This window comes from Gobio gobio, assembly GCF_949357685.1.
Source record: "Gobio gobio genome assembly, chromosome: 4".
NCBI classification, from domain to species: domain Eukaryota; kingdom Metazoa; phylum Chordata; class Actinopteri; order Cypriniformes; family Gobionidae; genus Gobio; species Gobio gobio.
Window position 1 is genome coordinate 29,442,685 of NC_137100.1, and position 135,395 is coordinate 29,578,079.

General features: G+C 37.9%; 3 protein-coding genes across 9 annotated transcripts in view; 2 read left to right on the forward strand and 1 right to left on the reverse strand.

Annotated features, from left to right (window-relative positions):
* The first annotated feature begins 289 nt into the window (after positions 1-289).
* slc4a4a (solute carrier family 4 member 4a) lies at positions 290-88,520 on the forward strand. Of its 5 annotated transcripts, none has more exons than XM_079815055.1 (25): positions 290-911; positions 7,586-7,659; positions 17,927-18,100; positions 45,548-45,683; positions 47,389-47,549; positions 51,843-52,022; positions 57,462-57,538; positions 62,167-62,324; positions 63,272-63,359; positions 63,892-64,046; positions 65,348-65,461; positions 66,145-66,319; positions 67,739-67,872; positions 69,402-69,673; positions 74,299-74,369; positions 75,441-75,626; positions 75,884-75,997; positions 77,039-77,200; positions 78,712-78,890; positions 82,457-82,529; positions 82,633-82,701; positions 82,909-83,082; positions 83,321-83,485; positions 86,223-86,302; positions 86,680-88,262. In XM_079815055.1, exons 1-25 carry the CDS (start codon positions 895-897, stop codon positions 86,783-86,785), a joined length of 3,294 nt encoding a protein of 1,097 aa, XP_079671181.1. In that variant the 5' UTR covers positions 290-894; the 3' UTR covers positions 86,786-88,262. The 5 variants fall into 5 exon arrangements, with proteins under 5 accessions (XP_079671181.1, XP_079671177.1, XP_079671178.1 ...); XM_079815051.1 differs by lacking the exon at positions 290-911 and adding an exon at positions 55,517-55,612 and having other exon boundaries at positions 7,319-7,659; XM_079815052.1 differs by lacking the exon at positions 290-911 and adding an exon at positions 55,517-55,612 and having other exon boundaries at positions 7,338-7,659; positions 51,843-51,995.
* A 7,327-nt stretch (positions 88,521-95,847) lies between these two features.
* The window catches only part of gc (GC vitamin D binding protein), a 51,227-nt gene continuing 11,679 nt past the window's right edge, over positions 95,848-135,395 (reverse strand). For 2 of the 3 annotated variants that reach the window (XM_079815060.1, XM_079815059.1), the window contains 9 exons: positions 109,846-110,057; positions 104,973-105,105; positions 102,402-102,490; positions 101,925-102,051; positions 101,224-101,426; positions 98,012-98,144; positions 96,922-96,980; positions 96,656-96,755; positions 95,854-96,040 (listed from right to left, as the gene is read on the reverse strand). In XM_079815060.1, coding sequence (XP_079671186.1) covers positions 95,999-96,040; positions 96,656-96,755; positions 96,922-96,980; positions 98,012-98,144; positions 101,224-101,426; positions 101,925-102,051; positions 102,402-102,490; positions 104,973-105,105; positions 109,846-110,057 — 1,098 coding nt within the window. In that variant the 3' untranslated portion in view covers positions 95,854-95,998. Of the gene's footprint in view, positions 96,041-96,655; positions 96,756-96,921; positions 96,981-98,011; positions 98,145-101,223; positions 101,427-101,924; positions 102,052-102,401; positions 102,491-104,972; positions 105,106-109,845; positions 110,058-135,395 lie in introns of all 3 variants that reach the window. The other variant, XM_079815058.1, reaches the window with a different exon arrangement.
* Positions 129,602-135,395, forward strand: part of LOC307125295 (BEN domain-containing protein 5-like) — a 9,746-nt gene continuing 3,952 nt past the window's right edge. The window contains exons 1-8 of the mRNA XM_079815061.1: positions 129,602-129,686; positions 130,454-130,483; positions 130,573-130,757; positions 130,997-131,094; positions 132,151-132,484; positions 132,634-132,738; positions 132,863-132,981; positions 134,068-134,278. Of these exons, the coding sequence (XP_079671187.1) occupies positions 130,574-130,757; positions 130,997-131,094; positions 132,151-132,484; positions 132,634-132,738; positions 132,863-132,981; positions 134,068-134,278 (1,051 nt within the window). The 5' untranslated portion in view covers positions 129,602-129,686; positions 130,454-130,483; position 130,573. The remainder of the gene's footprint in view (positions 129,687-130,453; positions 130,484-130,572; positions 130,758-130,996; positions 131,095-132,150; positions 132,485-132,633; positions 132,739-132,862; positions 132,982-134,067; positions 134,279-135,395) is intronic.

The window sequence follows — 135,395 nt, forward strand, 5'->3', positions numbered from 1 at the left end:
ACAAACTTGCTCTTTGGTTTCTGTTTCATCCAATTGAAATGCTTAAGAATGAAACTTATAACTTAACATAATGATTAAATGCTTAACAAAATACAATTTTCCTTTCAATAAAGCGTATTCAACTGAATTCGAATAAGCCTACATTCTAATTTAAACATGAAAACATCTTCCACGTTTATCTAACGTGTATTTTTACTTACCTGAGTAGGCCTATGTTGTCTCTGTGTGTGTGTGTGTGTGTGAGAGATTTCTTCAGAAGGTGTCGCTGTGTCTCACGTGAATGTGAACCACAAGCCAAGGTGCGCGCTCGCAGAGTACCTGCTTTCATCCCTCCGCCAAACTTCGGGTCCACTTTGAATCCGTTGATCACACGAGCGCAAAATGAACACGTGGGTTATGTTTACACTGAGGCGTGTACTTTTTTCTGTCGTCTTCTTAATATAGCCATTTGCCGTCTTTTCGGGGAAATATGTGATAGTATCATCTTACTCAAGGAGGTATACGCGCATTTTAGCGCAACTTCTTGACCTCCCACTCGTGCTGTGACGTGACTAGCAGTGGCTAGTAATAAATGACACGCGCAATTTGAAGCGTCCAGTTGTTCTGCTGCTTCAGCAGACCCGCGTCTGACACATGCGGCGGAGCACATTCGGACAGGACGGGAGGTATTTTATTTTATTTTCTTTGTCACTTTTTCCCTTCTTGCTATTAGAAAAGGTCACGTAGCTTACTTATTTTATTCTAAGGAGTAACGTTAAAACCAGTGTTGTCAGTGTTCTGAGAGCGCCCAGTTACTGACAGCTGAAACGGTTGGCGTTGCAGTGTTTCCATTGATCGCGCTGGCCTGAAGCACCAAACCACTGGAATAAATTATCAGCTATCCAACTTCACAAAATGAGCGCCGGGAAGAGGTAAGAGCTCCAGAAAACATATACTTATCGCTTCTGTTATTCAGGTTACAGTTCAAGTCTCGTCCAACTCATAGCAGAAGAATAGCATCTGAAAGCGCATACAATAACAAACACTGTAAACTATTTAACTGACACTGAATTTCCATTATGTGAACGAGTCTTCACACATGGGACAACAACTTAGGCTACCCCACAACTTTACCATTATAAGTTTTTACGTCCCTACTTTTGGCAATGTTTGAAAACTATACAATTAAATAGGCCTAATATATCAAAGTCATCCTGAAGGTCCTCTTTCCATATCTAATCTATTGTTCAACGTCACAAGCTGAGTTTTAGTGTTTGTGTTTATATTTGCAGTTTTAAGTAATTGCTTTAATGATTTCTGTCATAGTCATATGTCAACTCCATATTATGAAGATATTCTGTTTGATCTTTTTTTTTTTTGCAATGTTCCTAATTTTAAGTTATTAATAACTAATTTAATTAAAACAAGATGGCTGGCATTTAATACCTGTTAAGCAAAACGTGGTTCATTTATCAACACCTTCCGCTGTCAAAACCTTAAGATTGTCTTACTTACTAACAGTTCAATAGGAACTAAAATCGGCTGGTTTGATTGATTCATTCATTCGTGTGAATGGAGCATATAACCTATACAATAAACATGTAATATTTCTACACCCAAACATAGGTCAATGCTTTTCTTGTTCAGCAGATTCATCCAAAACAATTAGTTAATATTTTAACATATTTATATTTCTTTCACCTTTGTAGTCAGTCAATGTCCCGTTCTCAAAAAACAGGGATCCAACATCTAAATATACTAAGCTAAAAATATTGACGAATTATTCTCTCAGTTGAGGCCAGATATGTAATCCAAAGTGTTCTGCATGATAACACACTAAAGAAATCGTTACATTTAGGGGACTTTATTGCCTATGTAGATTTTATTTATTTTGAAATGGTTGAAAATATTCTGTTACCACTTACCAGTCTAGCTTGTATTGTTAAATGTGGGTGAAGTTTATTATGCTAGTTTGTCATATTTTCCATGTATTTACCTTTTAAGACTTTTAATATGTTCTTCATTCTGATTAGTCGTCAGTTGTTCAAGACAGCAGATGCTTAAATGACAGTTCACCCAATTGACACCAAAGTATTTGCAAGAAAACATGAAGTGAACTCATCTCTGCCTGCTGTGTCAATATCTGTTCCATAGGTGGCAATGAAGGTTGGGGGAGGAAGAGGGATAGTTTTAATCTGATGGGACAATCAGAGTGTGATGTAAAAAAAGCAGTTTTAATGCTGATCTTTCTTTTTTTTTTTTTTTTTTTGCCTACTATATAATGGTTGACAAAAGTATTTTCCAAGAGATTTTTTTACCTTTCAACAAACCCTGGATTAATTGAGAGCCTATACATTTGCCTCCAATAACCCCCCCCCCCCCCCCTTAAAATGTGTACATTCCATACAAATAAGATTACTGTAAACATGATTGTTTTGTAGAAGTGTGTGATTGTAATATGGGTTATCATTTTTGACATTGACTATAAAGATGGTATTGTTGATGGTTGCTATTAACAGTCTTAACCATGCTGTGTGTAAAGTCTAGCTGTTTGAAACATGGTCATGTCCACACGCTCAAGTGTTAGACACTTCTGTTAAACATATTCATTGACCTATTAACCAGTCGTCTAGTATTATATCACGTCACAGATAACCAAGTGCTATACAATAATTTACACATTGTTTGCGTCACAGTTTACCAACCATATGTAGTTATTGTTTAACGTGTAAAAGTGTAAAACCTCTGCAGGCCTGGATTATATAGTTTTTTAAATGGTGGTGAGTGTATTACTAACTGTTAGCTTTTAACTTTAGCAAAAGTTAAATGGCCTTTTGCTTGAAATACAGCTTGATGTGCTGTAGAGCGTCACTTTGCCAGAATTGCAACCTAGGCTCATTGGAAAAACGTTCCAGTGCCTATTTTTTTCAAAACCTCCAAAAAATGTACCTATAGGCCTACATACAATTAATTGCAGTTTCAATGCTGAAATGAACACTAGAGGCAGTAAAATACCAACAACTTTTATCCTTTTAAAGAGAAAGTTCAACCAAAAATGAAAATTCTGTCATTAATTACTCATCCTCATGTTGTTCCAAACCTGTAAGACATTTGTTCATCTTCAGAACACAAGCAATTATATTTTTAATGAAATATGAGATATTTCTGTCCCTCCATTGACAGTTCATGCAACTACGTCTTTGACGCTTCAAAAAGTTCATAAAGAGATTGTAAAACTAATCCATATGAATTGATTCCAATATGAACGAACATAAACAGAAGCTCAACCGAACCTGCTTGACGCTCGAGAACAAACCTCTTGCGGATGCTCAAACATGCTGCATAACACGAGAATTAACCTCATTGGTTCTCGCACATCAAGCAAACATGCTTGAGCTTCTGTTTTACCACAACTGAGTGGGGGCGGGACTTGATTTTGTCCATGGGAAATTGATTGGATTGTTGTGATTTGCTATGTGGGTGACAGGTTGATCCCGCCAGTAAACGCGCAATGTGCACCGCTTACCAGACATTTCATTTCTGAAGTGCCGTGATGCCTACTACAACCAGCAAAGTAAAACTTCATATGTTTCAGATAAAACAGAACACTTTCAGCGCCACTCATTTGACATTTCACTTTAAAATGGTTGTGAAACATGCAAGCAATGTAATATCATTTTGCAGAAATGTCACCGCAGGCACACTTTTTTTTTCAATGAACCTGGGTTACAGAATTGAGTGTTTAAACTTGGCATCTTTTCAGCATGCCTGATTGCATCTAGTCGAGATATGCGGTGACACTGGGCTCTCGGGGAGCTCTGTGCTCTTATCAGAGGAATAAGCTCTATCCTTCCTGTTTGTGTTTACATTTTGGTTTTTATGGTTTTGTAAACATTCAGTGACAATTCATGTTGTAAGGAGCCCATAGAGGAAATCATTATCTAGAGTGTGTTTTCCAGTAAAAAAAAAAAAAAACGAAAAAAAAAAAACAAAGCAACAGTTTTTAATGGATTTTTGAAGTCAAAAGCACTTTATAATCAAACCTGAAAAGATGGTTGTGATCAGAACAAATAACATCAGATCAGATTTCTTGCATTTACTGCACACGTTTAGTCTTACCGTTATCCCTGAAAGAGAATGTCATGCCCTGAAATGTTTCAGTGTGGTCTTTGGACTTCTTTCTAAAGTGACAAATAGCAGTCACACCTCGCTAGGAGCAATTAATCTTTGTCCCCAGTGGATACTTGTCTACAAATGGCCACATGGTCCCCTAGATGCAATTGTAAAGCACACTACATAGTTTACATCATACCTTTTAAATGCAGAGTGTGATGTTAATATTCAAATTAGTGTTACATGTACACGGAAGCATTGTGAAACTAACATCATACTCTTTTAGTATATAGCCAAATAGTTAATAGCCAAAAACTTTGCAAATGATTGTGATATTCACAAAATGTATAGATTGCTTCTCAATTCACAAATTGAATCTTCCTTGTTTACTGGCTCTTCCGTCCTCCAGTCTATGACACGGGAACTGACCAAAGCCATATTTGAGGACAATTCTCTAATTGCACTGCGAGGAACGAGGAGTGAAGAAGCTATGGACAGATGTATCCTATGAGGAAGTCTTTTTTCTTTGTTTTTGAAAAACCTGACACACGTATAAATTCTCCTCCTCCGTCACATCTGTCACAAACATTTTTATTTATGTTTTACCTTTGCAGTTTAAATATGTCTCTCATATTTCAACAGGGCATCTTGCTTTATTATTTATTATGCATTTCTTAAAGGTCCCATGGCATGAAATTTTCATTTTATGAGGTTTTTCAACATTAATATGAGTTCCCCTAGCCTGAATATTGTCCCCAAGTGGATAGAAATGTTGATCGGTGTAAACCCGAGTTCTGGCTGTCTCTCTCTGCCTTTGAGAAAATGACAGGCCAGACTAGCCAATCCTGAAGTCTCCTGGTTTGACGTCCAAGCAGGAACGGTTACCTCCCTTTCCTCCACCCAGAGAATCTGGCACGCCCATGCAAACGCGAGAGAGATCATTGCATCATTGCTTGTGAACGAGTGAACGCTGGCAGTTTCTCAGTGTTTGGATGTACAAATGAAAACCGAAGTCTTTTTTCAGTTCCTTCTGATCTGTGATCAGTGATTTCTTATGTGTAGCTAATTATTTATTATTTGTGCACACACTGCGGCTTCTCTCTCTCCCGACAGAGCGGTGTTTTCGTGTTTTCTATCTTGTGAGTCAGTGTTTTTGTACGTCCTCGTTGCGTCTATCTGTTCTACAATGTGCACACAGTCGTTTCTGCTCAACATCAGCAGAGTAACATCTTTAGAGATAAACCTCACACACGCCGAGGCTCGGACTGCACTGGCCGGTCGGCCTTCAACATCCCCGACCCCCAGTACTGCATCTGGCCCACAGCGGAGGCACCAAACGCGGCGCGAGATTAAGCAGAAGGGGGGTAAGCGTGAGGGTATCTGGGCTAGGCTAGCCAGCTATTCCCACAATAAACTGGATTACATTCGATTACTGCTGTTGTGTCTTTGTTTGCGCTGTGTACTCAATGCGCGTCACTGACGCTTTCCATATGATAGGAACATCTAAAAATAATGGTATTATCAACACTTACTCATAACTCGTTCATCTCGACAGCTGTAATGGTACTTTGCATGTATTACAAAGTTAGTAATAATGATGAAGACGGACTCGGTGTGACTGGGACTCGTGTTTATTCAGAACTCTCAAATACAAACACAATAAACTCGCGCTGACTGACAGCGCTCTCATAACTCAGTAGTTACTATAAATAACTTTGTTAGCAATCGCTGAGCTCAGTCTCTGGTACATTAGTGATGTCCGGTTCGCGAACGATCTTTCTTTTGAACCGGTTCTTTTTAGTGAACCGAATCAGTTCACCAAATCGGACTGAATCGTTCTAAACGGTTCGCGTCTCCAGTCAGCGCTGATCCATAATTTACTAAAGTTACTAACTTTCTGACATGAGTGACAGCCCCTCCGACTAGAAATAGACTAATAACCTGAAGTATATGCTGTAACTACAACAGTTCACTGAACTGAGACTGACAGAACCGATGTGAAGTGAACTCCGGTCCATCCGTCTCTCTGGCAGCAGCTCGTGCCTGCTCGTGCCTCGTAGACCTCGTTAAACCACGCCCCCTCCGCTCATTTCAAATGCAAAGATGTCAGCCAATCACAACAGTGGGCGTTTTTACTGAAGTCTCACAGCAGACACGCCTCTTGTAACAGGGCCTTCAGCCACAGGGCAAACAGCAGTATAGAAAAAATGCCTTTTATTTCTAAATTATGATATTTTATGATGTAAAAATCATACTAACAATATAAGTACACCTCAGGAAACATTATAAAATAATAGAAAAATGCCATGCCATGGGACCTTTAACCAAACTTCAACAACATATGGGCAGATCCCTTGAGTGCAGCTGATGTCACATTTAAGTGACGCTCGAGTGATCAAGAATATTCCAATATACAAATACGATTTTTTCTTTCCTTGCATCCTTCCCTTGTATCCTATGGGGAGTGGAGCTGAGACACGAGGAAAGGAAGCAAGTAAAGAAAACGAGTGCACAAATAAGATATAAGAAGCACCTCTAGTCTTAGCCAGAACATGTCAGATAAAGGTTTACTAACAAATGCTTCATGCCGTACATCAGTCCATTCAGAACTGACTAAAGATGTAAATGTTATTCTACATTTTGAACATATTAAGTTTTGTTGAAACTTTAGAACTCTTGCTCTTTGTATTTGTTGGTTCAAGTAGGAAATAATTTAGGCTCAAAGTATAAAAAATAAAAAAATATTCCAGTGATATAACTGACTTCATTACTACTAACGTTACTGACGCAACTGTGTTTTCGTTTCTATCTCAGCAATGCAATTTTGACCCGGTATGACTTCAGGTGTGATTTATTTTCTGGAAAAAATACAGTAAACATTTTTTTTTTTGTAAAGTTTCCCATCTCAGGAATGATTAGGTTATGTTTCATTATTGATTTAATGCCACAATGGCATATAATGCCCCATAACCATTTTTGTTAATAACCAGACTTTTGTTGATGTTTGTGTGCTGTGTGGATCACTTAATATAGACCAAATGGAGAAATCTGATTATCAAAAACATGCTCTGTGTTTATTCTAACCACGTGTAACTTGTTGTATTAGCATTAGTATTGCTCATTAGCTGATCTGTGTGTGGCAGCCTGGCTCACACCTCCAGGACATCAGACTCAATTAGTATCTTACTAGGCTGCCCAGCCCGCCCCATCCCCCATAGACCGGATTACCCTTCCAATGTCTACCTGACCGATCCTGCGTCCCCTCAAGGACAGCAGCCTCAGAACAGGACTGTGTCCCATAAGTTACACCACACATCTACTAACCAGGGCTGGATCCAAAAGACTTCCCCCTTGTTAGCGGTACCTGCTAACCTGGGAGAATGGCTAATACCAGCAGAAACACACTGCAAGTGAATGAACCGCGCAGCTACGGCTCCACGTTGTCTTTAGAAGAGAAATGTGAGCAGTCTTTTTTCCTCTTTTACTACTATAGGGTGGAGGATGAGGCCGTGCTGGACAGAGGGGCCTCATTACTCAAGCACTTGTGTGATCAGGAAGAGGTTGAAGGTAAGTGCCTCCTTTTTTTAGTCTAAAGTCACTTATTGATTTGAATTGTCATTGTTTAATTTGTTAACCAAGAAAATGTCCTTATTGTGAAAGAGTCACTTGGTTTTGTTTTGATGCAGTTAGATTTGAGTTGAATGTTTAGTGTTCACTTTAAGGTGATGAAGATGTAGGGCACAAACACCAGGTGAATTTGTGTTTACCATGCCAGTTTCCTTCCGGTCCAAAGATAGATTTAAATGAGTGTTAGTGGGTGTTGTTTATCAGAGTGTAGCTTAGGAGCATGTTTAGGAAAGTGCTTAGAAAAGTACACTAGATTTTGACACTTTAAATGTCACATTTTAATGTCATTTTGTGCAAAAACATCTTAACTTTTGGCAAAAAAGACAAAAAACTTTTGGCAAAAAATACTGATTTATTTGTCACAATGTAAATACACTCACCTAAAGGATTATTAGGAACACCATACTAATACTGTGTTTGACCCCCTTTCGCCTTCAGAACTGCCTTAATTCTACGTGGCATTGATTCAACAAGGTGCTGAAAGCATTCTTTAGAAATGTTGGCCCATATTGATAGGATAGCATCTTGCAGTTGATGGAGATTTGTGGGATGCACATCAAGGGCACGAAGCTCCCGTTCCACCACATCCCAAAGATGCTCTATTGGGTTGAGATCTGGTGACTGTGGGGGCCATTTTAGTACAGTGAACTCATTGTCATGTTCAAGAAACCAATTTGAGATGATTTGAGCTTTGTGACATGGTGCATTATCCTGCTGGAAGTAGCCATCAGAGGATGGGTACATGATGGTCATAAAGGGATGGACATGGTCAGAAACAATACTCAGGTAGGCCGTGGCATTTAAACGATGCCCAATTGGCACTAAGGGGCCTAAAGTGTGCCAAGAAAACATCCCCCACACCATTACACCACCACCACCACCACCAGCCTGAACAGTGGCAACAAGGCATGATGGATCCATGTTGGATCCTCATTCTGTTTACGCCAAATTCTGACTCTACCATCTGAATGTCTCAACAGAAATCGAGACTCATCAGACCAGGCAAAATTTTTCCAGTCTTCAACTGTCCAATTTTGGTGAGATTGTGCAAATTGAAGCCTCTTTTTCCTATTTGTGGTGGAGATGATTGGTACCTGGTGGCGCCTTCTGCTGTTGTAGCCCATCCCCCTCAAGGTTTTGCTGCATACCTCGGTTGTAATGAGTGGTTATTTCAGTCAAAGTTGCTCTTCTATCAGCTTGAATCAGTCGGCCCATTCCCCTCTGACCTCTAGCATCAACAAGGCATTTTCGGCCACAGGACTGCCGCATACTGGATGTTTTTCCCTTTTCACACCATTCTTTGTAAACCCTAGAAATGGTTGTGCGTGAAAATTACAGTAACTGAGCAGATTGTGAAATACTCAGACCGGCCCGTCTGGCAACAACAACCATGCCACGCTCAAAATTGCTTAAATCACCTTTCTTTCCCATTCTGACATTCAGTTTGGAGTTCAGGAGATTGTCTTGACCAGGACCACACCCCTAAATGCATTGAAGTAACTGCCATGTGATTGGTTGATTAGATAATTGCATTAATGAGAAATTGAACAGGTGTTCCTAATAATCCTTTAGGATTGATTGTGAGTGTAGAATGTCAAGTCAAGCACATTGGATTGTAGGATACAGTATTTAATGGTGTGTTTTGTTGTACGCTATTCATTTTAAAATGTAGTAGGTCATCTGTGCATACTGAATATTTGCAAACTAGTAATCAGTATGCTATTCTAAACATAACCAGAGAAACTTTGTATTGCATTTACGTTTTTTCATAGCTTTGAGGGAGACTACTACTATTTAAATGGTTAGTTCACCCAAAAATTTAATTTCTGTCATTAATCGCTCATCCTCATGTCGTTCCAAACTAGGGCTGGACAATTAATCGAAAAGTAATTGAAACCGAAATTTGAACCTCTAACCGACGTAATTTTCCCATGTCCGTTATTTCGGTTTTAGTCACGTGATTCCCCCCCGTCAGTCACATATCAAGTGCAATTTGCAGGCACACGGAAAGATGCAGGAGCAGTTATCTTTGTTTATAGATGCTGAGAATTACTATGGTAATTGCCTGTTTTACACAATTTATACAGGTAAGTTAATCGCCGTTCTTATATGTGCTGATACACACACAGAGACGGCGCGCGCAAGCCCCTAAGCCAGATCACTTTCACTTGCGTCCTCATGAAGTTTGTCAATTAAATGTGTTTAAAGGCTTGCCAGTTTGAACCTTAAAGCGATTGTGCATTATTCAAGAACAACAATATTGAAAAGTTCTCCGTTCAGTGCTCATGAGCTTTTTTCTGTGACACAGAGAGCCGAGCCGCGTTGTGTCTCTGACAAAGCACGTGCCCTGAAGCCAGATCACTTTCTCTTGCGTCCTCACAAAGCTTTGTCATTTGTATGTTTTAAGGCCAGCCAGTTTGAACATTGAAGCGATTTTAGACCATCAGATCTGTATTTGTTCGTGTCATAATTTATGTAAATTATGTTGAACTAATGCCTGATATATTGTGACACACGAACACTCAGACAGTAGCTCGCACATCACGTGAAGACTGCGCGTAGTTACAGTACAAACCTTATCAGTGAACTATGAGGGCAAAAAAAGGAAAGCAAAAAAAAACAAGAAGAAGAAGAGCAAAATAATCATTCATTAATTGTAATCGAGGTATAATGTTCAATTATTTGAGATTTTAGTTTTTGGTCAAATCGTTACAGCCCTATTCCAAACACATAAAACCTTTGTTCATCTTCGGAACACAAATTAGGATATTTCTGAGCTTTCTGACCCCACGTAGACAGCAACACAACGATCGCTTTCAAGGCCCACAAAGATAGTAAAGAGATCGTTAAAATAGCCCATGTGACTCCAGTGGTTCAACCTTAATTTTATGAAGTGACGAGAATACTTTTTGTGCGCAAAAAAATAAACAAAAATAACTACTTTATTCAACAATGTCTTCTCTCCCTTTTATTCTTACGCTATATACATTGTTGGGCTATTCACACAGTGCAGCTCTTCCTAGTTCTACGGCAGAATGGCGACTTACTATTAGATGAATAAAGTCCTTATTTTTGTTTGATTTTGCGCACAAAATGTATTCTCGGCGCTTCATAAAATTAAGGTTGAACCACTGGAGTCACATGGACTATTTTCACGATGTCTTTACTACCTTTCTGGGCCTTGAAAGTGGTCGTTGTGTTGCTGTCTATGTGGGGTCAGAAAGCTCTCGGATTTCATCAAAAATATCTTAATTTGTGTTCCGAAGATGAACAAAGGTCTTATGGGTTTCGAACGATATGAGGGTGAGTAATTAATGACAGAATTTTCATTTTTGGGTGAACTAACCCTTTAAATTGAAGAACTATTACTGTTATGTTTAAATGGGAATTGGAGAGCCTTATGTAAATTTGATTTAGGGTTTAGTTTAGCTGTTGCTAGTTTGACTAACTTAGCAACCCATGCTCCAATAGACATTATTATAATATATTTTTATGCTTGCACTACTGTTCAAGAGTTTGTGATCAGTAAGATCTTTTTTACTGTTTTTGAAAAAAGTCTCATATGCTTACCAAGGCTGCATTTATTTGATCAAACATACAGCAAAAACAGTAATGTTGGGGAAAAATTATCACAATTTAGCTAAACGTTTCCTATCTTAATACATGTTCAAATGTAATTTACTCCTGTGATGGCAGAGCTAAATTTTCAGCATTACTCCAGTCTACAGAGTGTCACATGATCCTTCAGAAATCCTTCCAATATGATTGAAACAATTGTGCTGCTTGCTTAACATTTTTGCAGAAACGATGATACTTTTTTGAGCATTTATTTTAAATAGAATTCCTTTATAACATTATGAATGTCTTTACTGTCGATTTTGATCAATTATATGCGTTCTTACCAAGTAAAAGTATTTATTTTATTAAAAACTGACCACTAACTTTACTGTTGAAAAAAACCCCATTAGTCTTAGAAATCCAAAAACAACTAAATGTTTTGGCCTGCCCTCAAAGTAAACTATAACAGAGCAACATGTGTCTGCTAGACAAAGAGCTTATATGTGGCAGTTCTTTTAGATATAGAGCTTTATTAGCATCTATATTAGCATGCACAGTGGCATGTCACTATCTTCTGTACTTGTACCCTCCATCTCAACAGCTCTGTTACTGCGGTAACACAAGGTGCTCAGATGTTGAAGCCCGTAATGTCCCAGCCAGAATCAGGGAATACGCTTTATCCAGTGACGAATTGCGTGCCACTCCAATTCAGCCTTCTTTCTATGGTCGCAAAGAAAAGGGTCCCTCCGAAAGAACAGGAAGCTTGGCACAAAGCTGGCTCGAAAATGTGTGGTTCCTCCCTCCCTCTTACCTCTCCCTTCCCTTCCCTTCTCTTAGTCCTTGCTCTTACTCCCTTTTCCTTATTTGCTCTCGCCCATCCCACCATAGGTGGGATCCCTATTCATAAACGGTTCTCGTGATCTTTCTGTACCATTTGTTTGTTTGTTTAAAACAAGTAAAGAAAAAGGCAAAATGTCAACAATTTACAATAATTTTACAGAATGTTTGCAGAAAATGAATGAATGTGCCCTGGAGCAGACCATTTTGACTGATTCTTAACTTAAGACAAACAGGCACATAATTAAGTCACTTCCTATTTGATTTATACCCATTATCCCCCCCATCCCAAAAAACATCAATACTGTATTAGAAATGTTTAGTAATCAAAGGCTTTTTGTATGTTGATGACCTTTTTTGCAAAATAGTTAGTAAATCGTACCATTCATAAAAAATTCACAGTGATTCATAAAAAGTAATTCATATACCAATGACATTGTGACAATTTATATTGTAACATTAAATATGATCTGTTGTGAATGTACTAATGAAGTTACACATATTGGTAATGAGATAAGATAAAAATAAGATGAAAACATGAGATTAACACACTCAATGCTAACAAATACCTGTCACATTTGGAAAGACGATTTGGACTGCATCCAAATGCAGTGATCGTTTTCTGAAAATTAAAGTTTATTATACTGTAATAAAATAAATAGCAGGGCTGTGAATCCAGTTTAAATACACTTTGCATAATTTATAAGAATGGGTGATGTTTTACAAAAACAAATAGATCTTTGTGTTGTAAGGTTCAGTGGATAATCATTGGCATTTTTTGCTTTGTTTGATATTTGTCGGGACCTTAGTTCAAAGTCCTGGAGACAGTTTTGACTTATATTAAATGCAGGTGTACAAACAAGTGCAGGTTTAATGTAGGATTTGTCTGTTTCAGAAGAAGCAGATATCATAAAAACAGTATCAGTCGTATCTTCACAATTGAGTCAAATATAATAAAGGTCAACTGTTTTAGAAGAAATCTCCACTTAAGTTCCAGATGCACTGGATTGAAAACCAAGCACTGTATTTTTCTTTTCTGTTTAGACATTAAATACCTTTCTTGTTGCATAAAATATATTAATTTATTTGCAAAACGTATAATTTTAGAACAAATTTCGATGCAGAAAATAAAAACAAGAAACAAACAATACAGAATGTTCTTGCATAAACTAATTTGTCTTAATCTTCTATAGTCATATGGACTTCTATCTATCCATTTAAAGATGTGTTCACACTACCAGCGACAAAGCAACACGAATGCCACTTGGAGAGCTAGCGATTTTTGGCAAATTGAGCAACAGGGACCGTTGGCGACAGGATGTAGGCATGTCCAGTGAAACGACAAAGTTGAGATACGTTTAACTTTATGCAAATAAAGAGCGACTTTCTGGAGCGACAACCAATAAGTCAGTAGAGCATTGTCTACAATATGGAGTAACATCCGTGAATGTCATTCACAAATGTTACTTGGGAACGCCCACTAGCGACATTAGTCCTGGAGACAGTTTTTACCTTTATCAAAAGCAGGTGCACAAACAAGTGCAGGTTTAATGTAAGATTTGAAACATTATAAGATCATAAAAACAGTAGCCGTCGTATCTTCACAATTGAGTCAAATATAATAAAGATCAACTGGTCGCTGGTAGTGTGAACGCAGCTTAGGACATGTTGCCACTGCTTCCAGTGGCTTCGTCTGTCGCCTAATGGCAGGGATTGTCCTGCGATTAACCTCATCACACTTTGTTATGTCATGAGACTCATACATCACTGTGGTGGTCTATTAGCCTCTCTGATGGGGTGAATCATGATCACTATGTGACCTGTGGCACCACAGCTGGCCTGAGGATGTAAAGCCTTGTAATTGACTGCATGTGCAGATGCACCTGAATAAATCCTACATGACATTAATACGACTTTATTCGTTTTACTGTACAACATTTTTTTCATGTCATACTTTTAATTGGCCTTTTATATTTAACTTTTAATTACTCATTAACCTTTATTTGAGATGTGCTGGTAGCACTGCAACCTTTAAAATATTGATTTCTAGGACAATCTGATCAAAATTTGGCTGAGAGCATTAAATGTAACATTTTTGACAGACTGACATGTTGTAGACCAGAATGTAATCCTTGTTATTTTTGACCTCAACATTTTTAGTTGTCAAAATGTCATAGGTTATGACATTATTTTTTCAAATGAATATAATCAGACTTATATAAAAAAAAAATCTGGTTCTTCCAAGCATTATAATGGCAGCCCAAAATATGATGCCTAAAAAAGTGCATCCATCCATTATAAAAGTTATCCACATGGCTCCGGGTGGTTAATAAAGGTCTTCTGAAGTGAATCGATGGGTTTGTGTAAGAAAAATATCCATATTTAAAACTTCATAAAGTAAAACGCCACACACTGGCGGACTGCCTTCCGTATCCAACTTACGAAGAAAGTGTTAAGCTTACGCTACGTCTGACATCATTGTTGCGCCAGTTACGCTTATTTCGTAAGTTGAATATGGAAGGCGGTCCGCCGGAAGCTAGATATTTTACTTTATAAAGTTTTAAATATGGATATTTGTCTTACACAAACCCATCAATTCACTTCAGAAGTGAACCTTTATTAACCCCAGTAGCCCTGTGGATTACTTTTATAATGGATGGATGCACTTTTTTAGGCTTCATATTTTGGGCTGCCATTCACAGCCATTATAATGCTTGGAAGAACCAGGACATTTTTTTATATAACTCTGATTGTATTCATTTGAAAAAAGAATGTCGTACACACCTTGGCTTGAGGGTGAGTAAATTATGGGTTAATTAACATTTTTTGGTGAACTACCCCTTTAACAAAGTGTGCTGTGCATCTACAATTAAGCTAAAATGTAATGCATGTCAATATTAGTTTGAAAGGTCTTTCACAAAGTCAGTATTCTACAACCTATGAAATTTTGACTACTAAAAATGTTGAGGTCAAAAATAAAAAGGCTTACATTCTGGTCTACAACATGTCAATCTGTCAAAAATGTTACATTTTAATACTCTCAGCCAAATTTTGATCAGATTGTCCTAGAAATCAATATTTAGGTTGAATTTAAATATAAAGGTTGCAGTGCACATCTCAAATAAAGGTTTATACACCAATTAAAAGTATGACATCAAAAAAACTAAAACAAAGTCGTATTAATGTCATGTAGGATTTATTCAGGTGCATCTGCACATGTTTATCCATAGCCAATTACAAGGCTTTACATCCTCAGGCCAGCTGTGGTGCCACAGGTCACATAGTGATCATGATTCACCCCATCAGAGAGGCTAATAGACCAACACAGTTATTTATGAGTCTCATGACATAACAAAGTGTGATGAGGTTAATCACAGGACAATCCCTGCCATTATGCGACAGACGAAGCCAATGGAAGCAGTGGCAACATGTCCTAAGCTGCATTCACACTATCAGCGACCAGTTGATCTTTATTATATTTGACTCAATTGTGAAGATACGGTGGCTACTGTATTCAACTTGCGCTTTTTCCACGAGTTGAATACGGAAGGCGGTCCGCCGGAAGCTAGACATTTTACTTTATAAAGTTTTAAATATGGATATTTGTCTTACACAAACCCATCGATTCACTTCAGAAGACCTTTATTAACTCCCTGAGCCGTGTGGATTACTTTTTTAATGGAAGGGTGCACTTTTTTGGGCTTAAAATTTTTGACTGCCATTATAATTCTTGGATTAGCCAGGACTTTTTTTGTAATATAACTTATTTTGTCTGAAAGGAGAATGTCATGTACTCCTAGGATGGCTTGAGGGTGAGTAAATCATGGGGTAATTTTCATGTTTGGGTGAACTATCCCTTTAATATAAATGTGCTTCTTTGACAACTTATGACATGTTAGATTTATGACCTGTTTAATTAAACATCTCAGTTCAGTTGTAGCACTAACCTAAAAATGTTTGGAATTCTGGGATGGATTCTATCAGGTGATTCAGGTCTGGTCTGCAGGTCTGCACTGATGTCACTGGTCCAGTTAGAGATGCATTTCACAATAAACATTAAAGGGATAGTAATTAAAATCCTGTCATCATTTACTCTCTCTCAAGTAGTTCCAAACCTGTATGAATTTCTTTCTTCTGTTGAACATAAAAGAAGATATTTTGAAGAATGTTGGTCACTAAACAGTTTACGGTAGCTATTCTTCAAAATATCTTCTTTTGTGTTCAACAGAAGAAAGAAACCCATACAGATTTGGAACAGCTTGGGTGAACTATTCCTTTAAGTTTCAATAAGTTACATAGTAGCACAGTGTGGGATGTAGCTTTAACAGATGGACTTCATGTGACTGTGGGAGAGACATGGAAAGTGTCTGTATGATATGGATCTAAACATTGGACGTTTCGCACTACCTGCTAGCTGTTCCAGGCCAGCCAAAATATTTAGTTTGACAGTCTGCTGCAAACCCCTCCGGTGAAGTCCACCATTTCCTGCATAAATTGCGTTGAGGAAGTCACGCCATTTATTTATGTCTTTACTCAGGTTGCATCGCATGTCGAAAAACTAATGGGCCACAAGGAAACCGTCAGCATCCAGCTCCTGACCTCAGTGTCACTACACATTATTTATCTTACAGATATTGAAGTGTGTCACTGTAGGATGGTCACGTGGCTTGTGCTATCTTGACATTAGGGAGCCGTTTATCTCATGACTACAACAACGTTAGGGCTGGCATTATTGTATTTACTTGACTTGACTGAGTCAATTAATTCTGTAAGTATTTATCTACGTCATCAAGAGCCTTTTAGATATACTGAGGGGAATTCACTCAGAATGAGCTGCAGCCACTGATAGCGTTGTTATTGCACATGCCGTCTGTGATGTGTTAGCTCTAAAGGAAATGCACAGCATCATTCCATCATCCAGGCACCTGATTAGTCTCTTTAAAATGCCAAAAGAGCTCTCAACTGCACTGTGTCTGAAATATAACCCTCAGTTATTTTCTTCTCCTTTGTTTAATCATCATTTGATACATATCTGCTGCCGTTTTAATATAATAGTTGTTAAAAATAACTATGTAAAATATCTAAAATACAAAGACTTGTTTATAGATAATAAAGTTGAATGTTTTTTTTTTTACCACATTAATGTTTTGTTCTTGTTTTGACCATAAATTACAAAACAAAAAAGGTTTATACAGAAGGTTTCACACCTTTTTTTTTTAATTGCCAAGGCAATTTACCATTCAAATAATTGTGGTGCATACATTTCTTTTCATAAAGGAGGATCCATTAGATTGACCCAAAGTGTAAAGGCATTTATAATGTTACAAAAGATTTATATTTCAAATAAATGCTGTTGATTTTGAAAAAAAAACAAAAAACCCACAAAAATATTCAGCATTACAACTGTTTTCAACATTGATAATAAGACATGTTTCTTTTGCACTGTATCATCGTCATCATATTAAAATGATTTCTGAATGATCATGCGACACTAAAATTGTAGTAATATTTTAAAAATATCTCACGGTTTTTACTGCATAAGAGACTTCACAAACCTTAAAAAAAAACCTTACCGACCCAAACTTTTGAACGGTGGTGAAACATTCTATTCTAAAAATAATTCTCAAGAAAACTAATCTTGTTTTACAGCTATTTAAATATTTTTACTGTAAAACAAAACAAAAATACTGATTATGATTTGTATGCAGTGTGATTACGCTGAAGTGTAATTGTTCTTTTTGTGTTTCTTATGTTTGGGGGATGCCATGTGATCTTAATAGCCTGACTTATCTTCTCAATTTTACTCTCTCAGGTCACCACACCATATACATCGGTGTGCATGTGCCTAAGAGCTACCGTCGACGGAGACGTCATCGCCGACGCACCAGTCACAAGGACAGAAAGGAGAAAGTGACTGAGAACACTTCGGACAGGTCAGACGCAGAGAACAATGAGGAGGCCAGCAACAGCATCCTCAAACCACTCAGTAAGCGCTTGCCAAAGAGCCGTCAGTTCACATTAATGCTGAGGGTTCCTTCATAGAGCCAATCACAACACACACACACACACACACACACACACACACACACACACACACACACACACACACACACACACACACACACACACACACACACACACACACACACACACACACACACACACACATACACACACAGCTACAAGCCAAGGCTGCTGCTGACTCCACTTTGTCAGAACAGATATCCAGAGCTGCCTAGCCAGCGGATGAGCGTGTTTGGACAGACAGGGCTAGGGCCCCTGCGTGTAAGTAATAACCATCCAAATGGGTCACGATTGCCTGACGTGAGCCGCTGAAGGAGGGAAGTATGTGTGTCTCTAATGGTGAAGTATTATACGCCCAAGGGAGGATCACTTAGGAGGCGTTTCTGTTGATTTGGATGCCAGGACTTTGAATGTTCTCTAATGATGTGATAGCTGAAAGGGAGAATGAGGATGAAGAGAGGAGGTGAAAGGGATCGCATAAGCGAGAGAGAGGCAGACGCGGAGAAAGAACATGATGATTCCAAGGTCATATAAGGAAAATGTTGCCTTAAAATCGTGCAGCGGACATGTAGACTTTGGAATGTGGGTTTAAATGAATACCATTATGACAATTTAATTTTCTCAGTGGAACACACAAAAAGGATCTTCAAAAGTGTCTTCATACAGATTTTTTCCCCATACAAAGACACTGGCTTATAGTAAACACAAGCTTGTCATGTACCTATGATTTGTGCTCCATATTTTACTTTATAACTTTACCTTGACCTCCACCGCAGGTTTCAAATTAAATATGGCACCTATAGTGTACAGGTTTGACGTCATTATTTCTGGTTACTAGACACTTGAGAACTAATGACGTTTGATGCTGTATTTGAGTTGAAAGACAGTTTGGTTTTTATTTTGTCTGTGTGCCACTGAAGACATACTAGCATGGGGGTGTGGAACGACATGAGGGTGAGTAAATAATGATGCAGTTTTGGCTGAATTGTTCTTATAAATTCTTAAATCTGCTGAGCATGGTTTTAGTGCAGTTTACTGTGCTGACTCTGCACAAACTCGGTTATTGACCTTAATCTGAAACGTATTCAGCTCCTAATGGAAACTCAAGTGCAACCAAGCAGAATCAAGACCTTGACAGTGATGTGGACCCAGAGCTCACCTGACTTACCATCTCTGGGCCTTCAATTCATCCTCTGAATACCCTTTTTCTCAGTCAGAAAATAGGGTTTATAATACACTTTACACTAAGGTCCCATTAGTTAATGCATTATGCAATATTTATTAATCCTTGTTAATGTTAGTTAATAAACAAAATTAAGTAAAATTAGCAGACACACACAACTTTTGATTTAAATTAATAATTAATTATCTAATGATTATTTATCAATAAATGTTGAACATTTTTGAAAATAAAATTTTGAAATTAACGTTAACTAAGATTATGAAATGCTTCAGAAGTATTTTTCATTGTTAGTTCATGCTATCTAATGTAGTTCACTAATGTAAACAAACCTTATTGTTATGCCATTTTTGTACTATAGGAACACATAAACCCAAATATTTTTAAAATAATGTGTTCTATGAATCAACTTCCTTATCCTTAAAAGTAATGTGTGTCATTTTTTTCTGTGTTAAAATACTGTCTCCAATCCTAGTTTAATGTGCACAGAACTATACGTAAGCTATTTGCAGATCGTTTGGACTAGTTACTGTAACTTCTGGCTCAACTAATGGTGTGACTTTGGGGCAGGACTTCCTGTTTACTGCATGTCTTGCATGTAGAAATTAAATGAAATGGAGATTGAGCTCTCATACATTCTTACACAAAGAATCTCAAACCTCATTTTTATGTGCGTATATGTTTTGTATATGTTTGTCAGCATCTGCTATTCCCATGCAGGGGGTTTTCTGATGGAAATTGATATAGCAATGCAGAAGATTAGGGCAGGCCCACATGTAACAATGTTCTGGCTCCTTGCCTTTTGACCCTGAGCAGTGCGAGTACTGACCTTTGTCTGTAGATGGATTACTTCCTGATTGTTATCCCTAATCCGGATGCATGTTTGTTAGTATCAATCTTCCTCTTTATAGGCTGCAACAAATAACACTGTAAATCTTCTTTAAATATGAACAGTATGATGTAAAAAATAAAGTAAAAAATAAATTGCCACCATGCAGGAAATGTTCTGAATGTGTTCATATCCCTGCTTCTTAAAAGAATAGTTTACTTGATAATGAAGTTTCTGTCATTTATTTCTGTCAAATTTTTCTTCTATAGAATACAAAAGGTGAATAATTTATTTATTTTTTAAATTAATACAAAAATGAATATTTTATTTATATTTTTTAAAGAAGAATATCCCTGGGGCTGGGGCTATAAATCTTTGAATTTACAAAAAAAGCAGCATAACATTTGTATATTACTTGAGAGTTCATGATAGAATTAGAGATTCATGATTTCTGTCACCCTTAAGTGTATTTATGTAGTGCTGAAGAAACCTCCCTGTCTTATTCTGTTCACTTTGTCCCCATCAAAAACATGCCTTAGTGCCTCCAATTCGGCACTATGGTTCATTTTCATGTGTCCAAATATAGGAGGGAACTTTCTCTCATCTGTGTTGTGTGAGATCATTGATACTGATTTGATGTGAGCTACTGCCCATTGTTTTCTGAGAATTTTATATTCTGTTACAGTGTTTCCCACAGATTAGAAACCAATTTGTGGTGGTGGGCGGGGGCATGGGGCGGGTGGAGGGGATGGGTTCAGTGATTGCCACAAATATCGATTTCGATCTTGATTCAGTATCAATTCATATTTATATAGCCTACTGTACATATAAGGAAAAATAAGTTTAACTATTTTAAACTTTTCTTAAATTATATTTGCTCACATTCAAATAATATTCACTTTTGTGTGCTTATATAAGTATTATTCAAAATATTAGGATGTAAGTTATTAAAAATTAAAATTTCACATTTAAAGAAATCTAGTGTTTGATCATGTATAAATATTTATTCAAATGCAAAACCTAAAAATAAGTAAGAAGATATGATCTGCAATACTTTGAGCAACTAGATACATATTATTTATTAGTACTGTATATTTATTAAAGAGCCATACAGGCCTCTTTGCATTGGAATTCTCTATTTTAACCTTCATTACTACACTAATTGTAATATAGATAATACAAAATATTTGAAGTGGTCATTAATGGACCACAATTATTGCACAAATAGTAGGCCTATTTAGTACCAAAAGATATCCTCAAAATATTCAATAAATATTATTAAACTAAAATATAGAACATATAGGCTAATTGAAAAATAGTTAAGGTGTATGGTCACATTTGACCACCAATGAGTATGATGTGAACAATTAGTAAGGAATGAGGGCTAAATACAAGAAAAACACTTGGGGTTACTTGACTGTAACCCTGTTCCCTGATAAAGCGGAACGAGATGCTGCATAAGCTTATGCAAATGGGAAATGTCTTTGACATAACCAGCTGTGAAAATAGTGTGAAAACACGTCAATGAAATTGACCCGGAGGTATTTATAGCCTCGGCCGGTGACGTCATAGGCGCACCTGCTGCACGAGGCTATAAATAGATGAGCTTCAGCTGGAGCAAACCAGATCTTCTTTGTTTGAAGACCAGTCCTGAAGCATCATCAGCACGGCCTAGCAATGCAGCATCTCGTTCCGCTTTATCAGGGAACAGGGTTACAGTCAAGTAACCCCAAGTGTTCCCTTTCAAAAGCTACACTCAATGCTGCATAAGCTTATGCAAATGGGAACGAGAATACCCACGCCGCCGTGCTTGATGGTGCCTGGACCCCTTACGGTTGTGTAGGTGTGCACAAGAACGCAAGAAGCCTCAGTCATTAGCCTGTGATGTCGACTCAAGGACATGAGAGCCCAGAGTGGCATGAGCATCCAAGCTATAAAGCCTTAAGAATGTGTGCGGAGAGGACCAACCTGCCGCATCAAAAACACTTTGTAAGCACCCCTTGCTAACGCAGTAGAAGAGGCGACTCCCCTGGTGGAGTGAGCCCTTAATCCTATAGGTGAAGCTTGACCGCGCACCTCATAGGCAAGAGCAGTAGCATCCCTGACCCAATGTGACATTGTTTGATGGTGGCAGAACCTCTGTTACGGCCCCCATGGCAAACAAACAGTTGCTCTGACTTACGCCACTGGCTAGTGCGGTGGACGTAGGCCTGAAGAGCATGGACTGGACACAGTCTATGAAGTTTCTCCTGATCCGGCGTTGTGAACGGCAGAGGGCAGAAGGTTTCAAGAGTGACAGGATGTACAGACGACAAAGGAACCTTAGGCAGGTAGTCAGGGTGGGGATGCAAAATCACTTTCACCAAACCTGGGGCAAAGTCTAAGCAGGATGGCGATATTGACAGAGCCTGCATATCCCCAATTCTTTTCAGAGAAGTTATAGCCATAAGAGTTAGAGTCAGAAGTTCGTCAGACGCTGATTCTAGAGGTTCAAAGGGGGTCTCAACCAGACCCTCGAGGGCTAAAACTAAGTCCCATGAAGGGATCTTGGCTCTTAATGGAGGCCACAACTGCCTGGCACAACAAAGTGAGCAGGCAGAAGATGCCTCCCAAGCGGCACCCCATCCACCAGGGCATGGCAAGCCAAAAGAGCGGCCACATAAACCCTGAGAGTGGAGGGGCAAGCTAATGTTTCAAAGGGGGTCTCAACCAGACCCTTGAGGACTAAAGCTAAGTCCCATGAAGGGATCTTGGTTCTAACAGGTGGCCTCAACCGCCTACCCCACGAATGAAGCGAGCGAGTAGAGGATGTCTCCCGAGCGGCACCCCATCCACCAAGGCGTGGCAAGCCGAAAGAGCGGCCACATGAACCCTGAGAGTGGAGGGGCAGGTGCCTGATGACAACTTTTCTTGCAGAAAATCCAGAACTGAAGTAACCTGGCAGTTGACTGAATCTACATTGTGTAGTACACCACCTTTCAAAGACACCCCATTTATTATCCGAGTGGAGGAAGCTCTAGCACTTAGGATGGTCTCAATAACTGCAGGCGAAAGCCCCGTGTCCCTCAGTTGGTGCCCTTCAGGGGCCAAACATGAAGGTTCCACAGGTCAGGCCTGGAATGGAATATCGTGCCCTCTGCCTGAGACAGAAGGTCCCTCCTCGCCGGAATCGCCCAAGGCGAGCCGTTGAGGAGAGACACTATCTCCGAGAACCAAACCCTGTTCGACCAACGCAGCGCTATCGATAAGAAGCAAGACCCTTGTTGGCGAACCCCGGCGTGAACTCCCAGGAGCAGAGCGACTGGAAGGAGGGCATACAGACGCATTTTGGGCCATGTATGAACCATCACATCCAGACCCAGCGGGGCTGGGTGACAGAGAGAAGCAGGGACATTGCGCTGTCTGAGAAGAGGCGAAGAGGTCCACTCCATGTGGTCAGCTCTGTAAAATCTGATCCAGATCTGCTTGACTACTTCTGGGTGGAGTTTCCACCCCCCCATCTGTAACTCTGTCTGGACAGTAAATCTGCTCCCACATTCAACCGCCCTTGAATGTACACTGCTCGAGTGACAGGAACTTGTTCTGAGCCCAGAGAAAAATCTGTCTCGCTATTCTGATAGCGTGAGCACAGACCCCCCTGGTGATTATATATGAGATATTTAGCTGTACTGTCCACCCGCACTAGGACATGACAGCCCCTCAATTGGGGGAGAAAGTATTTCAGGGCCAGAAATACAGCCGTCAACTCGAGGCAGTTGATGTGCCAACTGAGTTGATGACCCTCCCATTCCCGTTGGGCTGGACGACCACTTAAAGCCGCACCCCAGCCCGTCAGGGAAGCGTCCGTCGTTAGCAACTTGCAACGACAAGGTACGCCTAGAGTGGGACCCAAGGCAAAAACCGGGGTCTGAACCACATAGTTAGTGTACGAAGCCACATGGCGCGCCACTTTATTTGCCTGAGGATTGGCCCTAAGTCCTCTGGCTTTGAGCCACAACTGAAACGGTCTTATGTGCAACAACCCCAAAGGGAAACCCGTGGATGCTGATGCCATTAGACCTAACACTGATGATCAGTAAGATCTTGGTCTAGCCTGACTTTGCTCAGGGAATACTGAATGGTCTTGATTCAAGTGGGAAACCATTGTGCCCACCTTGTGACCAAAAACCGAACAAACCCTAGATAAGTCGTTCTCTGGCCAGGAGAAAGAACACTTTTCTTGGTGTTGAGTCTCAACCCTAGAGAAACTAGATGAGCCAACAAACTGTGTTGAAGCACCATCTCATGTGATTGTGCTAATTTTAGCAATCGCCTCTGTAATTCAAAATTTGAATGCCCCGGAATCCCAATGGAGCCGGTAATACATCCATACATTTTGTATACGTGTGGTTACAAGGCTAGCTAAATGGAAGACCCGAAATTGGTAAGCTTTTGCCCCCAAGAGCGAACCTCAGGAACTTCCTGTGTTGTGGCAGACTTTATATGCGAATACATGCGTCCTTCGGATCAATCGTGCTGAATCCAATCACAATGTTGAATATGCGACACGACCACCTTCACTGTAACATCTTGACCTTGAGTACTTTAACTGCTTCACGGTTTAAGACTCGAAGATCTGAGATTGGACACCCCCCCACCCTACTGGGGACCAGGAAGTAACTGCTGTCACTTGTGACAGTACGAACGCCAACTCCGCCTTCACGGAAGTGGAGACCACGCCGTTCAAACAAGGAGGATGACAAATAAATTAGTTTACTAATTTTTACCATGCTTAACACCCATGCAGAAACGCCTGGCAGAAGTTCACACGCTGCCTGAGACTCTGAGAGTGACAATTTTAACACTTCCTGTTGAGGGGATGTCAGACGTTCTATGTCCTGGATGATAGCAGGATTTAAACACTGAACGTCTAACATTTCACTGGAAACCACTGCCCCCCCGAATCACCAGAGGCGGCGGGGATGGAGTAGTTTTGAGGATAACGGGGTGGGGCGAGCAAATGTTTGACACGCCCTGTCCCGTGGGGGCAGACTGGGCACCAGACCACCGGACTTCTTATATTGATGACAGTCCCGAGGTCTGCCCTGGGAGGTTGTTGAGGATGACGAGCCGGTCTCCAGTCTTTACGAGGGAGAGCGCGACTCGCCACACTCTGCTTATTACCCCCCTAAATCTTGAAGGACTGAAGAGAGGTTATGTGGCTGATAGCCCCTCCCCTTGAGTGCATTGAGGAAGAAACTGAGTGAACACTTCATGTTTCTTCCACTCCTTTAAATCTGGCCACTACAGAGTTAACTGTGTCACCAAATGAACCACTCAAATCCTTCAGAAGGTCAGCCTGATATGCCTGCAAGACAGCCATAGTGTGCAGCGCAGCACCAGCCTGTCCCTTTATATTTATTATTTTTATATAAATCATATACAATATATATTCCATATAAAATAATATATTATATATATATATATATTCCATATAAAATAATATACAATATATAATTCATTTATATAAGCTTTGCCCATGACAGCCGACGTTTATTTTCTACATGGCTTTGTGGGGAGGTATGTCTCTTTAATGAAAATGCAGACCCAGGCGGGAGATAGCTCGTGAGCGTCTACCACCTGGGGTATTCTCACATATCCACGCGATTTCGCACCCATGATAGTCGAAAATGTCGAAGTCAAGGGTACAAAAACACGTGAAGTAAATGCTTTCTAGACAGAAACCTCAAGCTCACTGCGTTCGGGGATCTCTCATTCACGGTACCAGACAAACTGCCCTGGCCACCGCGCGAACAACCACCTCGATAAATTCCTCGTATGGATTCACCATCATGTGAGGAACGATCGCAGGCGGCTGCTCGAGGTCCGCGGACCCAGAGATTCATCATCATTCCCCGCGCGAGCCGAAGAAACGCCGGAGCGCGCTTCGGGATCACGCGGGGAAACATGCATTTGGTGAGCGAGCAAGCGAAAGGGAAGGACCCGTCTCTTGCTCGTCAACAAACCCATTCGAGAGCTCCGAAAACTGGTGCGGACTGAAAGTAGCCCAGACGAGCATAAAGCATTCTAACTGTAAAGGCTTGCAATGCTCGCACTTGTCTGACTCAATGCAGCGACCGCATGCTCTTCCCCAAACACACACAGCAATAAATGTGCACATCCAGTTCTATTTGAAAGAGAACATGGATATACAGCGTTTTACTCTGCTGACTCGTTTCCAACTGATTAGATTTAACTAGAACTCTTTCCACTAATGTTTCTTTGTAACAGAGATGAGAAAGAGAGAAAAATCTGCACACTGCCATGTTGAAAACTAACTCCTAACAAAGATCTCAAGTTGAGTCTTGAAAGAGAGATGTTTTTTTTTTTTTTCAGAGACTTTGTAACACACCATAACACAGAGTTGGTCTGAAAACAAAAAGACCTGGTTTGCTCCAGCTGAAGCTCATCTATTTATAGCCTCGTGCAGCAGGTGCGCCTATGACGTCACCGGCCGAGGCTATAAATACCTCCGGGTCAATTTCATTGACGTGTTTTCACACTATTTTCACAGCTGGTTATGTCAAAGACATTTCCCATTTGCATAAGCTTATGCAGCATTGAGTGTAGCTTTTGAAAGGGAACATTGACATTAATGTAACAATGTTGGGTCTATCATCACTCTCCATAATAAAATGATCCTGTAAATGTGGTTGACGTAATAATCAATGCACACTATGCTGTACTGTACCAAAACCTGCTGCAAACACCTGTACAGTGAAACTGTTGTGTATCCGCGGCTTAAGCCATTCAAATGTATTGACAGCGCGGGTTTGTTTATAACTATTGAGCGCTCCGTGAACCACGTGACCGCGCGCGCGCCGGGAGATGAGAGCAGGTCTCAACTCTGTTTTTCAATGCCTCTGGCTTTAACTGTTACACATTAGCGCCAAAACGCTATTTATTGTTTGCATTTCGTATTACATTTTAAAAGCTTAGACTTTAATATCAAAAGCAGGTTTGAGAAAGAGAGAGAGCGAGAGAGACGCATGAGTGACAGAGATGGAGGGAGAGCCGGGAAGAAAATGAACAAACACGCTGCGTGTTTTAAATAGCGTTTAAAAGTTAATCAATAACGACACGCAATATGTTGCGGCCGGTGTTGATTCTGTGGCGCACCGCCACAAATTAGTCTATGTGTGGGAAACTTACATCAAATTAAATAGAGTAAAGATTATGCGTATTTGGCGTGCTGTCCGGGGGAGGGCTCCGGGCTCGGAATTTTGGCCCGAACCCAGAGTACACCAACCCAGACAAGAGTTTATTAATTCAAAGTGAGGAGATGGGGTGGAGGAGGGATGCTAAAAAACTGTCAATGAAAAGAAGGTAAATCTGCAGTATATACAGGTGCTGGTCATATAATTAGAATATCATCAAAAAGTTGATTTATTTCACTAATTCCATTCAAAAAGTGAAACTTGTATATTATATTCATTCATTACACACAGACTGATATATTTCAAATGTTTATTTCTTTTAATTTTGATGATTATAACTGACAACTAAGGAAAATCCCAAATTCAGTATCTCAGAAAATTAGAATATTACTTAAGACCAATACAAAGAAAGGATTTTTAGAAATCTTGGCCAACTGAAAAGTATGAACATGAAAAGTATGAGCATGTTCAGCACTCAATACTTAGTTGGGGCTCCTTTTGCCTGAATTACTGCAGCAATGCGGCGTGGCATGGAGTCTATCAGTCTGTGGCACTGATAGACTCCACTGTTTAATTAGGTTTAATTATCTGAACGTGCTCCTCCCGAAATTTGTTAATAAAACATCACAAAGAATTGTTTCTCTCACATGTGGTGATTCCTTTCCTTTTGCTTTGCAGTGCAGTCCATTTTAATAGAAGTTACAACACATTAGAGAACCAATGACATTAAGCAACAATAACGTTGACACACCTTAAACAATGCATACTTTTCTCCATGTAATCTACAGTTCAAAGGTTTCGGGTCTTTGGATTAAGATTTTAGATTAGATTGGGGTTTTAAGATTTTTAAATGTTTGAAATAAGTATTTTTTATGCTCACTAAGGATGCATTTATTTGATTTTAAAAAATTATGTTGAATGTTGGCAAAGCTGAATTTTCAGCAGGCATTAATACTCCAGTCTTCACTGTCACATGACCCTTACAAATGATTCTAATATGATGATTTGATGCTTAAGAAACATTTATTATTATTATCAGTGTTGAAAACCGTTGCACTGCTTAACACTTTTTGGGGTTTCTTTTAATACTTTGAATTGGAAGTAGGAATGGGCATTTTTGCCAAATTTCCATTTCGAGTACTGATATGTCTGAAAAACGAGTACTCGGGGGAGGGGAGTCCTACATTGCGATAATGAAAATTTTTGAATATGACATAAAAATGTGTTAATCACAATATGAAAATACGACTAGAAAAATAATAAACTTCTAGATTATCAACAATGCATCAATGTTTTCGAAAAAGAAATCTAAAAGGAATAGCTGCATGAGGTGAAGCTGAAGAGATAATGAACACCAGTAAACTGAAACCCGTTCTATATGGCTGTTCTTATGAGATTAATCATATCCTAGATAGATACACAACATAAACGTAACATTACAACTTGTATCTGTACAATAGGATGCAAATGCAAGTGAACTTGGACAAAGTTACGTGCTAGCCAGAAAGTGTTACTTCCGTTGTGGATGCGCTCTTCCCGTAACAACACGCTGAAACGTATGTGCATTAACAATATATGGCAGATTGGTATTGTATTTTCATCTACTCAAATCAAGTGATTCCAGACATCACCTGCGCATTTTCGAAGCCATGACAAGAACCTATTTTAATAGGCCTACTGTTGAAAAAAGTTGACGAGAAAAAATAACACTGCTGGATTATGTAAGGGATAATCCACGGCTAGATGTGCATTTTAATGCACGACGTGGAGGTAAAGAACCACCCGACGCGAAGAGGAGTTCATTCAAAAGTTTAGTGCATAGCTATCTGTTGATTATCCTAGTTATACCATGGTCTTTTGCAAGCATTAACAGCTTAAAACTGTTATTGATGTTTGCAGTGCAATATTTGACTGGAAGGGTAAAAACTATGGTTATTTTTTTCCGTTACAGTTTGTTAGATCTAGCATTCGGCCTGCTTTGAATCAGGCAGATTCAAAAATTACATTTATTTCATTGAATGAATTATAGCATTTATTTGAATTCATTATCGAGAGAGAGCAAGAGATGATGTGTGAATTACCTGTTTAGCATCCCTCTCTATTAACAACGAAGCTGTGAGTTGAATTACTTCAAAACCAGCAATGTTACTCCCTCGTTGCTGAGAAATATAATGTAGCGATTCAGTATTTGCCTCAAACAGCATGAGTGATGTTGATGTATATGCATGGAAGTCTGTGTGCTTCAATGAAAACAGCGCATTATATAGAACTGATTTGGATGTGCATTAAACTGTTATTGCACACCTTCCAGCCAATCAGAATCAAGTATTCAGACAGACCATGGTATAATAATAATAATAATAATAATATCATCAATGTTTTTGAAAAAGAAACATCTAAAAAGAATATAACTGTCTCAAATAAGCCACTCATAGTTGATAATGTCAGGCATTGCCGTTTCAGCTAATGCTGAAAAGTGAGTGAACACCGGTAAACTGAAGCGCTTTGCTAGTGCTAATAAACGCTAGCAAAGCTAATGAACTCAATATTACAACTTACATCTGCACAAAAGGATGCGAGTCCTCGTGCACTAATAGGAAGTTCAAAGAACAGCATCAATTTAATACACCCTTGCGGTATAAAAGTATTAATTTATTTAAAAAAAACAACAATGCTAACAACGCTTATGACAATTATTTCCGTTTCAATTATCAGAAGTTGTGATTGGTGCAAAAATACCGAACCGTTCCCTACGACTTTTTTGGGACCCTTCCGTTGGGGTACCTAGCACAGTAGTCCGTTACCTAAAGGGTCGAGCTACACTCACTGCAGAATGTTAATTGGTTGACAGAGAATCGTCAATGACAACACAAGAGGCAGAATTTTTTTTAATATACAGTTGAAACACAATACCATTGCAGCACAATGTTTTTGTCTTGTATATAGCAGTCTTTGTCTGCAAATTTCTTATATGGACTTTGTAGTTCTGTTCGGTGATCTGGTGTTCGTTTCTTTTTTGATTGTTTTCCAGGTATTGAGGTACCCCATGTGTTTTAAATGTCCCCTTTTTATTCAGTGGTTAGTCTGGTTTTGGCTATTTGTAGCTGCTTCAGGGTTTTTTGTTGTTGTTGTTTTGCATTGTGACTTTTCTTGAAAGATTTTACTTGGATCCTCTCAGAGAACTTCTCTTTACCCTTCTGCTTTTTTGTTATAGAAAGAGTCCACTTTTTTATTTATTTTTATTTTTACATCACACCTTTTAAGATAATAAAGTTTTTTTTACTTTTTGACTTCTTTATAACGGATGCTCTTTCCCTTTTATAATTTTAAACTTCATCAATGGCAGCCAGGCAGACCCTCTGCTGAGTAGGACGTCCCACAGGAGATCTCTTAAACCCAGAGGCAGGAGGGCTGGTGCACTGTAATCCTCTCAACTACAGTTATTCTCTTCCTCCACTGCAGGTTATAATTAGTTAATCTAACCTCCTTCCTAAGTCAGACCCACATATGTGATTGCCAACTATAACAAATCTTTATTTTCTTGACTAGTTAGTTAAAATCAGACATGAACAAAATAATGATCTCCTTGTCATTACGATGGTGATATTGGATAATCCAGGTCTGCATGTGAATGTGGAAATACTGTTTAGTCAAATGTTATTTTGGCTGGATTATCACGTTCTAGTGTGTACATGTTTGTCAGCTTTGTGTGTGATAATATTGTGCGGCAGTATTGAAGCATAAAGAGTGTCTGGACATGCTGCTTCCTCTGACTGTGCTTTGGGGGATGTTTGGGATTAAAGGTGCTTATAGCTGACCACATGTCCACCCACACACTATTCCCAATGACCAGGAATTGACCAGATCACACTCGGATATGTGTGAATACAAATAAACCAACACTGTGTATTATCAGTACTATGATGCACACACAACACAGAGATTTATCTTCCACCAAAATTTTGGTTCTCGGTTTTATTGATCTGCTATAATTAAGCTCAATGACTATATTTTAGTGCTGGGAATTGGAAAAAACAAACAAAAACGAATTAATCGCATTTTTTTTCTGTAATTAATCGCGATTAATCGCAAGTTTTTAATATTTTAAGTTTTTAATATTTTGATATTGTAATAATTTCAGTTACTCTCCAAATTAATGTAGAAACAATTTAAAGACAGTATATTTTAAATATGTGTTGTAATGGCATCTTTTTATGAATGAAGGCCAGTATCACTGATACTAATGTCTCTATGAAACCTTAATGACGTTACATTACAGTATAACTGAAAGCTCCCAATTTCAACATTTATTAGGCTTTTAAAAAAACAACTTTTAATTTAAGTGAACTTAAAACAATCTTTACATAAACCCATTATAATAAATGTTATTTTTACCTGTGGCCTTCCCTGTTAGACATATACAGAAATGTAATAGTTATCAAACACCTTTCTTAACTGCATAAATAATAAATGAAATATAGATTAATCATCATTAAAGCTACAATTTTCTCTGTTCCCGTTGTTCTTTGATGAACATTAATGACAGGCATCATCAGTGCTCCTGTCACTTTAAGAACGGCCGCTGACGAACATGACGCGGATCTGACGCGCTGTCCCGCGCATCTCATTTCCTCACAACTCTTTAAGTTCATTTAAGACGTTATTTAACTAATTTAAGTCTCCTAATATGAGAATACTCAAAATTCTCTGTGTTGTTGTTATTGTTTGTTCAAGAGCAAAAGAGAACTCGATGTGAGCAGGAGACTGACACGAGTCTGTCTGTACGTCGAGTGTGTGTGTGTGTGTGTGTGTGTGTGTGTCAGAGTGTCCCCCGATTAGCTGACATGAGACGCAGCCACACAGACAGGACATTGACATACAGTGCGTTCTCTTGTGTCTTGTCGCGCTTGAAAGCATTTACATGAATAGGAGCGTGATCATGTAATGCTAGGCAAAAATGGATATAAAAATGGACGCTGCGTTATTTGCGTTAAATATTTTTAATGCATTAAGCTGAAAAAATTAATTGCCCACGTTAACGCGTTAATTTGCCCAGCCCTACTATATTTACAATAAACCACTGTCTTGAGTGTTTAATATTATTAAGCACTACATAATAAAAAAGGAAACATATTTTCATTAACATTGAAAATTAGATTTTATGTATTTTATTTATTTTCCTGTCAAGAAAATTCATTATTTCCATCTTTCCACTATATGTAGTTACTGAGATGTACCATTTTTCTTTTTATTTATTAATACTTTTATTCAGAAACACCACATTCAATTAATCAAAAGAGACAGTAAAGACTTTTAGAATGCTACAAAGATTTATATTTCAAATAAACTCTGTTCTTTTGAACTTTGTATAATATAATAATGTATAATAGTTTCTACAAAAATATTAAGCAGTTCAACTGTTTTCAACATTGATAATAAGAAATGTTTCTTTAGCACCAAATCAGCAAAATAGAATGATTTCTGAAAGATCATGTTACATTGAAGATAATGAATATATGAAGACTTTTAATAATATTTCACAATATTACTGTTTTACTGTCAATACAGGCTTGGTGAGCAAGAGACATCTTTTAAAAACATTAAAATCTTACAGATGCAGAGAGGGGAGGGGCATATGGATATCATCACAAGTGGTTATAATAATTACACAAAGCAACACAATATAACATTTTGTCATCATGAAAAATTAAAGGTTCCTTACAACAGGCTCAAGGATTATATATGTTTGTTCCCGGTCATGAGTCGAAATCACAGGCGGTGAATGAAACTGTATCAAATGTCTGTGTTTTGTTGGCAATCGGCGCGTAAGTGCATATAATGTAAACAACACGAACGTATAGTGAATCGAAAGTTAGGGACTTTATATCAGAGGAGAACATTCTAAAATTGGGATTACAGTGAATGTTTCTGGCTTTGTGAAGATGAAATTTATCCAGAAGACAAAGTAATAATGCAGTATTATCAAACGTCCATCCAAAATCGGACACAGAAATTATAGATTATTTGTGTCTAAGCGATGTGTAAACATAACCTAAGCCTTGAGTTCTCACAGTTCTTTGTTCTGTGTTTTTTGCATTTATGTTGATTGCTGTATGTGTATTCTCCTGTATTCTCCAGCGATCTATATTAAAGTCTTATTATCTTATTTTTGTGTTCGTGCATGCTGCTTGCCACACCAACCGTAGCAAACTGTTGCTAAATTGTGAATTAACAAATTAATTGTGAGTCTAAAAATTTTTTTACTGTTGTATTTACCAAAGCATCCTGGGCCAGAACTATATGTTTTATTAAGTAACTTTTTTTCCTAAAAGGAAGATACATAGTGGCATGTTTTGAGTGCTTTGCAGGGCTCAACAGTGTGAGCATTTCACTTTTATGAATTTTAAAGGGTACATAACACACACAGTTTCTTCCAGTCTCATGTTAATATTGAGTACCTGTAGAGTAGCATTGCATCCTTCATATCTCTGAAGAGTCTTTAGTTTTATCATATTTATAATAGACAGATACGCTGTACCGATTCTTTCCGAAAATAGCCGAGCTCGTGCAGGCATGCGGTGGGCGGAGCTAAAGATTCATGAGCACACGCGCACGTGCACGCACCCCGTTGCTGCTCCGGAAATACAAACTGCATCCACTGTTTCCTTAACGCTGGGTTATTTGGGAAGCTGAACAAGGTAATCTTTCCCTCACAACCAGAAACACACTTCTTCAGTGACTTTGTTGATTTCGTGGTCTAAAAACTAAATGACAGAGCTGCCGACGGCTTCCGTAACCTGAACAAAGCTCGTTGATGGGCGTGCTCTTTAGGGCTGAAACGATTCATCGAGTTACTCGATTAACTCGATTACAAAAATTCCTCGAGGCAAAATTTCTGCCTCGAAGCCTCGTTAAATTCCTATGTCGCGCACTATACGCGCAGGGATCTGATTCACATGGACCGCTGTTCAATGTTCAGGAAGCACACCATAGCGCGTGATGCATTTTGAATTTAGTTTATTCTATATTAAACTAAATTCTATATTAAACTCGATTCTAGATGCCCAGAATCACTATAGTAACTGCATGTTTTACACAGTTTATGTAAGTTGATTACCGTTCTTATAGCTGCCACACACACACACACGGCGCGTGCAAGCCCCGAAGCCAGATCGCTTTCACTTTCGTCATAAAGTTTGTCAAGTAAATGCTTTTAAAGCCTTGCCAGTTTGAACATTGAAGCGATTGTGCACTATTCAAAAACAACAATACGGAAAACTTATCCGTTCAGTGCTCAGCTTTTTTCTGTGACACGGAGAGTTGAGCCGTGTTGCGTCTTTGACAACGAGCGCGCGCCCTGAAGGCAGACCTCTTTTCGAGTGAAGATCGCGTGCGGAGAGCTGCGCAGAAACGCAGTGTCAACGCCGTTTTGTGACTAAAGTAAAGTCACTAAAGTAGCTTAGAAACTCAACTCAACCGTTATAGCATACATTTGAATACCTTTGAAGTAATTACAAACCACAGCTTCATAATGAATAGAGACGGAATGAGTAATTCACACACACAATCACTCTCTCATTAATGCATTCAAATAAATGTAATGTAGGTCTACTACTGTGTTAATGTATCTGTATCTGATGTACAACAAACATAAATCTGCTCCATAGACAATAACAGCTGAAAGTGAACCGTTTCCTTCAAGTATTTTAAAATCACAAAGAAATGCACTTTTTGCATTTGTTGGAAAAATTCCAACTTTAATAGTAGAAAATCAGTAACACACACACACGCATGCACCCTCCTCTCTCTCGCGCCAGTCAGACCAATCATGGCAATGCATCACATATGCTTAGACTTTTATGTAGCCACGCAACAATAATTTCAGCATTCACTGTATACACCGGGACGCGATGTTGTGACGCGATTTTTCGAACGGATGCTTCACCTAAAATGCACCGCAATGCAAGTGATGCAAGCCAAATGCAGCGTTCTATTGAAAATGTATGTATTTCTGCTGTACCAAACTGCAATGAAGCCTCACACACACACACACACACACAGGTTGCTAGGTTACCATAGCAAATAGGCTCACCCTAGAAATGATATATTATTTGTTAGTAGCCTAATGGTAAATGCTGCAGGTGTAGAAATCTACATAAAAGATATTTACTTTGATGTCAGGGCTAGATTACAGTATGAAACCTGTTGTGCATATTAATAAATTAAATAGCTTTTCCTCTTCATTTTCGTTATGCATTATTTGTTTTGGTTGTTTAAAAACACATAATTTTTTATCTGATTAATCGATTAATCGATCGATTAAGTGCTAGATTAATCGATTACAAAAAGAATCGATAGCTGCAGCCCTAGTGCTCTTGCCCTCGCTCTGGTTGATGTGCGCACATGCTCATCCGGTAGAAGTGTCCATACAAGCAATTCTGGGGCCATACTCGAAAAAAAACTTTCAGGCACAGAAATACTCTGTCGTACGTCCAACTTGTTTTTTTTTTACATTTTGGCCATGTTTAGCATGAGAATCCAATGAAATAACGTGAAAAACGTCATGGTAAAAATCTCTAGAGGTATGTGACAGGCACATAGGGTAATCAGAGAGTGTTAAGTGGCTCAAACTAATCGCTTCCTGATGAGAAAGGAAGAACAGACATAAGGGTCCTGCATGTGATACTTCTTATCTGACTAGCAGGTCATTGACGATTCTTTCCCCTTGTTGACACTGACAGGTGCATAATCGCATACTGAATAACAAGATAAACATTTATCTGACATAATATGTGCTAGAAAATGTAAATAAAGTTAAATCTGAAAAGGTAGATGAAAATTCCTGAAAAGCTATTCAAAGAATCATTAGGATGTGGAAGTTCTCCGTGATGTGGGAAAGTCGGTGTGATGACAGTAGTAGCTGTACTCTGGTGAAGTTGGGTATCAGTTACTGTCAGGAAGTCAGTAGGAGATGGCAGGGGAGGCAGTCAAGTGAAAGAACAATAGCTGTTCTGAATAAAACTCTTTTGTGCCTCAAACAAAAGACAAGAGCCACTCATCACAGGCATGTGACGCCTCAAATGTGGTTAATGACTGTTGTGCTTATCACTGCTGGACTGCTGTGAAACACGCAGGGGTTATAGCTAGCATTTGAATTCGTTCTTACAGGCTTATGGTTTCATCTGAGGGAACATCACACTTGACGCGTCATTTTGCCATAAAAGTTTGTCTGAAAGCTCCAAGTTAAATATTTATTAATTGTAAACCGAAGTGTTGAGACTATGTTTTTTTTTGTATAGTTGTAATTTACTTGATAATCGGTAAGAACTTTGACTATGAGACTAACTGTAGGGACAAATAATAATATCCCTGGCACAAATCCCATGTTTTTGTTTTGAGGACTATTAGATTAAATATAATCAAAGTATTGATTTTTGTATTGCTAGTTTAAGGGCTTTCATCTATCAGATTTTTTTCTAACCTTTTTTAAAATATTTATTTTAAATTAAGTTGCCTTGACCCTATACTGCTTGGACCAAAATCAATGAGTGTGCTTTCCAATCGGAAGTTGACTTGAAATCCCTCTTTGTGTCTTGATATGTGGCAAGTTGGGTGTTTCCGCCAAGCATTTGTTGCTAAGAGAAAATACAAAAGACAGCCTCGTAATACACACTCTTGTCATGCCTTTTTGTGCCAGTAAACTAGTTAGGTGTAAATCTGCTCACACAAATAGCAAAAGTATGTCAGGTTTACAGTTTAAATGTTTAAAATGTACATGTAAATTTTAAAATATTTTTTACAATTATTTTATAAACATATTGCATGCAATTGCTTATATACAACATACTCTTTTTTAGATTACTATTGCTAATATTTACAAACTGTTTACCCCAAGACTGAAGCGTTGGTGTGAAACTTGTCTCTTATATAGGGGTGTGTTAACATCTATTGCCTATTGTCAATAGTGTACACTAAAAAATGTTTGCTAAAAACAACAGTTAGTATTGATTTTTTAAGTTATGACAACTTTGAGGGAAATTGTTAAACTAACAAACTATATTGAGTTAGAGGAACTTAATTTATAGCATAAACAAATTTGATTACTCAAAATAATGTAGTTGCACCAACTACTTGAATTGTTGCCCTGGAACCAATTAATCTTATCTATTTCTGTAGAAGATCCACAGCTTTCAAAGCACAGGCTAAATGTAATTTATTTAACATGTATATGAACAAGTAAGATATTACTTATCACTGGCATTAGCAAAGTCATTGCTGATAGAATCAATGTATTTACATTACATTACATTCATGTCGTCTACTTTTAAACACAATGGTAACCACAAAAACTTCATCATAACAGAAACTCTTTTTCATGGCAAACATAACAGCAATAAACACTAGCTGGTCAACTTAATTTCAACATTTATTCTCCTTATCCAGTTCTATAAATCATGCTGGGAACCAGAAATCCACTACCCAAGTTTCAAAGTTATCAAGAAAATGTAATTAAGTTACAACAACTTAATTAGAAAATAACAATCAATTAAAGCAAAAAATGTAAGTTCAAGTTACACACACTATTGAGTTACACACAAGTTACACACAATAACAAACATTATTATGCCAACAGAACTCAACAAATAATGTTTGCAACTTAAAAGGTTTAATTAAATCACTAAAATAGAATTTTTAACTTGCAACCATGCATTTATTTAAGCTATGGTATCAGGTCCCTTGAATTACTCTTTAGAAGCAAAGCTCACACAGAAGTCACTTTCAAACTAAGCAGCTTTATGACAGTCAATTCTGAAAATTCATGTAGCAAACTTGAACCCATTGCAAAATGAGTGTGGGGAAATCTTTCGCCCTCTTGCGAATTTCTGGAATTCTGAAAAGACTAGATTTGGCCTCTTAAATTCACTGAACATCAGTGCATTCACAGCAATTGTGAATGTAAATAAAGTGAAACAAGCTCTATTTGTAATCGCAAATGCACATTAAACTAAGTTTGAGAGCAGCAGCGTTCACTGTGAGCTGTCGCACAGTATTATAAGCTGCACGTATAAATGAACACCATGCCGCTCTTCACTCTGAAACTGCCTGTAGTTCTCTTATTAAATCACTGACTTTGATTTGACTAAAGATTTGAAAATATCGCTATTTCTTACGTTACGTTTGATTTAATTAATTATTAGCTTTTTATCAATTTATGAACCCCGCGTTGGGGAAAACGTGCTATCAAATCTACTTCTGCTGCTTGTATTTTATGCCTTACAATTGGAAAGCACCGTCACCATCAGCAAAAGAATAAGAAAGAAGGACTTCTGATGTAAATATTGTGCATTCAGAATGATTCCCTTTTAAATAGCCACAAGCTGCCAAGCCTCCAGTTTAATTTATGACTGCAAGTATACAGGACGTGCAATGCTCCGAAGGCCATTAATTCTACTACAGACAGATGTGGGAAGCTTGTAACTGCCTCAACACCACAATTCACAAACCCGTGAGCATTGCAAATTATTGTTTTTCTGGTCTGTGCATGGTGCAAGAATGTCATTGAATACTTGCTCTCAGATGAAGTGAGAGGAATGTAGGTTGGGATACTGCTGTTTGCATGTGGGATGTTGCACAGTGTTGTTAGTGAGATTGGGACTCTCCAGCATGATGTGGCAGCTCAGCTAAGTCCCTTTTTGGTCGCTGGGCATACTTCCCCCTCGCTTTTCCCATAAGCCCCTGGTGCATGGACAAAGTCCCCTTTGTGTGGGTCGTAGCTCTTGGCGAGAGAACCCAAAGCTTAGAAACTTTGTTTGAACGATGCGATTTTCATTTCTATCTGTCCTTTGCGCTCTCTCCCATACTGAACTCACCCATGCCTCTTTCTCTCCCTCCCTCACTTGTTCCTTCTGTCCCGGCCCTGCTTAACAACAGCATGAAGCGAGTCCCCACTGGGGCTTAGTGCTTGGTATCCATAGCAGAGTTGTCTGTATGCATCGCAGGGTCACTTTGTGTGTGGACTTTAGAGAACAGAGTTGGGACAACGAAGTGGCCCAAATGAGTTAAACAGTACTGCCTAGTCACTTCCTGTAAACTGAACATATCAAAATGACCAAATAATCAATAAATGTATACTTTTTGAGATTTTATTTTGTTTTTTGTTTTTTATTACAATTTCTTGATACATCAATATACATCAATATACCGTTCAAAGGTTAAGGGTCTGTAACATTTTAACAAATGTTTTTTTGAAAGAAGTCTCTTATGCGCACTAGGGATGTGCGGTGAGGATGTTTAGAAGTTGAGTTTTCATAGGAATGAACTGAAAAGGCTTGCTCTGCTATGCACCAGTGGACACGCACCCCTATGAATGGCTGTTGCGCATCTTACTTTAGCTTTAGAATTAGTGCCAATCTGGGGCGGCAATTGAATGGTGGGTTCATTATTATTCTCAAAGTCCCTGTAAAGTCAAAATTAAATGTGTTCTGAGTTTCTCACACCACAGACAAATGTGTTATTAACCACCCAACCAAAATTGCATCATAAAAAAATCAGTAAATAAGTAAATAAAATAGCTTATCAAAATAAGCATGAAAGAAGCAATGAAAGAATAAGCATTCTCTGCTCTCAAATATATGATACCACGCCCACTCGTGGGAAAGCTGTCGTAAGCACACAACACTCACGTACTGCTCACAACGGCACCAGTCAGCGGGACGGGAGGATGAAGGCCTGGGTGAGAGATAGTCGGTTCGGCCCCATTCTACAGCTGGTTATCAGTGAATCCCAGTTGTCTTGTCTATGATGAAAGTTTGTAAAACTATCCGGTGTAAAGTCACTGCAGAGGCAGGTGTTGGTGATCCTCAGCTCTCCATAAAGATGTTCACAAAATGAATCACCTCTTCTTGATATCGTTTTTGTTTTGTAAACTGGTTTGTTATAGATATGTAGTAACTAACAGTACTGATAGTAACTCGCGATCGAGCGGGCGAACTGATGCAAATGTGCTCTAGTTATGATCGTGTTAGGGCAGAGGCCAGGCTTGGTGGCTCCAGTGCGTCATCGACAGTTATGATAGTGTTGGGGGAGGAGCCATATGCACAGTGCGTCATTGAGCCACCGTTTTAGCCCCACCCACAAAATCCTGAACACAGCAATGATGAAAAACTGTTCAACGGTCTAACTCCACAATTCAGTACTACACAGTTCACAGTCTTTGTAACGTGTTTCAGCAATACATTTTTAACATTTATAATGTGTTGAGAAACAAATATCAGAATTGCCTTTACAGGGACTTTAATGAAAAGCACAATAAATCATTACAATGACAAACTCACTTAAATAGGCCCTTTTACTTTTCGCTTTGAAGTTTGAAACCAAATCTTCCGCCTTCGACTTGTCAGTCAGCTTCTCACTCTTGTGATAAATGAAATCTGACTCCTGCTGCTGGTCTGTGCTGCAACTCTCGTTCGGCTCATGCTGCATTGAGCAGACATGTTCAGTTTTTAGTTGTAGTGTCTGTTCTCTAACTGAGCTAAATGATTTTACTACTATAAAAAATCTAAATGACGGTGGGGGTGGTGCCGCGGGGGGCAAGTGATGTAACCAGTGCAGCAAGCCTAATGCTCACTAAAGCTCAGGGTTCCCGCGGGGTCGTCACACCACTTTTTGAGAATACACATGAAAATGCACTATCCAAACTTAAAGGGCTGTAATTCAAGAATTCTTTGGAATATAGACCTAAGTTTAGTCTTGTTTTAAAGCAGACACTCCGCAGATTATTGCTGAAGTAAAAGCAATTAAAAATATGAACGTATGAAAGTTTAAATTTACTGTAAATAAAAAATACTGTACTAAATATTTTTTATTTTATATAAAATTTATATTTTACAAAAATGTTTTAATCAAAAATTACTATAAAATCAAAGCCATATTTCTAACCAAGTTGTGTTCCAAATTTGAAGTTGATATCACAAAAATTGAAGTTCCCATGAGATTTTGTTTAGGCGCAATAACAAAAAATAGCCACCGGGTGTCATTTAAATTCCATTGATTGTTTTTTTTATGCATTTTCCTGTAATTTTCTGTCCAAATGTCACTTCCATCACAAAACGGTCACCAAATATGGAACCTTGAGACTCAGACCTTTCCGACGAAATGTTTTGTCAAGATTAGAAAAGATTTTGATTATAAAGTAGTTAAAATAAATGTTGTAATATGAAACATTCTACTAGGGGAGGAGCCTGCTTAAAGAATTTAAAGTACCATTTCCATGGTAACGCAACATCCAATTTCAAAACGGTTTTCACAGGATGAATTTTGAGTTCGTAAGCTTTCGAATGATACCTAATTTATGATAATTACTAAAATATATGATACGAAAAAAGGCGATCAAAAAAAGAGTGCCAGGTGTCCCGCCAGTGGGACGGTGACAGTTAAGTCTTAAAAAGTCTAAAATTTAAAAATAAAAATGTTAGGCCTTAAAAAGTCTTAAATTCGCTGAAGTATTGAGTTCTAGGTCTTAAATCATTTTAAACAGGTCTTAATTTTCCTATGTCCATGTAACGCTACCTCTAATGCTCATTGAAATGCTCCCGCAGCGCTTAAGTGTGTGTGTGTGTTTATTCCGGCCGAGGTGTTGTAGTTCTTTCTTTCGCTAGTCCACTATAGTTCGCTGTTTTACAACTACAAATGAGACCACCATGCATCTTGTATTGCAGCCAATCAGCTTTCGTGTTATTGGCGCGCGAGTCTCTTTCAGATTGTACCACAGACACATCAAACTGATTTTATTCTTCAGCTTCAGTTCTCCAGTTCTTATAGTTCCGCAATCGGGAAAGCAAAGACAAATTTTTCTCACCTGCCATCTTGCATAATGACCAAATAAAAGACTAAAAAAGATTTAATAAACCACGAACTTCGTTTATTACTGACCGTTGTCGGACTGACTGTGGAGCGCTCGTGCGAATGTCTTCTATTTCTAGGCTTATTGCCCCTGAACGATTAAATACAGACAAATACACACCCTTTACTTGATTACTTTGAGAACTTTTTACTTATTTTAAGCAATTGCTTATTAATGTGGTTTACTTGTAAGATTATGGTCATATTTCCCACTTTAAAGGGGCTATATGCAACTTTTTCCCCAAAATAAACGTAACAATAGCCTTTTTATTTTACCATTTATGACTCAAACATCTCCTGATGAGCATACTGACACCTTGTCCGCTCACAGTGGGTGCACCTATAAGCCTGTATCCTATTTTTCCTATTTTCTGGCGGGTCGTTTTTTCCCGCGCTGTCTGCGGATGTGACGTCACCACCGCTGCGAGAGCGAGCAGAAAATAAGAGCAGTTCTGTTTTTTGGCCACAGGTGTCAGTCGCGAGTTTAAATTTCAGAAAAACGCATATAGCCCCTTTAAGCGATCATGTTATCAAAGCTAGATAGCACATCACTGGACCTTTTATTGTCATGTGTGACTATTGTGCATCTAACATAAAATGGTAAATGTGGCATCCTAATTATGAAAAAAAAAAAAAATGGAAATGACCATTATATTTATATTGACCACAATATATATATATATATATATATATATATATATATATATATATATATATATATATATATATATATATATATATATATATATATATATATATATATATATATATATATATATATATATATATATACTTTTTTTTTTTTTTTTTTTTTTTTGTGAATTAGTTTTTTCCAATCCTGGTGGGATTGAGCTATGAGGAAGTGCAAGTTTACTAATAAATTAATTATTTTGCTTTGCAAGTAATTTTGTGATTCTGCATTTCCTTTGTAAGTTTTTTATTGCGTGATATAGGTCTTAAATTTAATTCATCATGGTCTTAAAAAGGTCTTAAATAGTCTTAAATTTGACTTGGTGAAACCTGCAGAAACCCTGAAAGCTGCATTTATTTGATCAAACTAGAGAAACATTATTACAACTTAAAAAAACTGTTTTCTATTTAAATGTATTGTAAGATGTAATTTATTCCTGTGATGGCTGGAATTTTAGCATTTCCTGTCTTCAGTGTCTCACGATCCTTCTGAAATCATTCTAATATATTGATTTGGTGCTCAAGAAACATTTCTTATTATTATCAATGTTGAAAACAGTTGTGCTGCTTGTTTGTATGTATTTTATGGAAACGTTGATATTTTTATAGGATTATTTGACAACTATAAAGTTCAAAAGAACAGCATTTATTTGAAATAGAAATCTTTTGTAACATAATAAATGTCTTCACTGACCCTTTTGATTAGCTTAATGCATCCTTGCTGAATAAAAGTATTAATTTCCTTTAAAAAAAAAGCTGACACCAAACATTGGAACAGTAGTGTATATTTGATTTGATTTATTTATTTCTTTAATTGTTATATAAAAGTGTATATTAAATTCTTTAAATATATAAGATAAGAGGAACTCGTGGCAGACTATCAAGGCAGAATCTCTGTAAATTATTTGGCACATTTTTATAGTCTCAGTTACAGTGTTATGATTTGTAAACACATGATAGTGTTCAATATGAACAAAGGTGTCATAGATGATGGTATTATGTGTTACGATTACTGATGTTTTGTGGCTAGTGTAGTTTTAGAGTTTCTTTTCATTCTGTTATCACTTTTCCAGGTGCTGATAACATCTCTGACCTGTCTTTCACCATATCAGAAGCAGTAAAAGTTGACAAAAATGCCGGCTTTGGAAAGCTAGTGTTATATCCAGCACTTCTATCCAATCAGATACTGTAGTCTTTCAAAGAAACACAAGCGCTTTATGGATTGTAATTCAGTCTGGAGGTTTCGTCAGAAATCAGACTGTTTAGTGCAGAACTGTACAGTCAGATTACTCATTTACTCAAACAGCTTTTTATCCATGATGTTAATGTTGATGTTATCAACATTAGAAGATGTCAACTCAAGCCAATGACATAAGCAATAGACGATGAATCAGAGGACAGTCTCTCTTTTTATTACAGTATACAACATGCCTATTTGACAGTTAATTCACACTGAGTGCTAAATATGTCACTTGATTACCAATTATTGCTGAAAATTTATTGAATAATAGGGAAATGTATGAAGAATAGTCACCATGACCTTTCACCTTACACAAATTGCTGAAAATTATTAAAAATGTCTGATTATATTTTGTTTGATTATGCAAATTTTATCAAATTCTGTGTTTATTCACTAATATTTAGCGTTTGTTAGCTTATAGCGAGCATTTTAATATGCATTTCATGGGGTAACATCTACTGTGCATTTGTATAAATAAAAAAATCTATAAATATCTTTTAAAAATAAATAAATGTTGTAAAAAATGACTTGAATAAATGGGCTACACCAATTAAAATATATTACAATACAAGTTTTAGATCAGAAACAACTCACATTTTCACTTTTACAGTAAATATCACTGCCAGACTTTAATGATGAACTCAAGTTAGAAAAGTTGGCTTTATTTAGATTGAAAATTACTGTTTACTCTTTTCCACAAGAACTAATAAATATTCAAATTAGAAAACAAGAGAGGAGGAAAGTGAGGCCCTCTTGTGAAGAATGAACAGTTTGTGAAACATTTCCTAATTGTTAATGAGGGGCTCGGGGCAAGGTGCCAAAGTCGGAGGGCCAATGGCGAGGGGGTACAGCCGGAGCAGCCGATGGGCGGGCTGTTGCTCTGGGGTGACAAGCGGGACCCCCTTTTAACTACCTAGGTGTCACTGTGTTAGAGTGGGGTGTACAGGATAGCAGACAACTCTGAGGGCTCTAATGACGGTCTGAGTGCTGCTTGTCTGCGTGGGGTCTCGTGTCTTTGACCTCCCTCCCTCTCTCGACCATCCTCACCAGCTTTGATCGTGTTCTGGGGAACAAAAGTGTTTTTAAAGAGGGTTTTAGGATGGATGCATCAGATAATAACCCGGGGAACATATCTGAGAACAATAATGTGGAGAAGAGTGAGGCTGAAGAGGAGGTGAAGATGGAATCGGAGTCCAATCAGGATGTGGACCCAGATTCAGACCTGTCTGCTGTCAAGATTCCTCCTCCACCTGAGCCAACTTCCTTTGGAGAAAAACTGGAGATCTGGCCTAATGGCATAACTGATGATGGCAAGCTGGAAATATGCAGGACTGTACCTTCGCCTATGACACGCAGTATTTTTCCTGTTGCAGTTTCACCTGCTGCTGAGCGCATCCGATTCATGCTGGGAGAGGACGATGACAGTCCAGCACCACCTCAGCTCTTCACTGAGCTGGACGAGTTACTGTCTGTTGATGGCCAGGAGATGGAGTGGAAGGAAACTGCCAGGTAAGAGCCTCATGGCTTGGATTGGACTCTAAATGAGGCTCAAAAAGGGACCAGAGCTAGAGCCAGTATTATTAGCAGGTACTAGGTGTTGAAAAAAGCTTGTTCCCTGAATATTTATTTGTTTCTTGTAGTACTATTTTATCTCATGGCCAAAATGTATTAATTTAAAATTTGCAAACAGGACTCCTGAAATGTACTCTTTTACATGGGGGGTGGTGTGGGGGTTATAAGTTTTTTGTTATTTAATTTTTTTAATTGTATTTATTTAAATTCTGTTCTTTTCAGCTTTCTATTCAGCATATTAGGATCACGTGACACTGAAGTGTGAAGTAATGGCTGCTGACAATTCAGCTTTGCAAATTGCAGTATTTGACAATGTTAACCTTGGTGAACATAAGAATCTTCTTTCAAAAACATAGTTGTTCAGATTTCAAACTTTTGAACGGGAAGATGGGAAAAATAGTACACTTATGTTCTGTTTGCTATAAAGACCTTTTTAATTACTCTTGCAGACTTGTTACACAGGCGCCATACAATTCATCAAAAGAACATTCAAGTGTACTGGCTCATTGCCAATGACTGCTTGGTGCCAGTATCTGAAGACATTTTAAATGCTTGACAGTGTCTAAAGGAATGGGGAATGGTGTGAAGCAATTTAGAAATGTTGCGTATATGCTTTCAGCTGACACTCAAGCATTTTACAGACACTGTTGCTTTAAATCCCTGTGATCGTGAGATCATTTGAGCAGACAACTTGGGCTGAATCCGAAATCGCCCCCTAAACCCTCAATCACTATTCCCTACGTTAGTCCACTGATACAGTTGTGTATGAAAACAAGTGAGCGAATATGGACAGCCGTTGTGTGTACATCAGCTGTACACTCGTTATTGCGGTGCAATGTGGGATTGAATGAGTGCACTCAATAAAGTCCACTATGTTGTTGGAAACCATACAAATGGCTGTCACCTCGAATAGTGCCCTATTTAAGGGTATAGGGGGCGATTTCGGATTCAGCCTTGGTCTCGGATGAAGGACGAGTCTTGCGTGCAGTACTCATCAATTATGAAGATGTGCTGCTCTTGAATGGGTTTCATCGTTCAGTGAGAGGGGCAGTTTCATGTTAAATTGAGTACCACTCCAGGTGGTCCCCAATCAGTGGCCATTATCACATGCCACAGCGGGCATTTAACAGATCACTACAAATGAGTACAGGAATTATTACTGCTAATCTTTTCTTTTTCAATCAAGATTTTATTTGAGAGATTGTTTTAGAGATGCGATTACAGCCTGTTTGTGTATTTTAGGATTAGAGATTACATATTTAAGCCTTTAAAGCAGATTCGTCAATTTGAATAAACAAAGTTTTACAGGGGGAAAGATTAGAGTTGAATATGAGGGCTGTTTTAGACTCTAGTCTGATGTCTGAGACTGGAATTTGTCTCTGATACATTAGATTTAAGAATATGTATTTAGTGGATTTACAAAGATACACTAACGTTCAGAAGTTTGGGGTCTGTACATTTTAATTAATACTATTATTCAGCAAGGATGCTTTAAATTGGATGCTGTTCTTTTCAACTTTCCATTCGTCAAAGAATCCTGCAAAATGTCAATTTTCAATCAATGATCATCATGATTTCATACAGAACTGTTCACGTGAGACTTGATTTGATCTTCAGTAACTTTGTTGTTTTTTCTTTTAAGGTGGATCAAGTTTGAAGAGAAGGTGGAAAAAGGCGGGGAGCGATGGAGTAAACCACATGTGGCCACTCTGTCCCTACATAGTCTCTTTGAGCTTAGGACATGTATAGAGAAGGGCACCATCATGCTGGACCTAGAGGCCTCCACTCTGCCAGGAGTCGTTGGTAAGCTTTTCTTCTGCAGCCATTTTGGATTTTGAATGTCCTGCTTAGTCAAAGGATGATCTACTAACTTCAGCTGTTTTGGATGCTCTGATTACAAATTTAAAGCCTCTATGGCACTCAAATATCCCTTTTCTAGGGCTGGGTAAAAAATGATTGATTTCTCGATTTTAATCGATTCTCTTTTTTTTTACGAACCGATATCGATTCTTAAATCCCAAGAATCGATTAGTCTATCCTGTTTTCAGTTGATGAATGAATGGTACATTGTAGCGTGCCAATAAAATCCAATAAACCGCAATAATCTTGGTGCTTTGTTACTTTTTATATGAAATAAAGTCTCAAATTTCAAATTACATCCATTTTATTATGAAATTAAAAATAAATAAATACCATTTTGCCACTGTTTAATGTGGCATGACAAATTGCTGTAGCGCAGCTCAAGAGAAGCGGTAGCGCGAAACGCACGTGAACTGATCATCTCTTCCGCTTTAATACCAGTTACAGCGCGAAATAAACATGAATGAACATCTGAAGGTATTAAAATATTTTACTATTTAAAACTTACTGAAATCTATATCGTCACATATAATCACTCAATCAGTGTTTCAACCATGGAAAGATGTCAATAAACCAGCTTGTAAACAATGTCACATAACGTCACATTTACTTCAGATAAAACTTGTTCAGTGACCATAAACTCGTTAGTCAGCTGGAAAAATTTACTCTAGAGAGGAGCTAAATATATGCACCATATTACATATTCATTATACATTTTTAATGTTCTTCAATATTTAATGCATGTTTGAATAAATCCGTCAAGTTTTTATGACAGCCACCATTTAAATGTTTATATTTTAAAAAACGGATTGGAGTAGAAATATGATATGCAATTGTAAAGGTAGTATTATAACTTTATTATTATATATAAAAAAACAACTTTGATTGTAATTTAAATGTTTGTATACAAATCAGTTAATTTTAACCTTAAATATTATAGTTGGCTAATGTAGTACCAACTGACTCCGATAGTTTACAGATTTTTTTGTCTCCTTTTTTTGCCATGTATTGTATCTGATATACAGTGGGGAGAACAAGAAAAAAGAAAAAAAAACTAGAAAAAAAACTAGAAAATCACATTGTATGATTTTTAAATAAATAAATTTGGATTTTATTGCATGACATAAGTATTTGATCACCTACCAACCAGTAAGAAGTCCTACTCTCACAGACTTGTTCGTTTTTCTTTAAGAAGCCCTCCTGTTCTCCACTCATTACCTGTATTAACTGCACCTGTTTGAACTTGTTACCTGTATAAAAGACACCTGTCCATGCACTCAATCAAACAGACTCCAACCTCTCCACAATGGCCAAGACCAGAGAGCTGTGTAAGGACATCAGGGATAAAATTGTAGACCTGCACAAGGCTGGGATGGGTTACAGGACTATAGGCAAGCAGCTTGATGAGAAGGCAACAACTGTTGGCACAATTATTAGAAAATGGAAGAAGTTCAAGATGACGGTCAATGATCATGAGGAAGGTGAGGGATCAGCCCAGAACTACACGGCAGGACCTGGTCAATGACCTGAAGAGAGCTGGGACCACAGTCTCAAAGAAAACACACTACACCGTCATGGATTAAAATCCTGCAGCGCACGCAAGGTCCCCCTGCTCAAGCCAGCGCATGTCCAGGCCCGTCTGAAGTTTGCCAATGACCATCTGGATGATCCAGAGGAGGAATGGGAGAAGGTCATGTGGTCTGATGAGACAAAAATAGAGCTTTTTGGTCTAAACTCCACTCGCCATGTTTGGAGGAAGAAGAAGGATGAGTACAACCCCAAGAACACCATCCCAACCGTGAAGCATGGAGGTGGAAACATCATTCTTTGGGGATGCTTTTCTGCAAAGGGGACAGGACGACTGCACCGTATTGAGGGGAGGATGGATGGGGCCATGTATCGTGAGATCTTGGCCAACAACCTCCTTCCCCCAGTAAGAGCATTGAAGATGGGTCGTGGCTGGGTCTTCCAGCATGACAAAGACCCGAGACACACAGCCAGGGCAACTAAGGAGTGGCTCCGTAAGAAGCATCTCAAGGTCCTGGAGTGGCCTAGCCAGTCTCCAGACCTGAACCCAATAGAAAATCTTTGGAGGGAGCTGAAAGTCCGTATTGCCCAGCGACAGCCCCGAAACCTGAAGGATCTGGAGAAGGTCTGTATGGAGGAGTGGGCCAAAATCCCTGCTGCAGTGTGTGCAAACCTGGTCAAGAACTACAGGAAACGCATGATCTCTGTAATTGCAAACAAAGGTTTCTGTACCAAATATTAAGTTCTGCTTTTCTGATGCATCAAATACTTATGTCATGCAATAAACTGCAAATTAATTACTTAAAAATCATACAATGTGATTTTCTGGACATCACTCACAGTTGAAGAGTACCTATGATAAAAATTACAGACTTCTACATGCTTTGTAAGTGGGCAAACCTGCAAAATCTGTAGTGTATCAAATACTTGTTCTCCCCACTGTATATCCAAAATAATTGATATTGAATCGAATCGTAATTGAATCGAATCATGAAATTTGTGTCAATACCTAGCACTAGCCCTAACTTTTTCCACCAAAATGGTGCTGGTGCTCAGGAGAGGGATCTGTGAACTCAAACCGAGTGACCCACTGATTTAAGAGCTTTAAAATAAGCTTTAAAAAACTTTAAAATAAAAAGCACATTGCTGTCTTTGCCTCTGAAACTTGTTTTGAAAAAAAAAAAATTCTTTACATTTTATTACTTCTTTATCACAAACAGCTTTTGATTCAACCTTAATTCAATAAAGTAAAATGTATTGCAATCAGTTCGCACATGATATTTATATCTATTTATAAGCCTATCAATTTATTTTAGACAGACAAGAAAAATAAGGCTGAAAGTACACGTTTTTAGAAAATATTTTAACATGATTCAGCATATTTATGTGATCAAGCAAGACTGCTTTTGATGCAAAGGTCAGACATTATTGAAATTAAATTTTGTATTTTTAGGTGGATGAGGAAGATGTCACTGTTCAATTGGACTACTGCACACAAACAATCTAGTTTCATGCAATCAAAATTTTGCATTAATCGTAGTTTTGTACCAACAGGTTTTTTAAGCCTTTCCCCCAATCATTGAGCTGCTTTTTCTGTAGTAAAAGCATGCAGAATGGTTTCATGTAAGGCACCAGCACTGGCACCTTGTCGATGGACAAAGGGCAAAAAAAAGATTATAAAGATAACACTTGAGATCAGATCAGGCTCAGAGAAAAAAGCTTTTCCAAATGTACTGTACGGACTGAGATAAAGCACGTGTGATATGCATTCATTGTCTCGGCCAGAACAGCCCATCTATTTATTTGCTTTCCAAATGCTCACATGTCAGGATGTATTCATAGCTCTGTTTAATACACTCCCCTCTCAACCTCCGCTGTAACTCTGGGTTCAGATGCACGGGTGATTGCATCCATTCAGGATGGCCATTCCTTTTATACTGAATTCAGACAGAGCGTGAGGAACGTTGAAAATTGTGTGGCTGTTAAACAACTATACTGCACTCACTGTTAGCAAAGTATGTGATTCTGGTGATTATTTCATAAGCGATTCCATAGAGGATTGATTGAAAAAATGAGTAATTTACTGCTGCTGTCTGGATTTTAGATGGCTGGTTAGAGATTGTAACCACTGCCACCATTCAAGTGAGATTTATTAATTCACATTCTTGAATCGTATACTCGTATCTCTTACTCAGAGCATGATGTGTCAAGTCCTATTATCAATTTGCAGTAAATCTGAAGTTTGGCTCAGTTAAGCTCAGTGAACCTCATAGTGTGCCTTTTGAGCTAAAAATGAATTGAAGGATCAGCCATTAAGGGCCAAACCATTCACAAAAAGGGCCTGAGGGCTTAGGCCTCGTGTCTTTGACCCTCTTTAATAAAAATAGATGCTTACAGGAACCACCAGACAATCTTATACACAAGCCACTGCCTCATTAGAAGTCCACTTCTAACGGCTAAGAATAGAACGCAATGTGTCGCTTCACTGACACCGACTTCAAGTTCCTTCAGAGAGTTCAATTTCAAGTTCTTGTTAAAAGTTTTAAGAACAGTGTTATGTAAAGTTGATATTTAAATAAAAAGATTGCTCAGTTGTTATGGGGGTGTAATGAGCTCCTCAAAATCTTCAGAAGTGAAAAAACCATTAGGCAGGTCTCTTCTAACCTTTATTTTGCTTTCTCACGGTCTACCTGTCTCTGTTTCTTTCAGAAATGATCACTGACAGTCAGATTGAGAATGGTCTCTTGAAAGCTGACCTGAAAGATAAGGTCATGTACACCTTGCTGAGGAAGCATCGCCACCAGACCAAGAAGTCCAATCTTCGCTCTTTAGCTGACATTGGCAAGACGGTCTCCAGTGCAAGTAGGCTGTTTTCCACCCCGGATAATGGTAATATGGGTGGCAGTTTGGTGCAGTTATTTTTAACCCTCCTTTTTCCTTTTAAGCTCCTTTTTCTTTGTAAAATTATTTTTGATGTAATATTTTGTGGAGTGTTTTTTTCCCCACACTTTTATAAATATAATTAGTTCAAATATTTTTTCTTTGATTTTTGTGTTTTGATTTTTCTTGTGTTATTCACAAAGATAACGGAAGAACCATTTTTTTTGTTTGTTTTATTAGTTTTACTTTATTTTGAAGATTTACATCGCCACTTTTTACAGATTACAGATTCGATAGCATCTGTCACATAGTTAAGCATTAAAAATGTATGTTTCTAATTAATGTTTAACTAATTTGCTGATTTTATTGAGTAGTTGTCTCTGTATGTGTTAAAGACTCCATGAAATCACCTGAAATTGTGACGTATGCAACCACAAAAAAAAAAAAAAAAAAAAAGTATATATATATATATATATATATATATATATATATATATATTTTTTTTTTTTTTTTTTTTTTTTGAAAGCAATTAATACTTTCATTCAGCCAGGATGCATTTATTTGATCCAGCAAAGACATTTAAGATTTAAAAAAAAAAAGATTTCTATTTTGAATAAATGCTGAAGATATTCTTTTGAACTTATATTGATATATTCGTCAAAGAATCCTGAAAAAAGATCAATATTGTTTTCAACGTTAATAATGAATTCTGAAGGATCATGTAACACTGAAGACCGGAGTAATAGCTGCTGAAAATTTGGCTTTGTCATCACAGTATAAATTACATTTTGAAATATTAAAATTATTTTAAATTGTAATAATGTTTCACAATATTATATTGTCAAATAAATGCAACCTTGGTGAGCATAAGATTTATAAATATTAAAAATATTACTCGCACCAAACTTTTGAACAGTAGTGTATTTCCTATTATAATAGGAGGTTTTAGGTATGACATTAAAAGGGTGGCGTCTTTTTTTAATAACCAGTAGGCTTTAGTTACATCACAGCTATTAACATGATTTGCTGGCTTCCAATAGTATCCAGCTGCAGCCCCGCAGAACACCTGTTTCAGAACACCAGTTTCAAAACCCCATCCACAGAACCAGAAGTGAGGGGCGGGGCTTAAACAGTCATAGTTGCGCTATCCATATATGTAATTTTCTTTTGTTAAATATAAGCTGTTTTCACATGGATTTTGATCGGATCGATGTCTGCAATATTTAACAACAATACTTTTAAATAAAGTCACTTTCTGTTCATATAATATGCATGTCATGATGTACAATGATCAACATTTTAAAACATAGCCTATTGATCATGCTCAAATCAATGAATACAAAGACAGTAGTTTATACTTCATGGAAACAGGCTAAAACTATTCACAGTTTTTATTTAAAAAATATTAATAAATATATAACGTTGTAATGTGTTTCCCATTTGACTATAGATATATTAGTATTATTTTGTTCACATTCATGTTGTTACAAATAATACTGACAGAAAATAGCCTATGAGATTTAATGTTAATGGACACAAACACTGTAGTTTATTGTTACTTTAACAATACTACAACTTTTTTTTATTATTTTAAAAATATATTAGGCCTAATACACTTGTAGCATGTTATAAAGGGTTTCTGACTCTATATTCAATCGTATTATTTCGATTGAAAATAATAGACAGAGAATGTGACATTTCTATTTTTCAAATGGCAAATAAAAATAACCATTTAATACAAGGCCTTAAAGTGAAACGTGTTTCTCTGAAAGAAAACAAATAGGACATATATAAAATATTTCTAAAATAAAAGGTTTAAAACGAATTTAAACGGCACATAATAAAAAATAAAAACATGCAAAAAAAGTTATATTAAAACACAAAAACTCTTAAAGACTCTTAAGCCATATCATGGCATTTCTGCAGAAATACTTGAAAAGATGAAAATGTTTTCATCCCTGAAAACGAAATGAATATGTTTTATTAATTAATAATCATTTAATATGGTAACACTTTAGAATAATGGTCATTAGTTAACATTAGTTAATGTATTAACTAACATGAACTAACCATGAGCAATACATTTGTTACTGTATTTGTTCATCTTTGTTAACGTTAGTTAATATAAATCCAGCTGTTCATGGTTTGTTCATGTTAGTTCACACTGCAACTAATGTTAACAAGATTTTAATAAAGCATTAGTAAATGTTGAAATTAACATTAACAAAGATAAATAAATGCTTTATAAGTGCAGTTCATTATTAGTTCATGTTAACTAATGTAGTTAACTAATGTTAACTAATGACCATTATTCTAAAATGTTACCTTTAATATTAAGACAAATAATATCTTTTGACAAATGCAAAAAAGCTTTAATGATAAAACGTGAAAGACGTGAACAGATTCAATATTCGTTCACCACCACAGAAATATCACACACAACTCAACATATTCTCCTTCATGCTTCTGTTTACATCTCACTGGCTTAAATGCATGTTTCTCTTGTTCAAGGATATGAATAGAAAATAACTTTATTTAAAAGTATTGTTGTTAAATATAGTAGACATCGATCCGATTAAAATCCATATGAAAACAACGTGTATGGGTAGCGCCGCTCACTTCCGGTTCTGTGGATGGGGTTCTGAAACTGGAGTTCTGAAACTGGTGTGCTGCTGGGCTGCAGCTGGATATATCTCCTGGCTTCTGGCTAGTCAGTTACAGGTCGAATTAGGGGGAGGGGCATTCTCATTCTAGAGAGCGTTTTATTGGTCCTAAATCTGTGTAGGTCTGGATAAGTCATCAATATCTGTTAAAGGTTCATTTTGGCATTTTTTTAGGAGTACAAAAGCATATAGACAGAGCTAGTAGACATGGAAAGAGTTCATGGGGTCTTTAAATAACTTGTTCCTTGTCAGTCCTTGATATTGTTTAGTCTGTTCTGTCTCTGTCTGCATATGTTTTTCAGTGATGCACACAATATGCTGTTATGAACTGGTGAATTAATTAACTAATTTAATTAACTAATCTGAGAAAGATAATATGAGATGTCACTTTAAATAAGGCCATGGTCAAGAGGATCATTCGATATTTGGCAGTAATATTCACATAACTTCAGTTAAGACAAAAAAAAAAAATGACACAAACATCATGATTAGATTATAGGCTTCAAATGCACAGGTTTTATACCATGAATTGTGTGATTCATTGACCATTGGACTTTTTGAATGTGACATAAATGTTATCCACTAGAACTTTTATATTCCCTGAACAAACGTTGCTGTAACTTCGCTTTTCTACCTTCTTACCCAACTATTCCTTTCTACCTTTTTTTTAAAGCAATGTGTGAGATTTTACTCCAGTCTCACACAATCTTTTACAAAGCTAGCTAAACTTTATATACCTATAATCACTGAAATGACCTCTATCACCTTAACAATCTTTCTTTTCACCCTTCTTACCATTTTTTTCCCCTTTGGATGCTCTGCTGCACTTGTCACTAAAAGCACGTAATCCACTTGAGAGTTCAGTGCCTTGTCTAATGACTCGCACCTCTGAGGAGTTGTTGCGAGCCCCTGGAAGTCCAAGCATGGGATGGCCTCGTAAGTTGCAACTTACCAGTTGCCAATGTGTGTATGTGTCCTCTCACCCCATGTAGTCTGTTAAGTCCAAAGTATACTTAGGTTTTTATGTGTACAACATGGTATACGCACAGTGCGCATGGTGTGAATTTTATCATCAGCAACCTGGCCCATTGTTTTACAGTCCAAAAGAATGGATGAGACGGAACAACAACAGCAAACTACTCAAGATGGAAACCACAATAGATGGTTGATGATTTATTGTGTGAAGGCGGGGGTTAAATGAAACCCACAACTAGATTAAATAAGTACAAAGCCATATACTACCGGTTTCACAGACAAGGTTTAAGATAGTCCCAGAATAAAATGCATGTTTGAGCTGTTTTAACTGAAAGCAACTTGCACTGACATATCTTAAAATATGTCAGTACCATTGTTTTATCTGAAGATGCACACCAGTAATGTTTTTATCTAAGGCACATTTATAAAAGCTACTTAAATATCCTTATTGAACTAAGGCCTAATCCTGGCTTAATCTAAGCCCTGTCTGTGAAACCAGGTCTTTATTGGTTAAAACTTCTTGAGAGAAACACACCGGAGACCGTACACCGGACAAGGATTAAACTTTCTAGTGCATATGAGTTGACCGCCTGTGTTCACTTACACTATTAAATGAAGTATTTTTTGAAAGGCTATGCATTCAGCTGTACTCATACACTAGCCTTGGTAGTAATACTGGAGTATACTATGGGCTTAACTAGCTGTGACAGAATAGAATGGTAGCTTAAAAGGGTCATATCACGAGGAATGAATCAAATCTTAGATCTTTTGAAGAGTTCATTGAACACTTCATTCAACAGTGAGTTTTCACAGTGATTCTATAGGAGATTAGTTTTTGTTTCTTAAAGAGCCTTTTATTCAACGGTTCTTTAAAAAACCTGTCTAAGTCTAAAGAACATTAACGTCTGTATAACCTATTGTGCATCGGAAAGGTTACATGGATGTTAACACAACTGTTAATGCCAATAAAGAACATTTATTTTTAAGAGAGTATGAAATGACCCTTCTAACATTTTTACCATGTTACCAAAACGTTTTATTTGTTGTTGTGGCCATCTGTGTTTAACTAGTCAGTCCTAAAATCATAGTTATGTAATGGATTGTCGTATTCACCCTTAATAGATTTCAATGCCAAAGTCTTTTAATAATCACATCATATCATATCATCATCACCATAACCTTATATATTAACAGCTCTGATCAGATAATTTAGGATTTATGAAGGTGGATGCAAAATCTTTTTTCTTTTTTTTTCTCAAGTTATTTTTTCTCAAGTTATTCTTTTGTTGCGAGTGCTTCATTAGTAAAGCTTTTTTTCTTCTTTTGGCTACTTTTTTTCTTCTTTTGGCTGCACCAAACTGGCATCTTAGTCATTATAGCACAAGAATCCTGGTCAGTAATAGTACGAGCAGGTTTTCAGTGTCATTGAGAATACTTTGCTTCACTGTGCTTGTTCTGTTCTCCTGCAAATGCTTTTCACAGCATGATGACAATGACTTGGGCTCTGAAAGGTTAATAGTCAACCTTTTACCAGATTCCTTTCTCTCCTGGCACATCACCTTTTCTAATTTATTTTAGTTTCAAAAGCATGGACTCGAGCAATTCAGACCCTATAAAATATTCATAATCTGTAAAGTGTAGTCAGTCCCATTGGTTCCCATTGGTTTTATCTGACATGCAAGATGCTCTTGCTTATTCTGCATTTGGGTTTCTCTGTTGACCTTTTTTGAACTTTGTTTTTAAAATAATGGAACGACGCCCTTTTAATTTGTGTCTTTTTCATTTAACCATTTTCATAACTCTTTCTTAGGTAGCCCAATCACTACACATCGCAACTTGACATCAAGCAGCTTGAATGATATCTCAGACAAACCAGAGAAAGACCAGGTGAGTCCAATTATATATATATATATACCATATGGTATGTGTGTGTATACCAAATGACTCTTTTGAACATCCTATTCATCAAAGAATCCTGGAAAAATGTATCATGATTTTCACAAAAATATGAAGCCGCACAAAAGATTTTAACATTAGTAATATTAAGAAATGTTGGTAACACTTACAATGAGGTCTCATTTGCTAACATTAGTTAGTGTATTAATGTATTAACTAACATGAACTAACAATTAGAAAATACAAATGTTAACAAATACAACTTTGATTTTAATAATGTATCAGTAAATGTTGAAATTAACATTAACTAAGATTAATAAATGCTGTAGAAGTATTGTTCATTCTTATTCATGTTAACTAAAGTAGTAAACTAATGTTAACTAATGAAACATTATTGTAAAGTGTTGCCGAAATGTTTAATGAGCAGCAAACCAGCATATTAGAAGGACTTCTGGTTATTTAAAATTTCTCAATATTACAGTTTTGACTATTTTTGATCAAATAAATGCAGCCTTGATGAGCATAAGAGGCTTCTTTCAAACTTTAAAAAGCATAAATATTTTGTTTATATATATTCAAATATAAAAATTAAGACAGAATGTATGGTATCTGTAATTGACTAATTTAAGTCTGAGCACATAAACGCAGTCAATGTCAAATTTTATTTACATTTTTTAAAGGGTTTTTTATTGTTTTCCTAATGATAAAATAGGACATATAGGACAGCAGAACAGAAGCAGTGGAGCATGTAACACAAGGACATAGCTGGTGGGAATTATAGACTTGCATTCCTAATGAGAAGTTCTTGGTCTCTCATTGAGGGAGCACCAAGAGGTCATAAGGGTGGTGTCAATCTGTGACAACCCGTAAAAATTAACTCACTTCACAGAAGTTCACCTTAGAGGAATTGTAGAATCTTTCCTTTTTTACGTGGGAATCCATCCCTTCTTGCTGAACGCAGCATTATGTGAAATAGCTGGCAAATTTTTGACTGCGTTTCTGTGCTTTGTGCAGAAAATACTAGTGTGAATGTGATTACTGGAAGGCCTTAGCTGTTGACAGACTCTGAGGAGATGCCCCTTGCCCCTTGTGGCAGAGTGGGGGATTGACAGACTGCTTGTGTGAGGGGGGCCCAGAGACATGGACAGATTGCAATTGTAAGCACAGATTGAGGGGTGGCTCGGCTTTGTGTCGTGCACTGTGAAAGCCTTGTGGCTTGTCACACTTTAGCTTTTTTTTCTTTCTTGGTGACGTCATTCCTGCTTTCTGAGATTAGACATTCACAGAATCTGGAAATGAATGGTAACCTAAAGAAAATGAAGTATTTTTGAGTGATTTGGTATGGTGGTTTAGAGCGATGAATCATTTCCCCCTTTGTATAATGATTTTTTTTATTTATAATATTGCTGTTCTAAATTGAGCTAACTTAATGTCAAATTTATTAAGGCTTCTTTCTTTAATGTAGGACAAGATTACCTTGACTTTTTTTCCTCAGTGTGAGTGCCCCCCTAAGGAAGGACCATGAATTTATTAGTCTTTCAAGTATTGACAAAATAGTTTTATTACATTTTATTAAGAGTGATAATAATAAGACAAACACAATATGAGCAAACAGAAACACTTTTTAAATTGGAAAGCATTTATTTAAACATATATTTGCAGAGATTTTGGTTGACAGCCATCCATTTACATTAGCTCCAACAGGAAGTCATCAGTTCCATGGCTTGGCTACACAAAATGTTGGCTGTCATACCGTGTTGACCGACTGATGTAGTAAAGCATTGCTTGCTCTATCGGTGGAAGTACTCTAGTATCAGAGATGACACTAAGCCTTTCCACATCACATACTACCTGCCAGAGAGCTGGACAGCTGCGGTAGAGATGTAATATTTGATTTTAATGGAAATTGATTGGGGTGTGTGATGTATTGAAAGGTCAGAAGTTACTTACCTTTAATAAAATCGGAATACATACAATGTAAGACCGCTTTGTATGGCATTCAGCATATTATGCTGCTGAAGTCAATGAATTGATGAGACATGACCATCTGCCGACCCTTCTTTGACTTCTACATATTAGCTACTCTGAATGAAGCTAAGAGGTAAACATTCATATAAGTCTGAGATAAACACTATGGGTTACTTAAGGTGTGTCCTTCTAATACCTTAATCACCCCTTTACGCTTCTCTGGTAATGCTGTCTACAATCTGGCCTCCAGTTAACATGACATCGCTCATCTCCATCTATGGCCATCACTTCCTCACTTGTTATTGTTTCATTCATGGTTAAGATCATTTGTATTACTCCATGGTAGCTTTGCTTTCTAAATTCCCAGATGATTAAGAATGAGTTGAAATGTTGAGTTTCTACAAAGGTTATTCTCACAAAGCAGGGATGATATGATGATATTGGGTTCCCTCTTTCGTCTCAGCCTTCTTTCTTTAATCAAGCAAACACTGCGTTAATGGTATACTTCACCCAAAATGTCTTAATTTACTCACCCTCATGTTCCAAATGCATATGACTATCTTTCCTTAGGAAGGAGGCTTAAAAATCACTCAAAAGTATCATGAAGTAGTTCAAATAACTTCTATTCTGAAGCCTTATTATGTATTTGTTTAATGAACAGACCACATTAATTTGTTATAAACCAAAAAGTAAGTTAAGTCACACATTTATGTGTGAATTACGTATACCACATCTGGTGATAGACCAGATTTAAAGGGCTAGTTCACCCAAAAATGAAAATTCTGTCATTAATTACTCACCCTCATGTCATTCCAAACCTTTAAGACATTCGTTCATCTTCAGAAGACAAATTAAGATATTTTGGATGAAATCTGAGAGCTTTCAGTCCCTCCAGTGGGTGCAACGCAATTTACACATTCAAGGTCAAGAATGATAAGAAAATATGTCATTTTAAAGTAACCCATGTGACGCAAGTGCTTTGTTTGCACAAAAAAACCCCATCATTTACCACTTTATTTACAACATGATGCATGTGTGTTGTTGACTCAACGCTTTGGATAATATTATTTTGTAAATAAAGAGTAAGTTATGTGTTTGTTTGCTTTTTGCGAACAAAGCACTCGCGTCACAAGTCGCATGGATTACTTTAATAATGTCTTTCTTATCGTTCTGGACCTTGAATGTTTACATTGCGTTGCTCCAAATGGAGGGACTGAAAACTCTCAGATTTCATCAAAAATATCTTCATTTGTGTTCCCAAGATGAACGAAGGTCTTACAGGTGTCGAACGACATGAGATTGACACGACGAACCAAATCACAAGGGGAAAAAACACAACATAAATAAGCATAACGAAAAAGACAACCTTTCAGTACATCTCCATGTACAAATAAAATATGATCTTCCTTAACTAGTTATACTGTATCTACAAAGTATCTACAAAGTATTTACAAAGATTAAAGGCATCATCAGGGTTTTCCGAGAAGTTATAAAACCTTTTTTTTCCCAATTTGACCAAAACATGTCAAGTTTATAAAATGAGTAATCTTTTTTTTAAAACAAGACACATAGTCATCCCATTCATCACTATTTTCATGCGCTAATCCCATTCATGCACTAATTTGATCTGATAGCTGAGCTGTAGTGCAATGATAACCCGTGTTAGGGTCGTTTTGCTACAATGTAATGGAATAAAAGCGAATAAAAGACCTTCAAAAAAGATGATCTGTGGTGCTGCTGATGATGAGAGGTCTGTCTTGTCATGTGCTCAGGTGCTCCAAGTTAAACGTTTTCCATTGTGCTTGCTAGAGCTGTTCTGTCAATTGTTAACTAAACTGCTTACTCTGCCTGTTAAATAAGACTTTCAGGGAGGATGTTTTTGTTTATGTATTGGCAGTATACTGGGGAACTGGTTTATGAATGACTGACACTGGAACCTCGTCTTTAGGTTATCAGCAGAGCTGTCAAAATCTGATTTATGAGCTTCCTAATTAACGTCACTGGATTTCTCTCATGTGCGCTAGTCTTACTGTTAAAGAATGAGTGTTTACATTTTTGGAAGTAATAAACATATAAAAGTACTTTATATACGCAATAAGCATGAGTAATTGTGAAATAACACTTTTAGCTATTAAAATGTGCAATAATGACCTTGAAGGCACCAGTTACAGTTGCTAAACAATTTATGGTTATGTGAGCAGGGTGTACTAATTATCTTTGGCTTGTAAATTTCACATTTGGCATGAGGTCAAAGACTGAGCTGGCAGATGCCACTGCTTTGAAGTTGGCCTTCATTTTATCACTGGTAGGAACAACAACAGCCCATATAAATAAAATTAATTTAACAGTTCTTTATACTGGTTACCACTGGTTCCTCTGAGTTAAGAGCAAAAGAATGCAGGAGTCACAGTGGGCCTTTGCTGAACCCTAGAATGAACCATCCTACCTACAACCACCAATCTTTGTAATTTCCATTAGCTGGACAGTTGCAGCTGTTGAATTCATCACACCATAGGAAAGTCTTGGCACAAAATGCCAGCCGGGCAACATGTTTAATGAGGTCATGGGTTAGGGCCTGATTTGTGCACTTTGTTCATCCGTTTCTTCTTTTTTATCGAGCTTCATTAAAATACCATCCTGCATGTGTCCAGCTGAAGAACAAGTTTATGAAGAAGCTGCCCAGAGATGCTGAAGCTTCCAATGTTCTCGTTGGAGAAGTGGACTTCCTGGACAGTCCTTTTGTGGCCTTTGTGAGGCTGCAGCAGGCAGTCATGTTGGGGGCGCTGACTGAAGTGCCTGTGCCCACCAGGTATGACCTGCTTTCATCCCACAAGGCCAAGGAGGGAAATAAAAGTAGTGGTGAAGGGGTGTTCGGTTAAAAAAGAAACTTTCATTAAATGGTACATAACACACACAGTTTCTGCCAGTCTCATATTAATCTTGAGTACCTACAGAGTAGTATTGTATCCTTCAAATCTCCGAAGAGTCTTTAGTTTTATCATTTATAAAAGATTCTTTCCGAAAACAGACGAGCTTGTGGAGTGGGCGGAGCTAAAGTGACACGAGCACGCACACACACACAAAAAATACATCATCCCTGGATAACCTTTGATTCACTATATATTTGTGTTGTTTACATTATATGCACTTACGCGCCGATTACCAATAAAACACAGACATTTGTTGCAGTTTCACTCACCGCCTGCGGTTTCGATTCGTGATAGGGAACAAACAAACACACTTGCAGAACTCACACGTTGCTGCCCCATAAAAACAAACTGCATCCACTGTTTCCTTAACACTGGGTTATTTGGGAAGCTGAACAAGGTTATCTTTCCCTCACAACCAGAAACACACTTCTTTAGTGACACTGTTGATTTTGTGGTCTAAAAACAAAATGACAGTGCTGCCGACGGCTTCCCTAACCCGAACGAAGCTCGTTTTGATGGGCGCACTCTTGCTCTCACTCTGGTTGATGTGCGCTGGCGCTCATCCGGGAAAAGTGCTCATACAAGCAATTCCACCCTTTAGGAAGTCATACAGGGCCATACTCAAAAAAACGTATGTATTTGGCACAGAAATACTTTGTCATACGTCCAACTCGTTTTTTTGAAATTGTGGCCATGTTTAGCATGAGAATACAACTCTTTAACAGTGTAAATAAGTCAGAATGCCATGTTATGCCATGAAATGGCATTACATGTGTATGTTTTACATTAAGTGTGCTAATATTTGTTATTGTCTTGTTGTCACCAGATTTCTGTTCATTCTGCTTGGACCCAAAGGCAAAGCCAAGTCATACCATGAAATTGGTAGAGCAATCGCTACCCTGATGTCTGATGAGGTACATAGAGGCTAATCTAAGCCGAAAATGGTTGTCAATCCTGTTTTATACTGCTAAATATTGTTGCGCTCATTCTTGTTTGTTTATGAACAACTGCATTCTGTAACAGAACTAGTGTTATTTTACTGTTATATTAATTCTGTTGTTTTTGTCATTTACATTAGTTTTTTATTTATTTATTTCTATTTAGCTTTGATTTATTTATATTTCAGTTTTAGTTTTAATAATTTAGCTTTTCAACTTAAACTTTTAATTTCTCTCACATGTTGAGAGTTTGGTGCACATATTGTATATGTTACTCAAGGCTGTTGTTCATCTAAAAAAAAATAGTATTTGAGCCATATCTGTACATTAAACTGCTGTATGAACAGGCCAACTCAAAAACCAAACACTGACTGTGTGAACATAGCCTACATGTTCTGATACTGTGTAGCTGTGCCTGAAATGAGAGAAAAAAAAAGAAGAAAAAAAGGATTAGTTGGATTGGATTGTGTGTGGAGAGTTGGCCAGTAATAACTGTTCTCTTATCAAGGTCTTCCATGAAATTGCGTACAAAGCCAAGGACAGACAAGATCTCCTCGCTGGCATTGACGAGTTCTTGGATGAGGTCATCGTCCTCCCTCCTGGAGAATGGGACCCTGCCATCAGGATAGAGCCTCCAAAATCCCTGCCCTCCTCTGATAAAAGGTAATTGATGTATATCAGCCTGTAACTTTATTTTGCTGAAGCCCCACCAATATCTCACATCAGACTCTGTCAATGTTCCTATTTTGACTCATATGATGGTCGGATATAATTTCTGTGCCTGTGCTTTTATATGTCAAATATATATTGTTTTTTTTAAGCCATATACAGTGTGTTATATGTCACAAATGATCAGGAAGTAGTTTCAAAGGCCAGCCAGCCAGGTCTGTGCGAACAAAGGCCATTCATTCATTCAGTGTGAAGGAGCAGAGCAGCAGTTAATTAGATGAAGTGCGTCACCTCTCTTTGGCTTCAGGTGAAGTGACAGCAGGGTGCCGTTTTATCCTGCCACCTGAATACAAAAAGCAGAAAAGCAGAGCTGTGTGCCCGCAGCATGCAGTCACACCAGCATCACACACAGTGTACACAACATATTACACACAGCAGTCCTCGTACATGCATTCAAGGGTTGTTGAATGTAAGCAACAATCTGAACTGTTTCATCTATCTATCTATCTATCTATCTATCTATCTATCTATCTATCTATCTATCTATCTATCTATCTATCTATCTATCTATCTATCTATCTATCTATCTATCTATCTATCTATCTATCTATCTATCTATCTATCTATCTATCATCTGTCTGTCTGTCTGTCTGTCTCCATCTCTATTGCTCAGTTCTTTGTCTGTCTCCATCTCTATTGCTCAGTTCTTTTATTGTTTTATCTCATTTTATTGTTTTCACCTATCTGTCTGTTGTAAATAGTTTTATTTCATTTTGTATCATTTTTCCTGTCTCTCTGTTTGTTTTTAGTTTTATCTGTTTGATCGGTTATCTGTTTTGTTTGATCAACCATTTTATCTATTGTTCAATCGTTCTTTCTTTATCTCTCATTTTATCTGTTGTTTTATCATTCTATCAATTGTTTGATAATTTTATCAGTTTATCGTCCTTTCGTTCGCTATCATTTCTTGGTTTGAGTGATTATCTGGATGATTGAACGAGTACCATTTTCATATATCATGGCATTTAGATTATAATTTGAACAATGCCATGGTATAACCACGTCTATCTTGTATTTTTATTTCTTATTGCACATTTGTGTGGGCGACCAGGGTACAAGCTTACAGGATGTTTAGTTAACTTCAGGCTGGGGGCTTAAAGTGACTTATAAAGAGTTTACGGGTGTGTCTTGTCATCTTTCTTCTCTGTTTTCTTTCCTCCTCTATAAGTTATTTCAGGACATTAATGACATTGAAGTGTCTTGTTTAACAATCTCCATTTGTTTATATTGTCCAGAAAGAACATGTATGCTGGAGGGGACAGCTCACAGATGAATGGAGACACGCCTCACAGCGGTGGAGACGGGGGCGGGGGGCACGCAGTAGGCGATGAGCTGAAGAAGACGGGGAAGTGAGTTAATGTTTGTATAAATTCTTCTGAAGGAACAGATTATGTTCTTTGAACACCATGGTTTAGTTCAGATAAAGGTTTGTTCGTGTTCCTTTCTAAATGACTAGAATTATCTTAATATTAGTCAAACACTGGAGTCAGCATGTGCTCTGTTTACGCAGTACATTAGATTTGATTTTCTAGTACAGTACATTCCCACTATTGTTTTAGAAACACCTTGACCTTTGGCAAAGAACTGCCTTGTACCATGGTACCTTGTACCACTTTGGCACTAAATAGATGTTTTTGCTGTTACCAATTCATAATACCAATAAACATATTACTTTTTATATTATTACATAGTCCACTAGTGAAAATGTTTCTATTTATAAATAAAATTAAAATTAATTTCAAAATGTTTTAGTATTTGGTGTACCCCCCTTTCGCTTTTGATTACCGACCTTGAAATAGTATATAATAATATTTCATGTTCATTGCATGTTTTAACATTTAGTTTTAAAATATATATTTTTCAATTGGAAATTGGATCCCAGATTTTCAGATTTTTGAACCTCACTGTCCAAAGTGACAACACATCTTTGAATAGAGGATGGCAAAATAAGATAACATGTAGAAATTTTATGAAATTTATGAAAATCACTATGAGTATAAGAATTAACGCATATCATATTTTGTTTCTTCAGGTTTTGTGGAGGCCTTATTCTTGATATCAAAAGAAAAGCTCCCTTTTTCTTCAGTGATTTCTACGATGGACTACACATCCAGTCTTTGTCTGCCATTCTTTTTATCTACCTGGGAACTGTAACCAATGCCATCACATTCGGAGGATTGCTGGGCGACGCCACAGAGAACATGCAGGTGAAGATACAACTGCAAATCATAGGAAACTTCATGAGATTACAGATGTGCCATGTGCTCTCTATGCCCAGCCTTTCTAAATAAGAATCAGTCAAACCTTGCCAGAGATTACAATGTAATTCAGTTTGGGTCAATCTTTAACTGACGCATACTGGGACGCATTCTACTCTGCCCTCTTTTTGAAATATCACTTCTAGTTCAAAGGCCAGTTAGTAATCTCACAGTTCATATATTTAGCTTCAGTTCATATATTTAGTTATAAAAACGAATGCTGAGAGCTACTGCACATGTCTTTTGACAATATTTTAGCTCAGGAAAACCCCTCAGTATGTCAGCTAACATAGTAGTGCAATTTAGATCTATTTATATTTATATATTATTATTAATTATTATTATTCATATATACATTATAACATGTATAAAATTAAACAAGGGAATTAATCAAGATTGTTCTAAGTAGTCCGGAGTAGATCAGACTCTTATTGACTTGCGTCAAATGGGTTGTCAGGACTATTTTAACCACCAACTGTTGTTTGTTATTTTACTCAACAAAAGGTCTAAATCCTTAATGAAGGTGTAGCAGGCTTTAGGCAACAGTATTTGATAAAGGTCAAAAGACAGATGAAGTACTAATAATATTCCACAATCACAGACATTCTCATTTGGACGGGATTAGATTTCTCAGAGGGTGCTTGAGTTAGCCATTAACTGGCAATTTATACTAAGGTTGCGTGAGAAAATAACACAAACATGATTGATTCAGATGGGATTTAAATTGCAGAGCAAACTGTAACATGAAGTCACATGTCTCTTCAATGGCAGTTCATCACAACAGTTCTCATAAGCACTGTTTCAGAAGGATTAGTCTATACTACTTTGGACAAGGTTAGTTATTACTGAGGTGGGAGTGTCTGTTGTCTGGGTATGGGTTTTTCAGAAGGTCATGCAAACTAAAAGTTTTTGGGTAATAAAAACAATTAATTAAATTAAGGTAGCTAAAGTGTGCTTGAAATGAATAATACATCCATTGAAGACTAATGTTAACATTATGTACATAATTAAGGAAAGTATTAATTAAGGGATTAATTCAGATTCAATTTGGAGCCATTTGTGTAAACAAGGTCTTTCGATTTAATTTCTCAGAGTAGCTTTGAGTTAACTGTAAAACAGTAGGTAATATGCTTTGTGAAATTATCCCTTGCAAATCTGTGCTTGTTTCTTCTCACACATCCTCAAAGCATGTTTGGGAACAATGATGAATTTCCCATAACCTCCTCAGGAAAACTTGTCCCGTCCAAACAGGGATTAAAACACACTTCACTTAAACAGACTTTCTTTGCAGGTAACGTGATTGTGACTGAGCCTCAGTTGGGTTTTTCCATAACCCTTTGACTCTTCTTTATTGTGTGTTGGGTGAAGGGTGTGCTGGAGAGCTTTCTGGGTACAGCGGTCACTGGAGCCATCTTCTGTCTCCTGGCTGGGCAGCCTCTGATCATTCTCAGCAGTACGGGGCCAGTGCTGGTTTTCGAAAGGCTGCTCTTCAACTTCAGCAGGTGCTTGATCATCTTTGTTCACAATGTAACATCGCAAACTGTGAATTTTAAGCCCTTTTAGAGGTAGCCAAATCCCTGACAAAATTCAAGAAACAGCTACCAACTCTTACATGAGCACTTAACTGCATCCTGCACTATTCTGAATGCTGTCTGAAACTATATTACTAGCACTTCTCGTGTTTATTGCCTTCTTAATGGGATAGTTCACCCAATAATGAAAATGATCCCATAATTTACTCACCCTCAAGCCATCCTAGGTGTATATTAAATTCTTCTTTTAACTCCGATTGTATCCATCTATGTTAAAAAAGTCCTGGCTAATCCAAGCATTATAATGGCAGTGAATGGCAGCCCAAAATTTTAAGCACAAAAAAGTGCATCCATCCATTATAAAAGTTATCCACACGGCTCCGGGTGGTTAATAAAGCCCTTCTGAAGTGAATCGATGGGTTTGTGTAAGACAAATATCCATATTTAAAACTTTATAAAGTAAAATATCTTCTGCATTCAACTTTTGAAGAAAGTGTAACGCCTCTCACAGTTCAAAACACTTAGGCTTTTTTCATAAAAATGGAAGACGGTCCGCTAGCCGGAAGCTAGATATTTTACTTCATAAACTTTTAAATATGGATATTTTTCTCACACAACCCCATCAATTAGCTTCAGAGTGCCTTTATTAACCCCTCTGAGCCGTATGGATTACTTTAATGATGGATGGATACACTTTTTGGCTTCAAATTTTGGGCTGCCATTATAATTCTTGGATTAGTCAGGACATTTTTTAATATAACTCTGATTGTATTCGTCTGAAAGAAGAATGTCATACACCTAGGATGGCTTGAGTAAATCATGAAGTAATTTTTCATTTTGGGGTGAACTATCCCTTTAAGTCGCTATGAACATAAGCGTCTGCTATGAATATAAGCGTCTGCTAAATACATAAATGTAAATGTAAAAAAATAACTACTGTATATACTGACTATTTTGTAATTTACTGAAACTAAGATTCGGGGTCAGTAAGATTTTTCTTTTTCTTTTTTAAGAAAGAAATAAGTACTTTTATTCATCAAGGATGCATTAAATTGATCATAATTCTCAGTAAAAGAATTTACCATGTTCCAAGTATCAGTTTGCACAACAATATTAAGCAACACAATTGTTTTCCACATTGATAATAATAAATTATTCTCGAGCAAATTAGAATGATCTGATTTCTGAAGGATCATGTGACACTGAAGACTGGAGTAATGGCTGATGAAAATTCAGCTTTGCCACCAAAGGAATAAATTACATTTTAAAATATATTCAAGAATAAAAGTTATTTTTAACTGTAATCATATTTTACAATATTATTGCTTTTACTGTATTTCTGATCAAATAATTTGAGCCTTAGTAAGAGACTTCTTTAAAAAACATCTTTAAAAACTTTACCGACCCTAAACTTTTAAGTGGTAGTGTACTTTTCATTGCTGTATGATTTGAAAGTGGGAGGACATGAGTTAATTTTCTGTCCATACTATTTTCTGCAGGGATAATGACTTTGACTACCTAGAGTTCCGTCTTTGGATCGGCCTGTGGTCGGCCTTCTACTGTCTGGTCTTGGTGGCCACTGATGCCAGCTTCCTGGTGCAGTATTTCACCCGATTTACAGAAGAGGGCTTCTCGTCACTCATCAGCTTCATCTTCATCTATGACGCTTTCAAGAAGATGCTGAAGTTGGCCCACTATTACCCAATCAACTCAGACTATAAAATCGATTATGTCACGCAGTATGACTGCATGTGCATGGCGCCCACTGATGGTAAGATCTGGTACTTGACTTAAGCTGATGTTTTCTTTTAGATGTTTAGATGCAAATCGAACCGTCTAAACCTTTATTCATTTGCAAGTCTGTAAACTGACCTAAATTTTTACTTTCATTTTAAATTACGAGTCGCCTTCCTAAGCCCCCACACGAGATGCAAGAAATGATGAGTGCTGACCAAACAGGGAAAAAAAAAAAATTACTGATGCATATGTAACATTATTTTGCTCAGTGAAGCAAATATGATGTAGCACAAAGTGATCTTTTTCCCCTTGGTTTGGATCCAAAAGGTGCTACTCTGAGTTTAAGTGCAGTGACCATACTTTCATTCCCCTGCTTGCCTACCTAGTAGTTTGATAGCAATTTTGCCTGAGTATGAATTGAAAGTTTATTGAAGATTGCTTAATCTATACTGATACACAAACCGTGGAAGCATTATAGTTTGATGGGGATGGATGTTTATGTCTGGCTTGTGAGTCGTGTACAGCTGTTTTTGAAATGTGTCCAGGTCTACATCTGGCAAACGTTTTTTTAAATATGGCCAGCATAAATATTTAACTTTCCCTTTTGTTTTACTATGTCTGGTCCTCAAGTGATATTTTAGACCTACATGATTGTTTTTGTCCCTAACTTCCCCCTGTAGTCAATAATATTATCGCGTAAACTCATCTTTGATCACCAAAATGACATATTTAAATGTTTTCAAAAGTGACCTTATGAATATGCAAATTAGTTCCCGTCTCCACTCAATCTCACCAGCTCAGAGATACACTTGCTCAACTTTACTGTAGTAAATGCTACACACTGGCAAGTGGAAATTCTGGTTTAATTCAGCCATATATGATTGAACCAGAAAATGATTCAGAAGAAGAGGAAGTGAAAGAGTACACAAGTATACAAGTCGATGTATCATAATGGCAATGCGTTTTATGTATCGCTCTCTGTGTAACGTTGGACACATAACGGTAATTAATATGATTAGCCTTGTGCTTGACTACGTTATCAAACAGCTAAAAATGTGTTGCTAATGTTACACAAACCATGTTCCCGTTTGCCATCTCAGAGTCAGACAGCTGCCTTCTAAAAATCAGTATCCTTAGAAACGCTTTGAACAACTTAAGCATATAGTATATCATAACATCATAATAAACATGATATACATAATTGACCTGCTATATTGCTAAATGTACACGGTTTTTCATATCAACAGAAAAATATACCGTCATAACCTGGCTTCTCTTGAGACTTCCCAGCTTCGCAGCATAATTAATGATAAATGTTAAAAAATGCTAAATTCCGCCCGCACATTGACAGGATTGGTTACAAGTTTGTGACATAGAGAACATGGGCAATCTTTGGTAAACTGCCATTTTAAGGAGAAAATACTCAGCAAAGGTGTTGACTGATGAATTTGCACATGGTTCGTCTTAAAGCATATTTCATTACATAGACATATAAACTTGATTTTCACCACAGGGGGTCATTAAATCCAAAAATCAGTACGCCCTGTAGTAATAAGCAGGTACACAAACATTCAGTTCAGTTGTAATTTTTTTCCTGGATATAATTATATTGTTGCTATTAATTAGGGCCCGAGCACCGTTGGTGTCAGGACCCTATTGTAATTGCTCAGTCTATTATTCTTCGCATTTTTGAGGGCCTAAACATGCTCAAAAACTCATGAAACTTTGCACAAGCAGCAGAAGTGGTGAAAATTTACATCTGAAATAGGTTTCGGAATTAGGTGTGGCAAAATGGCTCGATAGCACCACCTAAAAAATTTCAATTAAGTGCTGGTTGCGCTACGTTTCATGTATAGGTATGACATTCGGTACACACATGTAACAGCAATACCTACAAAAAAGTCCATGGGAGCAAAGTCTGAAAACCAACAGGAAGTGAAACATTTTGCATTTTCTCTGCAAAATGTTTGCAGTTTTTGGCATTTCCAGATGTTGTCCTTTAATGAACTCCTCCTAGAGATTTAATCAGATCAGCATCATATAAGGTCAGTCTAATCTAAAGGCCTTTGTGATGTTAAATTGTGAAGATCTTGAGTTTTCGCTGAAGGGCGTGTCTGTGGCGACTTCACAAAGTTTGATGCTTCGCCATGAAAAGGAAGCTGTTGTAACTCAGGCATACAATGTCCAATCTGCCCTAAACTTCACATGTTTGATAAGAGTCCTGGCCTGAGCACATCTACATGCCAATATTCAGTTATAGTCAAAGCTCCACCTACTGGCAACAGGAAGTGTGTGGCACATCGAAATGACTTTGCTATTTTTTCACCCACTATTCACTGTTTTCCTGAGGCCATCGGGTGGCGGTGGTCCCGTTTGCGAGGGCCCTTTGATCGCTGCTTGCAGCTTTAATTTAATTTGCATCTTAATTTTCAGCAGGGCATATTAGTGCTTCAAATGGTTTATATTTGCAACTGCACAGGTGTCAAGTCTCTATATCAATAAAGTCTAAGTCAAGTCTTAAGTCTTTTGTCACAAATCCAAGTGAAGTCTTTTGGTAATAGAATTAGAGACAAACTCTACAAGATTTACAAAACATACCTGTAGTGTATAGAAACTGAGTCTCAAAGTCTAATTCAAGTCTCAAGTCAGTAGTTTACAAGTTTTAGGTCTCAGATTAATTGTTTACAAGCGTCAAGTCTCAAATCAATTGTTTACAAGCTAAGTCCCAGGTCTCATGTTACTTGTTTTTGAGTCTCAAGTCCCAAATCTCAAGTCAGTTGAATACAAGTCACTTTGTTACGTCTAAAGGTATCATTGTTTGCCAAATTTTTTCTGTTCATTTCAGTAGAAATCCACTAATTGGGAATTCTACATGAGGACAAAAGATTTCCCATGCAGATTCCGCTTGATTGATAATGCAAATTTGCCATGTTGGTCAACAGAAAGCTGCTTGGTTTGAAAGTGACTTCTGTGTGAGCTTTGCTTCATGCATCACACTATTGACAATAGACAATGGACATTTGTTGCTCGCAAAATTTCATGTGAATTCGTTAATGTGACCACACCTTAAAGGGGTGTTCCAAGTTTGGAGAACTTTGACCTGCGAATGTGTATCACGTGAGGACGTGTGACCAATAGAGGATTGATGAAACCTCTTATCTGAATTAAGAGAACACGAACTTTAAAAGTACACTGTAACTTTTGGCACTCTAGCGGTTAATAAACAAAACAGAATGCGTCACGCGGAAGAACATTGTGGCCAGAGTTACTTCTCTTTGTTTATGTATATGACAAATTATGCAGGTACTGGGCTACTTCACAGCGATTGGCATCCCGCTCAATCTAAAATAGTCTGAATATAAACACTCACTATATGTGTACCTTAGTGATTCAAGATAAGACAAAAACACGGTTTGGAAGATAGGTTCATGTGTACTCGCTCATATACATTTAGTAGATAACAAAAAAAGTGACATAAAGTACCTTTTAATCTGCAGTGTTGCAGTCAAGTGGATTGAATACTTTTATGTTTTGGGATGTATCTGTGACTTTACATTTGTTTGTCATTTGTTTTTGCATGCAGGTTTTATATTGGTGTGAAAGAATGTGTTAGTCAATTATCACACCACTGAACAATGTCTGCACTGGACATTTACAAAACTTTGTTTTTGAAGTTCTGAAGTAATAATTAATTTACTTCTTTGTATCGGTGTGATATATTTGTTGACATTCACTTGTGGTCCACAGATGATAGATCTGTTTATTGTGCTAGTGGCTGTATGTGTGTGTGTGTGTGTGTGTGTGTGTGGTGGCCAAAGTAGGAATGAAGGAGCAATCTAGGGGGTGTATGTGGACGTGATGCGGTTTGGGGTTAATCTCCACCATGCGTGTGGTGAATTAAGACCGTACAGAGATGGGCTGGCGGGTGGGTCTCTCATCCACTCACGCTGCTTTCCTCTAAACCGCTGTTTGCTCCTCTTCGCCCTCCCTCGACTTCTCTTCAATCTGATGCCGCAGAGGAAAACAACAGCTGTGTGGAAATTTGTTCCAGTTAGGGGAACCCAGCAAAGAGACTCTTTAAAGATTAATGCTGTGGAGAAGTGGTGAATGTTTACAGTGGCCATTGCGGGCTGGTCAGCAAGTATGCTGTACTTAACTTAACCGCAACCGCAATAAAATGTTTGTACTTGTGTGAACGTCTGCTTGTGAAATCTGTCATGTGTGTTTAAAGTTTAAGTGGCCATTAAACTCAGAGCATTATCTACTGATTCGTACAAATATGATTAATAAATATTTAGTTACTTGTCTCAGAGGCTAAATGTGGCTAGAGGATAAAAATAAATAAATGAGATCATCTGAGTTGAGTCAAGAGTGCTACATAGTACAAATGAAAAAAATATTATTCATTTACAATCAAATGTTACAAGTAAATTGGGTCCAAAAAATAAGACCACTAGCAAATTAGCAATGTATTTTTATTTGCATTATTTCATTAGAATAGCCCATCATATTTCTGAACTTTTCTAAATCCTAAAACTTTGTTTATTCCCAGGTTTAAATATGTTTTTTAGTAGTGGATTCAGATGTTTGAGTCCCACTGTATGTTTTTGGTTCTTTCTGAAGGCCACGTTTAAAACCTTTGACCTTTGTGTTTTTCAGCCAATTCTTCAGATGTGTACACTGATCCACTTGATTCAACACTCATCTGGACTGTAAATTACAGCGATACAGTAAGTGTTTCCTAAAACATCACTGAAATATGTGTAAAGGCTGGAAATACACTACATGAATTTGTACAGATTTTAAAACTCTTCTGCATTATACACTTACCGACCACAGACTACAAGACTTTTTAGGTTAAAACAACAGACTCCTGCAGAAACATTGCCATTTTCTGTGAAATCTGTCCAAAATCTACAGACTGGCTCTGCCTTTCATCAACTAGCATTGACTCTTCGAGACTTTAAAACGTGTGTTGTGTAGTGTACTGTATTCCAGTCCTAAGACTGGTTGGATTCATTGAGGTCACCCAGTAGAAATTACACAACACATTAGAGAAAACTTCCTTGTCCTGGTTATGTTCAGAAAATGCATAGTGCTTTTTAATCCTTAAATTGTTGGCTGTTTCCTAAATAATTTTCTCCAGACCTGGCTGACGTTTTATCCTCTTCTATAGCCAAACCAAGCTCCCAGCTGCGAATAATAGAGAAAGATTTCTATGACAATGGTTTCATTCAGACGGAGTCCTCAATGAAACATAATTCCCAAATCCATGCCAACATCTTTATGACTGAATGAGCCGTAGCTCATGTTTCGCACCTTTTGTGCAAACTTGAACAGTAACAGAGTCATTGTACAACTTCAGAGAGGTTGAAGACAACAAAACTCTGCCTTCAAACAGAAACTAGAGAGCGTTTGATGTGTGAAAGTGTCTCTCAGCTTTAAATGAATGTCCTGGGTTCAAATTAAGGTCTGTTGACTGAATTTGTGGTATAATGCTGATTACCACAGGGAAACAAATTAATCTCACCCCTCAGTTATTATAAATGTTTTTTTTTTAAAAACTGGTTACATGAATGCATTTTCAAAGGAAGTTATCGAAATCATTCAGACCTTTGTGAATTGAATCTACAAGATCTAACTCAAACATTGCTGACGTTACACATTGCTGCTACTCTCATGAATGTGCCAGAGGGCTCAATGTCACGATTTTCTGTGAATGAACAACTGAAATTTTGTTTTGACATCAAAGTTGACATCTGTAGATATTCTGATCATGTATTTTTGTGTCATTTGTGCAGCGCTTGAATGCCAGCTGGTCCTCCCTGTCAAAGAAGGAATGCTTGAAATACGGAGGGGAGCTAGTGGGCAAAACCTGTGATTTTGTGCCAGACATCACCCTCATATCCTTTATCCTTTTCTTTGGCACCTACACCTGCTCCATGTGTCTAAAGAAATTTAAGACCAGCCCGTTCTTTCCTACTACTGTAAGTAGCCACACTGTCAATCTGTAGTGTGTTTGTGATGGATTTGTCAATTTGTTGCTCTAATCATACTGCATGTGTAGACACAATCGATATTAAACCAAACCCTGCCACTAATCCATATACCATGGGCAAGTAGACAAGAAGATAATTCAGTTTCTGATCCTAATCAATACTGCAGTTGTTGAGGCAAGAGACTACTGATGTGATGCACACTACTTAGTTCCTAAAAAAAAAAAACACTTTCTTTGTCATCTTAGGTGAGGAAGCTCATAAGTGACTTCGCCATTATCCTGGCCATTTTGATCTTCTGTGGTGTTGACGCTCTTGTTGGGGTAGAAACGCCAAAGCTCATAGTGCCAAGTGAATTTAAGGTAAAACTTTCTGTTCATATTGTCTGTCTGCTACTGTAAAGAGATGTCCTTTCTGAGGTGTACTTCTAAAATTGCTACAGCATAGAACTACAGTACTGTTCCAATTTTTTGGGTTGGTACAATTATTTTTACAATTTTTGAAAAAAGTTTCTTGGGCTGCATTTATTTGATCTAAAATACAGGAAAATAAAGAATATTGTGAAATATTACCATTTAAAATAACTTCTATTTGAATATCTTTTAAAATGTAATGTTTTCCTGTTATATCAAAGCTGAATTTTCAGCAGCCATTACACCAGTCTTCAGTGTCACAGAAGTCTTCAGAAATAATTTTAATATGCTGATTTGCAGCTCAAGAAACATTTCTTATCAATACTAAAAAAAGTTGTGCTGCTTGATGCTTTTGTGGAAACTTTGATGCATTTTTAAGGATTCTTTGAGTATCAAAAGAACAGCATTTAATCGAAATAGAAATCCTTTGTAACATTATAAATGTCTTTTAATGCATCCTTTTTTAATAAAAGTAATAATTCACATGACAAGAACTGCATCCTAGAAAAAGTCAAATAGAATTATGAACTGCTTCCAAACATATGGAAGTCCAGAGAGGTCATGCATTATTATTGACATTATGAATTATCTTGAGGTTGTGATTTATCTAGAAAAATAAACAAAAGCAGTAACAAACAAGCAATAAGTTTTAGTCACTGTATAAATAGAATTTTGTAAGCAAATAGCCTAATCAAGAGATGAATTGTTCTGTATTAGATGTTATTTATTTTGTATCAACTATCTTTGGGACAGTGGGGTGTTTCTACTCTGGTTTTCTGAGGGTCTGCTTGATAGCAATGGATTTTGTTCAGGAAGAACAAATATCAGAGTGTGCCATTGGCTGGCACGTTACTTCTTTTGTACAGATTCACAGTATGAGTCAATGCCAATCCACTCAGGACATTACCGTTTGTATCCTGTAAGCATTTGCCAAGTGCCCTAACTGCAAACGTCTGTGATCCTCAAACTACACTCCTCTCATGTCCTTAGCCAACAAGCCCAAACCGTGGCTGGTTTGTGCCACCGTTCGGAGGGAACCCCTGGTGGGTGTACCTGGCAGCAGCTCTGCCTGCCCTGCTGGTCACTATCCTGCTCTTCATGGATCAGCAGATCACCGCTGTCATTGTCAATCGCAAAGAGCACAAGCTTAAGGTAGGCCTGCCGTGAGTCAGCTGTGTGACTCTCTCCCAAGCCAGATGGTTTATCACGCTCACTTTGAGCCACCCAGGACAACACAGGAAACACACACAGTGCCGGGGGCGACTATATTGGGATATTTATAGAAAGTAGAGCCTTTTAATCTTTTGTCTGAAGGATGTGAATCAGCACTTGGAGTCAAAATTAGCATTATTCAAACATATGGTCTGAGAAACTGAGAAAGCTAAAGGCGAAGAAGCTACCATAAATAATCCAGGAATTAATATTTGTTTAAAACTTAATTTGAATTGAAAACTGAAAGAAAAGATGATTTTGTAATAGTAAATTTGATAGCTAGATAGACTTTGTTGATAATCAAGAATTATATATTATTATGAATTATAAGCCAGGGTTATTATATTCAACTGAAACTTAAACTAAAACCATAAAATGTAAACTTATTTTATTTTAGCTAGTTGCCAAGGGGAACATTTCTTATTTTCCTTTACTAAAATGTTCTAAAATAACTTAAACTGAAAATAATAAATAAAAACTAGATAAATGTAAAAAAAAAAAAAAAAAACTAACCCAAACCACAACATTTTTAAAACTTTAACTAAGATTAAAATGAAAATGTAACATATAAAAATGATAACATATAGGATCTTAATCCTAAAATAATAGTGTTATAGATTGTACAGTATAAGCGATTTCACCCCACCACCACACTTTAGGTCCACATTGGAACATATTCTGAGTAGTGGAACAAAGAGGAATTGTGAATCAGACAAAAGCAAACCATTTATTCTCTTTTGGCCTGTAATGTGAGACTGGCCTCAAAACATTTTGTCCTCTCACTATAATGCCTCCCCATGGAAGAACTCCCATTGTCATCTCTGTGAGAATTACACTGCCCTGGTGACATATTGTACTGTACTTTTGTGTGATGTAGTGTAATTTTATTATGTTAGAATACAGCACTCAAAAAACCTAGTAGGTTATTTAAAGAGACAAAAAGAAAAAGAAAAATTCGGTCATTGTTTATTCACCCTCATATAATTATTCCAAACTAATACGCTGTTATATTAGTTTGGTTTTTTTTTTCAAAGTGGCCTTGGAATGTATGGACTATTTTTAGACAGAGTCTATTTGGGCTAAGTGTAATAAATGCGATAGTGTAAATATAACCAGACAACAGTGGCGGAGTTAGTTAATATTTCCAACAAGACTGGCTCAAAGTCTGGACTTATACATGGAAATAGACAGTCTGTTTATGATGCTTTGTTTGTTTTGGACCTTGACAGACATGATCAAGACATTGGAAAAATGGAGCTCCTCAAATTATGTTCAGTTATAAAATAAAATAACAACAGTATACAGGTTAAGAAACATAAGAGGCTGCTAAAAAAAACATTACTGGGTGAACTATTCCTGCAAACTGTCACCAACCACTTTTGTCAGTCATCAATAGTTTTTGATTACTCTAACAACATTTTGTGGCCATCCTTCATCTTTGTCTCAATTAGAAAGGTGCAGGTTATCATCTGGACCTGTTCTGGGTGGCTGTGCTGTTAGCGGTGTGCTCTTTCATGGGTCTGCCATGGTATGTAGCTGCAACAGTTATTTCCATCGCCCACATTGACAGCTTGAAGATGGAGACAGAGACGTCTGCCCCTGGTGAACAGCCCAAATTTTTGGGTGTCAGGTATGTTGTAAAGCATATAAAAGAAGAGATGATTTCTGTGATTCCTGTGTAGTTGTACAGTGTCATAGCATAAAACTGAAGGATCTGACTATAACAGTAGAGCTTTTGCGTCACTCGTTGACTACAGTTTTGGGCTCAGTGGGATGCCTGTTAAAAGTCTGCATGTTGGACTGAACTCTAGGGGCCTTTATTGATGCAGCTGTAAGCTGTACAAACGTGAACAGGCCTAGTTCTGCTGAAAATACACCACCGGTATTTCAGGTTGCATTTTTTACACTTCTCTGGTTGGTTAACCAATCCTATGTTTCTCAAAGAATTTAAAATAATAATGATAATTAATATTTCTATTAGAAGTAATCATTCATAATTGGGCAGGTGGGATCTCATGGTTAAGGATAGGAGCTGGTAACTGCAAGGTCACAGGGCTAAACTCGTAAACTGTCAACTTTATGCCCCTGACCAAAGAACTAAACTTCAAGTTGCTCCAGGGGGACTGTCACTATAATAAGTGTACTGAAAGTAACTGTGGATAAAAGCGTCTGCCAGTTGAATTCTTCCTATGATTAAAACAATGATACACTACGTGTTTGTTTTTCTAAGAAGATAGTATGGCTATATGCTTTGATTGATGTATGCACCTGCTAGTAATGGGTGTAGCTGAAATAGCCAAACCTGTAATTAAAAGGGGGTGTTCACTGTCCACATACAGTACAGTTCAAAAGTTTGGGGACAGTATGACTTTTATTCAGCAAGAATGCATCAAATTGATCAAAAATCACTACGGACATTTATAAATGTTACAAAAAAAAATAAAAATAAAAAACTTTTCTATTCAAAGAATCCTATAAACAAAATATCATGGGTTGTTAAAAAAAAAGAAGCTGAACACTTTTTTCAACACTGAAAATAATGTTTCTTGAGCAGTATATTAGAATGATTTCTGAAGGGTCATGTAACACTGAAGACTAGAGTAATGCTGAAAATTCAGCTTTGCCATTACAGGGATACAATTACATTCCTTATTATATAAATTACAAAATATATTGATATACAAAAGTAATTTTTAATTGTAATAATATTTCACAATATAACTGTTTTTACTGTATTTTTGATCAAATAAATACAGCCTTGGTGAGCAAAAGAGAAACATTAAAGGTGCTCTATGTACGTTTTTCACTTTAATAAAGCATACAAATACCACAATAAGTTTGCAGATATTTAGGAAACATGCTTAGTTCATGTACTCGTTTCTCTGAAAAACAATGCTACAGCCAGTTATTTTACTTTGAAATGTGCATTCCGTGTCGGAATGTCTGTTTTTGTTTTGGTCTGTGTGATAACGCCCGTTGCCAGTTTACCCAATAGTATTTCGACACCACAGGTTGCCAGTTGGCGGAAAACACAGCTTACTGCCGTGGAAGCCAGCAAACAAACTGGGTCAGAGATTGCAGATTCTACCTGTAGTAAAACGTTGTTTGTACGGGAAGAAGGAGGCGGGAACCGGCGAACAATAAACAAACTTTTAATTAAATAAACACAAAATAAAATGGCGGCGACAGCCCCTCACGGTCGACTGCCGCCTACACAAACACAAACACAAAATGAAAACAAAAAGGCTGCAGCCCCTCGCGGACGACTGCAGCGTGCACATAACAAAAACGTCCAGGCCTGGTCCTCTCTCGTCCCTCACTGTCGTCACTCCTCCTTTATACTCCCTCACTCCTCCGCAAGGGCCGAGATCGCTGCGGCGCGCAGCTGGCGCTCATCCTCTCTGATGAGCGCCGCCTCGTCCCGCCCTCACGGTCCCTCGGCCTCGCTGCTCGCCACACTACCCAACCTAAAAAGCCTTGGCATCCATCTAAAAATCTCTAGGAACCGAAGCACATTAAAATGCAGATACATCAACTCATCAACTTACAGTGTTTAAGTCTCCTCACACTCCATTGTCAATTGCGCTCGTTCCTGTTGCCTGTCCTCAAACTGACAACCTGCATGAGCGTGGAGTCTGACGAGGAGGGGTCGGGGCAAACACGAAAAACAACCGACAACTGAGAGTGAACAGGGAGGAACTTAAATACACAAGTGCTGCGTCCCAATTCGCATACTATCCGTACTAAATAGTATTCGAAAAAAGAATTAGTATGTTCCAAATCGTAGTATGTTGAAAAGAGTATTCCAAAGATTCCCGGATGGTCTACTATTTCCGGTCAGAATTCAAAGTGCAGATCGATGCGCACTCTAACGGCTGATATTGCCCACAACCCATTGCGAGAACTACAAACGCGGATAAAAAGTGTTAAAAAACTACAAACATGACGGTTACGCGAGTCTGACTGCTAAGTAGAGAGGATTATGCTGCATTCCAGGCAGGTTTTTGAGCCCGTAAATTACAACTTCAAACCACGACTCACGACTTTGTAGTGTTCCAGGCAAAGTCACGCCAAACTGCCTGAGCGCAAGGAATTGTGTGGTAGTTAGATGTAAACAAAGCATGGCGTACTGTACAGGGTGTATGGTCATTCACAATCATTTCTATCGCCAAAGGTGCTTACTCCTTGCTTATTTGAGGGAAACGGAGGGGAAAAAAACGGCGCAGACGGCAAGAAAAGCTGTTATACCTTTTATTTGACGTTATTTGAATATTTGTTTCATAAACACTGCATCCGTAGGGGGCTGTCATTGTTGCTTCGCGGGCTATGTGACGTCAAAACTCGTAACTGGGAGTACATCGATCTAGTACGAGTTCACGGGTGGGAAGTCACGGGTTTGGCTGCCGTTCCAGTCCACTTTCACAGGTAGAAGGTTGGAAAAACACGGGTTATGGGTTGCCTGGAACGCGGCATTAGATAAAGGGACTTGAGTGAGCAATTATCAGTATTTAACCTGACGAAAAGATATTTATTCAATGTTAGCCACATTATATTTCACCTGCAGCAGCATTGTGAACTTTTGTAATGATACGTTTGGCCATTAACTTTGCAAACACATGAGAGGAGTCTCTGCATTAAAGATCCACGAATGGCAGACCAACGTGCTTTTCTCTCCGATACGGTAGGAAATTAAATTGAATGTGGAGGATTTTAACTGTGACAATGAATGACAGGGCAGTTTAAACGGTGACAAGATTCACGTAACTAAGCAACAGAGTCCGTTAAAGATGACGAAGTAGTATGTCCCAAAGCTTGCATACTTTTCTGCTGCACACTCAAAAGTATGTACTTTTTCTTAACAAAAAAAGTACATACTTTTAGGACGTAGTATAAGTAGGCAAATTGGGACGCAGCCAAGGTGATGAACTAAATGAACAGCTGTGATGATGATTAGTGTCCAGTGAACTGATGAGTGGCAGGAAACTCGAACAAAGGAACATGTGACTAATGAAAACAAACTAAATGTCCATGAAAAACAAACTAAGAGCAAACACAACTGAATACATGTAATTGTATACGTGGATTGTACTTTTGGGCATGTCATTAGCTGAAAGTACCATAGACTGCAAATTTTTTTTTCTGTAATATACTGTAATAATTTTTTTCTTTTTTATTTTGAAATTCTCTTTTCTTCAGGGAACAGAGAGTCACTGGTATCTTTGTCTTCCTTCTCACCGGTCTGTCTGTCTTCATGTCTCCTATCCTCAAGGTAACGATACATTGCATCCAGTAGCGTGTGTGAGATTTTTCTTTTCTTTGTCTTTTCTCAAACCCCCAATGGCTTTGAATGATTGAATAATTATTTCCCATAGTTCATACCCATGCCAGTGCTGTATGGAGTCTTCCTCTACATGGGTGTTGCTTCACTCAATGGAGTGCAGGTGAGTTAATTAAAAACTGAATTGAGAGCCTGTTGAATTATAATTCCAATTTGAATCTAACAAAGTAGAATTAAACCCATACACATTTTTACATGGGGTATTTCCAAAAGCATGAAATAATTTAAATAATCACTATTTGAAACCGGCTGATAGTAACTTAGTTGGGAAAACTGTCTTTTTTGAAGAGTATTGCTCTTTGGTTCTCAGTTTATGGACAGGCTCAAGCTGCTCCTCATGCCTGCCAAACACCAGCCAGACCTGATCTACCTGCGGCATGTGCCACTGAGGAAGGTCCATCTCTTCACCTTTGTCCAGATGCTCTGCCTGGCGCTCCTTTGGGTCCTCAAGTCCACCGTGGCAGCCATCATCTTTCCTGTCATGGTTAGTCACCTCTTTCACCTATTTGTGATTTTAACAAACATTTATGCTTGAAGCAGATGTGGTTGCAAAACTGAGAGCTTCAGGGCTTTGAAGAGCGGCTAAAAATTGCTTGTCAATTATGTTTCTAGCCCACTAGAAACACTCAAGTGCAATGTTTGTGCAAAACACTTCTGTTTCATCATCTGTTGTACATGCGCTAACTGAAAAAGGCTCTATTTGCTGTATTCTCATTGGTCAGATCTTGGCTCTGGTTGCTGTGAGGAAGGCGTTGGACTATGTCTTCTCCCAGCATGACCTCAGCTTCCTGGATGATGTCATACCTGAGAAGGACAAGAAAAAGAAGGAAGATGAGAAGAAAAAGAAAAAGAAGAAACAAGGGAGCATAGACAGTGACATGGAAGACGTGAGTGTCCTGAAAAATGCCACAAGCTTTTGTTTTTGTATTACTATTACCACTTTAGACTTTAGAAATAAGTTTAGCCTACCGAGTTGCCTTTTAGTTGATTGCTTTATTACCTGTGTATGATACATATTAAGTTTTAGTCAGAACTTCAAGTAGAGTAGATGTTTATTTATTTATTAAAGTATTCTTTTTTTCTTTTTTCTTTTTTTACATGAAATAGCTCCAATATTAAAGGGATAGTTCACCTAAAAATGAAAATAATGTAATTTAATACCCTCATGTCGTTCCACACCCGTAAGACCTCCGTTAATCTTTGGAACACAAATTAAAGAGTACCTATCATGGCATTTAAAAAGTTCCAAATATTGTTTTAGAAGTCCCCAACAACAGTTTTGCATGCATGCAATGACAAAAAAGACTTTAGTTTTCTTATAATATGCATTTATTTTTACCTGTTTTGACAGCGATTCTCAAATGATTCCTTTAGTGATTCACTTTTCAAAACCCCGCCTTTACGTGACGCTAATCTGCGCTGATTGGTCCGATGACCCAGTCAGTTGTGATTGGTATAGTCTGTGCAGATATTTTCGGAAACGGAACGCCCATCAAAGTCTTATAGTGACAGTAATTTGTTAATATGTGTCAGGAGTTATGAATATGAAAACCGCGTCGGAACCGTTTGATTGTAATATGAGCCTCAGCTGATCTCATTCATAAAAAAACTCCTCACGAAGACTCGCGACAAATCAACATCCCTCAGGGCTTTTAGTTCAAAAGTGTGCAGATGAGGAGACATATTGATAGATTCTCATATGTCTGTGTCAAATTTCTAAACAGAGGAGTATTTTTTATTCAATACTTCCTCAAAATGCGCAGATGTAGCCTAATCACGAGCGATTGAGTCTCTTATGTGTTGTTTTCATTCAGCCTGGCAGCCGGAGGGCGCTCTGTGCACATGTAATCCATATATGGTACAGACAGACGAAGAAGAACCATGTGCCATAATAGAAGTCCATAATAAAAGCTTCCTGAGATCGCGAAACATGCAAATAGAGACATTTGACGATTAAATAAACACACAATCGCGACAATGTATGGTTTGTCTTCAAGCCACTTAGTCTTCAAATGCTCATCCTTGGGCAGATGAAAAAAGTTTGCTTTTGAGTCGCACTTCAGAACACAGCGTCTCGTCGCCATGATGTTTTCTAGTTTTCACTGCCGTCTTGGAGCGCAATAAGTGGGCGTATCGTATTCAAATAACTTGACAAGTTGACGTCATCTAGTCAGAGAAAAAGCTTCGGTCTTCTAACGATTCTTAAAAATGACTCAGAGTCGACTCTTACTTTTGAAAGAAAATAACTATATATACGGTCATATTTCAAAACTTTGCAGGATGTTTTTGTTCACTTAGATCTATGTTACACACTACATGAAAGGTACATTTCAAAATTCCCTGATAGGTGCTCTTTAAGATATTTTTGTTGAAATCCGATGGATCAGTGAGGCCTGCATAGCCAGCAATGACATTTCCTCTCTCAAGAACCATTAATGTACTAAAAACATATTTAAATCAGTTCATGTGAGTACAGTGGTTCAATATTAATATTATAAAGCGACAAGAATATTTTTGGTGCTTCAAAAATAACTAAATAAAGACTTCTATAGTGATAACCAATTTCAAAACACTGCTTCATGAAGCTTCAGAGCGTTATGAATCAGTGTTTCAGGCATGAGGGTGAGGAATAAATGACATTATTTAAATTTTTGGGTGAACTAACCCTTTAAAGCAAAACGATTGGAAATTAAAAAGTACTAAGCACCTCGGTGACATTTGTATGATTGTTAGAAAAGATATACATTTTCTAGGATGTTTTGTTTAATACTATGAATATTTGGGCGGTCATGAAAGAGGAGGTGTGAACTACTCTGGTACAGCTCCTAAAGCTCTTTTTGACCGTTTCTCCCTGTGCAGTCTGACTATCCTTACAATGAGAATGTCCCCAGCATTAAAATCCCAATGGACATGATGGAGCAGGAGCCTTTTTTAGGAGATAAGGCCTCTGACAGTGAGTAGACCGGACCCGGGGACTCAACTTGAACCTCTTTAATGATTCAGCTCGAACGTTTTGCTTTCTCTTCCTTTTGCATGCGGTGCACGCTACCACTTGCTCCTCTGTCACATAATACATTTGTGGAGTTTGTCAGTCCTCTATGGCAAATGACAGCTTCATTACCTCTTCTTGCCTGTCGTAATCATTTTGCTTTACTTTTGTATTTCGGTTTCCTGTGATTTTGTGTCATGCTAACATGGATTCTTTTAACACTTATCCTCTTGAATATCTTTTGCCGATCCATCTGTTAATCGAGATAATGTCCCTCCTTTTACATTCACCGAATCAGTCATTGATTTTCCATCAGTGAAACTCTTCAGAAAATTTGTCATTTTAGTGTGTAACAAGATGACCTCTGTGATTTTCTGTTTTACTAAAACTTTTAACATCTTAATTTGTAGTTGTATTAGAATGAATACTTATCTAATGAAAATGCTCAAAATAATCCCATGAAATCCCAGCACTCACTCGAAGCATTTAGTATTTGCATGTATCCACTGTGAAAAATGTGTTGGTGCCGTTCATCCTGTATGGTGCGAATGCTTGATGGTGGTGTACAGTGCTTGTGTTCAGTAGAACGTGAAGTCATGCATGTGCTCATAATGGACCATGTGTCCCTCTTGCAGGAGAAAAGCCCCCTTCATTCCTTGACCGATATTCATCGTGCTGAAAAGCGGCACTACTTTCAGACCAGCCCGATGTCAAGGTATGCATCTGTTGCTCATTAGTACTGTGTATTTATAGTATGGATGGATAATGACTGATGAACCCGTAAGAACATCTAATTCAAATGATTAGATCCTTGTTCAGATTTTGCATACTTAATAGAAAAAAACAGGGTTTTCATTACTATATAATAATTTAATAAGGATGCTGATGATGAAAGCCACTTTAATTTCTAGCAACATCATAATTTGTCAAGGCTTCATGATTACATAATATCCCCTCTATTAGTTGTTCAAATAATGCACCTAGGTATTTGAACCACAAGTTAAATTGTTTCAAAGAAATGATTGGTAGTTACTGGGAAATCGTTTAAATACCTATTAGGAAGTTGACTGATTACTCATCTGTGTTTTTCAGTTCAGAGAGACTGCCATTAAATGTGCCTCAGATTAAAATAGACATGGACCCAGATGACAGCAATGGCTTCTACTGGAGAAGTCGAGGGTCTGAGACGTCCTTATAACTCCCCCAGCCAATCTGCAGCATAGATTTTATTAAGCTTATCGAATTTGCTGAAAGCCATTTGCCAAGGGATATTTTATTATGACTGTTCCCCATCATGAATCCTTTCTGTGAAGACTAAAGAACGGCTTGAGGAACACTTGTTTTTTCTCACTTAATCATTATGGTTTGCAAGTTGTAATCCCTAAACTACTATGCAATTCAGTTCATTGTTTCACTTATGTGATGACCTGTAGAGAAATGCTGAAGCTGTTTTCCCACAATTCCAGAACTACTTCCTCCAATATTCATCCAATACAATATGAATCTTTCTACCAAATTCACTTAACATGCCACTATTTTCCTTTTCTTTTCTTTTTTGCTGCTCTACCTCTGTTTTGCATGGTAGGCATTATGTACAAAAAAAAAAATAACTTTTCCATTTTTTTTATTTGCACAGCATGAGATTTTAATATTGATCTTTTTTAGTGTATATCTTGAGCAAACTATTCAGCAAATTACTTTTGTTATAAAGAGAGCGGACCACTGTGATATAATATATTGTAATATTTAACTGTTGATTTAACTAATTATGATTAATGTTATTGATTGCCACCGAACCTGCTGTTGTTCATAGTTTCATTCAATATAATGTGATATTAAATTTAATTTGTTTCCTTTAACAAACAATATTTATGCCTGATTATCCAAACATGTTCTAACAAGCTTCATTAATTAAGAAAGCCTAATTCATTTTGCGTTTCAAGACTTGTTAGGCATTTGCTTCCTCACCTGGTTATGGAAACCATAAAAAAGTCTACATGTGTAAACCTACATGTACTCCATGTTGTCCTGCAAATGATTTACCTAAGTGGCTTAAACCTGAATTGCAATAATACATGAAATTCCTTTAGGTTTAAGATTTTTTTATTATTATTTTTGTGCACTATTTACATGATGTCTAGCCATTGAATGTCTTATTGTGTCCTTTGTTAAAATTAGTCACAAAATGTCAAAAAAGTGGTACATGCATTTGAATGAATAGGACAGAGAAATATGTCATACAGTGCATGTCTGAAACATGTTTTCCTTGAGACTTGATTCTTCAAGAACCCAACATTCTATGTTGATTCCTGCTAATTTGTCATTATTCTCCCATCTTTCCATTATTTTTCCTCCTCCTTTAAAAAAGCAAACAAAAAAAATCAATAGATCTTACAGATAGTATACTGTAATTACAAAATCAACTTCTTTTAACCTTGTAAGTATAAGATTTTTAACTTATATTTTTGGGGGTACATAAAAACATGAAATTATTGTGAAAGCATGTCTGGGGAAATTCTTGAACGTTTAAACAATGCTAAATAGTAGCTAAATTGTAGAGTGTTTAACTGATACATTTTTAATCAAGTTTTGTGACTTTTTAGAACAAAACAGCTGAAATTATTTTAGAATTTATATTTTTCAAAGGAAATGAATATTAAAAATGAACAGAATTTATGAAATGGTCTCCTTATTTCTTTTTTGTGCATTGTGTTTTTATACTTTTGTTTTTCCCATCAGTATAATTTTATCTGCTACAGGGTATATACATAAAAATATCAAAACAACAGGTTTGATATATCACTTGCCCTATTTCTACACTTAGGACTATCAAACCATTTTGAATCAAACTTATGCTACTCCATCAATGTCCAATAAAATGAAATTTTATTGTTTTATTGTATATCTATATTTGTAATAAATGTCATAGCCCTGCTTAATTGTTTTGTGACTTACAAATACTAGTGACAGTTTATCTTAATGTTCAAGGTTAAACATTTCATATGCTCAGGCATTGGGTGGGCAAAATCTTTCACTATAACATTTATACCTGAATATTACTTGCCTTAGCTGTTCACACTGAATCATGTCACCATCTAGTGTTCACAGTTAACATTGCACAGAGTAGCGGGAGGTCCCATGGCATACACTTCAACATCTAATTTGGTGAATATTGAATTTAATAAAAGTGCTTTCTTTTTGGGATATTTAACATAAAAAGGTGCAGCACAATCTACAATTTGAAAGCCAAAAATAAATTTGAGGAATAGGATGGAAGATGTTGGTGAGAAGAGAGAAAGGAAAATAAAGATTATAATAATATATGTTCTACAAGTTTGTCAATTATTCAATAATTTAACAATTCAATATATAATAATGCAGTTTAAAACTGTGTGTGGTCACAAAAACAAAATCTTTCTTTAACGTTTGTGTCAACGAATATGCCTTTCCAAGCCTTCATTAGCATTATTAGTGCATAATTTGACATTAAAACCTTCCTACGTCAGCAAGACTGTCAGGCTACTCATGACAACAAAGTGCAGGATAATTTGCCAGCTATACAATTTAGTATAAGAGGAAAGGTTACGTATGTAACCCGGTTCCCTGAGAAGGGCAACGAGATGCTGCGTCATGGTCTTGACACTATTTGAAGACTCTGTGTGAACCGGTGTCTAATGCATGTGTGAATACATGCCAATTTTGATTGGCTACGGCAGACAGATGATGTCACAGGCGCGCAGAGCCGCAGACAATCGCCTGAAGAACACGTCATCAGCTCCAGATTGTCTGAAGGAAGACAAGCAGGCATGCCTAAAGTATGACAAGAAGACAGTGTCTCGTTCCCCTTCTCATGGAGTCAGTTTACAAACTTAACCTACGATATTTCCTTTCGAAGTGGAACTTTGACGCTGCGTCATGGTGTTGAAAACTAATACCCACTGCTGCATACTGAACAAATGCCTGCTCACTGTGCTGTTAAATTAAAATACTGCTAATCCAACCATAACGATCCCCCGGCCAGAACTCTAATGGGCCACCTAAACCGAAGGGAGCATATAATTAAGTGTCCCTTCCTTAAGGACTAGAAGAGGCATCAGGAGAGAGCAGTGCTCTCTCAATTGTCTGCTCTACCCTCACACCCTCGAGAAGAAATATCAATGGATCTTCAGGAGATTTGTCCGCGATTGGTGATGAAGTCCACTTTTTATGGTCTGACATTCTATTACTCTTCACAAAACGTGAAATGTGTTAAAATAGTTCCACCACTATGTCCACACTTTCACCTCCAGGACCAAGCTGGAGGGGCGACAGGTGAGGGAGTGAGATGTGACTGGCAGTAATGCCCATTTCCCTCTTTTGTACATACAATTCATGTGTGATAGTAAAAGCACATTAACGCAATCCTCATATCCATTGTATCGGAGGGGGCAACCATTAGGGAAAAGGGATGCTTCTAGTGGTCATGCACACTGCTCTAACTCTGTGAACAGCCCCTTCCCTCGCATCATCATAAGGGAAGTGCAATAATACTGTCTCCATACTCCATGTATTGGCCATGGAACATTGACGCTTCCTCCGGACTCCAAGTACTAGAGAGGGCGACAGATGAGGAAGTGGGACGTGTGTGAATGTGGGACCTGAGTGTGAGAGTCAGAAATAAATTTCATTAGTACATTGGGTTTCATTTATCGAGATATAACTCATGTTTAATGAGATGGTTTCATCCTTACATCTACTAATAATATACACAAACAAAATTATAAACGCAACACTTTTGTTTTTGCCCCCATTTTTCATGACCTGAACTTAAAGATCTAAGACTTTTTCTATGTACACAAAATGCCTATTTCTCTCAAATATTGGTAACACTTTACAATAAGGTTTCATTAGTTAACATTGGTTAATGTATTAACTAAGATGAACTAACCATGAGCAACACATTTGTTACTGTATTTGTTAATCTTTGTTTAACGAATTTGTTTGCCCATATAATCTTAAGATATTTAGGTTAAGCTTATTTGGCTTGCTGTCTACTGATGAGGGGCTCGATGAAGCGGCTTTGACTCGAGCTCTGATATACCCCCATAGTGACTAAATGATTATGTTGGGCAAGGTACCCAAGATAAAAGTGGAGTTTGGGGAGGTGGTGGGATGCTGGAACATCTGAGACTGAGGAGAGGTAGGCAGCTGTTTATGTACTCTGGCTGTTGATTGAAAGATTAGATGGGCTCGCTCCTCCCTAAATTACATTTGGAACTTCACTAACGTTAGTTAATATAAATACAGCTCTTCATGGTTTGTTAATGTTAGTTCACAGTGCATTAACTAATGTTAACAAGATTTGAGTAAAGTAGTAAATGTTGAAATTAACATTAACAAAGATAAATAAATTCTTTATAAGTGCAGTTCATTATTAGTTCATGTTAACTAATGTAGTTCTGTCAGGTACATTAAGTCAAGAACACACATGACAATAAAAATGATTTAGAATTTTTTATTGAATTGCAATCAGTTGATGAATTCTGAATTAAATTTGTTTTTGGCGGTATGGCTCTGTTCAGGGAGTCCTCTGACCTTTCATGAGCACCATGAAATAGCAGAGAGTCAGAGGACAGCAGCAGCATTAGGGAACGCTCACACAGTTTAGGACTGGGAGAGCTTAACTATTCCCCCTATGAACAGAGCAGCAACGATGACATAAACAAATGCCACGTTATACACGACAGGAGGAGTTGGGGAGGTGGCAGGTTGCAAAGCAGCGAGCAGCAAGTAGTAAGAGCGAACTGGATCTGCTTTAAATAGGCGCCCTGCTTTTAGCGTAGCCATTAGCAGCGAGGGGAGTTGAAACAGCTGATGCAAATCAGCTGATGAGACAGTGTTGTTACCAATAGCGTTAGCAGCGTCTTGACTACTTGGCCTGCCAGAACTGACGCTGACGCTCAATTTAACTAATGTTAGCTAATGAACCTTATTGTAAAGTGTTACCCAAATATTGTTCACAAATCTTTCTAAATCTGTGTTAGTGAGCACTTCTCCTTTGCCAAGATAATCTCACAGACTGCCGAATCTATAGAACAGTGGCAAGGAAAACTAACTTTACCATGCTCCGAGTGCCCCCTAGTGGTCGGGAGCATTTCCATTGTGTTGTGGCTTGATTTTGTTGTGTTGTGGCTTTTCCGTTGTGTTGTGGCATTTTCGATGTGTTGTGGCTTGATTTTGTTGTGTTGTGGCTTTTACGTTGTGTTGTGGCTTGATTTCGTTATGTTGTGGCATTTTCGTTGTGTTGTGGCTTGATTTCGTAGTGTTGTGGCTTGATTTTGTTGTGTTGTGGCTTGATTTTGTTGTGTTGTGGCATTTTTGATGTGTTGTGGCTTGATTTTGTTGTGTTGTGGCATTTTCGTTGTGTTGTGGCTTGATTTTGTTGTGTTGTGGCATTTTTGTTGTGTTGTGGCTTGATTTTGTTGTGTTGTGGCGTTTTCGTTGTGTTGTGGCTTGATTTTGTTGTGTTGTGGCGTTTTTGTTGTGGCTTGATTTTGTTGTGTTGTGGCGTTTTCGTTGTGTTGTGGCATTTTCGTTGTGTTGTGGCTTGATTTCGTTGTGTTGTGGCATTTTTGTTGTGTTGTGGCTTGATTTTGTTGTGGCGTTTTCGTTGTGTTGTGGCATTTTCGTTGTGTTGTGGCTTGATTTCATTGTGTTGTGGCATTGTTGTGTTGTGGCTTGATTTCGTTGTGTTGTGGCATTTTTGTTGTGTTGTGGCTTGATTTTGTTGTGTTGTGGAGTTTTTGTTGTGTTGTGGCATTTTCGTTGTGTTGTGGCTTGATTTCATTGTGTTGTGGCATTGTTGTGTTGTGGCTTGATTTCGTTGTGTTGTGGCATTTTTGTTGTGTTGTGGCTGGATTTTGTTGTGTTGTGGCATTTTCGTTGGGTTGTGGCATTTTCGTTGTGTTGTGGCTTGATTTCATTGTGTTGTGGCATTTTTGTTATGTTGTGGCTTGATTTTGTTGTGTTGTGGCGTTTTCGTTGTGTTGTGGCATTTTCGTTGTGTTGTGGCTTGATTTCGTTGTGTTGTGGCGTTTTTGTTGTGTTGTGGCTTGATTTTGTTGTGTTGTGGCGTTTCCGTTGTGTTGTGGCATTTTCGTTGTGTTGTGGCTTGATTTCGTTGTGTTGTGGCATTTTTGTTGTGTTGTGGCTTGATTTTGTTGTGGCGTTTTCGTTGTGTTGTGGCATTTTCGTTGTGTTGTGGCTTGATTTCATTGTGTTGTGGCATTGTTGTGTTGTGGCTTGATTTCGTTGTGTTGTGGCATTTTTGTTGTGTTGTGGCTTGATTTTGTTGTGGCGTTTTCGTTGTGTTGTGGCATTGTTGTGTTGTGGCTTGATTTCGTTGTGTTGTGGCATTTTTGTTGTGTTGTGGCTGGATTTTGTTGTGTTGTGGCATTTTCGTTGTGTTGTGGCATTTTCGATGTGTCGTGGCTTTTCCGTTGTGTTGTGACTTTTTCGTTGTGTTGTGGCTTGATTTTGTTGTGTTGTGGCATTTTCGTTGGGTTGTGGCATTTTCGTTGTGTTGTGGCTTGATTTCATTGTGTTGTGGCATTTTTGTTATGTTGTGGCTTGATTTTGTTGTGTTGTGGCGTTTTCGTTGTGTTGTGGCATTTTCGTTGTGTTGTGGCTTGATTTCGTTGTGTTGTGGCGTTTTTGTTGTGTTGTGGCTTGATTTTGTTGTGTTGTGGCGTTTCCGTTGTGTTGTGGCATTTTCGTTGTGTTGTGGCTTGATTTCGTTGTGTTGTGGCATTTTTGTTGTGTTGTGGCTTGATTTTGTTGTGGCGTTTTCGTTGTGTTGTGGCATTTTCGTTGTGTTGTGGCTTGATTTTGTTGTGTTGTGGCGTTTTCGTTGTGTTGTGGCATTTTCGTTGTGTTGTGGCTTGATTTCATTGTGTTGTGGCATTGTTGTGTTGTGGCTTGATTTCGTTGTGTTGTGGCATTTTTGTTGTGTTGTGGCTGGATTTTGTTGTGTTGTGGCATTTTCGTTGTGTTGTGGCATTTTCGATGTGTCGTGGCTTTTCCGTTGTGTTGTGACTTTTTCGTTGTGTTGTGGCTTGATTTTGTTGTGTTGTGGCTTGATTTTGTTGTGTTGTGAATTTATGTTTGCTTTTTAAATTATGTTGTGCTGTGCACTACTTAGCCACCGTATATTACAGATCTTCTGAAAGAGTACTGAATCTCCTGATCAAAACACATGAGAAGAAGATGCAGAAACAAGCAATATTATATGTAATCATATGCATATGTAAAATAACAAGATCACCAACATTAAACAGCATATAACCCAAAACTGCCTAATATTACTGATTGAAATGTCAACCCATGGCGAGCTATAGGACTGTGCAAGCATTAGGGGTGTGGATAGAATTGATCTACTCCATCTATGTTTTTGATCATCTGAATCGGATCCAATTGAAGTCTTTGACAAAAACATGTTTATCTCAGCTTTTTGCTCAAAATGTTGCTTTTTATGAAATACAAATATATTCGAGTGTTGATAAAAAGAAAGAATGCATGAAGCTAGAATAAACAAGTTTTTTTTGTTTGTTTAAAAGCAGAGTTTCTGTTCTTTCTTTTGATATTTTGCATGTTTAAATATTCATACAGAAAAATATTCTGGGGGCCATGATATTTTTGTGAAAATGATCAAAAAGGCTGGCGGTTGATGGAAACTTTTAAAGTCAGAGTTAAATCAAATGTGTAGTATATACACATGCAAATAGTTTTGTTATATAAATGTTTATGCAGTCAATCGATACAACTGTACTACTGTGGCTTACAGCCAGTAAACACCAATACTAAATCATAGCATTTTCAGTTCTTTTTAACTAACATTTTGATCTTCAGTATGTATTTATGAATTATAGGGGTTTTGTCCGGCTGACCACAAAGCTTTAAGGAAAGGTTTAGTACATGTTCGTATTGTTTTTCCATCATTCTGTTATTCTACTGCATTAGACGTGATCCAGGCAGATGTAGCAGAAGTGAGTCTCTGTTCTGTTCTTATCAATACATGCTGCCATCCTAGTACAGGAAAAACATGTTTTAGGGCCTAAAACATCTTGCATTCTAGTTAATTCATGTGGTTCACACAATCCTTTCCCAGAGCATCACCATCAGAAACATTTTGAAGTGATGCATAACATCCTTGCATGAACTCAATTTGACTCAAACTACTTTTAAATCCAAAAGACCCGAAAGAAGCTTAAAATCGCCAGAACTCCGATAAACAGCTGTGAAAAGAGTTGAACACAGTTTGAATAGGGGAAAGGAAGCTGAAGTCCACTCCTGTATCAGTGGAGCAGCTTGATAAGAAAAAGTTCCAGGCTCAAACTAAAGTTTGAGAAGCCTTCATCAGCAATGCGAGATAGAGATGGTAATGCACTGTGGACTGCTTCTTTCTCAAGCTCAGTGTGGGCTCTATATTGCTCCAGGATCGTCATGTGACCAATACAAACCGTATGCATTTTGAATGAGTATTGTATAAGATTCCTGTAGAGAAAAACAAATGATAAAATGTCTCTGATGGTGATGGTGTGGGTGAAATCCAATATCCAAGCCATCCATAAACGCAAAGTTTGAATGGGGGTTGTTCATAAAAACCTGCGTAATATGGGTTCGGACTGTTAAGCAAGTTGTATGGTTAATCAGTGTGAATTGTTCTTTTTGTATTGAAACAGGTTGCATATTAGGTCACCTTTATTGCCCCTCAAAAGTGTAAATGTAAGCCTAATGACGCTTTGTGTTTTCCTTCTAATTGCTAGTAAAATGTGTAACGAGAAGCTAAAACCCATCTACACAAATGAGATTTTAATTTAACCTGTATGTCTTATCTGAAACCTGACAAGCTGATACATTCCTCAGATAATTCCAGAGGGCCTACAATAACTTGTATTCTATTTCACAAACACAATTTTGTTTTGTTTTATATAAAAAAATGTAAATGTACATAAAAACGAGCTAAAAATATATTAAAATCGAGTGAAGTTGAAATTAAATCACAACAATAATTTATCGTTAATCACTTTGCTAAGAATGTACATGGAAACTAATGTAAATGTTAAGGCTTCCAGCGTGTGATGAAACACCATGGCAACAACAGAAATCATTGTGGACCTTGTCATGCTCCCGGTAAAGGTTATTCATACAGAAGTCTAATACAATTACACCGCAAATGCCACAAGCTAAAAGAGCAAACTGAACAGAAGATAACAAACAAACACTCTTTGAAGCAAGTGGAAAGTTTATTTAAAGAGAATAAAACATCTGAGATGACGAGAGACATGACATTTCCTATTGGAAAGGGAATTTAGAAGATCTCTTCATCCAATATAATTGCTGCCGCTCTAAAGAATCTTTGAAGAGCAAGTCTTTAAACGCTAGTGCCATCGTCATACTTAATAACATCCTCTGTCTGAAAAAGAAAACATGAGCTTTAATCAAACCTTAGTTAACTTAAATAACTGTATTCAATAGGACAAACACCCAGAATCCTGATTTGATCTGTCTGTCATGGTGAAAAACCACTTAGTTACATTTATTTAGCTTTCCCACTGGTGGATTTATCTTGTTTTAAGCATATTGGTCGACTTTTTTGTTTGTCAAATTTACAAATTTTGTTACAAATTTCCTTTTTAGGTGAACTATCCCTTTAAGGACAAAAACATCCCCATTGAAACCCATTAAAATGTTTAGTGTTTCAATTTTAATTCTAACGCTTTGATTTTCTAGCAGTTTTAGAGTTAAACATAAACATTATATATATGTTTCCCGGGAGAGAAATTAAGTACAATTTACCTTGATTTTCAAATTCAAGCAGTTCACATACTTTTTCTTGCCAATTTTCATAAAGATAAACCTCTATAACTTTTTTTTTTGCACTTTTTTTTTTTTTACTTCAACAATAATCTTGTGACGCACAAAGGTAAATGTAAAGTTTAACCATTTTCATAAATAAATAAACTTTATTACACTGCAAACATTTCTATGGTTGAAACGTATAAAAGGACAGAATGGTCAGTGCTCTCACCAGCTTTTGACATAGTTGTGCCGGGGAGCGCTGGGAACAGCAGGATGTGGCCAAGTGAACCCATGCTTGTGCCCGCGTCTCACTTCTCTCACTCTGTATCCTGCAGGAAATAAAGCATTGATGATCAAGAGTTTTGTACTGATCTGCAACCAGCTCATTCCTTTCAAATCCCCTGTTGTTAAATAACATCCACTGATGATGATGATCTAGTCTGACTGTAACTTACAGAGTTTTGAACGCAGGCAAATCCAGTATGAAGTACTTACTGCGAGCAAGTGTCATCCAACTTGGACAGAAGTGCTGTAGTCTTTTTCAATTTACTCTCCTGTTCGATAAAAGTTGAGAGAGAGAGAGAGAGAGAGAGAGAGAAGAGAATAGTTTGGCCAGTAATACAACCCTTAAAATAAAAAAAATAAAACATATTTTTTTTTTCTTGTCAATGTTCAAAGTCAAGCAGCGGGAGAGAAGATGAGAGAGTCAATGTTTGACAGTTCGGGCCTTGGTTAGCACCCAGTGAGTACAAAGAGCACCATGTCACTCGAAATTAATTGAAATCTCAACAACACTCTCAGTTGGTGAGTGAACTTCAATTGTGCATGTTAATGATGTGCATACATTCTCTGGTTACAGATGCAGTTTAAATCCTTCAATTAGATGTTCACACCAGCAACTCCTCACTTCGCCATTTACTCTAAAGGGAAAAGCAGTGAGCGAGCAGATAATTGGAGGATCTGCAAGAGAAAACTGAAAGGCTAAATTAACCAAACGGGCACACGCTTTTGATCAGGTTACCTGTGGGATTTTGACATCACAGTTAAGCATTAAAAAAAGAAGTGCTCATTGAGCTCCAATTATAGCATTAAAATAGGATTTCATGAAGGTAATTTTACTCGAGCATTCTTATGAAATGGCGTGTGCCTCAGCTCAATTTTTCATGTGATTTCAACTTGTAGGCTATTATTGCCAAGAGAACCAATCCATCCGTGTAACATCTCAGCCCTGGTGAGAGCTCCAAACAATATGATGCCAATTTCAAAACCGAGATGACTCTTCAAAGCAAAATTAAGTCACCTGTTGTCAAGTCAGAGAGTGGCATTGTGCTGGCAAATCATCTAGACATGCATCAAAAAAGATCGAAGCCTCTCACAATAGCCTCCTACCCAGGGTTTTTAGCAATCTTACAGTCATACAAGCACAAAAAAACCCATGAAAGGCTTTGTTGTGTAATTCAAAAAACAAAAACCTGCTGCTAAGCACAACACATGAAACAACGTTACAAAACAAAGATCTCCTGTCGTAAATCAGAGACTGGTAAATCATGTCAGTTTCAGGAAGCATATATCAATGTCGTCTCACCTTCTCTTTTAAACATGCTGTGGCATCAGCAGATGAGCAGCAGGCTGTTACCATGTTCTTAATTCGATCGATGACGGTCGTCAGCACAGGCAGAGAAATGGAGGCATGTTTGACTCCAGTCAGAAACAAGTATCTGGAAACATGCACACATACATGCTTTTGTTCTCATTCATACACTGACTTTAGGAAACATGCTGTTTCGTAAATGCCCTGCTGTTGAACACAACATGACATTTTTCCTTTTCAATGGCCACTACTGTACATGTATGTTCTGAGGGCAGAGCAGGAGCAGAAATCTTCAGCCAACCAGCAGGAATCTGCTAGACCTCAATGTGTTTCGGAAAATAGTCTCCATAGGAGGCTCTGATCACTTCACTGTAGGTTTCTGTTGTAAAACTAGGACAGGGGGTTTTCAAATTGGAGTCCATAAGAGGGTTCTCTCCATGGACAATTTATATACATTTCATTTTCTTATAAACATTTTAGGGTTGTCAAAGTCACTGTAAAATAGCCCTGGAGCCACATTTATAACAGCAAAATGCTGGGTCTTTTAGGAAGGGGGCATTTCCCAACCCCCACAGTCCCATCGGTTGCACTTTATTTTACAGTACGTGTACTTACAGTGTACTTACCTTAGAAAGTACTGGTTAATATAAGGTAACTACATGGGTTAAGGTTGGGTTCAGGGTTAATACCTAGTTATTGTAATTACTATAATAAGTACATCGTTTGTACATTGGGGACAGGACTGTAAAATAAATAATAAAGTGCCACCGCCCCATGCAATACTCTTTAATCCACGCACTTCACCTAATTTGAATTGAAGTTTTAGTTATTTTCCTATGTGCTTTTTCATTTTTAGTAGTTTTATCTTTTGTTAATATTTTCTAATAATTTCTAATTATTTCTAATAATTTTCAGACTTTTTAAAAAAAATTATTCCAGTTTTAGTTTTAGTAAATTAGTACTTCAACTTCAATTTATTTATTTCAGTTACTTTCCAAGGCAACAATTGTAATTTTTTTCATTTAATTTCTTTAAGCTTAGGTTTATCTTCAAGTATTTATATTTTATTTTTGCTTCATATTAATTACTGAAAACGATTTTGAATAGTTTGAGCTTTAGTTAAATATAAGAGCACTGTATATAACTAGTGTAGTTGAAAAAAAAGCATGAAATACATGGAACACATGACATCTATTGAGAATTGAATTATCATAGAAGCTCAACAAGTATGAAATGATGGTAAACTTTATTAACTATAAGAAACTTTGCAACTGCATGTCAACTAACTCATACATTTGAAAGTACATGTCAACTAGCTCTCATTAGATTATTAGTGGACTGTTAGGTTAGGGTCAGTAGAATAGGTTGACATGTAGTTGCAAACTTATACTGTAGTCAGTTGAATGCCTGTTGTGGGACCGTCAAAATAAAGTGTTAGCGAGTTTTGAGTTTTGGTGGCATGATGACTCAAAATAATGTATTTATACATTTAAAGTCGGATTTTCTGAAGACATTCAAAGTGTTATGTTACACCACTAGGGGGTACAGTTGGGCAGTGTAAGGACTTTAGAAGGAGAGTCTATTACTATGCTTTTAATTATTATTGGTCTTAAATTAATAATAATGAAAACGTACATACTTATCTCATTTCTGACTGAGCACCCTATCGCACATTAATTTCACTTGCATACACTCAGAAGCCACAATACATGACCTAGTATTAGCCCCCCCCGAAGCACTGTGAAAATGTCACCTTTAATGACACCAGGCCTCAAGGTAAACTCAGCAGAACTTGCTAGCACACATTCAGATCCAACGTGAGTGGCCCATCTAATTACAGTCCAAGATAAATTAAACATAGGCTTCTGTGCACGGCTGTCTGCTCCTCAGCAAGAGTTCATTCTTTCTTGTCCACCCAGGCACACAAGTGACTTCACAAGCCTCATTCATCACAGCATGCAGTGCATACCGGCTACATTTTCACTAAATGAGAAAGGCATAAGGTGCTGATCAGAAAACAGCCATAACGCACTCCAGCGAATGAAGCTGACCATCATGGGAGAGAAAAGGTCCAAAATTTCAGATCTTTGTTTGAGGGTAACCTGTTCTAATGTTTGGTGCTCCAGGCAAGCATAATTTGCATGACAATGATTGTTAGTCTGCAATGGAAAAATTGAAGTAGGGTCTGAAATGTTACATAGAAGAGAAATGGGTCTGTTCTGCATTATGTATTTAATCTGATCCCATCCGTTTTCAAAGGAATATATAAGACTCCATCACCTCAACTCCAATAATCTATAAAGTTTTGATTCATTCATGTTTGTAGGAAAAATTTAAGGTCCAGCCGTGTCCAGAATTCTCCAGGTACAAAATCTGTTTTACTTTCATTCTGATAACTGGGTAACTTAACTTTAGACGAGAAGGTGAACTTTTGAAACTATGTTTTGATGCACAGTTAGGCCTGGATTTCAGGTGGTTCTTGCAGCCCAAATAGATCTTTGGTTTGATCTGCCTGTGGAAAATGTATCATAATAGGCATTCTCGCGATATTCCTTTCCCCGATATTGTGATGTCTTCTCGAGCAAGAAAGAATGGACTTGTTGGATGATTTGCTGGAGGGGAAGCTACAGTATAAGATTATGAGGGCACACAAAAAAATTAAAAAAGATGTGCAAAGATAAATAATTTCTAATAAATGATTGCAATATTCCATAAAAAGAACAACAGAATTGTCCGATTTGATTTCATGGTGACTTTAAGCAAAAGTCTGAAGAGAGTTGTTTTGATCATTTGATCATATTCAGAGCCACACTATGAATAATACATAACTAGTTGTACTTTTGCCCTTTAATAGACTAGCTGAAGATCAGAATCAAGAGGATCGCATTCCGTTGTGTGTTGGAAAATGGGAACCTGGTGACTTTTCCCAGAGAACCTGTATTAAATCTGAGTGGGTCACTGTGAACGTGCAATATGCCAGTTATATAACTCAATATTGCATTAGCATTTACACAACATTTGGCAAGGCATATCAAAATAGTGTAGTGAGTGATGTCAGTCTTCCTTCAGCAAAATAGCAACAGACTTCGGCACATCATAATGAAATAAGCTGGCTAACATCGAAAATATAATTTCCAGATGACCTTTTCTTTAAGACACGCATGGTTCCCCTAGCACCAAATATTTGCTGAGTATTAAATAAGCACCTGTCAATCCCATGTGGTTGAACTTCCTCGCAGAGCTGGGATGAAACAGAATTGGCTACATGTGGATGCTGACGGGGTTGTCTTTTCAAGTCATCCACGCAAGGAAGTGTATCCAGGGCAGGTTTTCTGCAGCACTTCCGGAAATCCTCAGACATGGCATCCAGCTTGGATTCACTGCAGATATCTTTCTGAAAGCTTGTTAACTATTATGAAGGGAAAATAACAATAAATCAGGCTCTCCTGCTGAATTTCATGACAAATAAATTATATCAGAAAGCTCTGTCGAATTTCTCTCTGTTTGTTCCATGTGTACACTTTCTCTTGAAAAGAAAGTATCATCATTCTTGGTATTTTGATATAACAGCTGCACTTATATTTCATTTACTCTGAATTTGAATGACACATGATAATAATACAATTTAATTGAAGAGGAGCAGCAGATGTGATAAACAACATTATGCGACTGCTGGTATTAAAAAGAAAGAAAAAAAAAGTCCGAAAATCCCTATCAATTAGGAAGCAGTGACTATTATGTCTTCCAGTTGGTATGTTCTCCATCAGTTACTCATATCTTGTGAAGCAGAAGAGGAAAATGCACTGCCAGAAGGAAGGCTGGTCAAAAGAATTGCCCCAAGAGAGAATTGAAACGTTGTGATCCTCATTGTGGTTTGTTGAACATAACATCTGACCATTCTACTCACCTCTTCAATTATACATTCAGGTTGGGGCTGTAAACAGCATTTTTCGAGCCCAGACTGGAAACGACTAGATATGGCTGATGCATCCTCAAAGGACAGTCCAAGGAGATTTCCATAATATGCAGACAACCTATAAATATGATATAATTTAAATATGTAAAGCAACGTAAGTCCATTGTATGTATGTAAAAAAGCATGACACACTTCATTTACACGTTAGACCACAGGCAACTAAACAGTTAACACACATATTTGCATCATTATGGTTAGATTAAAAAAATAGAGAGGAGAAACAGCTGAAGTTTGGAAGGAAGTTTAGTTTTCATCCTCATGTTGTTCCAAACCCATATTTTTCGGTTCATGAAAAAACCCCAGAGCAAACGAGTTTGAAAGAGAATGCGTAAATAATGATGACAGAATTTTCTTTTTTGGTGAACTGCTCCTCTAATGATGATGTGGTGCAAACCATGGTGTAATTACCCAAATTTGTAGGATTTCAGATTCACTTGGTTGTTGCAAACATTGGATAGAAACCTCAGAAAAATGTTGGAGCTTCCCATTTGGAATCTCTGTAAACAGACAGGATTTATAATTAGGTGTTTTACCAAAAATTCCACATCAATTTATCAAAACTATGATAATAATCATTATGATGAATGGTCATCACCAAAATGATTATCATAGTTTTGATCATCATTGGTGTTTTGACCTGCAAAAATGTAACTGATTTGAACTGAATGATATCATTATAATAATCACCATTATCCTCATAATCATCTTATTCCATTCCGTATATTTCTGCACCCCCCCTAGACAAATTGCTAGACAAAACCAGACATGTTTCCCCCTTACACAACAAGTAAAATAATAGCTTTTTAAAGCAGCGTGGGCAGCAGAAAGCAGATTTTAGCTCAATAAACAGCGGATGCGAGTCTGCCGGCACAGGTTTTGTTTTGACAACAATATCGTGGAATCCTGTTTGTTCCTCACAATAGACATGGCAAGAGACTTCAGGCCATTTGATACCAAAAGCAGACACACAATGCACAATGATGATTATTAGTCTAATTCTGGCATAGCATTCTTTAGCTTCTATACGGTGGCATATGGTACTTATGTTTGATTGTCTTCAGACAATACATATAACAATAGCAACAAAGTGGGAGCAATTATGTTTCTGCAGCAAATAAGTGTGGCATTCAATCATCATCCAAAATGCAAGCACACTGTCTATCTCTTCCTATACCTAGTAATGACTTGGCCCATTTTGACTTGGAACTGGACATTAAAAAACAAAAACAAAAAATAAAACTGTCATAAATGATATTTCCAACTATGTAGAAAAAGTTGTTTTTAAGCCAATAAAGCAATAAGAGCCTATTGTTTTCTCTATTCTTGGGAACACATTATTTTACATTTTTCATCAGTTTCTAATTAGACAGCTTATTATGTAAAATTCATGCACTGTGAGTTAATGAATCCATCCCTGCAAAAAAACAAAAAAAAAAACAATAATTTGTCTTCATGCTGGTGCTGTTCCAGCTTGTGGACCAGCATAACCATTCTATACTGTACATTTTTGTATGTTTGGGTATATGCTGAAATATATTTGAGCAAATATGGATATTTGAGCGATGTTTTTATATATACATATTTATGTGCTTTCTAAGATATCGGCAATCAAAAAAACAATATCGGTCGACCACTAATTTGTATGTGTCTGAATTTGTCATACGCAAAATGCTTACTATTAACTGCTGTCAGGTACGCTAAAATGTATTACTACTGACAGCACGGTACTCCACATGCAAACACATACCATTAGTAATGACAGCAAACCTTATGCTAAAGACCAGCATCCAAAGCACAGCTTATGCTAGTTGAAAAGAGATAGCCTAAAGTATTCTGATCAACAACTCACAGGTTGACAAGAGTTGAATAATATTTTTAAGTAGAGAGGGGCTTGTTTAGTTATAATTAGTTATATAAAAAGTCCTTGTGTGAAAAAAAAAGAAGCAGAATAATGTTCTTGTATATCAGACAGTAATAGTTTTATTTCACTCAGGTAATTTTATAATACTGTTTTACTCAGCATGGCACTCAATAAATGACTGATATTACCACAATTAATATAGGCCTATAAATTAATAATATCATTTCATATATAGTGCTGTGAAAAAGTGGGGGTTTGCCCCCTTGTTAAATATGATCAAAATTTGGCTGTCAAAAATAAATCTGCATTGTTAATCCTTTTGACATTTTGTTAAAAAAATTGCAAAATAAATAATTACCCATTTTAAGTGTTTACTGTCAAAAAAGCAAAAATGTTTTGTTTCATCTGACCATAGAACCCGAAATGAGTTGGAAAAAAGAATGAGACGGGTTCTATGTTAAGACGAGACGGGTTCTATGGTCAGATTTATTTCATAATGTCATATTAAATTATATTATGTCTGCGCCTAGTGAGGGGAAGTTGTTAAATTTGTCTTAGGCAGGAAACTCTATGTTTTCTAAGGTATAGCATGGCAGATCCATTTATATTGTTATAAAAATGAACTCTTTTATAAATAAGGCTCCTGATCTGAGCATGAGCTGATGTGGTGTATTTTTTATTTATTTAGAGGTGTTATATTTAGAGGTTTATATATTTATATATTTGTAGTAACAGTGACTCACAACTTAATCACAAACTAAACAGAGCCAGACATTGCATTTTTCATGTCTGAGCCATTTCTGGACAATGCAACCAAGTATCTATAATTAGTTTTTTCATAACCGTTTGACGGCCGTTCCCTGTCATTTGCGTGCCAGTTACTTCAGTTGTGACGTCAAATAATAATAGTCCTACAAGATGTCTAAGCTGAATAACAACTATTATCGTCGGAATGATATGCAGAATCTTAGTGTGTGTGTGTGCGTGTGATTGCAAATGACAAGATGATAAAGTATAACTAATTTGCTGTAGGCCATAATCAGCATTAGATAAACTGACCCAACATGCCACCCCAGGGTTTCCAATTAATGTAATCAGAAATGTGTGGTTCATACTACCTCTTGGAGAAAACAAGAGTTTTTGACAGCAGGGCGGCAACATCTTTCAGCCATTCTCACATGGTGCTGAGTAGCATTCAGAACAAAGCCTGCTGGGATGTTTCTATGCCTCCGGGCAAACTCATACACATACCTGAGAAAGAGAAAATAATGACTTTGACGTCAATATGGAAAATCAAAGCCCTCCAAGTCGTGAGTCATAAAGATGACACGATATTCTGCTCCTTAGTAGTAACTTCTGATCAGAAATCAAAGCCTCTAAATGTGTTTCTTTGATTTAATCCTATCAAAACAGAACATAATCCTCATGTTCACTCACCGGTGGGGGTGTGCTGTCACCAAAATATCTTATTATGCTCCCAAGGCTTAATTTAGAACAAAATAATGAATGTGACTAAAACATTTCAGCTTCATTATGTAGATCTTTTTTGAAGAGAGGTAAGAAACTAAGCAAGAATTGTATGAACTAAAAGGGTTTAGTCATGTTGTGGGTTTTTTTTTTGTGTTTTTTTTTGTAAGCAAAACAAATGTAATGACATGATGTTGTATAAGTGATTTAGATGTTAGGAAAAATAGAAAAAGATAGAGAAGATTTACATTCTTTCATGTTAAAATTATAAAACACAAATTATGACTGTTTAATATTATAGCTGTGAAAGAAGATTAAAAAATCAATTGATTAATCTTTATATTTAGTAGAAAACTTCTTAGTGAATTTGATTTAAAAGGAATGGATCTTGTGTCACAGTGTCGATGAATGGACCCTTGAGCTTGACTAATGGGACTGTGGGTACAGAAAAAAAAACTGATTTATTAACACTATTCTATCGCATTTTTACGGCATAACAAAAAAAAAAAGCAGGGATTAGGTTTTAAGCCAGGTCTACTAAAACACCTTTTGATGTATAGAATTATTTGTTATATATAAATTAAAGCTTCAATGCGTTAACAATAGGCACATATCTTCCCTCACTATTAATGCAACCACAATCAGAGGACAGATATAACAGCAAAAAAGCAATTAACACATTATTTATTTCAGGACTGAGTCTTCTAAGTGCCATTAAAGGTGAACTATGTAAGATTTTTGAAGTAAAATATCCAAAAACCACTAGGCCAGTGTTATATATTTTGTTCAGTTGAGTACTTAGAATATCTCAAATCTTTCCAACTATTTGTAAATCGTGAGAAATTGCTATTTTAACCAAGGAACCAAGACGTGTGAGCTATGCGTTTGAGGGAGTCGCCTGTCAAATGCGTCATATCTGCGTTACCCTCGGTTTCCGGTTTTATTTAGAAGAAACGCTGTACTCTCACTGCAGTGTGAACAATAGCAGTGTGTCATAGCAGCCGCCGAGCGAACGTCATAACTTCCTTTTCAACACACTCAGATATATCTAATACGATAAACAGAGTTGCGTTACCTCATACTCATGACTGGAAAAGATGAAGTGGCGCCGGCGACCGTGTCATAATAAAAGTCCCGCCGGCGACTATGCCATAATTACAGTCCCGCTCTTCAATCGCTCCTGCGGCCTTGCTCAGCTCCACAACACTCGTCCTGCTCTGCTTCATACTACAGTGATGTTAATAATCGCATCCATGAACATGATTTCTGCCCGAGTCCTATCCTGACTCTTTTCCACCGGCTGAGGTGAAGACCACATGTCCCAAGATTCTGCGCTCAAACGTGGCATCATTAAACTACACCTTTGTTTTGAACAGGCAACCTCTAGTGGACGGAAAAGTTACATAGTGTAGCTTTAAAGCCAAAAAAATTCTCTATTATTACTCAAATCTACTTTGAATGGAAGTTCTGATCAAAACCAGCCTAACTAGCAATTATCACTTCTACCTGTCTATTAGCCCATTTGTCTTTCCAGAGCAAAAAAAAGGGAGAATAGATTTGCCAAAGCATGTTCAACAAATATGGTTATATTGTCTCTAGATTCAAAGATAAATTGCACATAGTCAAACATGTTATTCATTTTCAAATGAACTCCCAGTAGAGAAACAAGACACTTGACATCCTGAAAATGTTCGAAAGTAGGCTATTACAGCTCAGAGGTTTAAGAACTGCGCTTGTGGCATCAGGATTAGGAATTCATGCAGGACATTTGGAAGCTTACATTTGTAAACTTTCAGCTCTCAGTTCCCATTCAGTCGGCCACGTTCAACGCCACGTCGATGACCTACGAATAAGAATCTCGCTAGAGAGGCCAATCTACTTCAAATGTAACTTAAACGAACCAATACACATCGGAATGCAATGAATGTGCTAGCTGCTCTGCCTCGCAGCACGGGTATAAAATGAGCAGCAGGTGCATTGTATCTTTAGTTTTTCACTTCGGAGCCGAGCGTTTATGTCTGCTCTTCTACATGAGTTGTTGGCTCTGAGACATTTCCTCCAAGACCTCAGAGGCCATCATGTTCTAGTTTGAACAGACAATACGTCGGTGGTGTCCTATATAAAACGGCAGGGGGGCCTGAGATGGTGCCCTCTATGTAGACTGGTGCATCAAGTTCTCTTATGGTCCCAGGGCAAACTACTCTTGCTCAGAGCAATGTTCATTCCTGGGGATGAAAATCTGGGGGCAGACATCCTGTCGAGGCAGGGGCTGAGGCCCAGGGAGTGGAGACTCCACCCCAAGACGGTGGAGTTAATCTGGAGAAGGCTCAGCCAAGTGGAAGTAGATCTGTTCGCCTGTCTAATTACAAACATTGAGAACAAACATTGTCCACTTTGGTTATTTCCCAGCTCCTCTGGGGCTGGATGCCATGGTGCAGACGTAGCCGAGGCAGCGTCTGTATGCATTTACCCCGATCGCTCTGCTCCCGGGAGTTCTAGAGAGGGTCCGTCGTGACGGGGTCAGTTTATTCCTGGTAGCCCTGTACTGGCCGGCCTGAGTTTTGTTTGTTTTCAGACATAATAGCGCTCCTAACAGGCGCATCATGGCAGATTCTGATCAGGAGGGACCTTCTTTGTCAAGCTGAGGGCTCAATACACCACCCTCGGCCGGAGCTGTGGAAGCTATGGGTCTGGCCCCTGAGGGGGACCAACTCCTATGTGCTGGTCTCTCAACCGAGGTTTTTGAGACCATCTTAAACTATAGACCTCCCTCCACGAGGAAACTGTACGCCTTAAAGTGGAATGTGTTTGCTTTATGGTGCAGAGAACTGCCCTGTTGCTTCAGTGCTGGAGTTCCTCCAAAGTCGTTTCTCTGATGGGCTTTACCCGTCCACACTTAAAGTCTATGTGGCAGCCATAGCTGCTTTCCACACACCTTTAAGTGATGGGCCTCTGGGGAAGCACCAACTAATCGTTCATGTCCTTTGTGGTGCTCGGAGGATGAGGCCTGTCGTCCAAACCAGAGTTCCTGTTTGGGACCTGGCAGTGGTTCAGTGTCAAAAGGTTATCCCTGGCACCCTTGGAACCCATCGACGAGGTGTCGGAGAAGTTTGTCTCTTTAAAAGTGGCCTCCTTGCAAGCTATCACATCCCTCAAGAGAGTTGGGGACCTGCAGGCACTATCTGTTGCTCCCTTTTTCCGCGAGTTCGCTCCTGGAAGAGTAAAGACCATTCTCCACCCTAGGCCGGGCTACATCTACTATTCCCTGTCTGGGCCTTGGATGCCTATGTACGTAGGTTCTCGGGTTGGAGGAAGTCGGACGAGCTGCTTGTGTGTTTTGGGTCACTTAAAAGTGATTTCCCTGCCTCTAAGCATACGATTAGCAGGTGGATTGTGGATTCTATTTCTTCAGTGTATGAGGAGCGCAATCTGCCTTCACCTCTCCTGATAAGAGCTCACTCGACTAGAGGAGGGGCATCCTCCAAAGCCCTGCTATCAGGGGTTTCCCTCCAAGAGGTCTGTAATGCTGCTTGCTGGGCCTCGCCACACACCTTATTCAGATATTATAGCTTGGATCTGCCCTCCACGCCGGGTGCTCATGTCCTGAGCTGTGCCTGACAAACTTCACACCAGGACAGGCACTAGTCAGTGTGGCACAGTGGGTATTTCGTTCCCCAAAATGTCACCTTCGACGCAGCCCGAGTTCACTCGAAAGGGAAGGTCTCGGGTTATGACTGTAACCCTTGTTCCCTGAGATGGGAGAGAGACACTATGTTCCTTTGCCACACTTCCTGAGTGCCTGAGAACGACTTGCTTCGATCTTTCAGAAGCTAACACTGTTATGTGCCGGCTCTCCTTTGTAGCTTCCGTGTACGCCACAACATCAGGATTGGACTAGTTCCACACATGCTTCAGATGCTATCCCGCTGGAGGCATTCTCCAAAGTGTCATCTTCGACACAGCATCTCATTCCCTTCTCAGGGAACAAGGGTTACAGTCGGAACCTGAGACATTTTCATTTATCATGGTATCTGCATACTGTTGGGTATCATGTTTCCAAGTAAATACAATACTTTTACTTTTTAGGTTTACTTTAGCTTAGTTAAAGTTTTTTTTTTTAAAGATTGAGAGAGAGAGAGAGAGAGAGAGAGAGAGAGAGAGAGAGAGAGAGAGAGAGAGAGAGAGAGAGAGAGAGAGAGAGAGAGAGAGAGAGAGAGAGAAATAGTCAATCATTTTTCTCATTTGATATAATTGGGATCCTTGAATATTTTCAGAAGGAAATGCTTAATTTGCAGATATGAAAAGTTTTCGGAAGATGCTGTTATTGTGTCTTTTATACTTGGGGGATATATTCTGACATATTGTTTCAAAGTTGTGATTAGTTAGTCAGAACAATTTGTACTTTTTATCTAAGGTTATTTCAAAAGGCTGTAAGTTTGTCTATTATCCCTTGTGTTTTTATTTCCACTTATGAATCCCAAATCACTGTGCCTTTGATAAGGACTCCAGTGGGACAAATCTCACCTGATAGAATAATTCTTCTCGTCTTTAGTGTACTCAGTGCAGATCTCCTCATTCGTGGGCTCAAGTAGGGAGGGCAGCTCATGTGCAGAGTACCGTAGTGAGGCCAGACAAAGTTTCCTATCATGACCCTGAAGTGTGCAGCACTGCTCAATGCCTGGATGTTTGGGGAATGGAGAGTCCTTTCCACATGACTTCTCAGAGATCTCTGTAGCCTTGGATAGAGATTACTATGTAAATAAAACGCAAGCAATAAAATACAAAAACTAAGGCATGCAAAACATACTGCAGTAAAGAGCTGACAAAATGAACATTTTTGTACAGTGAATTTGTCTAGAAAGTATGTCTTTACTGAGGTTTCATTGCAAATTAAATTATCATCGTTTCTCTGGTAAAGACATTTTAATTGGTGTGGAGACAATTGGATACATCATAAATTGTTATTGTGTGTACTATAAGTCTGCCATGTTTGAAGCCCATTGAAACAGTCCTTGAGTTTAGAATAGCAAATGCAATGCGAACAATCAGCCAGTTCAGATGAGGACATTTGTTCAAGTAATTATTTTTTAATGACATGAATGTAAGCTTTCCCTAGGCCTAGGGAAAGATACTGATACAATGAATGGAGCAGAGAGAAACTGCACCCACACCAACTAACATGCACTGTAATTAATTTGCATTAAAGTGTGCAGAGGATTGGGCCTGGAACTGACAACAGAATTGCAGGAATGTTTCTAGAGACGAGCTGGAGTTGCCTCCAGTAAAGATACATGTCATTATCTCCATGCACAAATTAAAGGACAGTTTTATTTGCATGTAAAATGTAAGAGGCTTGCATTGCATTGCCAAATAATGTAATTTCCTAACAAACATCAATGGAAACAAATGTACCCTTATGACTGGTTTTGTGGTCGAGGGTCACATATATGCTTTAATTTATAGAATTTTATCACATACATGTAACATTTTACTTTTTTCTTTTAAAGACGCAATATATGTTGATTTTTGTATTTTCTCACCTTTGTGATTATGGTTTCCAGGTTCACCATTTCAAGTAAGAGGGCTTTAGCCACTTCTTATTTTATTGGATTTTGGAGATAAAGGGCAAGAATCAATAGGGGTGGGCAGAGGGAATTAGATTGGGAAATGTTATGAGGCAGATTTAAACTCATATCATCTGCATAAGTGTGCATGTGTGCCAGCAGCCATGACACCGCTTTGATTCAAACATGCTTTTATATCAGCTAGAATAAAATTTCTCTTCAAAAATAGTATAAGTATATCATTAAAAAAGAATGCGCTAAATCACAAACTCCAAATAATGAATAAAATACCTCTCTCCCATCGCTAGTCAAATCCGTCTTATCAGAATTGACAGCCACTACAATGGGCTGACTAACAAACCACTGATGTACTTACAGAATTAAAATAAGTCAGGAACACATGAAAATGATGAAGATCAGGCCAGAGAGATTTCGTAAGATGGGCTTTAAATAAAGTCAGGCATAAAAAAAGCAGCCTGTCAATGTGAAGACCATCAACGGTGAACGACTTCTGCCAAGATGGGCTGTTAGTTAGAGATGTAATTAGGTTAACTACCTCCAGAACTTCCACAGTAATTAGAATGTGGTCACGAGTCTATTTGAGATAGACTTAAGATATGTTGTGCTACATCTAGCATGTGATTCTGTCTTTCTCAGTTTCTCTTCAATGTTCATGCCTTTGAAAGCACAGTCTGGAAGTAATTTATACAGAGTGTATACAATTAGCATATCCTACATTTAGCTATGGTAACTTTTGGTATCTTACAGCTATCATTAGCTCAGTCCTTTTAGATTTAACAGCGCTTGTATGCCATTTTAAATCCAGGGTATTTTGTTTAATTTGACACCTAGCACACTTTCCAGGTGACATCCTCATTTGCATATTCATGATGTCAATAACATTGATTGGACAAAGAGAGCTTGAAACGGGAACTTGTTTTATTAAGTGTGTATCCATCTGTGCACATGTCGCCAAGTAAACCCAGTCTGGCGGTTTTACGTTTTCTGATGCATGCAAAAGCAAAGGCAAATAATACAGTCACTGTTCAACATGTTTTTATTTGTCTCTCAGACACTGGAACTAACCACAGTATGAATGTTATAAATGTGACTGTACAAAAATGTATACATGGATATGTAATGAAATCAGCACTGTTTGGTTTAATCTTTCCTTCAGGAGCACTCAATTCTGAAAACATTCATCACGTGACTGATCACTTGCAGGTCAAATGTAGCAGACAGGGATAAATATAAGGTAAATTTCATGCTTTTCAGACCGCTCTAAAAATAAATCTCTCACTGGTAAAACATCTACTATACTGATGAAATAATTTATGTTGCTTGAAAAAAATATTTCTTCAGCAAGGTTACTTTTGAAAGACAGTCAGTGGTGAAAACTGCTTTTGGCCATCATAATTGGTGTATCCAACTTTTACAAATTCAAGTTTGGTTATGGAAACATTCAAATCTGAAGTTTTCTTGATGTTATTAGAATGTTGTTTTTTAAGGTTAGTATGACGCTCCTGAAACATTGGACCAGACAGTTAGGAGCATCAGTTCTGGGAACCAGGTCCGGTTGGGCCAATACGGCACAACTAACAAGACCTGCTCCTCGTCCTCCCTGACTTTGCTACCGGGACCAGCTGTGTGCCAGTGCGTCCATGCCGTGCGTCTGTTCCCTCAGTTAGGTAGTAGAACAGCTGGCAGTGCGACGTGTCCGGAGAGGCAAACAGGTCTACCTGTGCATCTCCAAAGCACCCCCAAATCAGCTGGACAGCCTGGGGATGGAGTCGCCACTCTCCCGGAAGCACAGGCTGTTGTGAGAGCTTGACGGCTGCACTATTGAGCAGGCCTGGGATGTGAATGGCACGAAGTGACCTCAGATGCTTCGGACTCCATAGGAGGAGATGGTGGGCGAGTTGCCACATGCGACAGGAGCGTAGACCACCTTGGTGGTTGATGTACGCAACGGTCGCAGTGCTGTCCATACGGACCAGTACATGCTTGACCTGTAGCATCCTTTTGAGGCGGCTCAGCACAAGACGCACTGCCAGCAACTCAAAGCAATTGAGGCCCTGTCAGACCTGAAACTGCATAACTGTAGTACGTAACCCCCCAGCCGGTGGCAGAGGCATCTGTGAAGACCACAGCATGCCTGGACACTTGTTCTAGGGGAACTTCTGCCCATAGAAACAAAGGGTCTGCCCACGGGCTGAAAGTTTGGCGACAGTGCGGGGTGATGTGCACCTGGTATATGCTGCTCTGCCTCGCCAATCCAGCTTCATACCGATATAAGAGATCCTCTTCACAGGGAAGAGTTTTCTCTTGTCCCAGTTGACCCGAAGACCCAGCAGGCTGAGGTGCCTGAGCACCATGTCTCTGTGTTCGAACAACTGCTCTCGCGAGTGAGCTAGAGTGAGCCAGTCGTTGAGGTAGTTGAGGATGCGAATGCCGTGTTCTCTCAGTATCTCAGTCTCGACTTTCGTAAAGACGTGAGACGACAGGGCCAGCCCGAAGCTTGTTAAGGGTCCGATTCAAAGTTCACAAGTCCAAGATTGGCCGTAACCCACCACCTTTCTTGGGTACAATGAAGTAGGGTAGCTGTAAAACCCTGTCTTCATATTGTCTGGAGGGTTCGATCACGTCCTTCACCAGTAGGACTTGGAACTCTTTCTGCAAGACAGGCATATCGCTGCTCCGCACATAAGTGAAGTGGATGCCCCTGAACTTGGGTGGACGGCGGGCGAACTGAATCGCAACCGAGTCTGATAGTGTGGATGAGCCAGCGGGATGGTCTAGGGAGCACTAGCCAGGCTCCCAGAGAGCGTACCAGCGGGACCAACGGCACCACAGATGGTACATGGAGGGGCAGCGAGGTGGAGAGCAGGGACCTCGAGAGGCATAGCATCCCGAACTGGGGTCTGAGTGTGCAGTGCAACACTTACCTGTCTGCACGGTTGGACAGAGGGTGCGTGAGAAGGCTCAAGCTGCTGTCCGCTGGCAACTGAAGATCAGGACGAGAGCTGCGAGGCATAGCATTGCACACTGTCATCCTCGCCTTCTTGAGGAGAGGGGAACAAGACCGGCTAGGCATAGTGTTGCACACGGTCATTCTCGTCCTCTTGCATAGAGGGGAACGAGAGCAGTGAGGCATAGCATCGAACACTGTCATTCTCAAACTCCTGAGACCCAGACTGCTCTTTCTTTGAAAATTTGGGTACCACTGGCCAGCGTTGGAGCAGTAAGAAAACAAAACAGAGAAAACCCTCTTTTGGCATTAAAAAAAAATACTTTGAGGATTTACCAAAAACAAGCAGTGAAAAAATTGTGCTGACAGGGTTATTTTTTGCGTCTGAACTGAGGTTTGCGCTAGTCAGTTTACTAGTATTTGTGTCATTATTTAATGCCCAAAAAGCATGTCTTAACCCATTTTGCACCTGTGCTGTTAGTAGATCACTCACACCTGATTATCAGCGGCTGTGCTGCTCTTGGTAGATTGCGTTGGTTATTATGGAAATGATCCGGCTACGTCGTCAGTAGATTGTGTGCAGTACTTTCCACTCCCATCTGCGCTTTTATAAAATTTCGGCCTCACGCTAATTTGCAATGTTTAGTAAATCTGGCCCTAAATCTCTCAAATCATTTACAGCACATACGCAAAGATTAGTATCATTTAAAATAATCTGGACTCTTATAGTTACTAAGTATGTATTAGTCTAGTTCACCAGGAAAATAACTTAATCACTGATTATGTTAAAGCGAAAGAAACACAAGAGTGTAAATGGTCTACGTATAGAGCATTTTCTTTCTTTATTGTTTTTAGAAAGGAGCTAAGTAAGTCAGATTGATTGCTAACCTTTTTGTTGAAATGATGGGTAAAAGGGGATTTCTAAACTTGCTCTGTTCTTTTTTGTATACCTCTCAATCAGAGAAAAGTGAATGGAGCTATTGTTCAAACTGTTCATGTTGTTCGAATTTAAGAAAAATGAATTGGCACTTTCTTTTCTTTCTTGTTTTTTCTTTCCTCTTTTTTTTCCTTTTTTATTTTTTCCCCCATCCTTAATTAACTTTAAGTCTAGAGGTGCAGCAATTCTCATAAAAAAGTATGCAATTTACTGCAACAAGAGTTATTTCTGACTCCAATGGGCATTATAGCAGGAAAACTCTGTAACACACCAGTATTGTTGGTTAACATATATGCCCCTAATCATATAGATGATGAACAATTTATATAATCCATTTCAAACATTTTGCCCAACCTAGATATTCATCAAATGATAATGGGGGGTGACTTTAACTTTGTATTAGAGCCATTCTTGGACAGATCTTCAAACGGAGTAGCTTCTATAGCGAAATCAGTCAAATTGCTACAAACGTTTATGAAAAGCTTGCCTTCACTTGAAAGATTTGCCTTCCCAAACGAAGAAGATGTAATTTTTTCTCACCCGTCCATCACTCCTATTCTAGGATAGATTTTTTTTTGTTTTTTTATTAAATTAATTTATTAAATATTACATACACACCAAGTACCATCCCCACTCAACCTGAGGTACTTATTTCTATGGATGCAGAAAAAGTGTTCGATAGGGTTGAGAGGGATTACCTCTTTGCCACTCTGGAAAAATTTGGGTTTGGTTCTAATTTTATTTAATTTAAATTGTTATATGCCCACCCCCAAGCTTCTATACAAACAAACAATGATAACTCATTGTTATTTTCACTCTGTCACCCCTGCCATTTGCTTTAGCAATAGAACCCATAGCAATTTCTTTATGTGCATCTACAGCCTATAGTGGAATAATGAGAGGGGAGAAAGAACACAAAGTATCATTATATGCCAATGACTTGTTAGTTTACATCTCCAACCACTTACAATCAGTGCCAACCATTATGTCAATCTTAGATACATTTGGGAAAATCTCAGGGTACAAGATTCATTTTTCAAAGAGTGTCATGTTTCCGATCAACCCTAGGACCAATTTGAAACACTTTCCTCCTTCCCTTTTAAAATAGTAAACTTCAGTCGGAGTCAAATCTCTTTTTTGGCTCAATTTATCTGTAAAAGAAAACAACTTTTTTGTAATCTGAAGACATTTTTGGGATAATTACTTTTGCCGTCTCTGCTATTTTTACCACTGTTTGCACCATGTATGAATAAATACAGAATCGGTTTACATGTAAAACTTGTCATTTGATTTAAAAATTATTATTGTTTGTATTGTGTGACGTTTTTTAGCACAGTTGCACTATTTAAACATTACCTGCACTTTTACAGAGGACAATTATATCTGCAACTTTTCCATTTCTGAAAAGGCTGGTGTGGAGTTTTACAAAAAAAAAAAATTAATTAATTTATATATATATATATATATATATATATATAAGAATGCGTGCAGCTTTCACTTGTATCCAAAAACATGGGGAATAATACTACATTTATCGTCATTGATATCGTTATCGCAATAATAATAATAGAAAATATCGGGATACATTTTTAAGTCCATATCGCCCATCCCTACCGTCAATGTCAAAATATTTGAGAAAACCAATCAAATCAGAGTAGGCGGGCTTTATGCTCACACAGAAGCTGCTGAGGCTGAGAGCGAATTTTAGCAGCACGACTCGACATCAAGTGCGAGATATGTAAGTAGCTAAACTAAACATTTCATTTTTGTCAGCTGCTTCTTTAAGTCAGAAATGTTAAACAAATGACAAAAATATTCAGGCAAATGAATATACTTTTGTCTAATTTTGCCATTTTGAATTGAAATAGGCCAATGTAATGTCATTTATAATATAATTAACAAACAAGAAATATTAACAATGCCGTTTTCTTCAGATTAGGCATAAGATTAAAGGTGTCATGAAGTGGCTTTTAAAATTTTTTTATACTAGTGTTGTTTGAGGTCAACTTGACGTTTGCATGGTTTTTACATTCAGAAACATAAGTAAATAGGTAAATAAGTAATAGGCTATTTTCTGCACCGGTTTTGAGGCTCTCGGAAAAACGATCGGTTTTGATGGGCGTGCCGCACTGAAGACTTGGAAGTAAACGGCTAGGATTGGATAAGATGTGCATATTTAATGAGCTCCCTCAGTACATGTGGGGATTGTTTTGAAAGCGTCTGGGGAAACGCTCACAGTCCGATCATCAGTGAATATAACCGCAAACTGAACACACACGCGCAAGAAAGGGCTTTGCAAGCTGGCGTTACAAGACCGAGTCTGATCACAAATAAACCAATAACACCTTCTCCAGCCTGTGACAGCGTGCTAAGGTATGTAATCAATAGATCTCAAACGATCTGTAACAATGCTACTAACACATAAAAAAAAAATGTTTACTCATATAAGTGTGTTGCACCGTTCCTGTCGGATCCAATATAGAAGGCACAGCATTGTGTTATAATCTCAATATGTCTGCAAATCCAGTCTCGACCTCTATCTTGTTTACAATCGATTCCGCGGTGAAATGAAGCGAACAAACGCATGTCTTACGCACGTGAGCTGGAACCGGCATGTTTATTGCTCGACCCGTTTAGCTCCACGAGTCGGTGGGCGGGCTTGAGGCGGTTTCTGTGCCTATTACGTCAGTGGTCAACATATTCTGAGAGCTCTCGTTTTCTGGGCCTGGTGTCTATAAAAGCTTTTTTTTGACTGACAAAGACGTTTCAGCTCTGAAACGTACAGGATATTTGTCACAGGTCGGAGCGGACCGCGTGAGTCCCGCTCCTCCCTTATTTTTCACCTCGGGGAGGTTCCCAGTGATACCCCAGACGACCAGACACACGAGGACTCTGGAGTAAAGTTTAAAATTACAAGTCTTTATTAATTTACTTAAAATTGGGGGGGAAGGGGAAGTGAGGGGGCTAAAATCCAAGAGGACTGGAGAGTGAGGACACCGCCTCAGAGCTCGCCGGCTCTCTCCACAGGAGAACCTCAGATAAGTCGTTTCGTCCTTTTTCTCAATGTTTGGCTTCCATGTCCTGCTATGTGCTCACTTGTCTCATTCTTTCTTTTTCCCAGGGCGGGCCTTTCGGGGGACTTACGCCACGGCTTTCTCCTTCTCCTGAACACAGGGGTAGAACGGATAAGTACAGGGGAACGGGGCGACAGGGGTACCTCTCACTCTCGGGCGTGCTCCGACGGCTTCCTTTCAGAATGGATCAAGGGGCCGGTGTCATAGAAGTCGGTACCTCCGGGGCATCCGCTGGATCTGGGTCAATACTGGGACTTTTGTTTGGCATACAGGTAAGTATAACTTCGCTCAAAGGATATCACTCACAGACTCTGTAGACACGGTTCATCAGTTTCTCTCTCCTTGTTCCAGGCTCTGTGATAGCGGTGGCTCAGGGGGCTTGACCACGGCGGTGGTGCTGGATCGGGCGCTTCTCTAGAGGGCTTCATACAGGTAAGTGCAGGTAAGTATGACTTTGCTCAATGGATATCACTCACAGACTCCGTAGACACGATTCATCCATTTCTCTCTCCTTGCTCCAGGCTCCGTGATAGCGGTGGCTCAAGGGGGCTTGACCACGACGGTGGTGCTGGATCGGACACTTCTCCAGGTGGTTTCACATAGGTAAGTGCAGGTGAGTATGACTTTGCTCCGGGAGTATGTAGCGTTCCCCTCTCCTCTCCTCGGGCCCTGCACACGCGCACAAAAAAAAAATAAATAAAAAATTCGCTGGAGCGCTGGTATAGCGAAGAACCAACGAAAAGGACGTTGCTGCTACACCACCCCGGCGGCTTTCACTGTCCGCCGTCTCTGGCTCTCCCACGCTCACTCTCCGCGGTGGGGCCACTCGTTTTCCTAGTTTCAACGTCACAAGGCTCACAGATGATAAACTTCCGATGAAGTTGTTACTGTATACGTTTCTCAGGGTACTCACACATTGATCAACCCGTGTGCTCGTCTTTTTCTCTCTTCCAGTGTCTGGCTCGCGTCCTGACCGCTGTGCTCCCTCTCCCAAAGGGATTTGCTCATTAGCACTTCCGGCAACTGTCCTGCATGTAACTTCTCAGAATCGGACACACACTTGACACTTGAATCACAATGCAAAACTCGGTCTGTATTATACTCAGCCTCGTTTCTTTTCTTCTCTTTATAGCTCTCCGGATCTTTGATCGCTCAGTCCACAATATCCACCTCGTGTTATCCTTTGTTTGCCCAGATCCTCTCGCCGCAACAGCTGGAAGCGGCTACCACCACGCTCAGCTTGAGCCCGACCCGGAACTAACAGCTCCGGCTGTGTGTGACCGCTGCAACGACTGGCTCCGACTGGCTCCGACTGACTTCTGGAGGCCCTCTTTGTACTCCTCCTACCTCCCCTTCACCCAATCCGGAGATCGCGCTGTTTATTGGAGCACCTGCCGCCGATTCTCTATGATTTTTGGCGCGGGGACGGGAACCCGGAAGTAGTGGTGTTTGATCCGGGCGGAACAAATCTCTGCCACTATGGTTCCCCCAAGCCCCTGAACCCCCCTAACTACCTCACATTTGGGATCTCAGTGATTATAAACCTGCCTACATTGTATGATTAAGGGATGTACAATATGGTCATGCAGAATAAGGCATTAATATTTGCTTTGTAAGTAATAATAGACAGCCAATATCCTAATATGCATACTAATAAGCTACTAGTTAATAGTGAGAATTGGACCCTAAACTAAAGTGTTACCATTTTTTTCATACCCTCACTGGGGGCTGAGCCACCCTAAAATGAAAATCCTAGAATCATCCCTGGTCCAAACTTTTTATTTCTTTAGCAGGTCATATTAATATGGTGAAAATGAGTATTTTTGGGCAAATATTTATTTGTTTTTCAGTATATCTGTTACAGTACACAGGAGGCAGACACAGACATAACAGGTAATGGTTGTTTATTTGACCACAGTAGAGCAGACTAAGTAACACAGGTGAGTAAACTGGTTGCAGATAGACGTTGAATGGATATGATAGAGATAGTTACTGTCCTTTCTTTTGCAGATAGATGAACGTTGGAGCTTGGAGATCGCTGGAGAACTTAGGAGCTGACTGGAACACACCCACACAGCAGACGAGGAACACAAAGGGAAGGAGACACGCTGGAGACAGGTAAGTATACGAAGAGAAGTTCTTGAGGTAAGCATAGCACAGAGTATATGCAAACGAGACCGGACATGGAGTGCTGTGTTAGTGTATGTTATATAGTGCTGGTGATGAGTGCCGTGATGAGGTGCAGGTGGCGGTGATCAGTACTCAGGAGATGGCGTGCGTTGTGATTGGTGGAGGTTGGAACCTGACGTGTCTCTGACAGTATCCCAGTTTACATTACTAAATTTTTTTTTGTTGAAATTTGGATAGAATAATCACCCAATTTATTTGGAATAATAAGACCCCTAGACTTAAGAAGATATATTTACAGAAGATTAAACTGAAAGGTAGGATGGGTCTGCCTCATTTCCAGTTGTATTATATAAGATCACTCTCATTTGGCTTACAGGAGGGGTCGATAGAGTGGTATAATATGGAAAATAAATCATGCTCACCAACCCTCTTCGCACACCTTGGTAATAGAACCGCCATTGGCTAGTAATTTTTTTTGTTTATGTAACCCTGTATAAAGAAATAAATTAAGTTTATAAAAAGGAAATGTTAAAGTAATAAACTAACTAGAAATGAGTAAAACATGTAAGAAAAATTCTGAAATCAAAGCGAAATGCATGTCAGTGTGATGATTGACATCTCAATGATTGTCCAATTACGTGAGATTTACATTGAAGGCCCGCCCCACCACGCTAGTTGCTGGATGGGAGAAGCCATTTTCTTTTCTGTGCGATTGGTGAAACGAGCAGCAGCATAACTTTGTGTAAAAGTTTACAAATGTGCAGAGAGGATTAGAAGAGGGACGTTTATGTTCAATTTTCTTTGGATTTGGTGAGTACACATTTTGAGATGTGTAAACTGTCATAAATGTGATTAATGATGTGTTCAATTGAAAGAGAATGAAAACGTATTTCTTTGTCAGAATGAAATGCTGATAAGAGCTGATGTTTAACAAGGTAAAAGAGATGTAATGGTTAAAAGACAGTGTGTATATGAGTTCCTAATGTTCATATTTTGTTGTTGATGGTGATGAACGAGTCGTTTTATGTTAGTTGAGCAGTGTAATGTTACCTAAGCTGTCGAATTACAATGGAATTATAACTGTTATATGTTAAATAAGGTAACAAGTGATACTATGTACTGTTGTTAAGCTAGAAGCAGTGAAATTAATGTATGTTGTGAACTAAAAACTGCCTGTTGCACATGCAGGTCGGGTTTTTTTGCCTACGCTGGAACTGTTCGATTCAGCGTGATCGTGACGATTCATTAGAGATGGCGAGCCTTTCCCAGTGAGATGAACATGGTGAACTGTGAGATTTGAGTTTCAAACAAACACCAGGGCCCGGTTTTTCAAAAGGTTTAATCCGGATAAAATTGATCCGGATTTAGTAATCCTTTTTTTGCGATCCGTGATCACGTAATCCAGTTTACTTTTGGAGACAGTTTTTTAAAGCAACATCGGATTGGATCAATCTGATCCGGATAGGAACTTTTTAGGATCACCAAATCTGAGAAGGGGCTCGCTGCAGCCTGCGGTGGATGTCCAACCCGGCCCACATCCAAGTGTGACGTCAGAGGCCAGGCCAATGCCGCCCTGCAGCCGATTTTTAAGATTTTATTGGTCATATCAATCACAGTAGAGACTGCCTCTACACCAAACACTGATCCCTAAACCTACCCATCACTGTAACGAATTAAGTACTGATTGCCTACACCAAACTCTTTTCCCTAAACCTACCCATCACTGTAACGAATTAAGTACTGATTGCCTACACCAAACTCTTTTCCCTAAACCTAACCATCACTGTAACGAATTAAGTACTGATTGCCTACACCAAACTCTTTTCCCTAAACCTAACCGTCACTGTAACAAATTAAGTACTGATTGCTTACACCAAACACTGATCTCTAAACCTACCCGTAACTGTAACCAATGAAATTATCTGTAGGGCGGGATTTCTGACGTCACACTTGGATGTGGGCGGAGTTGGATATCCACCGCAGGCTGCAGCGAGCCCTACTTGCCAAATCTGGATAACCAGTGCTCAAACAGGATAGGAAATCACAATGTAGAACTATAGATATGTAAAGAGCAACAAGTAGCATAGCCAGTGTGGGGTCAATATAAGTTTATTTTTATTTGAAATGAAAACACACACATTTAAAAAAAACTAAAAACAAGAAAAACCCTTGCCTGTATTGTCCTGCACAACATCGCTACTAAGCGCAATGTCCCTCTCTGTGCTGACAATGATGCACCTGAGCCCCTTGGAGACCCTAACCAACCTCCTGCATTCTGCCAGAACGAGCAAACAGGACGTGCAACAAGGGACGCAATAGTTAGTTGTTTTGGATTTCAAAAATCAGTGATTGCCATTCTTTGCATTTTTTTGGTTATTCTGTAATCATTGCATCACTAATAAATATTCTAAAAACAAAAATATTTTCGATTGTAATGAATATATATATCAATTAGTTACAGAATAAAATGTATTGTTTTTGCTCAATTTTGACAGCTGTTTGGGGGATTATTTTATGAGGCCAAACTCTTTCTACTTTGCTGTAGGCCTATACTGAGAGGCCGAATACGTTAAAGCCTATCTAATCACTGTAGCCTGACGGATGAAAAAATAAAATTAAAACCTTATGAATAAATAGGATATCTTGTAAGATAGTTTTCATTACATTTTCATTACATTTTGGGCATGAAATCCACGCTGAATCCACCCTTCTGATGGGATCAGTTTAATCCAGATTTTTTGGATCAAAGTGATCCAAATCCTACAAAAAAGTTCTGAAAAACCCAAACTAAAGGTTTGATCCGGATCAAAACCAAGATTGGATTACATGATCTAATCCGATTATGTAATCCGTTTTTTCTTTTGAAAAACACATTTTCAAGATTTGATCCAATCCGTTATCCAAAATCCTAGTGGATTACTTTTGAAAAACCGGGCCCTGAGGAATTGGGTAGGAAAGATCTGATTGCCTGTTTGATTTTTTTTTCCTCTTGAACTGATGAATCATTTTCAGCGAATCTACGGATTTTTGATTCTTTGAACTGAATCTTTGAACCGAATCTTTGATTCGAATCTTTGAAACGAATCTTTCAGCGGAACTTTTTGAACTGAACTTTTTGAATTGAACCCTCTGAACTGATCCTTTCAACGAATCTTTTCAGTGATTCATTGAACTCTTTTTCTTCTGAACCATTATTTTTGCATTGTGTTCAATACCAAGGATTTAATTTTGAATATTTGGGTGAACTGTCCACCTTTTACAATTGTGAATGTTTGTAATTGATATTGAAGGTGTGTTATTCTAGATAGATATTCATAGCTAGAGGGTGCACCCAAATCAAAAGGAGTCAAGTGAACTTGTTAAATTACAGTCAGTTTAATTGAAAGTTCATGTAACTGTGATTTATTATTGAACAAGTATTGTGACATGGATTGAGTTTTATTTTATTTTCCTAATTTTATTTTATTTTCCTTTTAAAAAGAAATTTCAATTTCACTAAAGATTTACTTCTAATTCAACAGTGTTGTTTTTATTACACCTCCATAGTCGAACCTATTGGCCTATGATTAATACTAGCTGCAAGTGCAATATTTATTGACACGTGTGCTACATTTAGTCGCCATTAGGGGTGTAACGGTACACGTATTCGTACCGAACCATTTCGGTACAGGGCTTTCGGTTCGGTGCACGCGTGCAAGTAGGGCTCGCTGCAGCCTGCGGTGGATATCCAACTCCCCCACATCCAAGTGTGACATCAGAAATCCCGCCCTGCAGCTAATTTCATTGGTTACAGTGATGGGTAGGTTTAGAGATCAGTGTTTGGTGTAGGCAATCAGTAGGCCTACTTAATTCGTTATAGTGACAGGTAGGTTTAGGGATCAGAGTTTGGTGTAGGCAATCAGTAGGCCTACTTAATTCATTACAGTGACGGGTAGGTTTAGGGATCAGAGTTTGGTGAAGGCAATCAGTAGGCCTACTTAATTCGTTACAGTGACGGGTAGGTTTAGGGATCAGAGTTTGGTGTAGGCAATCAGTAAGCCTACTTAATTTGTTACAGTGACGGGTAGGTTTAGGGATCAGAGTTTGGTGTAGGCAATCAGTAAGCCTACTTAATTTGTTACAGTGACGGGTAGGTTTAGGGATCAGTATTTGGTGTAGGCAATCAGTACTTAATTTATTTCAGAGATGGGTAGGTTTGTAGAGGCAGCCTGTACTGTGCAGGGCGGCATTGGTCTGGCCTCTGATGTCACACTTGGATGTGGGCCGGGTTGGATGTCCACCGCAGGCTGCAGTGAGCCCCCTCTCAACGGTTTCCGAATGCAATATTTAACAGTTAACAGTAGGCTTGTTTTAAGCATGGAAAACACTTAAATCCGAGTTCCCACACATTTTATCACTAATTCAAAAAAAATTCAAACGATAAATGCTGCATTGGCGCTCTTTAATGTGGCGTGACTGATCACTGATCACAGTTCAAGCGGCCGCGCAATGCGCACGTGAATGCGATCGATCATCTCTTCCTAATGAATAAACAAGAATGAACATCTGAAGGTATGTTGAGGAAACATTACAACTTACTGTCACGTATCATATGTGGTATAATCACTCAATCAATGTTTCAACGACGGGAAGACCTCAAATATAACTGCTTGTAAACAATGTCATGTAGCATCATATTTACCTCAGGCAGTCATTCAGTGTCCACAGAATTATATTCACTAGAGAAATCAACTCTTTCACTAAATATATATTTGCCTATTCATTATATTCTACTTAACCTGTTATGTCTTGAATATTTCATGTTTAAATAAACCTGTCATGAAAATGACAGTCACTGTGTATGAATGATTATATTTCAACAACAAATTGGAGGGAAAAAAAAACTATTTTTAATTAGATTTAGCAGTTATTGCAAAAACTGCCTTATGTTAAGTTTACAGTGTTTGCGTACTGTTATTTAAGTGTTGATTATTATGATCTAAAAATAAATAGCAACTGAATTTAGGCTAATAGTTTAGAATCTGTAGTTAACCTTTAATATTAATGTGCAAGTAAGGGCTCCCTATATAGTTTACAGCTATAAAAAAATGGATAATAGTAATTATAATATATTATTAAAAGATAATAATAATACTACTAATTCTACAACTAATAACAATATACAATGCACTAAGGATTGATGAGCTACTGGGTTCATGAATATTAATCACGTTGACAGCATTCATTCGCTCAAACTGATATGCTGAAATCAAATTTGATTGATTTGAAATCGTATAGATTGCTTGATGAGGGCGCAACTCAAGCGCTCATTCAGAGTGTTCAGCGAGTAAAAATAGATTTATGCTAAACTTATTCTTAGCATCTAACACACACTAGCGATTAAAATCTGAGAATTTATTAGCCAATGACTAATGATAGATATTATTTAATCACCCAGAGTGACGATTTACTTGCATATGCAAGTGTTTTACTCGCATTGTAGAGGGTTGCTCACCTTCCTCTTGGCCAGCTTTAATTAATTCAGCTTTGTCTGCCCCCACTCTAACTCGACTAAGTAATCCGGTGGTTTCCAACGCACTCAAAATTTGGAACCAGATAAAAAGGCATTTTAAATGGCAGACATGCTCTATTTCAAGTCCTTTAACTGCTAATCATTAATTTCCCCCTTCCCAAATTGATTCAATATTTCAGACCTGGTTCAAAAAAGGAATACGTTCTTTCCAAAATGTGTTTATTAATAAAGTTACAACAGATATTGCATCTACCTAATTCAGATTTAAAATTTCTACAAGCTTGCAGTTTTGCTCAAAATAATTTTTCATCATTCCCTAATGAGCCATTAACCTCTCAGAGGGACTATTCATTATATATAATAAATTATCACAGCTGGAATTTCATTAGAGCATTTAAAAGCAGCATGGCAAAAGCAGCGAAGCACAAGAACGGGTTGACTCTTCTTCTCTGTGCATTAGACGTGGTTTAAAGGGGTGATGAATTGAGAAATCAACTTTCCTTTGAGCCTTTGGTATATAAAAGTTCATTGTGATATAAGAATATCCTGAAAGTTTCAGAGCTGAAAACGTCCTTGTTAGTCAAAGAAAAGCTTTTATAGACACCAGGCCCAGAAAACGAGAGCTCTCACAATGTGTCGACCATTGACGTAATAGGACGCAGAAGCGCCGCCTCAAGCCCGCCCACCGACTCGTGGAGCTAAACGGGTCACAACCGAGCAATAAACATGCTGGTTCCAGCTCATGTGCGTAAGACATTGCGTTTGTTCGCTTCATTTCACCGCGGAATCGATTGTAAACCAGATAGAGGTTGAGACTGGATTTGCAGACATATTGAGATTAAAACACAATGATGTGCTTTCTATATTGGATCTGACAGGAACGGTGCAACACACTTAACACGCTTGAAAAAGATATTTTTCGGGCCCTGTGAACGTTTCGCCAGACGCTTTAAAAATAATTCCTCATCAAAACCGACCGTTTTTCAGAGAGCCTTAAAACCAAGGCAGAAAAAAGCCTATTACTTATTCATTATGATGTTTCTGAATGTGAAAACCACGCAAACGTCATAAGTTGACCTCAGACAACATTATAAAAAAATTTAAAAAGCCAGTTCATGACACCTTTAATACAATTCAATATCTTAAATAGAATTCACCTGTCTAAACTAAAGCTCTCTAAGATGTTTTCTTCTGTGGACCCAGTATGTGACATATGCAGTCAAACACCAGCCTCACTAGGACATATGTTTTGGAAATGTCCTAATATTCATAATTATTGGATTTCAGTTTTTCAATTACTGTCAAAGGTATTGGGAAAACCACTGGACCCAGACCCAATTCTGGCTATTTTTGGTGCTAGTGGTGACAAGGTGGAGCTCTCTAAAAATCAGTGTATTGTACTTGGAGTTATTACACTCTTAGCACGTAGATTGATTTTGCTTAATTGGAAACAAAAAAAATCCACCTCACTGCTCTGTCCTGATTAAAAATGTTATGCACTACCTTCAGCTCGAAAAGATCAGATTTTCTTTAAAAAACAAGACTGATAATTTTTATGCAGTATGGAAACCTTTTATTCATTATTTTAATAAGACAGAATAATTAAACCCTAACCCCACTATTTTCTCCCTTTTCCCCCCCTTCTATATCATTGCCTGTGTTCAAATATAAATAATTTACATATGGAAGAATATTATTGCATACTGTATCAGCAAAGTGAATTTTGTTGGAATTTTTTGTCGTGCCAATGTTAAAAAACCAATAAAGAGAATGCTCAGAAAAATAAATCTCTCTAGAGGATGCAGAGGATGAATAAACAACTCTGCACAGTATCACAACAGCATTACCAGCTTCACTTATTACAAACCAGTTGACTATTTCTTTCAAACATGTACAAAACTTCTTATTGAGATAAACAGAGGGTTTTGTATCAATTATAAAGTATTGCTACTGACCTATAAGGCCCTAAATGGTTTCGCTCCTGTGTATTTAACTGATCTTTTATCGCCTTATAACCCATCACGATCGTTGAGATCACTAAACTCTGGGCTTCTGGTAATACCGAGGATATCTAAGTCAACTAAAGGAGGGAGAATGTTTTCATATTTGGCACCTAAACTATGGAATAGCCTTCCTAATAATGTTCGGGGCTCAGACTCACTCCTCCAGTTTAAATCTAGATTAAAGACTCATCTCTTTAGCCAGGCATACACATGATGCTTCTCCTAACCTTGTACTCTATAGTTATCTCACTGCACATGATTGTCTTTGCTTAATGCTTTGAACAGCAGCTACGCTAATCATTTTTCTGTTCTGTTTTTATCTCGGGACGCCCATTCCGAGGTGACTAGAGAATCCGTTAGCTCCAGTCTGGATCCAGCTTCTCGTAAAGACTTCAGATGACCATCACCTGTGAAGAGACGACTCAACTCCTGCGAGGACTTCAGATGACGCAGCTCTGCATCAACATGCACTCATGCTCATCTATATACCCTGCTGAAAAAAACAATAGAAACCATCAGAGAATTTGTAATGGTTTTAATGGTTATATAGGGATCTGTATTGGTTTTAATGGAAATTGTAATGGTCCTATTGGGTCTCTATTGGTAATTTGCTTTCTTCTATTGGTGGCATGTTTATGTTTATTTGTCTTTATTGGTTTTAATGGAGACTGTAATGGTCCTAGTGGGTCTCTATTGGTAATTTGCTTTCTTCTATTGGTGGCATGTGTTGTCTATTGGATACCATTAAGGACCAATAGAACACCTTTGGCAAGATTTAGGTTACATGTTGGTATCTACTGGACACCAGTATAAACCATTAGGACTCCAATAAATGTAGTTGTTTCTTTGGTTTGATAATAATGATTTAATGATGTACACATAATGTATAGGCTAGATGCAGAATTTTTAGAACTCTCTACCTCTGAGGACATATCTATTAAAAACACCAGTAAAAATTATTACTTAATATTATTAAATGATAAAAAAAAAATCATTTTTGGGTGAACTATCCCTTTAACATTTCAATGAATTAACGGACTTTATTGGAAAATAATCATCATTACAATGAATGGACTTAAACTGCGTTGCCATAGCCTAATCCAAACAACAATATGTTTTTTAACATGCATTGCAAAGTGTTATATATACATTTGTATAATTTCAAACATCTGTAGTATCACAAATAATGTTCTGTGTGCTCTCTCACTGTTTTCTGTGTTGTCTCTCTCACTGTTTTCTGTGCTGTCTCTCTCATTGTTCTCTGTGCTGTTTGTCTCACTCCCTGCCTCTGAGAAACATTAAAAGCACCATAAAAAGCAAGAAACATTTAGCTGAAAAAAATATCACTGATTATGCTGGTAATCAAGCAATCAGATAAATTTAACAATTAATACATTTACAAATAGACATATACTATTATGTATTATTATTAAATTAATGTATACAAAATAGTGCAAGCTTAACATTTCAGATAATTAATGGACTTTATTGGAAAATAATCATCATTACAATGGACTTAAACTGTGTTGCAATAGCCAAAATGTTTCTTTGAACACTAGGCGACTGTTTAACAACAGCTCACGATATAGCACTGCATTCAAACTACTCAACTAAAGTTTTCCCCCCCAATACTTTTGTTTTACAAGTAGACCTGTGTGGGGACTTTTATTTTGATATCCGAAGAGAATTCTTCTCCTTTTCTCTGGGTTTTATTTAATCAATTACACAAAAGTTAATCTTTAGTAAGCAAATCAGACAATTATCAATGACCTCTGTCATATGTACTAAAGTTTTCTTTCTTTTTTTAATAATCAAATTCATTCAAGTAATCAGGACAATCTTACTGGATGTGAGCTCGAGAGCCTACCTGTATCATTGGCTGTTTGGCTGTCGTGTCGACACAGAGTCTGTCTAGGTATCTTTGCCTCACTGTGAGGTTCCAGGTACATCTTATATTTCTGTCTGTTTCTACGCATCTTTATTTAAAAAAAAAAAACTTAATAAAGATGCAAAGTACTCGAGAAAAGTTTTGACGGAGCGCTTATCAAGTACAAGGAGGCGGAGCTTAGCTTGCGCGTGCGTGCGTGCGTGCGTGACTACAGCGTCAACAGTAAATAACGGTAGATTTTTTTAACTGATCTGCTCTCACTAGCGTAACCACCCAACTTTTCAGTCAGGTAAGTTAGTGTCATTAATCATTGTCTTTGCTGTTATTTTCGATGCAACATTTAATTTTCTGTTTATATTTTAATAACTTTTCTCAGTCTTTACTACTTTGTGTAAGTTTGAGGTAACGTTAACGTTAAGTTAGACAGCCGGGTGTTTTACCTCAGTGCCAGAGGTTATGTTCTCGAAGTAAAAAAATACATAATCTAGCGATCTAAAACGAGTCAAAGTGGACTCAAAGTCATTCCAAAGAGATGGAACTGCTGTAAAAGTTTTATGGTTTGACATTTAATCATTTAACGTTAAATCGTTTCTGTCTCGGAATGTAAATGTAACGTAACGGAAGGCTCCGTGAAGCTCGCGCACTGAAAGTCTGACGAAGACAAAAGACAGCAAGTTACTTAAGTATTGACGTCAATACAATTTGTTGGGAATATGTCAAAAGTAAACTTATATAACGTAACGTTAATTGGAAAAATCTGTGTCATTATCTGTGCATCAGGTCTTAAAGTGACTTAAAGTAAACCTGCTGCTCTCTATCAAATAATGTTAGTTGAACAACAAAAGACATACAATCACAGTTTTTGACTGGATAACTTAAACTATAGTTAATGCATGACTTGATTTAGGCCAATGTGCGTTTTATTATTCAATTTCAGTTTATATATTACTTGAATAGTACTGTTAGATAAACATAATGAAATGTCTATTTATTCAATTCTTTGTATCTTTGTTTAATTTTACTTTTTTTACATTTTGCTTGTAATTTGCATTCTAGTGAAACAAGAGAGCAAGCTTGGCTGTTAAGGTAATTATTTACAAAGATTTTCTGTGTTGTTAATGCAAATTAATCTATGTTAAATGTTTTTATTAATTGTTATTTGTTTTGTTTGTTAGAATGTTTGCCTATGTCCGTTTTCTGGATGACAACATCCGGCAGATAGTGCCCTTTGACTACATACAAGGCTTCTGTCCAAAGACTACAAATGATTTTGAAAAGAAAAAAAAATATTATATTTTATGGAAAAAATCCCCAGAGGACCAGGGACGATACTTCAGAGCACAAATATTAAAATTGGCTGGTAGGCTTTTAAAGCTACACTCTACCTCCTAAATGTATTTTAAGTATATTCTTGTACAAAATCTGTTGTACTGCTAGAAACATATGTGGCATTACAGTCCCTGCTACAAAAGATTATGATAACAACCACTAGCATCTAACTTGGTAACTGTCTGACAAAGAACTGTAGTTATTTTGTGTATTTTTTAGATTTTATTGTTGGTTTGTTGTTACTTGTATTTAGTTTCTTCTATTCATCAGAATCTGAAGAGGAATTGACGCGTGAGAGAATCTCGATACCCCCACTCGACAGTGATGAGGAAGACTGTTCATCCTCTAAAAGCTCCATGAATCCATCTGTAAGTTATTTGATGCATATCTTTATTGATAGTGCTGCCCAGTTATTCAGCAGTGTTGGTTCTACTAGTTTAGCTCTTTGCTTAGGTCTTTTTTTATTACCACATAAATTATCCAATCACGCGAGTAATTGTAAAAATAATTCACTGATTTCTCTATTAACAAAATAATTGTTAGTGACAGCCCTATTCTGAACATAGTTTTCCATTAGTTTTTCCCATAGGGAATTTTAAAACATTCTCAAAATCAAAAGCGAACATTTCCAATTTTTTTCCCAGACAAGGAATAAGAGTCTTATCTAGCATCCATTTTCTAAAAAAAACTTTTTAACCTCAAATGCTTGTCTTGTACTGCTCTGCGATGCGCCACACATTACGTAATCTCTAATAACACCGTGTCCTAACTACACGCGCCGCGATACGTGATAAAAGGTATATTTTCCATTTTTCATGAGCACCGTGTCCTAACCAGCCGCGACGACGACATGCGATGAATCTATTTTAGAAACGGTTTCTATTTCTGCGACGTCGCGGCTGAACAACAACAACATAAAACATAATCTCAGGTAATGTTTATGTGCTTTATTTAATGTTAAAAGCGTGTAATGTGACTTTGAATATCATTTAGTGCTCCCAGCTATGTCTTACTAAAAGCAACAATGGATAATTCACCTCAGATCTTGAAATTAAACAAATGGAAACAAGAACTTAAAACTAAGTTGAAATAATGCAGGCTACCAACTTCAACAGAAGCATATACAATTATAAACAACCTCAACTCACAGTAGGGCTGTTTTTAATGGTTTATAAGTTATAATTAAAAATCGATTTCCCTATGGGTTTTAATTTTCAAACCCCGACTGTTGCACTCTATTGGGACACAATGACAAAAAAAACGAAAATGCAATAACAAAATATAGAATTATATACAGCATTATTACAGTAAGATTGGATAAAGATAGTGTCAATTTGTTTCAAATGTCACAATCTGTATATAATATGAGTATTTGACTTTTTGTGAGAATTGGACATTGAGTTATTATTTTCTGTTTTTTAAAGTGTGACAAGACAAATGACAGAACAAAAAAAAAGGCAGCAGTCCAAAACACACAAAAAAAGAAGACTTTAATGGAAATCCTAAAAGAAAAGAAAAAGGTTGTCCAGAGCAGCTTTGAAGCACACGTGGAACATGTCCCTATGGCTGTTCACAAGGAACTACAAGAAAAATACTTCAACGTCAAAAAAAGGATGCGAGAGGAGGAGATAGCAAATGAAGAAAATGAGAAAAAAATAAAATGTTTAAAAGAAGAGAAAAGGGACATGAAGGCTGAACTGCAGCAACTAAGGAGGTTAAACCTGCATCTCCAAGAGGAGCTCTTCCTAAACAAAAAAAGTGAGCATTTTCTGACTGTTTAGCCATTAATTTAACATAGATGGTTCTTAGAAACAATTGGACACTTTTAATTGCAACTTATAGCGTGCAATTTTTTTTTTTTTTTTGCAACAAAACTAATAAAAGTGATGCTTAATATCCTATTACAGTAAGGCAAAACGAGACCTCTTCTGCAGTCCACACTCCACTCTCACAGCAGCCATTTCATGGTCCAGAAAAACCAGCAGATGAGCAAACAGCCATAATACCCAAAAGTGAGCATTTCCAAACTGTTTGGCTATTAATTTTAAATGCATGACTAATTCTTTTTTTTTAAATGATTTTTTGTCCCCTTTGTTGGCAACAAAAATAAAAGTATTACTTTATCTGATATTACAGTAACACAAAAGGAACCACAGACCTCTTCTGCAGACCACACTCCACACCCACAGCATCAAGTTCATGGTCCAGAAGAACCAGCAGAGGAGCTAGCTGCGGCTAATCTTCGGAGTGGACGGGTCAGTAATAAAAAATAAAGGCCATTACCTACTCCGCAAGAACAGAGAAAAAAATTCTCACTCCCAGGGCTGCGAGAACAAAATTACATAATTTACCTGATTTGGGAGTTCTCGCAGCTCGTTCTCAACACATCATCTGAGCAGAACTTTTTTCTTGTGGGTGTCCGAGAACTATTGTGTGATTGGTCAGAATTTAAAGTGGGTGGGGTTAATGCGGAGAAACAACACCTGTTCGGCACCTGCTTTGAACCAGAAAGTGAGAAAATGAACACATTTCTTTGTTCTTGTGGAGGATGTACCAAGCTTAACATTCTGATATATTGCGGGTGGGTCACGGGTGGATATGATAAATCATTAATGACGTAAATATTAAGTGACAGAAACCGTGACATTCCAGTTTAAGTTTCAAGGAAGTAAAGCCTGCGTTTATGCCATTAAGAAAGTTACATTTTGTCAAATAACTTTTGTTTTAAATAAATTTAAAAGGAGCGTATTATGTATTATGTCAGTGTATTATGTTACCATTAGAGATGCGCGATCCAGCTCTGGCTTTGCCGTGTCCGCTGAAGGTGATGATCCATTTACCATATCATCATGCTTAACACATAAGAATAATTGTAATTTGATGATTGGTTGTGGGTGGGTATGGAAATCTAAATCAGAGAAAATTATTTGTGCGGTTGGGCGACAGGTGGATGATTTGTTTTTGGCCGTGGATTCAGTTGACGTTGGAGCTGATCCGCGCATCTCTTACCTTCTGTTCTGTCCAGTACTTGTCACCTGTTTTTAAAATACTAAAGCCATGATGAAATAAAGGCTTTTTATATTTCTTCAATAATATTCGTGTGCCTTAGATTGTTATTAATGATTATGAGCTGAATCATCCCTTACATCCAAAGAGCACCTAGATAAGAACTTGAACCCAGCGCAGCACTTTTTTGCATTTCTTGTTTTAATGTCAGTTAATGCTTTATAAATGATGAATTGACTATTTTTCTAATGCTTAACTAATGATTCATAGCGTGAGTTACTATAAAGTGTTACCGAATTGTCTTATTCTGCATAGTAATGTGTTTTTGTTTTCAGGATCTAGGACATGGAGTCATGATACCCACAGAAAAATGGGACATTGTGAGGAAAGTTGAGGGTGACTCAAAATTCTGTAAGAGCCTGGCTGTCATTATTTGGGGTACCACGGTCCTCAAACAGAGGAGCGTGACCGGCATGAAATGCAACGCTAAAAAAGCTGCTGAGGCAAAACCACCTCTGACTCCAGAAAAGGTGTCCGCTATCAAAGGTAAAACTGTCAAAGCTAGCAACAATATTTTTTATTGTACAAGGCATTCAGTCCCTTTAAAGGCTAAAATTATTTATTACATTTGGTTTTTGTAATTGGTGTGGATGACACAGCAGCATATGCAGTATTATTATGTACCAGGGGTGTCCAAACTCCATCCTAGAGGGCCTCTGCCCTGCAGAATTTAGCTCCAACTTGTCCCAACACACCTTCCTTGAAGTTTCTGTGCCTAAAATGAGCTGTTTGAGTAGCTGGTTCAGGTGTGTTTAATTTGGGTCCTCCAGGAGCAGGATTGAACATCCCTGTTATATACTTATGTTATATAATATGAAGTGTTTCTTCCCGGAAACATCTTCCCCCGGTTTCACAGACAATGCTTAAGCTAAAATGCATGTTTGAGCTATTTTAACTGAAAGAATCTTGCACTGACAAATCTTAAAATATGTCAGTTGCATTTTTTTGTCTCAAGATGCACACCAGTAATGTTTTTTTCTTGGGCACGTTTATAAAAGTTACTTAAATATCCTAATTGAACTAAGGCCTAATCCTGGCTTAATCTAAGCCCTGTCTGTGATACCGGGCCCTTATTTCATGACTTTCCTGGTCCAATCAGCTGAAAAATCTGCTTTCAACAGATACATTGAGTGCCTTCAGAAGGTTTTGTCATCTGTGGTACAGCACAACCAAGGCTCCACTGGAATGTAGCTAATTTATGTTGTAACTCTTGACTATAACAATCTAATCTTGTAATAATTTCTTATTCATAAGAAGGAAAGAAATTTCCGTTTCATGCCAACTTTACATTTACAAATGATAAAGAACTGGATTGCTCATGACATCATATCTGTGCGTTCACACCGCCGCCGGCGAGAGCGTCAAACTTCGCTCTGGCCGCCCTGCCATCGACGCTGTAGAGAGATTTGTGGACGCGCTGCCGCTCTGACGTAGATCGAATGCTTGGTCTTTTTTAAAACGGCATTTAAAGGGGCTGCAAAGCAAACACTCATGTTGATCGGCGTTTGTGCAGACTGACCGCAGACAGGGTATAACCGTATAATATAACCTCATGAAATCATTTAAATGTGAAAGTTTAAAAAAAGCAGATCGATGGAAAGAA

Coding starts and splice junctions, on each gene's coding strand:
- slc4a4a (XM_079815051.1), top strand. CDS start 7,473: ATGGCTAATACCAGCAGAAACACACTGCAAGTGAATGAACCGCGCAGC. Junction 47,550..51,842: donor CACTCTGCCAGGAGTCGTTG/GTAAGCTTTTCT, acceptor TGTTTCTTTCAG/AAATGATCACTGACAGTCAG. Junction 74,370..75,440: donor CTGTAAATTACAGCGATACA/GTAAGTGTTTCC, acceptor TCATTTGTGCAG/CGCTTGAATGCCAGCTGGTC.